This window comes from Acomys russatus, chromosome 19 (genome assembly GCF_903995435.1).
Source record: "Acomys russatus chromosome 19, mAcoRus1.1, whole genome shotgun sequence".
Lineage (NCBI taxonomy): Eukaryota > Metazoa > Chordata > Mammalia > Rodentia > Muridae > Acomys > Acomys russatus.
Genome location: NC_067155.1, coordinates 6439101 through 6565598, shown reverse-complemented (window position 1 = coordinate 6565598; position 126498 = coordinate 6439101). Strand labels below are relative to the sequence as shown.

Sequence of the window (126498 nt, the reverse complement as noted above, 5' to 3'; positions counted from 1 at the left end):
CTGTAACCTGTAAGCTGAAATAAGTCCTCCCATCCTTCAGTTGCTTTTGGTTTTAGTCACAATAATAGGAACCCCAAGATGCTAGATATACCAAGGATGGCCATATCTTCTTAGATAGAATTATGACCTTATTGTTATTTTACATGTAGGACAAGTGTGGCATGAAGAAGCATGTAATGAGCTGACAATGGTGTCAACTTGGTGGGACACTGTTTCCAGACAAATAGTAAAATATTATTCTAGTGGTTTCTGTGATGAAATTTTTGGATAGAATTAAATTAAATTAAATCTTCCACTGAAGCAAATCACAAAGTGCGCACACACACACACACACACACACACACACACACACACACACACCATAATATGAGTGAGTATACCAGCTCTTTTTATGTCAACATGACACAAGTTAGGGTCAACAGAGAGGAAGAAGCCTCAATTATGGAAATGTTTTCAATAGGCTGTTGGCAAGCCTATAGGGATGTTCTTAATTAGTGATTAGCATAGAAGGGAGCAGCCCATGGTGTGCGATGACACCCTTAGCTGGTGGTCCTGATTTCTATTTAAAAGAGCACTCTAAGCAGTCCATGTGGAATAAGCCAGTAAGCAGCACTCTTTCATGGCCTCTGCATCAGTTCCTGTCTCCAGGCTGCAGCCCAGTTTGAGTTCCTGTCCTGAGTTTTTTCAATGATGGTCTACAATGTGTAAGTGTAAGCCAAATAAATTCTCCCACCCACCCAAGTTCTTTCGGGTCATAGTGTTTCATCACAGCAATATTAACACTAAGAATGTGAGTAGACTTCACCCAATTAGGTGGAACAATAAAATGGTGCTCTCTAAGCAAGAAGAAACTCTACTAGCAGACAACCTCTGCTCTGACTATCAAGTTCATTTTTCCCTGAGTTTCCCAATTTGTTGAGTCCAAATGGCAATTTTAGAGTTTCTAGTTTCGATAATGTGTGGCCATTATGTGTCTGTGTGCATTTTGTTGGTTTTGAATTCTGGCTACTTCAATAACTGTTTCTTATTAGTGGAATGAAAATGTCTTAAATCTTGATAGGTAGAGGTATTAACTACACAAAATACCAAATGCAGTAAATGAATTGTACCGTTCCAATGAGGGGTTAATTTTGACCTATGCAAGATATAAGAGACATAAGAAATGCCTATTCACCCGAGTTAAGCAACTGACAGACTAAAGAAAAGACTCCATGCCAGTCCAGCTTGGTAAACTAATGAATTGCTTGGGATCACCTAATGAATCCTGTTTAAAACCTTGTTTACAAATACAGTATGGTTTCCAGGCAACTCTACACAAAAAATAGTTCTCTTAAAACCTTACATACCCCACTCCTAGCAACTGCGCACTTCTTATACACATAACTGGAAGAGATGGGACCCCCCATGAGCCTCATGAAATCATAGCTGCTCTGCTTCAAGACCTCAATAGTCAGCTGGGTGTGGTGGCACATGCCTGCAACCCCAGCAGTCAGGAAGTCAAAGGCTTGTGGATAACTGTGAATTCAAGACCAACCTGGTCTATAATGCGAGTCCAGGACAGCCAAGGCTATGCAGAGAAACTCTGTCTCAAAAAAAAAAAACAAAAACAAAAACAAAAAAAAACAAAAAACAAAAAAAACAAAAAACAAATAAATTTCAAAAGGTCTCAATAGTCATAGGAAATAGCTACACAACCAGCTGATAAATGCTTGATGTGTTATAAACATTCTGGTTGTACCTGTAGAGTGCACTCATGTGCACTGTGAGAAGATATATTGTCTGAACTACTCCAAGTCCACAGCTTCCCTGTTAGTCTCCTCTCACTGTCTTGTGCATGGAGCAATATTTCATGATCTATCTAGACCTCACCCAATACCTTAAGCTTCTTTGCCTCCTGCTAAATTCTGTGTCCTTCCCTGGATATGCTCAGAGTCTAGATGCACCCCCCCACAACCCCTCTACCCCCCGCCCCCCTACCCTTCCCCGCTCCTCCCCCACCCTTGTAGTTTTCTCATCAGACTGCAGCCTCAAGAGAGCGGCTTTCCTGGCTGCTGTCCACAGTACTGATTGAGATGTTGGCATTCTGCTCTGGGTTCAGCACCATGGTCAGAATCTATAGGTTCGTGCAGCTTCTTCCAAGTTCTGCCTTCTCGGTAAGAAGGTGGTGTACCCAGGATTCTCGTACATACAGTCTTCCTGAAGGGTTTTTGTAAGAAATATACAGTTGGATTGAGGATATAGCTCAGTTGTCAATGTGCTTTGCCTATGGTGAATGAATTCTGGGGTTCTAGCTTCAGGGTCACAGAAACTAAGTGTGGTCGTACATACCTGTAACCCCAACACTCAAATCAGAAAATCAGAAGTTCAAGGTCACCTTCATATACTGCATATTAAGTTCTAGGCCAGTCCACTTACATAAGACCATGAAAGGATGGGGGCTGGAGAGATGGCTCAGTGGTTAAAAGTGTCACTTGTTCTTCCAGAGGTCCTGAGTTCGATTCCCAGCAACCACATGGTGGCTCAAAACCATCCATAATGTGAACTTGTGCCCTCTTCTGCAGATAAAGCACTCATATACAAATAAATAAATAAATAATCTTTTTTTTAAAGACCATGAAAGGAGGGAAAGAGGGAAGCAGAAAATAAGGAAGAGACAGAGTCAAAGCATGAGCATAATCTTAAAACAAATAAAAAGATAACCATCTTTAACACTAATTCAAATTTCTTTCTATACTTCACAGATTCTGACTAGAAAGAATTCAGAAGTTTGGTTGTGGCATTCGCCTCAAAGCATTTTGTTTGTTTGTTTGTTAATTATCCAATACGACTGACTTGATAAGCTACGAAGATATTTATTTTGGGCTCATTTTTGTTATTTATATTGAGACAACATCTGGTGACAGCCTTCTTGTTGTAAGCGTCTTGATGTGACGTTTGGCATCAAGCAGTGACAGACAGGGAGAAAGTGACAGATCTAGCCAAACCAGCCAGGCATAGTGGTGCATGTCTGTAAGCTCAGAATTTGGGAGGTGAATTAGAAGTTCAAGACCATCTTCTGCTCATAGCAAGTTTAAGGTCGGTCTAAAATACACAAGACCTTGTCTCAAGAAGTGAGAATAAAAGAAAAAGAGACAGAGACAAATACAAGAGAAAAAAGGAGGGAAGATTGAAGGAAAGGAGAAAGGAAGGAAGGAAGGCATCCTGGTGAGATTGTGAGATGAGTAAAGACACTAGTAATCTAGCCTTACATCCAAAGTCTGATCTCTAGTGCCCTCATGACAAAAGGAAATAGCTAATTCCTTCCAAATTCCTTCCAGTTATCCTTTGACCTGCGTATGTTCACTGTAGCATGGTTATGAGCTCAAAGTGTATGTGCGTATGTGTGTGTGTATCTGTGTGTGTGTCTGTGTATGTTTGTGTGTGTGTGTACAAAAAAACAAATAAACATAATAAAAAGTTTAAATGAAAAAAGAAAAGAAGAGAAAGGCAACGAAATCAATTCTTGAGGTAATTGTGCTAAACCAGTGTGTAGACTGTACACAGAAGAGACTTGGGAGAATGGATATTGCCTTCCATTGTGTACATCGTAAGAGGGCCCTGCATGAAATTCTTCAAGGTACAAAGGGTATTTAGAATGGACAGGATAGAGTCCAATCGAAGAAGAATAGGTGCAAAACGGTGAGTCCCGACATATCTGAAATCACTCCTATCATAATTTTCATTTCATTGATTGATAAATACCACGATTGTGGACTGAAATGAAATGCTTTCTGTTAGAAAGGGTTGCCTTAGCCGTGATGTCCCTTCATAACAACAGAACAGTAGTAGGGCAATAGCCAAAAGCAAGTTAGGAAGGAAAGAGCATTTCATCTTAAGGATTGTAGTCCATCATGCACGGAGGTCAAGGTAGTGACTCAAGCAGAGCCTGAGGGCTGGAATGGATGCAGAGGCTATGGCGGAGTGTGCTGATCACTGGCTTCCTCCTTAGGCATTGCTCAGCCCACATTCTAATAATACCCCCTGGGACCATCTTCCAGGGGTGGCACCACCACAGGGGGTTGGCCCCTCCCACATCAATTACTAGTCAAGAAAATGTCTCGTGGACTTGCCTACAGGCCAACCTGATAAAGACAATTCCTCCATTAAGAGTCTCCCTCCCAGCTATCTTTAGCTTGTGTGACGTTGACACAAAACCGACCTGTACAACTGCCTTTCCTTACTACTCTTGACCCCTAACACTTCTCAACCCATCTGTGTCTGGGAAGTCACCAGCTGAATCTACACCTCTCAAAGCAAAAGCAGAACACATCAAGGCTGCTTCAGAAAAGGAGCAGATAGGCAACCTAGAACACCACAGGTCAGATGCATCCAAGGAAGACATCAGTTTGGAAGTTGGTGGTGTGGCACATTAGGCTGGAGGAGGAATCCCTTATAATAAGTGAGACGATCATACATAAGGCTTTCAAAAGCCACTGTGGCAGTGCACACCAGCTCTGCAAGGCAAGACGATGTGGTCTGAGATGCCTCCCAGTGGAGAGACACGGAGAATATCACTTTTTAGCCCACTTGAGGGCAGTATTGTTATCCTGGATACCAGTTAGTCCTACGTTGCCAACTGGGTGTGAATGTTTACAAAGCCTTCTCCAATTTTGAGTCTCTGGTCCTGTAAGGATGCTGGAGATGCCTAAAATTATTTTTAAACATTTATTTTTTTCCCACACAAAACCACAAGTAGAAGCTGCATTACACTTGCTACCAAAAAACCAAAAATTAATAAGGTTTGGTGAGGAGGTGGAGAAATCAGGACAATAAATTGGGTGTGGTGGCACATGCCTACTGTCTGAGTACAAGGTAGACACAGTTAGACACATCTGTGAGTTCAAGGACAGCCTGGTCTACACAGTGAGTTCCAGATAGCCAGAGGTACATATAGAGACACTGCCTCCCCTCCACCAAAAAAAGAGAGAGAGAGAGAGAGAGAGAGAGAGAAAGAAAGGGAGGAAGGAAAGGAAGGAGGGGAGGTTGGAGGGAGAAAGAGAAAAATACTTTGGAACTTTAGTACACTTCTGGTGGGAATTAAAAACAATGCATCCATTGTGGAAAAATATTCAAGATCTTCAAAAATTCTAAATTAAGTATTGAATTGCCAAACCAACTGTAGTGTTGCATGCCTTTAATCCAGCACTAGTGAGACAGAAGCAGGCAGATGTCTGTAATTCTGAGGCCAGTCTGGTCTACATAGTGAGTTCCAGAACAACCACAATTATATAGAGAGACTCTGTCTTAAAAAAAAGCCCAAAACAATGAATTTCCATATGAGAACTTCATAGGGAACTTAAAGCCAAACAGGGATATGTGCACACCTATGTTGATTGCAGTCTTGTTCATGAATGCTAAAAGATAGGAGTGGCCCATCAATGATGGATGGGTAAAGAAAACTGTGATGATATACATATAACGGAATACTAGTCAGCCCTCAAGAAGAAGAAGATACTGAGCTGGCCAGTGCTGGCTTAATCCCAGCAATGGAAACATGGGGACAGGTGGATCTCTGTAAGTTCAAGGCCACCCTGGTCTACAGAGTGAGATCCAGGACAAACAAGGATACACACAGAGAAACCCAGAAAAACAAAATAAAGTAAATAGAAGATCCTGCTATGAATTGCAATGGGCAAAACTCAAGGGCATTATGCAAAAAGAAAACAAGCCAGTCCCATACCCCTCCCCCTGGAAAGCAAATACCATATAAAATATTTCTTTTTTGGTTTTTCGAGACAGGGTTTCTCTGTGTAGCCTTGAGTGTCCTGGACTCACTTTGTAGACCAGGTTGGCCTCGAACTCACAGCAATCCACCTGCCTCTGCCTCCTGAGTGCTGGGATTAAAGGCTTGCGCCACTACCGCCAGGCCCATATAAAATGTTTAAATGATTAAAACCATGGAGACAGTTGGATTCTAAGCCCCAGGTGTTCGGACTGCTGAAACAAATCAAGAATATTGCCAAGAAGTCAAGGCCGTCTTGAACTAAACAGTGAGTTTGGTGCCAGCTTGGGCTGTGTAGGGAGATGCTATCTCAATAAGTCAAAACAAAACAGAAAAATAACGTCACTGAGGCCGAAAGTAGAGGCGATTGCCAAGGATGGGGGCAGAGAGGAGATTAGGGGGTTAGTAAAAGTTACTTAAATTGTCAGCACTGCCTTTAGCCACAAGTGTTTAAAAGTTGGCTTTCTGTTTTACTGAGAAACAGAGATACTTGTGTGGGGTGGAGCCAAGAGTCACAACGCAGCCACTCTACACACAGGCGGGCAGGCAGGGCTCCTGCCATAATCCTACCCGCTTTAACTTGGAGTCAGACACGGAGGCCCTGGGGAATGGAAATACCTCACAAAATCGTCTCTCGGGAATGTAGCCATCATCTCTTGCTTCTTCCCCACTTCTTCAACGTTCCCACTTAGTATCAAAGCACCCAGCGCCCTTCCCTGGCCCTCAGTGGGCTGTCAGGGGAATGTTTCCGGGTGCGAAAGGTAGAGAGGGAGGAACTTCCGGCTGTCCACGATTTGGGACAGGAGTAGTGACAGAAACCTCAACTCCAGGACGGAAGCACCTCCACTGTAATAGTGTGTTCCAGACATCATAGCTTACTCACCAAGGAGTGTTAACTCTCCAAACCCCCCCCCCCCTCTTTCCCCTGCCCCTCTCTGTCCGTCCCTTCCCCCCCCCCTTCTCTCTCCATTGACTTTTTCCTTCCTTCCTTCCTTCCCCCTCTCTCTGTCCTCCTCGAACCTAGTTCTCATAAAGTCTTTTTGTTGCTGGGCACCCCAATCCCGAGTTACTGTGGCTGAGGGCAGCCCACACCGAACAGTGAACTGTACACATTCCTGAAGCCCCAGGCGCTGGTCACTGCAGACTTCTGGCCTCTGGCCTTAATGCACTTTGGTACAGGCTCCGCCGAGATGACTCAGTTTGGCTGATAGGATAGAAAGAGATAACATACCACGGTGCAGAACACACCCGAAAAGCATATTTCCTTGTTTGTTTCCTGTTTGCTTGCTTGTTTTTTTTTTTTTGTTTTGTTTTGTTTTTTTTTTTTTGTTTTGTTTTGTTTTGTTTTGTTTGGGTCAGTCTTGCTTTATGACCCAGGCTGACCTCAAAGCTTCCATCCTCCTGCTTCCTGCTCAGAGTAGAGGATTATAGGCATGTGCCACCACATCGAGCTAGAACAGGGCCTTGCTATCAGCAAAAGCCCAGTACATGCTGTCCAGCTGCCTGCCTCAGGTAGGGAGGGCCAGCATTTGTCCAAGTTCCTGCTAAGGCAGAGTTCCTTCGTCTTTACTGAGACTGAGACCAACCTAGATAGTAGGTACCACAGAGCTGGTTCTCACCTTTCTCCTCCTCCTCCTCTTCCTCCTCTTCCTCCTCTTCCTTCTCCTCCTCCTCCTCCTCCTCCTCCTCCTCCTCCTCCTCCTCCTCCTCCTCCTTCTTTTTGGTTTTTCGAGACAGGGTTTCTATGTACAGCCCTGGCTATCCTGGACTCACTTTGCAGACCAGGCTGGCCTCAAACTCACAGAAATCTGCCTGCTTCTGCCTCCCAAGTGCTGGGATTAATTCTTCTCCCTCTTTACCCAGAGGGTGCCACCTGTCCCCGGCCAAACCTTCTGTAAGTTCTGTGGGTCCAACCCAGTCACTGTGGATGGGTCTCAAGCCAGCAGTGAACAAATTAAAATTATTACATCAATAAAATTCCATATTCTCAGTCCCACTAGCCATGGGTGACCATCATCTTAGACAGTGTTAAAAATCAATCTCATCATTCTATCAGATGAGAAAAATCTATCAGACTATTTCCTAGTTGCTCTTAGGCAACCTCTTCATACAGACCATCAGCCCGCTTAGGTAGAAATCTTACTCACACAAATTATTTATACTAAGATGTAAAACTTCATCAAAGCAAAACCAAAATCTTCTTGTGATTCAATTTCTCCTTACTGTAAAGTTGGAAACATGTGTCAGTGTGTCTTGTGTGTCATTAAAAGTTACTCTTTGAGCTGGGCATGGTGGGGCACACCTTTAATCCCAGCACTCGGGAGGCAGAGGCAGGCAGATCACTGTGAGTTCGAGGCCAGCCTGGTCTACAAAGTGAGTCCAGGACAGCCAAGGCTACGTAGAGAGAGACCCTGTCTCAAAAAAAAGTTACTCTTTGAAAGGAGGACAGGCCTGGTAAGATGGCTCAGTGGGTTCAGGTGCATATTGCTAAGCCTGAAGACCTGAGTTCAATCCTTGGGAAAGACAAAACCAACTTCCACAAGTCTTCCTCTGACCCTACGCACACAGCACATCATGCTCCTCCACATTCAGTAGATAAATAAAAATGTGAAAAATAAAATTTCAAAGAAGTACAATTTTTTCAGTGTTATAGGTATAATATTTTTTCTTTTTTTTTTTGAAATTTTCTTACAATATACAATGTATAAAACATTTAAAAAAAATAAAGAAGAAAGGAAGATTGAATAGGGGGTGGGAAAAGACATAAAGAGAAAGGAACATGACTGGTCCTAGGTATGGCGGAGAAAGTTTTATTATAGATATGTGGGAGATCATAGCCAGAGGCAGGGACATCTGGGAGAGTCCAGAGTAGGTATGACCCCGAGCCAAGTGAGGAGAAAGGGGCGGGGGGGGGAGAGGGGGGCAGAAAGGGACCACGTGCAGCAACTAGGAGACCAAAAGGTACAAAGAGGGTAAGTAAACCAGAATGGTTGGATAATATGGGGAAGAGCATCCCAGCTTCCTGGGCTGGAGAAGTTTAGTGTAGGGGGCAGGGCATGTCAGCCACGAGGACCCTGTAACAAGTAGGGACTGAGGGATGCAGGCAGAACCTGGAGGACAGTGTCCCCTTTGATGTTTTTTTAAATTGTATTTATTACATACACAGTGTTCTGCCTGCATGTGTGCCTGTCTGACAGAAGAGGGCATCAGATCTCATTATACATGGCTATATGCCGCCATGTGGTTGCTGGGAATTGAACCTTTGGAAGAGCAGCCAATGCTCTTAACCTCTGAGCCATCTCTCCAGCTCTCCACCTCCCCTCCTTTGATATGTAAAAGAAACAGAATAGTAGCCAATGTATCCACACTATGGCAGAAAAAGGAGAACATTTTCCTGATTCTGACCATCCTACCTCCCTGCCCTGCCCTTGCCCTCCTCAGCGCACCTGGTGCTCACTTCTCTCCTTTCTGCCACCCCTCCCCTCTCCCCACACCAATCTGTTTCCACCCACTCAGCCCTCAGGACCCAGATCCTATCCACAACCACAGCAGTTCTCTGGGCTGTTACTAATTGTTTGAATATTTTGTATAGTTTTGGGTTTTGGTTTGGTTTGGTTTTGGTTGTTTTGTTTTGTGTTGGTTTGGTTTGTCTTTTTGTTGTTGTTTTTGTTTGGTTGGTTGGGTTTTTTTTGTTTTTTGTTTTTTTGGTTTTTTTTTTTGTTTTTTTTTTTTTGTTTTTTTTGGTTTGGTTGTTGTTGTTGTTGTGTGGTTTTTTTTGTTTTTGTTTTTTGTTTTTTTGTTTTTTTTTTGGTTTGGTTGTTGTTGTTGTTGTGTGGTTTTTTTTTGTTTTTGTTTTTGTTTCGTTTCGTTTTGTTTTGTCCTTGGCCTAATCTTGAGACCCAAGGGTTGCCTGGTTTTGTTTTCTTCAGTGGGTTTGAGCTAAATGAATAGCAGTTTCAGGGTTGAATTTTTAAAGTCATTATACCTAACCTCAAACCCAAACACATCTTTATTAATCAGGATAGGAACCAGGACAATCCACACATTTTTGCCATGGGAAGTTTGTTGATTTCTTGGCATAGAAATCTTAGCTTTGGGACATGAAAAACTCCTGGGAATGTTTCTTCATCCTGCTGTTTATAGAAATGTTTTCCCTGCACAGTGATGGAGAACCTAAAATAAGTGGCAAAGGTTGCTGAGTGGTGAGAAGAACGTAGGACAGAAGACAGAGCCTGAGGACCTATCCTATGGCAGAAAGAGAGGCCTTGGCTCTCCCTTTTTCTCTTTATGTGAATCGTGCGGTGCCTGTGCCTGCACATAAGGACACACTAATAGGGGCTGGAGAGATAGCTCAGTGGTTAAGAGTGCCGCTTGTTCTTCCAAAGGTCCTGAGTTCAGTTCCCAGCAACCACATGGTGGCTCACAACCACCTATAATGGGATCTGGTGCCCTCTTTTGGTGTGCAGTCATACATGTAGGCAGAACACTGTATACATAATAAATAAATCTTTAGGAAAAAAAGAATGCACTAATAATAATATGTTTATAACATTATGAGTAATGTAATCATATTTATTAATTTCGTTGCCTTATAACTGCATTTATTAAGAATGAATTCAGGAGCCGGGCGTGGTGGCGCACGCCTTTAATCCCAGCACTCAGGAGGCAGAGGCAGTCGGATCTCTGTGAGTTTGAAGTCAGCTTGGTCTACAAAGCGACCAGGATAGCCAAGGCTACATAGAGAAACCCTGTCTAAAAAAAAGAAGAACGAATTCAGGGTTATCGAGATGGCTCAGCACACAAGTGCTTGCCACCAAGTCTAACAGCCTGAGTTTGATCCCCCAAGACCCCCATGGAGGAAGAAGAGCCTCCACACATGTGCTATAGCATGTGCACTTGTATGTGCACACAAATAATAGTGAAAGTGTAAAGTAAATTAAATAATGTATCCCAATATCAAATGGCAAATGGCAACAACAACAAAAATAACAACAACAACAACAACACATACACAATTACTCTCTAAGCAACAAACCAACTCTCAGCATCCTTATAACTATAAGGAAGGAATTTAACATCTTTTTGGAAGGTTTCAGCCTTGGGAAACTCTCAGATGTTATTGTGGGTTTGTTTGGTTGATTGGTTGTTTTTTATTTGTTTCTTTGTTTGTTTGTCTTTCTGAGACAGGGTTTTGTTGGGGACAATAGGCCATATGACCAATGTTCAGCCATCTTGTCCAAGTCTACACCTTTAAGTCTCTGTCTTTCCCAGAGCTTGCCTTTCGCCAGAAACTAGCTGACCCTGTTGTGGGTCGGCAGTTAGACTAAAGACAGACAGAGATGGAACAACCCTGTTATGGTTTAGCAGCTAAACTAAACAAAAAGGGAGCCAGATACCCTGTGTGGCAGGACATTATGACCCTGCCTGGAATTCCCTGTGTTTTGAGAAAAGCCTGCAGCTGGGTTGCTATAGCAACATGCTTCCCTGCCTTCTGACTTATAAAAGCTGCTGCCTGACTAATAAAGTTTGAGAGCTTGATCAATCAGACTTGCTCTCCTTCTTTGTGACTTGCATTTTCAACAAGTGAACTTCCTCCCGGGTTTTAGTTGAACCCCGCAGGTTGGGGCAGGGTTTCTCTGTGTAGACCTGGATGTCCTGGAACTCACTCTATAGACCTGGCTGGCCTCAAACTCAGAGATCTGCCTGCCTCTGTCTTCCAAGTGCTGGGGTTAAAGGCCTGTGTTGCTACCGCCTGGCCTTTTGCTTTTTATTCCCTACTTTTGTAACACTAAAGTTCACACCCTGTTTCTTTTTCAATCTGTTTTTAATGTATGAGGAATGGTGCAAAAAATGAATTAAACGTAGGAAAGAAGCATAGTGAGCGGTAGTCTCATCTCTTTCCATCCTTCCCTTCCCCCCTCCTTATTCTTGATTTATGTGCCCTCCTTCTCCCCACCCCACCCCCACCCCCCCCCCCATTCCCCCCCCCCCACCCCCACCCCCCAACCCCCACCCCATCCCCCACCCCCACCCCATCCCCCACTCCTCACCCCCCACCCCATCCCCCAATCCCCCACCCCCACCTCATCCCCCACCCCCACCCCATCCCCCACCTCATCCTCCACCCCATCCCTCACTCCCCCCCCCCCACCCCATCCCCCAACCACTCACCCCCCCATTCCCCCCCCCCCACACTTATCAGCCGAGGAGGAACCTGAACTCCTGATCCTCTTACCACCTGTGTGCTGGGATTCTAGGTTTGTGCCACCACACTGGATTTTTTCCAAAATCATCTCATAGGATTTCTTGAGTATTTAGAGAACACTGCAGGTTCCTTTGAAATAAATCTATACTCATCTCAAATATTCCATAGATATATTCCTATTCAGGGGTGTTTGGCACCAGTGTTTGTGTTGTGATCTCAATGTCTTTATCCCACACACACTGAAATGGGAGTGGGGGTGGGGAACAGTAGGTAGAAAAATACCAAATTTTTGTTTTGTTTTGTTTTTTTAAGAACAGGATTTCTCTGTGTATTCCTGGCTGTCCTGGAACTCACTGTGTAGACCAGGTTGGCTTCAAACTCACAGTGATCCGCCTGCTTCTGCCTCCTGAGTGCTGGGATTAAAGGCGTGCACCACTGCCGCCTGGCTTCAAAATGCTTGGAATGTGTGTCCTTGTAAAAGAGACCATTTCCCTTCAGGCCTTTTAAGGACCCAGGTCCAGATCTTTTCTGGCCTGAAACTTCATGATTACAAGATCAGATTCGACAATCCAGAACAGCATAAAAATTAGTGATTTGTGTGGCTGAGCAGTGGTGGCACACACTTTTAATCCCAGCACTCAGGAGGCAGAGGCAGATGGATCGCTGAGAGTTTGAGGCCAGCCTGGTCTACAAAGCGAGTCCAGGACAGCCAAGGCTACACAGAGAAACCCTGTCTCAAAACAAACAACAACAACAACAACAAAAACAGAAACAAAAAAAAAAAAGAAAAGAAAAGAAAAGAAAAAGAAAGAAAGTACTTTGAGCATCTGTGGTGGCACACATCCTTGTACCTACCACCAGGCAGGCTGAGACAGGAGGATCATGAGTTTAAGGATAGCCCTAGGCTATAAAGTGAGTTCAATTTCCAGTTTGTAACATATTTGTTATGGAAGTATAAGTAGAGTAATCCTGGAACACTTTTGGCCTTTCTTTTTGTTTTGTTTTATTTTGTTTTTCAAGACAGAGTTTCTCTGTGTAGCCTTGACTGTTCTGGACTCACTTTGTAGACCAGGCTGGCCTCGAACTCACAGCGATCCGCCTGCCTCTGCCTCCCGAGTGCTGGGATTAAAGGCGTGCACCACCATGCCCGGCTACTTTTGGCCTTTCAAATGAGAAGTATGGGAGGTATGGAGCAGAAGCTCATAGTCAGAACCTGTGGGCAACCACTGAGGTTCCACAGCACGCAGGATGACCTTCATAACAACAACAAAAAAGTATCCAGCCCCAAAGAAATTTGGATTGAGAGAACCAACTATATAAACTCATTCTCTGGCCTCCGTACACATGCCCACCACAACCTTCCCACACACAAACAAATAAACTTTAAGATATATTTTTATCTTTAATTATGTGAGTATATGCACACAAGTTAGAGTGCCTACAGACATCATAAAACCTGACACTGGATTTCCTGGAGCTGGAGTTAGAGGTGGTTGTGAGCTGCCCGGCATGGCTACTAGGAACAGAACTTGGATCCCTTGCAGGAACAGTAAGCACTGAGCACCCTCTCAAGTCACTAAGGAGAAGTTAGAGGCAGCCCTGCTCCACAGAGAGAGTTCCAGGACAGCCAGGGCTTTACAAAGAAACCCTGTCTTTAAAAAAAATTTTTTTTAATTAACAAAATTTTTAAAAGAGATAGAAGGAAGGAAGGGAAGGAAGGAAAGAAAGAAAGAAGAAAGAACTTTTAATGAGACAAAATAGTAACAAATGAGTCTAAACCAACCAGAGAAGGGAAAATCTTTCTGTGACCCTAATCCTCCCTATAGATAGCCTTATCTCACTGACCTGGCCTGGCCTGCCTTGGCCTCCACAGGGCCTGCCTCTCTCCTCACCTTTCCTGACCCCAGCCTTGCTTTCCACAACTCTGCCCTTTTAAGCCTGCTCCTACCCATACTCCCCAGCAGTCTTTGTGTTCTTATAAAGTCCAGCTACCCTGTTTATTTTGTTTTGTTTTGTTTTATTATCTTTGGCCTGCTTCTGAGACTCAAGAGAGCCTTGTTGCCTCTACTCACCCCCTCCTGCACCCCTTCTCCCCCCCCCCCCCCCCCCGACTGCCCCCACTACTGCAACAGCCTTGCGCCTGAATTTCATTCCCTTTCATCTCTCCCTCTTTGCACTGCAGGGAGAGTTTTGCCCCAAGCCTTACTGTCTTGCTTTGTCTTTCAATGGGAGATCAGCCTCATAACCTATGAGTTTTAGTGTTTAGTGCAAGAAAAAAAAAATTAGTCTTTTCTCTAAAAGGATTAATTGCAAGTGGGGGGGTAGAGGAGAGAGTGGTATATAACTCAGTGGAAGAGGGCTTAAACGCAGGAGGCCCTGGGTTGAGGCTCTACTAATCACCACCACCACCACCAGAAGAAAAAAAAAGATCATCAACAGCAAATGTGTTCATGTGTATGTACGGGGGTGTGTGGTGGTGGGGGTTGTGCAAATGAGACATAGTAGTTGTCTTTATCAGTAAGGGTTGTTTAAACACAATGACACCCACCCACCCACCCTCAAAAATGACATGCTTGTGCTTTTCTTCAAGGCTGCAAAGAACTCTGGCGGGAATATATGCCATGATCTCTTTACTCAATCATCTGTCTGCTGATGGGTGGCTAGACCAATCCAGTAACTTGGCTCCTGGGAAAGAAAGTTGCAATAGCGCAGATACGTGGCATGCCGACTTAGATTCCTCCCAGCTGACCTCTCAGGCTCTATCTACCAAGGCCATCTGTCTCTACTGGCTTCCCTGTGTGCCTGCATTCCGTATTGTCCCTCCCTGGCCTCTGCAGTCCCCAGTGGTCCTTCGGTGTCTCCCTTGTTAAATCTGTAGCTGGGTCTCCCTCTGAGACCGCCAAGTTTCTGCAGATTTTGTCCTAAGCCACACCACACTTCGGTACATCACGCCTCTACTGCCCCCCCCCCCCCCATCATGTTCTAGCGGCTTCAGAAGGATGTTTTGAACACCAGCGCGTTGTCTTCATCGCAGACACAAGACACTCAGAGTAATGACCCTTTTCTGGAAGGAGGTTGCAAATAGCAAGTGGAAAACCCTGGTGAACTCTTCAGGGCAACCTCACACCGCTTCTTTGTCTAGCTAGGACTTTAGTTCTTTCTCTGTCTCTCTCTGTTTCTCTGCCTCTCTCTCTCTCTCCCTCCCTCTCCTCCCTCCTCCTCCTCCTTCTTCTTCTCTCTCTCTCTCTCTCCCTCCCTCCTTCTCTTGCCGTAGTCTCCCTCCTCTTCTACACACACACACACGCACACACACACACACAGAGCACAGAGCACACAGACACACACACCACTCCCACTCCCCCAACAGCGGCAATCTGGAAGAAATTACTCTTCTAAACAGCCAGACTTCCCTGGTTTCAGGAAATTCCAAGCTGGGCAGGGGGAGGGGCCAGGCAAGGGGCGCGCCGGCCCATCCCACTAACTCTGTCCCACTTCCAGCCGCTTCAGTCCCGGTCTCCTCCCGCTCCCGACATCCACTCAAAGGGCCTTCAGCTTTTCCACCGCCAAGGCTTTCTAGTCCTTTAAATCCTAGAGGCAAACTTTGGGGGGAAATAAGGAATGCTGGGAGGGGCCTATGGCTTAACCCTCTCAACCCGGACTAGAAAGCGAGACCAACTTGGCAGACTGGGCGTTGACTCCGCGCTTGCTTAGGAGGCTGCCATGGCCCCCGGGAGGGGCTGAAGCTTATTCCCAGTGCAGGTAAGAGGGAACCATAACCAGGGCTTGCCAGACTCTGGGGTTTGGTCTCCTGGGTCTGAGGAAGGAGGGCAGTAAAAGGCAGAGAATGCAGAAGTCTGGACCCCTGGAATGTGAGAGAGGAAAGCTAGGAAACTCCCTGCCCGTGAAACCAGAGAGCTAGGAGGTGGGGCTCCCTGGGACACAGGAGCTCTGGACCCAGCCTGAGGCAGTAGCACTCAGACCTCAAGCCTAGGTCCTGGTGCCAACGTCCAGGTTGGGCATGACACTTGTTTTTTTGCCAGGTGATATCCCTCCCGGAGAAAGAAAGAAAAAAAAAAAAAAAAAAGGCGCCAAGAGGTAGCATCCGAGGTCAGGAGGGACCAGAGCTTGAGCCGGAGCCCAATTCAGTCAGGACGAAGAGGTGAGGAAGCTGTAGTGGGTTGTGGGGCGGACGGGGGGGGGGGGGGGGGGGGGGGGCGTTGTCTTCAACCAGAGAAAACAGAGGCAGACTAGTTACTAAACAGAGGAAGGACCTTTGAAGTCCCTGCTGCAGTCTTGGGGCTTTAGAAAACGAGTACCAGTCCTAAGATTCCAGGGGTCTCCAGGTGGGGTCCCCTGCCAGATCTGGGCTCCACCCTCCTGCCTGAGAACCTGTCGAGCCAGCTCTATAGCGGGCTTGTTATTTCCTTCCTGGCAGGGCTGGGGTTGAGAGAGGACAGAGGTGAACCAGCTGTGCCCCCCCACCCACCCCACCCCACCCCACCCCACCCCACCCCACCCCTGCAGCTGGAGCCACACAGTGCCTAGGCAGGAAAGAGAGTGGAAAAGGCCAGAGGAGAAGTGCTTATCTGAGCGTGTGTCTGTCAGGGCGGGCCGGCCGGGTCGCCAGTGTGTTCTTGCTTCCAATCTATTTTGCATTGATCCCTAACAACAGTTCCTCTGTAAGAGCTTAGGCTGATGACGAACTTTTTTCCAAGAATGACCCGCCTTGCCTTGAGTTTAACAGCCCTGCAGCAAGCCTTTTTGAGTTTCGAGCCCTATCTACAAGCTAGGCTGCAGAGACAAGTGACTAGCTTTAAGGTCATGAGCTGCAGGGACATTAGAATCTCCGTGTTCACGTGTGAGAGGCATACATGTAGTGTGTGCATGGGCATATGCTGGGGGATGTGAAAGTCTAAGCCAGAGAAGTCCAGGCTCCTGGTAGCTTATGTTCCATCTTGTTCTTGAGATAAAGAAGCATCTTTTGTTCAGCCGGGAGTTGAACAAGTCCGACTATCTCCTGCCCCTGCACTCTACAGCGGTGGGCTTTGGGGGTTTTTAAACTGTGCGCTGAGGGTTTGAACTCAGGTGTTCATGTTGGTGCAGCGAGCACCCTTGCCCTCTGAATCATTCCGGCCCTGAGAGGGGTTTTTTTTTTGTTGTTGTTTGTTTGTTTTCTTTTGTTTTTTTTGGTTTTGTTTTCTTTTTCGAGACTGAATCTCACTGTGCAGTCCCGGCTGGCCTGAAGCTCTCTATGTGCACCAGGCTGGCTTTACTTAGTCTTACAAATACCCACCTACCTCGGCCTTCGAAACACTGACAGTAAAGTCACAGGCCACCGTTTCCACCTCCAAAAGCTCACTTTGGTTGTGACCCTTAACCTTCAACTGCTGAGCCATCTCTCTAGCCTCACAAAAGCTCTTTTAAACGCTCCCTCCTCCGTATAGAATGGAAAAGAAAACCAAAGCCAAGTAAGGTACCAAGGAAAGCTCTGGCCTTTATATCAAATTAAAGCTCCCCCACCCCCTTTTCATGTAGGTCCACCTCCTGTGTCTGTCAACTGCAACAGATTCTCCTTTTTGTTAAGGTTTATTTATTTATTATTTATACAGTATTCTGCCCGCATGTGTGCCTGCAGGCCAGAAGAGGGCACCAGATCTCATTATAGATGGTTGTGAGCAATCATGTGGTTGCTGGGAATTGAACTCGGGACCTTTGGAAGAGCAGACAGTGCCCTTAACCGCTGAGCCATCGCTCCAGCCCTGCAGTAGAGTCTTTACATTCCACACTTCATCAACCTGGTCTACATCTTGTGTCCAGAACTTGTTCCTGTGTAACCCAAGGCCAGCTATTGAATCTTTCTGTTTTTAAATCGTTGAAAAATTAAAACCTTGGCCGGGCTTTAATCCCAGCACTCGGAAGGCAGAGGCTGGAGGATCCCTGTGAGTTGGAGGCCAGCCTGGTCTACAAAGTAAGTCCAGGACAGCCAAGGTGACACAGAGAAACCCTGTCTTGAAAAAAAAAAAAAGTGCTGGGGAAATACAAGAAGTCGTGTGTGTGTGTGTTTCCTGCCATCCTTTAATATACAGGGGTCTGGCTCTCGTTTTTAGGAGAATAAGTTCAGCAAAAGGTTAAGGGAGCAGGTCAGGATCCCATAAGGAAAGAGATGGCAAATTTTGAGTCCCAGTATATGCAATGTTACATCCTGGGATCTTAGCTGAAGCTATAGGTGCATGCAGGCCTATAGTCCCAGCTACTAGGGAGTAGAGGCTGAGGCTGGAGGATCATAACTTCTGTGTTATAGAGTGAATTCAAAAGCAGTTTGGGGAACTTAATAAGGTCCTACCTGAAAAAAAGTGGTTTTTTGTTTGTTTGGTTGGTGTGTGTGTGTGTGTGTGTGTGTGTGTGTGTGTGTGTGTTTGTTTTGTTTTGTTTTGTTTTTTTGAGACAGGGTTTCTCTGTGTAATCCTGGCTATCCTAGAATTTACTCTGTAGGCTAGGCTAGCCTTGAATGCATATCTGCCTTCCTCTGCCTCCCAAGTGCTGGGAATAAAGGTATGCACCACCATGCCACACTTCTCCCTGCACCCTTTAAAGGCTAATGGTATAGCTAAAAAACAGAATTCCCCAGTGAGGGGCCTGGAGCATGGCTCAGTGGTAGAACTCCTGTTTAGAATTCTTCTGTGAGGGGCTGAGGGTGTGTATCAGTGCTAGAGTGCCTGCCTGAAATTAACCAAGGAGTTACTAGGGGCATGGCTCAATGGTAGAATGCCTGATTAGTACCCAGAGTGTTAGCCAGGAGGTGGTGGCACACGCCTTTAATCCCAGCAGAGGCAGGTGGATCTCTGTGAGTTGGAGGCCAGCCTGGTCTACAAAGTGAGTCCAGGGCAGCTAAGGCGACACAGAGAAATCCTGTCACAACAAAACAAACCAGAGTGTTAGCTGTCTCTAGGTTCTATCCGCAACACTCCTACAAAAAGGGGATAGAATTCATTCTAAGTAGCATCTACTTAATTGAACACCTACTGTGTGCTTTGCTAAGATGGAGCATTCTGTTGGTATTCCATTTGACAGATGAGAAAACAATTTCAAAAGGGTCACATTGCTTACCCAAAGCCACATAGCAAGTGCCCCATCCAGTTCCAAACCTGGGCAGCTGGTTTTCTGAATTCTCCCTCTTTTCTTTCTTTCTTTCTTTTAAAGATTATTATTATTATTATTATTATTATTATTATTATTATTATTATTATTATTATTATTATTATATACAGTGCATGTATAGCTGCAGGCCAGAAGAGGGCATCATATCACATTATAGATGGTTGTGAGCCACGTGAGGTTGCTGGGAATTGAACTCAGGACCTTTGGGAGAGCAGGCGGAGCTCTTAACCTCTGAGCCATCTCTCCAGCCCCCAAATTCTCCCTCTTTTCATTTCTCACTACAGGTGAAAGGCATCACTTGCACCTAGAGAGTTTATGGTAACTATGGCTCCATCTTTACTAGTGAGTCAAATACAACATTTTAAAAATAGGGGAAACCCAAGTACCTGCTAAATGGTTGAGAGCAAGTCTCAGTCCGTCAAAACTTCTGCTTACATTATGGTGGACGAAGGGTGGTGGTGATTGTGTGTCAAGTTACAATAAAAATACGTCTATTCACTTAGGTTAAGGGTAGAGTGGAACTGGTATGGCAAGAATGGTTTCAGAGATGGACAAGATCATATAGGTTTGTAAGTCAGGAGACCGAGGCAGGAGGACTGCTATGAGCTGCTTGTGAGATGTTATTCCCAAGATAAAACAAACAACAAAAGACCCTTCTCAAAACCACCAAGGATAAGCAGCGGTGCTGATGACCAGGCCTGCAATCCCAGCTGCTCGGGTTGCTGAGGTGGAGGGATAACAAAGTTCAAGGTCTGGGCTGTGAGGCGAGTTAAGAGGACAGCCTGGGCAACGCAGGAAGATCTTGTCCCATAAGGAAAAGCAAGGAGAGGTTTGGGATTTGGGATGGGGGGGATGGCAGTGTTGGAGCCAAGACTGAGACATTAGGATCACTGACTGCTCTTTCAGAGGACCTGGGTTTTATTCCCATACCCACATCTTGGCCATCTGTAATTCCAAGAGATTTGACACCCTCATTTGTCCTCCGTGGGCACCAGGCGTGCATGTGGAACACAGACACACATCCACATAAAGGGATTTGTTTTTTTTTTTTTAAAGAGCTGAGGACGTAGCTCCTCGGCAGAGTGCTTTCCTAGCATGTGTGAGACCCTAGACTCAGTCCCTAGCAGAGAGGAACACATGTAAAGTGTGCATGTGTGCATACATGCATAGATAGTTCTTCCACTACATCCATCTATGTTATTTCAAACAGTTTTGGCTGCACTTTATGTCCACAATATCGTTGATACTTCCCAGGGTGCTGAACGCTGAAAGAACAATGTTGGCTCCCTTGCCGTCCTGGTACAGTTTTACCCAAATCTAATCTTTGTTCCGCAGTTGCTGTTTAAGGGGCCTTTTTCTTCTCCCGACACTAGCGCTGCCAGTTGGCAATACTTAATATTAAAAATAGGCTTTTCACTAAGTCGCTGTTTCCATGTGCTCTGAGAAGTATCAGTTGTTTCGTTTTTTTATCTATTCGGCAGACAGGAAAAAACGGAAAGCTTCATTTGTGGAGATTCGATTAACCGGAAAAGGGCGGGGCATTGATTGCAAGAGAAGCAAGGGATTTCATCATGCGTAGTAGCCGTGAGTGTTAGAAGTACAAAACTGTCAAAGCCCCTCCCACGGTTTCCGTGGAAAAAGACCAAGCTCCAGGATATGGGGCAAGGCTTGCTGGGTTTCTATTACCACCCAGGCAGGTGTGGCACAGTAATCTAGCACCTGCATGTCTGGTTTACAGTTCACAAGCTGGCAGCTACAAACACGTCATTCTTGCTGATATTTTGGTTTGGTTTGGTTTGGTTTTTTTGGTTTTTTGAGACAGGGTTTCTCTGTGTAGCCTTGGCTGTCCTGCACTCGCTTTGTAGACCAGGCTGGCCTCGAACTCACAGCGATCTGCCTGCCTCTGCCTCCCGAGTGCTGGGATTAAAGGCGTGTGCCACCACCGCCCAGCTTTGCTGATATTTTTATTAGATTTATTTTATTTTATCTATGAATGTTTTGCCTCCGTGTGTGTGTGTGTGTGTGTGTGTGTGTGTGTGTGTGTGTGTGTGTACACCACGTACACACTTGGTGCCCATGGAGGTTGTACAAGTGCATCAGATCCCCTGGAACTCTTGGTGACGGATTGCTGTGAATTACCATGTGGGTGCTGGGTGTGTGTGTGTGTGTGTGTGTGTGTGTGTGTGTGCAGTGCCTGTAGAAAACAAGCAAAGGGCATCAGACTCCTTGGAGCTGTAGTTATAGGAAGTTGTAAGCGGTGGGACTCGGGTACTAGGATGGGAACTTCCCTCCCCTAGAAGAGCAACAAACACCGTTAACCTCTGAGCCATCTGTCTAGCCCACCATTACTGCCAAGTTTTAATATTTGAGGCATTTGTTTTATTATTAGTGTTTTACAAAATGAGATGTTATACTGCTAGGTCACAGTCTCCCTCAAAGCAGATTATTTTAATTATAAAATTCTGTGTAAAATATTCGGCTCCCTTGGAACATACTAAACCTCCTAAATAAGAATCTTCAAGCGGTATGTTTAGTGACTTTTTTTTGGCACATGCTCTGTAGAGCCTTCTTGGTGTGTTTGGAGGGGAGGCCGCCTGAGAATGCGGTTAGCCCTGACCTGGTGGCTGTTGCTCTCAGTGCAAAGAGTCTGCCCTGTCTTTGAGAATGGGCACTGGTGAGGCAGAGGCAGGCGGATCGCTGTGAGTTCAAGACCAACCTGGTCTACAAAGTGAGTACAGGACAGTCAAGGCTACACAGAGAGACCCTGTCTCGGAAAAAGAGAGAGAGAGAGAGAGAGAGAGAGAGAGAGAGAGAGAGAGAGAGAATGGGCACTGATGCTCTTCATCTATAGCAAATGCTAACTGGAGTGTTTATTTGTTTGTTTGTTTGTTTGTTTGTTTACTAGCCTCATTGAGAAGCACCCCTAAAGTGCTTTTTTTGGCACCTACCCTGCAGGAATGCTAGAATATTAGTTATTAATGTGACCCACAAAGCATACTGGTCATATTTAGGAAGAATTCTGAAATTTTGGTTTCTTTGAAAAACAGAAATAAACAGGGCGTGGTGGCGCACTCCTTTAATCCCAGCACTCGGGAGGCAGAGGCAGGCAGATCGCTGTGAGTTCGAGGCCAGCCTGGCCTACAAAGTGAGTCCAGGACAGCCAAGGCTACACAGAGAAACCCTGTCTCGAAAACAAACAAACAAACAAAAATAAAAAATAAAAATGAAAAACAAATATTATAAGAATGTGTACGGACGTGGGGCTGCTTCGGACTGTCCACAGCAGCTGACCGTGATTCGCTTCCTACTCTAGCAGAAATGTGGTCTTGCCAGCTTCAGATCACCTCTGTGATTGTGCGACGTTTGGAATTCTGGGAGCTTTTCAGAGGGTACATAAATGTGAGGGCCTCAAGAGAGGTGGTCAGTGGTCAGTGATCATTTAACGAGGCGAGTTGTGGTTTACTAGTAGCTATGATCAAAGGAGAAACAAAAGGAAAGAAATTAGATTTGGGCATTTTCCTAATTCCTCTCTTTTTAAGCCTTGTTTCTCGCCTATCTAGTTACAGGATACGAAAACGGGGTGTAAAGGATGGGAAAAAAGAAGAACCTACAAGTACCAAAAAACCAGCTACAATCATGGACATGCTAGACTCAGGAAAACCTAAATATGTCATTTGAGATTTGAGTCCAGCAGTAGTGACCTTGGGAACCTCTCACAGCCTCGGTTTCCTCACTTCTTACCTGAGAATCATCGTTCCACCATAGACCTGCCCTATAAAAGCCTTCTTATGGTTGACTAGGGGGGGTTTGGAACCCAGAGTTGGGGCTCCAAGGTGAGGTAGTTTTGATATGTGTCCCCACAGATGCCGGTGTTGAAGCAGCTGGGCCCTGCACAGCCCAAGAAGCGACTGGATCGAGGAGCACTCTCTATTTCAGCGCCCCTTGGAGACTTCAGGCACACGTTACACGTGGGACGCGGTGGCGATGCCTTCGGGGACACCTCCTTCCTGAGTCGCCACGGAGGTGGCCCGCCCCCTGAGCCCGGGGCCCCGCCGGTTGGGGCCCCACTTTCAGTCCCTCCACCTGCAGTCCCACAGCCCCCTGCGCCTGATCCCCGAGTGCCTTCACCTGCGGACCCGCTACTGTCCTTCCACTTGGACCTGGGCCCCTCTATGCTGGACGCGGTTCTAGGTGTCATGGACGCCGAGCGCACTGAGGCAACAGCCACCAAGCCTGAAGAGGATGACCAACCTGGAATGAAGCACCCCAATGCCCGCTGCTGCTCCAATGCTGACCTCCAGCCGGATGACGTCATCGGTCTGTAGTGTCCTGATTCCCGCAACCCCTGCCTCCCAACATCCCACTTTTGTACACATAAATGGCCGAGGTTTGTGCCACAGGCTGTGTCTATTCACTTCGCACGGGAAGGAGTGCCAAAGCAGGACAGTGGTGGGGTGCCACCAACTAAGAGTTAAGTCTGTTGTCAGTGATAGCCCTTTAAGAGTTTGAAAGTGTATTCATGCCCCTCCCGAAGGGCGGAGTCTCGCACCTGTCTTCTCCAACAGCCTTATTCATCCCTCAAATATTGACCTGTCACCTGGATAAAGTCCATGGCCTGTGGCTTGCTTAGCATCAGCTACGGGAAAATTTGACTCCAAGAGTCATAGTTGCCTGACCCTCCACATCCCCCTAGACGCACTCTGACTGGGCGGCGCACCTCTTTTTTTAGGGAGCGGCCGCAAAGGGAAGTGGCAGGGGAACCTTTAGAGCAAGGAGGGGTGTGGTTCCCAGGGGATGGGCTTCTGATCCCAGTGTGTGTCACTCTGCATGTGGCTGTTGCGTCACAAATCTGGGCACAGAGTTCAGCCTGAGCCCACAGATCTCCAGATGTTTTAACACTCCAGAGATGCCGGGCTCCCCATGCCTATCTTGTGGACTGGGGGTGGAGCAAGATTCTTGAAGGTTCTCAGAGGTGGAGGGACATCTAGAATTAATTACTGGGTTTGGGGCCAGGCTATCTTAGGCTCTTGGAGGGGCAGGACCAATTTAAATTAACTGAACCGGAGGCAGAATAAGGTCTTTTAAAGTTTCCAGAGGGAGCCACACCTTTAATCCCAGCACTTGGGAGGCAGAGGCAAGCGGATAGCTGTGAGTTCGAGGCCAGCCTGGACTACAAAGCGAGTCCAGGATAGTCATGAGTACACAGAGAAACGCTGTCTCCAAAACAAACAAACAAAATAAAGTTTCCAGAGGGGTGGGTCGTATATGTCAGCCCCTAGGCTAGGGACAGGAGCAAAACCTGTGTGTCCCCGACAACCAAGCACAGGTAAAACCATGGAACCTTAGTGAGGCCCACTAAGTCCAATGAGGGGTGGGGCATATGTTAAACTGTCAGGTGGAGTGGAGCCAAGGTAAAGGGGTGGAGCTCCCAGGAAGGACAGGAGAGGACGTTTATAAGTAACTTGACACTGGCAGGACTTTACTCACAGCCCAAAGTGTGGCTTGGGGCTCCACACTTTAAGGATGGTTGGGGACGGAGCCAGCATCACTAAACCTCCCGTTCCTCCCCCAAGAAGTGGGGTCTAAGTGTGAGTCAGATGTTGCGGGGGGGGGGGGGGGGGGGGAAGGGGTAGGCAGAGCCAGACCCCCTAGAGGTCCTGAGAGAGGAGGGCCTGGGCATAAGCAAAAGTATTTGGCTCTCTAAGCCACACCCCCCACTTCAGTGGGGTATATGTAAATCAATTGGATGGAGAGAGGCCTTGTTCCAAGAATCCCTTGAGGCGCTAGGGAGAACATTGGTGCACAAGTAAAGTATTTGCATGGCGTGGAAACTGTCTCGCTAACGTCCCAAAAGAGAAGAGCGCATATAATGTAGTTGGATGGAATGGGACATGGCTCCCTGGTCCAGATTGCTGGACAATCTGGACATACATATAAATTGACTGGTTGAGCAGGGCTCTCTATGGTACCCCACCCTAGGGGAGGGACACGTGTAAAATCACTTGGGGTGGGGCAAGACTAGGCTTAGAGGCGGGACACTTGTAAATACACCGGGCGTGGCACGGAGCTCCAGAGCCACTGGGGCACTCTGATGCCCCGCCTAGTCCACGGGCCTCCCTCTAAGTGAGGCGGGCGGGGCTCCTGGCATCACAGTCGGTGCTCAGCTCTGTAGACTGCGCCGGCTCAGTGCACCTCGAGACCATGGAGGCCCCGGCCGATTCCTCTGAGGCCCCGGCGATCTGCCGCTTCTTCCTAGAGGGCCGCTGTCGTTTCGGAGCGCGCTGCCGTCATCCACATCCTGGGGCCACTGGGCCGTCGCCCGAGGTTTCGCAGCCCGAGGCCGGCTCCAAGAAGCCGGCTCTGCGCACTGCCGCCGACGTCATCCAGCGCATCCGCTGGGACCCGCGCTTGGACCCCGCTGACTTTTCGGTGGGCTACACCGACCGCTTCTTGGGCGTGCAGGAAGAGCCTTTCTGCGCCTTCTGCTGGGACGAGCCGCTGGCAGCGCTCGGACCTGGCGTGTTAGCAGTTCCGCAGCACCGCATACGCTACTTCCGCTTCCGCGGACGCCTGGTGTGGGACCGAGCCTCGCGCACTGACCTTATTTTTGGCTCGGGCTCTGCGGCTGGACGGGGACCCACCATCCTCGATGCGCTGGACGGCAGGGACGAGCACTGGCCAGAGGTCGAGCTAGGTATTTCTGACACAGAGAAGACAGGGGAGGCTTCCAAGAGTCAGGACACTCAGAATGCCCCAGTGGAAGGGGGTGGAAATCCGACCAGAACTGAGCTTGATTCTGGCCTGGAGACATTAGGAGAGGGTGGGGCAAATAAAGAGACCAGAACCAGGCTTGATTTGGGCCTGGAGACACAGGAAGGTGAGACTATCAAAGAGACCAGATCTAGGCTTGATTCGGGCCTGGAGACACACAAAGTGGATGGAGCAACCAGAGAGACCATCCTGAATGGGACAACTAAGTTAGAAACACCAGACCCAACCGTGTGCATCTCAGGAGTAAAGGAGATCACGAACTCAGTAGAGGTGCCCAGAGTCACACTGCTTCCACGGTGGCAGGCACAGGACATGGAAACTTTAGGGCTTTCTGCTGAAGAGATGGAAAGTGAGTGGGGTCCAGGTGCTTGGCCTGATGACAGAATGGCCCCTCGCCAGCTCCGTCCTACACATTTCGTGGCACTCATGGTGACAGAGCCTGGGCTCAGGGCTGAAGTGGTCAAGGCCCAAGAGCATCTGGTCCAGATAGCCCCTCCCTGTGCTGCATTCCTGGTACCAGCACAGGCCCTGCACCTGACAATGGTCCTGCTAAGGCTCATAGGCCCTGGGGAGGAGGCTGCAGCAGCTAGGGCTCTGCGGAAGGCCCTCCTGACACCAGGGCTTCAGGCACCCTCCCAGCTACAGTTTGGGGACTTGGTTCTTCTGGGCCAACATGTACTCTGTGCCATACCCTCCCCAACACTGGCAGGCATGGCCCAAACTCTGCATCAGAGGCTAGAGGCTGAAGGGCTCAGAGTGCTGAGGCCGCCAGGGGCGCTACAGCCTCACCTCACCCTGGCTAAGGTGCCACACGGATCTCAGGTTTGCATCCCTAAGCCAGGGTTTGTCCTGAACCAGGAGTTGAGGCAGCCCCTAGGGACACTCTGGCTGTGCCATATGGGCAGGGCAGGACATAGCTACCTGCCCCTGGCTGAGATTGCCCTCAAATGACCAAGGTTCCAAGCCTCAGAGAACAGGCAAAGCAGAAACAAGTTCTCTCTCTCTCTCTCTCTCTTTAATGGTTTCAAGCTTCCAAAATGTACTGTACTCAATGCTCAAGGTGAATGAAGGAAGGGAAGGGAGAGGTAGGGAAGGGAGGCAGGGAGGCATCTGGAAAAAAAGCAGCCTGACAGTCCAGCTGTTTGCAACCTCATAGCACATCCTCCAGTTACATGGCAGAAAGGGAGAAGGGTTGAAAAGAAAAGGGGAGAAAGAAAAATAACTTAAATAAACACACACACAGAGAAAAGAGAAGGAAACATGACGTGAGCTGGTGATCCATGAAGGCAGAGGGGAGGAAAGGGAGGGTAACCGTTTTACCTGTGTTGAACCAGGGAGCGGGAAGGGGAAGAGGAAGGGAGGGAAGGGAAAAAAAAATCAGAAGAAACATTGGGGCAGAGGGAGGAAGGGACACTCAGACAACTTAATACAACTTTAGTAAGACGAGGCAGCCCGGCCGGCATGGTCCCGCGAAGGCCTTGGAGTCCTCAGTGCGGTGTGGCGCTGGTCTGGCTGTGTCGGTGATGCTGGCTGGCTTTTCTGGGGTGAGGGGTTGAAGGTGGGGCATAGTCTTTAAACAGCTCCCCTCACCCCAAACACTGAGGCCCCAAAGGCTGGGCAGCAAGAGTCTATGAAGGCAGACGAGGCAATGGGTGTGGCTGGCTGGTGCCCCGCTGCTGGCGGGTATGGGCTGGACGGCCTGTCTTCTTTCTGCTGGCCCCCCAACATGGGATGGGCCAGCACGCAGGGTCAGGTGCTGGAGTACGAGCTCGAGAGAGAGAGAGAAAAAATACTGAGACAGCATTAGTGGAGTTGAGAGGTGGACACAGAAACTGTAGCCCCCACCCGACCCTCCTCCACTATTCTCCCAATTATCCCCTCTGAGACAAAAAATAAAAACGTAGAAAAATCTCTGTACAGGTCCCCGGTGGGAAACGGGGCTAGGGATGTTGGCTCTTCCTGGAGCCCACTCCCCACAAATTAATTTACAACCCATGTCCATGGCTCAAAAACAAAATAATTCGCAAAGGCGGCACTGGGCCACAGCCCTGCCCCCGCCCGTGCTTGATGGGTGCTCAGAAGGCTGGCAGCTGCGCCAGGCTGAGGCGGCAGTCCACGCTGGAGTTGTCCGGGCCCGTGTAGGACAGGCCCAAGGGCTCTAGGAAGGCCCGGCAGGCGGCCTCGCCCTCGAAGGCCAACTCGGCCTGCAGGTAGGAGACGGGCAGCGCAGGGCGGAAGCTATGGAGACAAGAGGAGAAAATGATGAGGCAAACAGACAAGGGAGGGCCCAAGGGCAGGAGCAATGCTCCCCACCTGGGCACGCATTTTCCTCAGCAAGGAACCTGCTGGCTTCTGCAGCCCTTCCCAACCTCCCCATGTCAGGGGCTTGGGGGGGCCAGGGATGGGGCTGGTAGCCCCAGTGCCCAGTTGTGCCCCCCCTCGCCCGCACTTACCTGTCCAGGAAGGAGGGGGCAGGAGGGAGAGGGCCCAGCTGGCTCCTCTGCTGGCTGAGGGGCTGGAGCCAGACAGAGTAAGTGGTACAAGGGCGCAGAGGGTAGGAACAATGGTGCCCCTCCCCCAGGATATCTGCAGAGTGTCACACTCAGCAGTGCTTTCTGGTTACTGCTAAGATGCCCTAATCATGTACATGTCCTGCTGGTTCTGTGGATGCTCTCCTGCAGACCACCAAAGCCCTTTAGCTGCCTGAAAAGCCTCACCAAGTATCTGGAGCCCCAGGTATCCTATGGCCCTGGGACAGGTCAGTCTCTTGTCAAGTAGCCTTCCAGGCACTGACAGAAACATAGGTCTGGGGTCTGAGAGACTTGTCTGCTAAGAATGGCTATGCAAAATTCACAGGAAGGAGCTGTGAGAATGAAGTCAACACAGGCCAGAGCCCCACTCACAAGAATCATTGTGCCGTCCAGCTACCAAGGCTATGAACAGATTAAGTGTCACTTGCACTCACTCCTGAGGTTTGGCTTTTGAGTTGGACTGACTAAAACAAAAGCCCTAGAACAAGTTTTCTAATTCACTGGTTACATGACCCATCATAATGGGGCCACACTTTAATGAGGAAACACTGCTGCCTAGCCTGGCATTCACGGCCCCTTGAGCCTCCTGACTTCTTGAGCAGGGTCTTTCCAACCTGGGTGAGACTGGCCACACTGCTGTGGGGCCTTTTGCTGCACAGCATCCCTGGTCTCTAGCCAGTAGGTGGCAGCAGCATCCACATCCATGTGAGAAGCAATTATCTGTGTGTGGAGTGTGTGTCTTATCCACATGGGCAAGCCTCATGCAGTCTGATGCTCAAGGGCCCTCCCTCCATGCCACATGTCCTCTGAGTATCAAAATTCTTTTGGATTGGGGATGGAACAGGTCCCAGGTCTCATATCAAGAGACTGCTAGGAACACAAGCCAGGCTACCCTTTCTAGTATGTCAAGAAGAACAAGTTGCTGCAAGCAAAGAGGCCTGGAAGAGGGGGAAGGTTCCAAGCTGATGCAAACAGGAGAGGAGTATGGGAGAAGAGAGGACATGACACCAGGAGCAGTGAGGTAAAAACAGGAGGAGAAAATCTGGACCTGAAGGTGGCAGGAGGAAAGCAAGGAGGGCCGGTGTGGACAGGAGACTGGGAGGAGACTCCAGCAGAGAAGCTGAAGGCTGACCAGGATGTGGAGGGGATGTGGCAAAGCCACAGCACAGAAGGCAGCAGAGTGCAGTGCCACATACGTTTTGATCATGGCCTTGAGGGCGGCCTTGCGCTCCCGGTCTGCAAACTTGTCCACAAGGTAGCCAGACATGCAAGGTGCATGACAATAGAGCCGGAAGAAGCGGTGGTAGTTGCCCAGGGCCCAGGCTGCCCTAAGTGCTAATGCATGGGACACACAGGGGTCTGCCTTCAGCTCCTTCGTGAGGTATGCCAGCTCCGTGGTGATGTCTGCACAGGAGATAACTGGAGGTCAGGTGGCAGGGTACCACCTTGGGCATGGCACCCTCCATCTTGGGAATGGGCCTCTCACCTCCAGAGTTCTTGGTGAAGATATAGTAGAGGATTCGGTATGCAGTAAATTCACCCACATTGCCTGCCAAGTTTTCCGCGTACAACGACTTGAGCTGTGTTTGGCACTGGTTGAATTCTTCATGGTCACCCTAAGGGTAGGGCACGGAGGGAGGGGTTGTGAGGCACAGGCAAGTACAGGTGGTTTCAGGAGACAGGTGTGAGGCTTACGGCAGCTACCTAATTCCCTACCTTCTCCAAGGCAATGCGGGCATGGGTCTCATATACCTCCACAGTGAACTCTGTCCGGACGCCTTGCACCTAGGCAGTAAAAAGAGCAGAGTCAGGTAGAACAGGGCAGGGCAAGAAGGCTGACATCAGAGCCTTCTTAGCATCTGCCTTACTGTGAGGTCCTGCCGAATGGATTTCATCTGCTCACAGGCGAAGGCATAGTCCTGCTTCTCCTTCCAGTGGGACTTGACCATGCACAGAGACTTCTTCAGAACCTACCGGGAACGGAATCAAAGCTGAGTGCAGAGACAGCTGACAGGTCATAGCCAGTGTCCCCACTCAATGAAACCTGCAACACAGCCTGAGCCAGTGACTCACTACTGCTATGAACAAACAACACTGGGCCAATACAAGCAAGGGTGAGTGCCCCACAACTTCCTGTAGCTTGCTGTGTCCTGAAGCAGAACACCAATTGCCATTCTAGGCCCTCACATAAGTCTGCTGGGCTTGACTTTGCTGGGCATGAGGCTGACCATTCTATGCCCCAGATGTGAAATGCCTGCATGCTAGGGTTTTCGCCTAGCCACAACTGCCACCTCCAACACTCGATGTGTTCCCTGTGCCCCTCTTCACGTCAGCTTCTTGGCCTAATGCTAACACCTGCTTGGGGGCAGACACACTGCTGGGACTTACGGCCACAGGTCGCACAGTTGATGGGTCTGGGGCACAGGTGAGCCGCAGATAGTGCTTTGTGATATCAGGACAGGTGCCCACAATCTGCAGCTCCTGCCAGTCAGGGTCAGCTCCACTGCTTTCCAGGTTACTCATCTGCAGCACCAAAGGTTCGAGGCGCAGACGGCGTGAGTGGCCATGCTGGAAGCGGGCTGCCCTCTTTTGCTTCTTCAGCTCACGCTCTGGATCCTCACACTCGAGCGCTGCCATCTTCTTGCGGCTGCGTTTGGTGGGAGCTAGGTCGTGTCTGGGGAGCATGGGCAAAGAAGGCCACTGTCTTCAGCCACTCTGAAGCCCATCTACCCCACCTGTGAGACCCAACACACTCCCCCTACGCCCAGGAAGAAATCCCACGCAGAGCACCTCACCTCTTTCCACGCTGTGCTCTGCCTCGACCTCGATCCATGTGGGCCCCGCGACCACCCCGACCCTTGGGGGGTGGATTCCTGCGGCCTACAGGGTGACATTCGTTCCCTGAGTAGGAGCTGTCAGAGTCTGAGTGGGAGTCACTGCATAAGAAAGTGGAAAAGTCAGGCCTGAAGCACAATGGTCAGGCCCCAGGCAGCCCCCTCCCAGCTGCCCTCTAGCCCGAGCCTGCATACCTTCTCCGGAAGTGTCGGGTGGGGGACCTGGATGAGGAGCGGGAGCGCGAATCCGTGCTGGAGGAAGAGCTGTTATCCTTCATGAAGACGTTGCGGTTGCCGAACTTGGCGAAGCTGCTACCCCGAGCTCGGCCAGCACCCCCAGCCCCAGGTGTCCCTCGCTGGGATTGGGCACCCCCGCCCCTGGTCACCGAGCCTGCCCCCCTGGAAGGGTGAAGGCTGCTAGGGGCCTCCCACCGCTTCTTCTTGGGGCTCTCAGCCACAGGCTCCCTGGTCAGCCTGAGGATATAGCAGGGCAGGGCATTACCAACCAGCCACCAACCTGCAGGTCCGCAGACCCCACCCTGTGGCCCAGGGCCACAAAACCTCAGAAAGGAGAGGCACTTACCCCGGCAACTCAGCCACTGTGGTGCAGGAAAGGGACCAAGCCCAAGATTGTCTGTGTCCAGGGGATGCTCTCAGCCATCAAGCCACCCAGCGACCCCTGCCCACTCCCCCAAGTCCCATCCTTCATCATTCCTGGGCCTTCTACCCACCCCACGGGCCCTGAGATACAGCTGTCAGCTTTCTAGTTCATTTCTCTCTGAAGCTGCTAGTTTTGATACCCAAGTCCCCAGGCCATGCCGAGCAGCCCCACCATCGCAGTATCACCCATACTGACCCAGGCAGAGGCTCTCGGCTCCAGTCAATGGTGTAGGCAGAGCCATCCTGGAGCCGGGCCTGCAGCACCTCCTTGAGCAGCTTCTCTGTCCGGTCCTTGTCCTCTTCTGACTCACAGGCAGTGAAGCAGCGCTCCACATATTCCTTCATATCCTGAGGCCAATCATCTGGCTTCCCAGACAGGTTTCCCCGGCCAGAAGGCCCACTGTGGGAAAGGGGGACAGATGAGGGCACTCTGGTGGGAGGACCCCTCGTCGCCCTGTGATCTAAGATGGCAGTCTGGCACTGTACATTTTCCAGCGTTCTTTCGCCTCATGAGGCATCCAAGAGTGGTGCCTAGAGAGGGAGCCTGGAGCACAGAGCATGGGTAGGCAGGGGCAGGGATGGGAATCACCTGTGGTTCTGAGCTTTCTCAGAGCTGGGCTGGGGGCCAAAGCTATTGTGCTGACCGTCTGCATTGGAGTTGAAGCTCTGGTTGGTGACAGCAAATGGCCGCTTCTGGATGTTGAACTTGAGACCTCCAGTCCCAGGGGCTGCTATGGGAGGACAGCAGAGAGTGCAGTTAGGCCCTTCCCAGATATTCCAACAGGCCAAGCACTGGAGCAGGTCTCCAGCAAACAATACTGTTCTAGAACAGTCTTCCCCTAAATAGGGACCATCACAACATCCTGACAAAGGACCAGCCACCGCTGTGGCTCAAGCCCCAAACTCTGACCTCTCATAGATCGGCTAACTCACGTTTCATGCGTGTCCACAACTGCTGACCCTTCTTGGGCTTGGCAGGCTCGCTGTAGCTGTGTGGCCCGTAGGCCTGGCCTGTAGGTGCCCCTGCCTGACTGAGCTGAGTGGCTGGGGCTGTTCCAGGCTGAGGGCCGTTGCTTAGACCATGTGCCCCATGTTGGGGGTTTGAGGGCTGAGGGGGCTGGGCTGCAGGTAGCTGCTGAGGGGAAGCCTGGTAGGCCATACTCTCATCCATGCCAGGGACTGGAGGCTGCTGTGGAAAGAAGCAGAAGCTGAAGGCAGCAGGCTGGTGCTGAATCACACGGTATTTGCTTCTTACAGCCATCTTTAGCACTGAGCCCTTCAATCTTTTGTGGGTTGCCATTCCGTGTGCTTGGTGACCCCCTGGGGTGTCTATTTTCCCTAGCCGCCCTTTTCACAATTGAGAAGACTCAGGCTCACTGAGACTGAACAACTTTCCACAGCCCCAGTTGTCCAGCAGCAGCTACCAGCCATGCCAACCCAACTCAAGCAATGGCACCTGACTACTACACTGAGAACCACGTCCAATCACATTCTCCCTCTAGATCACATCAACGCATATGGCAACACACCTGCCTAAACCCTATGACAAGACTGCACTCACAACTCTGAAAAGCCCGTAAGGTGTGAAGACCACATGACTTAAGGAGCCCACAGAAGAGGCAAAGCAAGGACTCAAACCCAAGTCAATGTACTTCCCAGGCTCTCGGCTCCTCTCTCTAGGCTGCACCAGAAGCAAAGGCAGCATGACAGGCAGGGATGGGTGTGGTGTGTATGCACCATTTGCTGTGCTGTGTGATGTGGGGTGGGGGTGGGGGCTTGACTTGCTCCTGAACAAAGGTGTGACTGCATATGCTGGAGGAAGAGAAGACAGACTGCCAAACTACAAGCTACTCCCACCATGTCCCCAACACTACAGCCTCTTGGCCTTGCCCAGCCTCAAGCCCATCCCGGCTTTAAAAGCTAAGCTTTTAGATAGGAGCTGCTTGGCAAGAAATAACAAGGAGGAAGGAAAGGAGCAGCTCTAAAATTGTGCAGACCATTCCTGGTGTGAATCCTCTCAAAACCCAGGCTCTTGCTCCCAGCTGACCAGGAGAAGCTAGGCACAGCATTACCTGGTTCAGAGTCCCTTGGTGCTGGGGAGCCGATGGCTGCTGGGCTGTAGCTGAGCCGTAGGAGCTGGCCATCCCATACTGGGAAGGAGAGCCATAGCTCTGGTACATGTTCTGCCAAGGCACAGGGGGAGCCAGAGTTAGTGGAGGCTGCTCGTGCCTTTGGCCTCCCTTGGAACCCTGTAGAACTCAAGAGGCTATAGACCACAGGCCCTTAGGTTTTACACCACACAAATGCACCAAATCATATATTTTCAAAAACAAAAACAAAACAGAAAAAACAAAAACTTCTTCATCCCACTTATGCTAGCACCTTCAGCTCTTGTTAACAAGGAGTGAGTGCTAGTGCTTCTAAATGCTATGATAAAGAGACAGGCTCACCCCTTTAATTGTAGGACTTGGGAGGCAGGGCAGAGGCAGAGGCAGGTGGATTTCTGTGGCGTTTGAGACAAGCCTGATCTACATAGTGGGTTCCATGCCAACCAGGCTACACAGTGAAACCTTGTCTTTAAATATAAAAAACAAAAACAAAAAGGGCAAGCTCATGGTGATGTACATTCAGGAGGCTGAGGCAGGAGGGGAGGCTGATGCCAACCTGGGCTATACAGAAAACCCTGACTCATAAAGAGATCCAAAAACCCACCTTAATGAAGTCTAAGCACAGCCAGTGGTATAACTGGGTAATGTCCTACAGTAAGTACCATGAAAGAAAACAAGGCAGAGGAGAGGGAAAGCAGGCACATGACTTGAGAGGTGTGGGAGGGTCTCTGAAAGTGCTCTTTGGGCAGCAAGGAGCCTTCAAGTGAGCACAGTAAAATGGAGAGCTGCAGCAGAGCAGAGCACAGGAGACTAGGACAGCCCAATGTCCTGGGGTCTAGAGGCAGCGAGGATGTGAACATCAACAGTGGAGATAGACCAGAATGGGTATGTCAGATCTTGTGAGGAAGCTGTTAGAGGCTGCTGGCAGGTTGCTGAACACTGCTGTGTCTGTTTCACTCCAACTAACGAGTCACCCACAGACAGAGGGCTCGCACCCCGCAGCCAGGTACTCACCATAGGGTAGTAGTAGCTGTAAGGATAGGCATAGTTGTACTGCTGGTACCACTGATAGTACTGCTGCTGCTGCAGAGCCGAGGCTTCTGCCTGAGACACGTACTGTGGGAAGAGATATGTATATGCCTGTCAACACCAGCGACAGGAGCCCATGAGCACCACAGGCCCACACAGGCCTCTGCTGCAGCGTTAAGTACAGGAAAAGAATACAGTCTGTGTCCCTACAGTAAGGCTAAGCATCCAGAAGATGCTTCCCTCTTTAAGATCACTCTAAGAAGCTGACCTTTTTTCCCTTCCCCAAATTTAGTTACTAGGCCAATCTGTTTACGGTCCTCCTAAGGCACTCCATTCTCTGGAAGCCAGCATCTTTCCCATCCCCTCTCAGCAATAGCCCCACCCCAGCACAGTATGCTGTTCTCACTTGTGCACTGGCCACAGACCCACTGCTGCTGGCTTTGGAGCTGCTGGCAGCGCCCGCTTTGCTGATGCTGGCCAGGGCCTGCCGGGCCTTCTCCCACTCAGGGTTCTCGTGCATGGGGGTCTCCATGCCATTCTCTCTGCTGGCCCCGGCCACCATGCTGTACTGAGAAGACCTGCAAAGGCGAGACAGAGTTATGTTCTCCCCCTGTACACAGGCAGGCAAGGGTGGGGAAAGCAAACCCAAGGCTTGAATTCTAGAGCTAAGGCCCTACCCACCACAGCCCAAGCTGAAGCTGGCACATAGCAAGTGCCAAGCAAATGTAAGGCTGACCAGTATGTACATGCCCTGGGACCTTAGGAGGGAGGACAAGGCATTGTACAGCCAATGAATTCTGATATGGCCAACTATGAGAAAATTAAGGAAAAAACAACAACAAAAAAGGAATTTAAAAGGAAGACAATAAGAGGGAGCTGGAGAGATGGATCAATGTTAAGGAGCATTTACTGGTCTTGCAGATATCACAAGTTCGGTTTCCAGCACCCATGTCAGGTGGCTCACAGCCATCCATAATGAGTTCCAATGGATCTTAATGCCTCTTCTGACGTCCATGAGGATGCATGCCAAACACACACACACACACACACACACACACACACACACACACACACACACACAAGCATTCACATACACATAAAAAGAAAGGGAAGCTTGCCCCTCCACCCTAGGCCCCAGAATGCACATCTTTTATTCCAGGCTGTTCCGAGGTCCCACTACGTTTTTCTCCTTCTTCCCTCCACAATGGGCTGTGTGTTCCCCTGGCCCTACTAACCAATCTGCACTGCGCTGATCACCCACGTTGGCCGCCATCTGGACCTTGGGGTGTAGGGAGTGGACCTCGGGAGCCAGACTGCTTTTTCACTGTCTATAAGAAAAGAGATAATTAGGAAGCCCCAAGGGAAAACAAGAAAGCAGGTTGGACCCATGAAAGGACAGACAGTTGGGGCTGGAGAGATGGCTCAGTGATTAAGAGCACTGTCTGCTCTTCCAAAGGACCCGGGTTCAATTCCCAGCCACCACATGGCAGCTCACAACTGTCTATAATACCAGTTCCAATGGCAACACCCTCACAGTAAAATAAAATTAAATAAATTAAAAAGGACAGGCAGGAAAGGGAGAATATCTCAGAGAAGGGAGCACTGGTAAAGAATGGAAAAGAATTCAAACCGGGCAGCTCATGACTGCAATCCGGCACTCCTTTGGGAGTTCAAAGCCTGCCCAGACTACATGTTGAAAGACAAACAGCCAAAAGAATCGGAGAGAATTCAGTGTGGAGAAAAGAGGCCTGAGCATAGAAGACATGGAAGACAGACACTGGCCTCCCTTGGAGGGCTCCAAGACTAAAACGCAGGATGAGAAAAGGCAGAGAAGCATCTGAAACTCGTGTTATGAGTGTGGGTGTGAGGAGAACCTGGCGCAAGTGGTGGGTGGGGAGACCTCAGTCCTGGGGCAGGCAATCTAAAGAGCATCCCCTGGAGTATTGGTACAGGTTCTCAGAGAAGCAGGAGGAAGACATTCCAGTGAGTAACCACCAGGGAGGTGAGTAAAGTAGTAGCTACCACAAAGCTTGGCAAGAGGGAAGCGTCTGGGGACACACTGAGGAGCAAGGGGTTGAGGCTGAGAGAGCAGAGCAAAGCTGTCAAAGAAAAAGGGAATCTAAGCCAGGTGTGGTGGCGCACACCTTTAATGCCAGCACTCAGGAGTTCGAGGCCAGCTTGGTCTGCAACGTGAGTCCAGGACAGCCAAGGCCACACTGAGAAACCCTCTCTAGAAAAACAAACAAACAAACAAACAAACAAAGGGAAATCTAGAGATGTCCCACTGAGGAGCAGCAGATGGTGATGGCGTGGGAGGTTCTCCCTATGTGAAGTCACTGGCTGTGAGCAACTATCAGACTGAATCAACTAGTCTCTCCAGAGGACTCCTAGGAGCAGGAACTGCTCCCGGAGAAACAACAGGCAATTCCTCGAGCATCGTGTTTGCAGGCAAAGCTTTGGCCACGCGTGGTAACACATGCCTTTAATCCCCAGCACTCGGGAGGCGGACTGCTATGAGTTTAGGGCCAGCCTGGTCTACGATGTGAGTCTACAACAGCCAAGGCTACACAGAGACCCTGTCTTGGAAAACCAACAAAAAAAGAAAGAAAGAAAGAAAAGCTTTGAGGATGGTATGGAGGCCCACAATATTCCTAAGAAACCATTAGGGTTGGGTGGATAGTACCAAAAGATACGTGAAGGGCAGGGTTGGAGAGAGGACAGGAGGGGCCCAAACTGTAAGATTTACAGCAAAGAAGCCTATTGGAGAACCCGGGAATCTTACAGGCAGCCTAAGGGGCACTGACAGGCCTCAAAGACTTTTTAAAACAACAACAAAAAAAGACAAACCGTTGGGTGAGTCAAGGGGTCCCAACTAGGGATGCAGGTAGAAGAATCTAGGGGTACTAAATGGCGTTAGGAGTGAGGCCTTCAGGGCAGGGGTCAGATGGACAAGGACAACATGGATTCTAAGCTCAGGAGCACCTGGCTGTCCCGCAGTTCATGGGGTCCACGACGCCAGGTGGAGGCAGACGCCGCTCTGTACGCAAGCGACCCCCACCCCCCGCTTGCCCTCCAGCGCCCAGCACTAGCCCGGCCGCGCCTGTGAACCACGCTGCTAGGGGTGTGTGTGGCCTCTCTGTGTTGCCCTAGGCAACGGGACGGAGGGCGTAACAGCGGGTCAATGGGGCCACAGGGGAGCGTCTAGGGCACTACGGGCCCGCAGCGTTCCCAAGGCCCCTGACCAGGCAGAGAGGCGGGCGCGCACGCGCAGTGCCGCCGCCGCCCCAGCGCACATGCGCATCCCCGGCGCGTCGGCCACACCCTTTGCAGACGCTGGGCGCGGCGTCGGTTGGCCCCGCCGAGCAGGCCAGGGCTCGCGGAGCACGGGGCCCGAAGGCGTCGCTGTGCTCGCCAGTCAGCCTGCACACCACTCCCGACACTCACCAGGACCGTCCGCTCCCGGGTTTCGTTACCGGCGACCCACGGCGGCCACAAGACAACCAAGACAGCGCTCAGTCACCGGCTGGCTCCGGTCTGGGGCTGGAACGTCCTGGCCGGGGCGTGATGACGTTACCCGGATGTCTGTCCCCGCCCCGTGGGTCGCACACAGCCAATAGGTATCAGCGCTCGGTTTGAACCGCCCTCTAACTCATCCCGCCTACGCAGTTGCGTGTGGGCGTTGCCGGCAAGCCGGAAGCTGGAGCCGGACGGTGGCCCCATGGGGACAAGTGTCGCAAGCTTTCCCAGCCCCTGGTGTGTGCATACAACAACCTAGTTTTGATTCCGTCTACAGTAGTCCTTAAACCTAAAATGGAAAGTATAGGGGACAGGAGTTGTGAGGCTGCGCGTTGCTCCATGACGTTAAAAAAAAAAAAAAGGTGATGTGTGGGGTGGGGTGCGGTGCGGGTAGGGTAAAGATGAGTCCTTCCCTGGGAGGCTTCCTTAGTGAATAAACCTGGCGTGGGGCGTGCGAACCCAAGGAAGCAGGAACCAAGCATCGCTTGGGGAATGGGAGTAGCCATTGAACTATAATTCGGGAAAGGTATCCTGTAGGGTGCTGAGGTAGAGATGTGTACGGAGAGGCAGCTAGGAGAATCTAGAAGTATTTGCATCAGTGTAGAGGAGGCTGTCCTGAAACTCAAAAGAGATTAGCCTCCCTCTTAGGGGATTAAAGATGTGAGCCACCAGGGCCTTCATTAAACCTCACTGTTTACACCAGGAGTGATTGAATTGTGCCTTCCAATTACGGATGCCTGTTAAAAGAAATCTATGAAACAGAACATTATACCCCAGTTTCCAGTCTCACCTTGTACTAGCAACTCGGTAATTAAACAACACTTGTATCATTTTGTTAATGTTAGCATGGTAGGTTTCTTCCAATCTCTCTCTCTCTCTCTCTTTATAATGAACTTTTATTTTAGAATAAATTTAGGTTTACAGAAATAAAAAGGTAATAGAGGAGTTGGGCCCTATTGCTAGATTTCACACCTCGAATTCGCCATAGTTTATTTGTTAAAAGTAAGAAACTGGCATTGCTTTAATACTCTGAACTAAGCCCCGGCCTGTGGGCTTCGGCACTTCTCTCACGTTTCCTGCGCGCCAGAGGGTGGCGCAGAGCATTGTAGTGCACTTACCGCGCTTACCGCCTGTCCTGCTTGAGGACTCAACTGAGGTTCAGTGAGTCAATGCAGTGGTGCCTGGACTGGGGGCCCAGGGACATCCAAGCAGCCACAGTGTGAGACCCTTCAGGATGTGTCCCTTGGCGCTTCTGTACCCTACTGCCACTCTCTTGTCCCATTCAACCTGAGGGTCCTGCTCTACCAACTTCCCCTACAGAGCCCGCTGGTCTCCCAGAGTGCTATTATTGGGCAGGTTACTTCTCCTCCTTTTGTGCACTTTGTGTATATCCAGGGTTTAACTGAAACAAGTGTCGCCTGGGCAGAAGGTTCTTCGCACGCGTCTTCAGTTACCTGTTCCCCTCTTTCTGGAAGCTTGTTCCGGAAAGGATCACCAGGTTGGTCGGTCGATCAATGCGGTTTTCATTCTCTCCCATGTAAGCAGATTTTTCTTTGTCTTTTTTTTTTCTCTATCCCCCCTCACCCCCCCCCCACACACATTACTGGTGATTCACAGCCTCTGGGGAGCATATTTTGAGAACCCCCTTCCTTGAGCTTCCAGACCAGCTCCAGCCAATACCCCATTTTAATGTCACAATAAGTAGGCACTAGAGAGTGGAAAGCAGCGCATTGTGTTCCGAATCATTAGAATTTCAACAACTTTATCATTTCTCTTGGGGTTCGTCTCCGTTGCTGATTATTAAATTGAGTTTTCTGTTAGGTAAATAGCTTTTGTGAATTATGTTTATCTATTAATACTAACAGTTTTCCTTGCCATGTGTGCTAATTAAAAAAAAAAAAAAAACCACAACTACCTAGGTATTGTTACCCAGACCATTTTGACAATCATGTTTCTTTGTTTTTCCCTTATAACTTATTGACTGTCTCCTCTTTTCCCGTCTGGATTTGTAATGTCGTCTGTTAAGTTTCCCCCTCTACGTCACCCTGGCGGCACTACCAGCAAATAGTCTACTTTCTCTCTGAATACCTCTGTCCCTTCCCTGATACAAACTCGGGGTTTTCTGACATCTTGTGCTGGGTTTGAGCTGTCAGGAAAGGAGTTGCTTCCACACCGTCCCTAAACCCAACAGGCCTTGCACATTCCACATGACTGGAAGCTTGACTCTCTTGTTCCTGTGGATGCACGCATGTGTCGATTTAGTGCTAGGTTTATTCTCTTGCTGGGATCTGCTTCTTGCCTTGTCAGGATACACATGCGACTTTCAGAAGCAGAAGAGCGGTGCCGAGCCTGGACAAGAGGAGAGTTGCCCTTCAACCACCAGGGAAGGAGTCTCTCTCTAGCCCAGCCAGGACTTCCTCTCCCAGGAGCCGGGGAAATAAGCAGGACCTAGCTACTTGCAAAATAAAGTCTTCCCTTTTATTTCAAATCAACCCTTTTCCGAGTTAGTGCCACAAGTTGAGATCGCTGGGATATGGCGGGAGCAGGGACATCCCCGCATGGCCTCCAGCTTCGGACTCCAAGGACAGGACTGGCAGCCAGAGTTGAGGGACACCTGGCTGTATAGATCAGTCCCCCTCCCCCTTCCCAGCCAGCCCTGGTCCCTGCTGTGCCACCTCAGCAATCCCTAGCGCTAAGGACAAATGGAACTGTGGCGGGGGGGGGGGGGGGGGGGGGGGAGCGGTGTTGGGGCCAGAGCAGGATGTCAGCCTATGGGAGGTGTCCATGGCCAGCAGTGTTAGTGTTCAGAGCCCAGGCAGGGTCATGTTAGTGGGGCCATCTCCAGCAGCCAGGAAAGCAGCTAAAGAGAGAGAGAGAGAGAGCGACAGAGATGAGGAGCTGACATAGGCAGGAGACACTCCATGGACATCCGCCCAGCATGAGCGCAAGCATCAGTAGGGGAGAGCCAAGGCCCAGGTGCACGGGAAGGCATCGGTGGGTCTTACCAATGAGAGGCCGCTCTGAGCTGGAAGGGAGGCTCAGATGGAAGACTGCCACTGCACAAAGCGCTTGGATTCCTGGCAGGATAAACAAGGGCAGAAAAGACATACAGTGAGAGTCTGTTGTGTACTGTGGAACCCCCCCCCCCCCAGACACAGGATCCTGAACCTCAGCCGTCCTCCCTAAGGTCCAAGACCCATTCCTCTTCCCACAGGATCCAAGGCCCCATCCCTCCCTCACATCCATAGTCCCAGGTCCCATTGCTCCTCTCCTCAGACCCAAGAGTCCAATACTCTTGGGTTCCAAGTCCCTTGGACCCAGGATCCTAGGCCCCAGTCCTCCCAAGCCACAGACCCAGGAGTCAACACCCGAGCCTTCCTCCTCAGACCAGGGTCTGTACCTGAGGGTTGAAAGGGTCGTCATCATCCGTGTCATCGTAGTCATCACTGAAGTATGATGTGGGCAGTGACAGAGAAGCAGGATGGAAACCCATCAGGAGGCTGTCCCTTCCCCACCAGTGGCCCTGGGTACTGCCTCCTGTCCCCTCCCGGGGGACCCTGCCCTCTCTCCCCTGCTGACCTGGGCGGGAAGAGGGCCCAGGCACGGGGCAGGCTGCAAAGGGTGGTGGCCAGGGCCCCCGCAGACAGGAGAGAGAAGAGCATCAGGAACAACAGGCCTTCCAGGGCATCTTCACACAGGCCTCGGAGTGCCGAGCCATAGTCCTGAGGCAGAGGGGGAGCCTCAGAGTGGGCGCACGTGCCTTCTGTGCACAGCCATCTACCTGGCTGTGTGGATCGCACGAGTCACCCACACTCTCTGTGCCCAAGTGTAGTCACCTGTCGGAGAGCTGCTCTGAACAGGGGAAGTCACCCATGTGTTCAGCTTACGCACTTGCTGAGCTGCAGCGCCACCGCCCAATCCTACTTCATCTCATTTTACACCGACATGCAAAGCGGTCTAGCATCTCCACTCAGCGCCCAGAGAACCGCTCTCCCAGAATCATGGGCGGGGCAAGCCTTTACGCTGCTGCCTCCTACCAGCACCAGCCCTGCCTATCCTTGCTCCATCCAGGTGTTACTGACAGATGAGGATGCCAACAGCATCCTAACCTATGGTGTTGACAGTCACATCCCCAACACATTGTCACATGCCTCCCCCAGGAGCCCACAGATTGCTGGCTTACATAACACTTAGGATTGGACATCCATATGATAGACCTGCAAAAGAGAACTGGCTACCATGACCACCGCCCTGGAGGCCAGCAGGACCTCTGTAGCCTCAATGCCCAGTGGCGCAGCCAACAGGCTTCTTTATTCTGCACAGATGGGGGCTGGAGACAGCTCAGTGGTTGAGAGCACTGATTGCTCTTCCAATAGGTCCTGAGTTCAATTCCCAGCAACCACACGGTGGCTCACAGCCATCTATAATGATGAGATCTGGTGCCCTCTTCTGGCGTGCAGGCAGAGCACTATACACATAATAAAAAAATATTTAAAAAAAAATATTCTGCAGGGATGGACTAATCCACCTTTGCAGCAGGCATGCCCCAGCACTGGCAACCTTCAGTACACGGGACCAAACAGATCATTTTGGAAGCTGGTGAACTGATAGTGACAGATAGATAGAAGACAGTGCCCAGCAGAGGCCATGTGAGACAGGTGCAATGAGCCAGGGAGATGGTCAGGTCTACTCAGAGGTGGTGGCTGGGCTGATGTGGAGGACAAGGGTAAAAACATCAAGGTGGTGGCCAGAGCTTTTGCGAGGGCTTGTCTACACAGGCTCTTTTAGGTCAGGGCCAGGACCCCTGGCTTTAATCCATGTGAACGGGATTCAGGAAAGGGTTTTTAGAGAAAGACTGATCCGATTGTGTTTGAAAGCATCACCAGCTGTTGTTGGACAGATGGAATGAGCGAGATGGGCATGCAAGAGGTGGGTGGGTGGGTGGGGCTGGAGAGATGGCTCAAGAGGTCAAGAGGTTAAGGTCTGCTCTTTCAGAGGTCCTGAGTTCAATTCCCACCCCCACCCCTACCCCCGGGCAACCACATAGTGGCTGACAACCATCTGCAATGAGATCTGGTGCCCTCTTCTGGAGTGCAGGTGTATATGCAGATAGAGCACTCCTATACAATAAATAAATAGGGCCTGATGTGGTGTTGGCTGTGTTAACAGCAGCTGTAGTGGGAAGTGAGGACAGGGACCTCAAAGGCCAGTCCTGACTTCTTGGTTCAAATGCTGGGGTAAAGGAAGGGGCTCCTACTACTAAGGCCTGGGGTGAGGAGCCCACCGGTTATGTTTGTATGTGGCCCACGTATGGTACTCTTACATCCTTGTGACAGGCCCATTCTAACGCTGCCTTTGGCACTGGTGGAAAGAAGATAAAGCCCAGAGTGGGTAGTCTGTTTGCACAGAGGCACACAGCCTAGCAGGGGCAGAGCTGAATCCAGAAGCAAGTCTCTTAGCCTCTAAAGACACCTCCCCCTTGGACAGGACATTCTTCACCGTTGAGTGGAGAGTGGGGAGTGAGTTTCACATGAACTCTGGTGCCCCATACTTGACCACGTCCCCTGGATGGGGAGGCCTGGTGGCACTCAGAGGAAGGATAGCAGGCTACCAAGAAGAGACTTGATACCCTATGAGCATATACAGGGGGAGGAAATCCTCCTCAGTCACAGTCATAGGGGAGGGGAGTAGGGGGAAAGCAGGAGGGAGGGAGGAATGGGAGGATGCAAGGAATGGGCTAACAATTGAGGTGTAATATGAATAAATTAATAAAATATTTTTTAAAAAGAAATTAAAAAAAAAAAGACACCTCTCCTTGCCTGCCTCTCTTTTACAGAGGCGGGACCTCTCCCTCCACCCTCCCCCCCTTCTGTGCTGGCCTGGAACTCAAATTCATAGAAATCCATCTGCTTCTTCACGTGCCTCTGGGAGGGGGCTGGGATGAAAGGGATACATCACCACACCCAGCTCATTCTGGTTTGTTGTTGTTGGTGGTGTTTTTGGTGGTGGTGATGGTTTTTGATTTGGTTTCATTTTTTTTAAGATTTATTTATTATGTATACAGTGCACATTAGATCACATTATGGGGGCTGGAGAGATGGCTCAGTGGTTAAGAGCACTGTCTGCTTTTCCAGAGGTCCTGAGTTCGATTCCCAGCAACCACATGGTGGCTCACAACCATCTATAATGTGATCTGATGCCTTCTTCTGGCACGTAGGTGTACATGCAGATAGAGCACCCATACATAAAATAAATAAATAAATAATACATCACATTATGGATCGTTGTGAGCCACCATGTGGTTGCTGGAGATTGAACTCAGGGGCCCTGGAAGAGTAGGCAGCGCTCTCTCTTATCCTCATGAGCCATCTCTCCAGCCCCGGTTTTGGTTTTTTGAGCCAGGGGTTCTCTTGTAATCCAGGCTGGTCTCGAACTGGGATTACAGGTGTGTGCCACCTCACCTGGCTGTCTCTATTTTTATTTGTGTACGTACTTTTGCATGCGCGCTTGTCGGGAAAGGGTGTTCTTGTGCCTATGCATAAGGGTCAAAGGTCAAGTACACTTTGGGCTTTTTGCTTTTGTATTTCCAAGGCAGAGTTTCTCTTTGTAGCACTGGTTGTGCTGGAATTTGCTTTGTAAACCAGGCTGGCCTTAAGCTCAGAGATCTCCTGGCGCTGCCTCCCAAGTGCTTGGATTAATGCCATGTACCACTACATGCAGCCAGCAAGGTTTTGTTTGGTTTTTGAAACAAGGCTCCGATCTGTTTCAAAACAGGGGTCTGATGATCACTGTTTGGGCTAGGCAGGTTGGCCAGCAGGCCCCAGATATCCACTGTTCTCTGCGTCCTCAGTGCTGCTTTTTGCATGGCATAAGGGGATCAAATTCAGGTCCTCATGATGTGTGGCAGGTGGGTGGTGGTGTCACACACCTTCAATCCCAGCACTCGGGAGGCAGAGGCAGCCGGATCAATGTGAGTTCGAGGCCAGCCTGGTCTACAGAGTGAGTCCAGGACAGTCAAGGATACACAGAGAAACCCTGTCTCGAAAAAACAAAAACAAAAACAAAACAAACAAACAAAAAAGCATGATTGTGTGGCAGGTACTTAATTGATGGGGAGTTGTTCTCCAGGCTGGACCTAATTTTAACATGTGAGGAAACCCAATGCCCAAGGTCATATGGTTTATCAATGTCAGGCACAGACTCTGATCCTTCATCTTTCCTTTCACAGCCATCTTAGAACCAGAATTGGACATCAGCATCTGCATGAGTCATAAAGCGGGGCTGGAGTCCCAGCATGCCATTGTATAAAAGAGCAAGGAACCCCCTTTGCCTCCCCCCACCGCTGCCTCTCCTCCCAGCCTCCCAGCCCCCTCACCCCCGCCTCCCAGCCCTTCTCAGATACCCACATGGTGCCCTTTACCTCCCTGTTTGGAACCATTATACACTGACTCCTCTGAGGGAGGCAGGATGCCCCATTAACTTCAGACTTTGGATACCCAGCAAATAAGTGGTTTGGGACCGGGCCCTCCCAGGTGTTGCTTGCGGTCTCCTTGTAGAGATGAATCTGTTTACTGAGTCTGTATCCTGACTCTAAGGCAAACTCAATGCCTAGAAGGTGGCAAAGAAGCCCATGTCTTCCAGATCTGAGCTGCAGGGAGCCCTTGGGTGGTGTATGGGTAAAAATGTTTCAGAAACAGAAGAGGACGGGCTGGCCATACCTAACAATACAGACCAGAGGCAGCTCAGTGTCCTTCCATGAGGTCTGTCCCTTCTGGGCAACCCACTTAACTGTCTCCTCCCAGCCTCTGGATTTGCAAAAACAATGTAACAATATTTACTGCGGAGTCTGGAAAAGCTTGTCAGCCCAGCTAGTGGGGAGGCTGCGGCCAGAAGATTGAGTCCAAGGCCTATCTAGGCCACTTAGTGCGACTCTGCCTCAAAATGAAAAAAAAAAAAAATGTCTTTTAAAAAGCACTTGGGGGTGGGGTGGGGGGAGCTGGAGAGATAGATGGCTCAGAGGTTAAGGGCACTGTCAGCTCTTCCAGAGGTCCTGAGTTCAATCCCCAGCAACCACATGGTGGCTCATAGCCATCTACAATGAGATCTGATGCCCTCTTCTGGTGGGCAGGTGTACATGCAAACAGAGTACTTTATACAAAATAAATAAATATAAATCAATCTTTAAAAAAATAAAAATAAAAAGCACGTGAGGATGGGGATGCAGCTTGGCTGGTAGAGTGCTTGTCTGAAATGCAAGAAGCCTTAGGTTCCATCCTCACCACTACACACACTGGGTGTAAGGGCGCGCGCGCGCGCGCGCACACACACACACACACACACACACACACACACACACACCTGTGGTCAAAGTACCCAGGAAGGAGGCGTGGGCAAAAGATCGAAACTTAGGATCATCCTCTGCTATGCAGCTAGTTTGAAGCAAGCCTGGGTCCCAGGAGACCACACACATAGACTGGAAAGAAAAAAGTCATCCTGGTCTTGTTATGGGGAGTGTGTGTGTGTGTGTGTGTGTGTGTGTGTGTGTGTGTGTGTGTGTGTGCAACCAGTGAATCACATAGAGCCAGGATCATGACAAAGCCTTTGTGCATGGGGGTGGGTGGGTGTCTCACTGTGGGAGACTGTAACCAGGGAAAGCAGTTATGCCTCTATTTAGAACAAGACTCGGTGTTATAAGGGTGACAGTCTTTTTTGTTTGTTTGTTTGGTTTTGGTTTTGTTTTTGTTTTTCGAGCCAGGGTTTCTCTGTGTAGCCTTGCCTGTCCTGGACTCACTTTGTAGACCAGGCTGGCCTCGAACTCACAGCGATCCACCTGCCTCTGCCTCCCGAGTGCTGGGATTAAAGGCGTGTGCTAAGGGGTGACAGTCTTTACAATGTTCAACACCACTCCCAGAAAGGTGTAAAGGTAGGGAAACTGAGGTTCAGAGATGCTGGCTTGCTGTAGAGGCCACAGAGTCCAGAGCTGAGCCCAAGGTGGCCTCACAGGCTGCCCTATCCCCACCCCCGGCCCCTAGCTTTTTTCCCTGTCTGCTTCACATCAAGAGATGCCTAGGCACTGGGGGTCTGCCCAGGCTCTCATTCCAGGCCTGAAGTGGCCGAGCAGCTTTCAAGGAGAAAAGGGAGAGGGTGGAAGATGAAGAACTTGGGCAGGAATGGGGCGTAGATAAGAGAGGCCTAGGGGTTCTGCTCAAACTATGGCACCAGCCAAGGACAATACGTGCAGTAAACTTTGAACCCCAAACCAGATCTTACCAACGGACAGGACAGTCTCCACAGTTGAGTGGAGAGTGGAAAGTGGGGACTGACTTTCATATGAACTCGAGTGCACCATATTTGACCATGTCCCCTGGATGGAGAGGCCTGGTGGCCCTCAGAGGAAGGACAGCAGGCTACCAAGAAGAGACTTGATACCCTATGAGCATATACAGGAGGAGGAGGTCCCGCCCCAGTCACAGTCATAGGGGAGGGGAGTAAGGGGAAAATGGGAGGGAGGGAGGAATGGGAGGATGCAAGAGATGGGAGAACAATTGAGATGTAACATGAGTGAATTAATTAAAAAATGATATTAAAAAGAGAGAGAGAGAGAGAGAGAGAGAGAGAGAGAGAGAGAGGATGAGAAAGAGAGGAAACGGGAGGAGCGGAAGCGACCCCCAAGCGTCTTGAGCGCACCTTGTGCAGACTGCGGCAGTGCAGCAGCGCCACCAACTGGTGAAAGCTTCCCTCCGTCACATTCAGTGTCTCCTCCAAGGATAACAAGGGCGTCTGTCGTGGGAGGGAACACAGTGGCTAGCCACCAAAGTAGGCCCTGCCCTCAACCCACGAGCCCCACCTCCCAAAGGGATCAGTCCCTCCCCTTTCCAAAGGTTCAGCCGCACCCCAGAAATCTCCCTCAAAGCCAGTGTTGCCTCAGCACCAAGAGACCCTTCCACTTCTGTAGCCACACCTCCTTCCTGCAGGCTCTGCCCTAGAGACCAAGCCAGCTCCATTCCCTTGCCCCTGTCCATAGGCTTTGCACAGCACATGAAAACCCGCCTACTTGGAGAAGGGCCTCCTCTGCAAGCCTATGTGACCCAGCCCATCTACCCATCTACCCCTTCATGTGACCGGGGCCAGCATCCCACAGGTTCACCAGGCTCCGCCCTCCCACCCCCCACCCGCTGGTGCAGTCCAATTGACCTAACCTGTGCAGCAGGAAACTGAGGGACAGCTTCCCGCTCCAGGCCCTGCAGCTGAGAGTGAATGCTGGCTAGTGCTCGCTGCGACAGTGTCAGCCTCTGCACGGAGAGAAGAGAAAAGAGGAGTCAGGTCAGGGTGGCCATCATGTCACCCACCCACTAGACTTACACAACTCTGGGCCTTGGTACCCTCCATCTCCCGTGGGACCCTGGAGCCCCTAGTGTAGCCCCCAGCGTATGCCCCTGAGGCTCCACAATTAGGCACCGCCTCAATACCCATTTCTTTTGCCCATAGTCCTAACCTGTTGGAAGGGGTTGGAGACCTCCTGGCTGCACAGGAAATAATAGTTGAGGATGTCTGAGGAGGAATGAGAGAACGGAGCAGGCTATACGCCCAGGCCCAGGCTCTCCCTGGGCAAATCTGGAGGGCCATAGGCCGGGGGACATTCCCCACCCTGTTTGGAACTTTCTTGGGGTCTCAAAGACCTGTTTGTTAGTCATTCTCCCATCCTTTGCTTGTCCTCCCTTCCTCCCTCCTCCCATCTTCCTCCCACTCCCTCCCCTCCTCCCTTCTCTGACTCCATTTTCCCCTTCCATCCTTTCCCTCTGTTTCTCTCCCTCCCCTTTACAGTCCTCCCTCCTTCCGTTCTCTCCCTCTCCTTCCAACTCCTTTCCTTCTCTCCTCCTCTTCTTCCTTCTTGTCCTGTTGTTCAGTTTGGTGTTGTTATTGTGTCTGGTGTCTCTGTGTAGCCCTGGCTGTCCTTGACTCGCTTTGTAGACCAGGCTGGCCTCGAACACACAGAGATCCACCTGCCTCTGCCTCCCGAGTGCTGGGATCAAAGGTGTGTGCCACCATGCCTGGCCTGTTTTCAGACAGAGTCTCACATAGGCCAGATCTGCCTTGAACTTGCTGTGTAGCTAAGGATGACCTTGACCTTCTTGTTTTTGTTTCTGGCTTTGGTTTTTCGAGACAAGGTTTCTCTGTGTAGCCTTGGCTGTCCTGGACTCGCTTTGTAGACCAGGCTGGCCTCAAACTCACAGTGATCCGTCTGCCTCTGCCTCTGCCTCCCAAGCGCTGGGATTAAAAGCATGCGCCACCACCGCCAAGCCTGACCTTGACCTTCTGATCATTCTTCCTCTACTTCCTTAGCGCTAGGATTTTAGGCACAAGCCACTATGCCAAGTTTTATGTGTTGTTTTAGAACAAGGTGTGACAAGGTCTGCTCTTGAACTTTCACCCCAGCCTCCTGCTTGCTGGGATTATAGGTGGACAACATGACACCCCATATATTTGTCCCTTCTGTTTCACCCATATCTGGAAGCAGATTCAACTGACTTAATTATGCTTCCTTGCTGTCCCACAGTCAAAACATCCTATCACTGAGGCCCAGGGCCCACTCCCTCCCCCTTTTCTTACACGCCTGCAGGCATTTCCATCCTGCCCTTTTCCTATTCTGCCAGATGATTCTGCTCTCTACTGTACAATGGACTGGGCCCTGGAGGTGGGAGGGAGCACTGAGGACAACAGGGACTTATGGGAATCACCTGAGCTGAGCCCAGTCTCCTCTTGGGTCAGGTTTAGCACGTAGGTGTCTGGGTTGGAGCAGAAGTCACTGAGGCCCTGATGAAGGGAGTAGAAAGGTATCAGGCTGGGGTCCAGGCCCCAGCCCTTCTCTCTCAGCTCCAGGGATCCAGACTCCAGCTCTTCTCAGACTGAGGAATCTAGTCTAGTCCCCAGCTTCTGCTTGCTCAGGATCTAGCAAGTAAAGGCTGAAACTGCACGATCCCCAAGCCTTAGGACTCATGGCGTCAATTAAGTCACACCCACCCCAGGGTTCAGAACCCCTTGAATCCAAGCCCCATACTCACCACGGCTATGGCAGCCTCTAGGCCCATGGAACCCCAGCTCAGGACAAGCACCAGGAGACTCATGGCGGTCATCCTAGAGGGGGGGAGGGGCGGGGGAGGAGGGACGTGGTTGGACTCAGGTGTCTTAATCAGCCTTGCCTCTTTCTACACCCCCATATCCAATCCCAGCCCTCCCTATATTCCCCACCAACCTCTGTAGCCTAGAGGATTAGAGTCAGAGGCATGGGAGTAAAGAGTGGGGTGAGGCCCACGACTGACGTCAAATTGAACATCTGTTCAGTTGGAAAAGGAGAGGGGACGGTCTTGGCAGGCAGGTCAGTAGCCACCATCCCAACTGTTCCTGGACCCTAGGAGGCAGCTGTCCACCCCTGGGCTGAATTTCCTGGGGTTTAGTTGCACAAGGTCTAATGGGTTCTGAGCCAGCTTCCAAGCCCATCCACAGCCCGTTCTCTTTAGCTATAGTCTCTCCCCACTCTCTGGGTCTCCAATCTGTAAGGCGTGGGGATTGTTCCAGAGTCATTTTCTGAAACTCAGAGCATGGCTTATTTAAGGCTTGGCTTACATCCAGGGGTCTGAGGGGGCAGAAGGATTCTGGGTCATGGGGTGGTGGGAGAGGGTGACAGCTGTTGTAAACTGAAAGACCAGTCATATTCTTGCTCAGCACACACAGTGTGTGTGTGTGTGTGTGTGTGTGTGTGTGTGTGTGTGTGTGTTAAATCAATCTTCAAGCCTTGATGGCAGCCTGGATGTAATAGCTGTTCATCTGTCTCAGGGGGATTCCAAAGACAGTGGGCACCGAGGGAGGAGGACCATGGGTTCTTCCAATGACAGCCAGACTGATTTTGGGACCTATCACATAGTACTTCCTGGCTGGGTGGCCCTGAACAAGTAACCCAGTCACTCTGGGTCCACCACTTCCTGCTGTTAAACAGTGGACAATGCCTACCTCCCTGGGAGGCTGAATCTGAGAGTTCCACAGTGTCTAGTACACAGAGAATTGTTTAGTAAGAGCATAGGCCCTATGTGTCCCCACAGTACAGCTAGTCCCTCCCCTGCCATACAGGAGAGCTGCTGACACTGGTTCCCCTCCATGGGCTAGTTGTGGTGACCACAAGAAAAAGCATGGGGTGGCATGTCAGAGATCACCCTCCCCTTTAGGGCAAACACGACCTTGGTCTTTCTCATGGCTTTAGCATGCTGCTTGCTGGAAAGCCACCCGTTTCCCCTCCCCTGGGCAATTTGCTCCACTCACACAACCACCAGCCATTTGCTCTGCTTCGCCAGGCCTAGGAGGGTGAAGAGGCAAACCAGAAGCACCAGGAGCAGCAGGAGGACATAGGCCAGCCACCTGCAGGAAGAAAGACCGAAGACTGTGAGCCTCGGGAAGTTAGCAGTGCCCCAGATTCACCTCAACCCAATCCGGTCCTGAAACCTGCTTGCTGCCTGCTGCAGCTCATTGGTGAAATGGCACGAGGGCTACAAGACTCTGGAGTGCTATACAGTGTAAGTTCTGGAACTGAAGTACCAGGGGGGGGGGGGGACGACCTATCCTGACCAAATCACGTGGAAGTTCTGTGGTTGTGTGCACATGCATTAGCCTCTCTGAATAGAGCCCCCAAGCCAGCGTGGTAGGGTGTCAGTCACCCAGGACCTAATTGCATATCAGTTACCCAATTAGCCATGTAACCCGGTCCCCTCAGTTTCCCTGTAGCAGGAGGGGCACAACAGGATCAGTTTCAAAATCTGTCGCCAAATGAATGAATGGGCTTGTGAGTGCAGCTAATGCCAGATAAATTACCACTAGGGGGCTTTCAATGGTACATAATAACATAAGAACACACTGCAGAGGAGGCTACGTGGAAGGTCCCAACTCGGTGCCTGGCAGTGTCATTCTCAGCAGTTCCCATCAGCCGCGGTCTGCACTCTCTGAGTCCTTGCCGTGACCACGCCTCCAGACTCACCTATAAGGCCCTGATGCGTTTGTGGAGGGCCTCTCCAATGTCAGACACTTTTAGAGAGAGTCACCTAGAATCATGCTCACAGTCACCGCCTCTACCTCTCCAACCAAGCTCCAGTGACACAGAACCTGTGGCCCATAAGCTCAGGCCTGCCTGGCCTTTCACTGTTTCAATGCCCCACTGTGCAGCATCAGTCAGCTGGGGTTGTTTCAGCCCCAGTGTGCTTGCACCAAGGCGGGAGACTCAGGGGTATCAGCTGAATGCAAGATGTAATAAAGTAACTATGAGTGAATAAAGGCTGGTTTTGTTGGCTGCTGAGAGGAATATCATCCTCAGAGGGCCGCACGACTTGTCCTTTTCCCTCAAGTACCACTCTTTAGTATGGCCCTTCGAAACACCCTGACATAAACTGCCTGCCTGTCCCCAGACAAGCCCCTTCCTATTTAATTTGTTCCAAAGCACCCACTATAGAAAATGTGTTTACTCTTTTAAAATATTTTTATTTTATATGTAGGAGTGTTTTCCTTACATGTGTGCGTGTCTATGAAATGCATGCCTGGTGTCTGCAGAGGTCAGAAGAAAGTGGTGGATTCCATGGAACTGGAGTTACAGATAGTTGTGAGGCACCATATGAATGCTGGGAACTGAACCTAGGTACCGTACAAGTGCAGCAAGTGCCCTCAACCACTGAGCCATTTTTACGGTTCCCCCCGCCCACCCTGCCTCCCTTTTGATGCTACTATGAACACAGAGGGAGCCTCGCACATGCTAGGAAGGGGCAACTGTACCTCTGAGTCATATTCCTAGCCCCTCAGTAATGGATTCTATATAAGTGAGCCACACTCCAGCCCCTTGCTGGGGGATTCTAGGCATATGCTCTACCACTGAGCCACACCCCAGCCCCTCACTGGGGGATTCTAGGCAGGGGCTCTACCACTGAGCCACATTCCAGCCCCTCACTGGGGGATTCTAGGCAGGGGCTCTACCACTGAGCCACGCCCCCAGCCCCTCACTGGGGGATTCTAGGCAGGGGCTCTACCACTGAGCCACACCCCAGCCCCTCACTGGGGGATTCTAGGCAGGGGCTCTACCACTGAGCCACATTCCAGCCCCTCACTGGGGGATTCTAGGCAGGGGCTCTACCACTGAGCCACACCCACATTATCCACATCCTCAGCCTCCTTTTTACTTTTTATTTTGAGACGCTGTCTCACTGAGTTGTTCAGACTAGCCTGAGTTTTCAATCCTTCTACCTCAGTCTCCAGAATAGTTGACCTCACAGAGCTCTATTACCAGCCTTGGCTTCATAGGCCTGTTTTATATAGATCTTCCAGCAGAGACCCTCCAAAGTGGGATTCCCTGTGTTAGTCTCATTGCTTGGCATATCCGTGCTTTACTGCCTAGAGGACACCAACCCACCCTTAAAACCTTCTACCAAAAATGTGTCTCGTCTACAAGACATGTAGGGATAAAGATAAAGCAGAGATTGAGGGAATGGCAAACCGATGACTGGCCCTACTTGAGACCCACCCCATGGGAGACAGCCAACCCCTGAAGCTATTAATGATACTCTGCTATGCTTACAGACAGAAGCCTAGCATAACTGTCTTCTGAGAGGCTTCATCCAGCAGCTGAGAGAAATAGATTCTGAGACCAACAGCCAAACAAATTGTGGCAAAGCTCAGGAAGTTTTGTGGAAGAGTGGGAGGAAGGATTGGGGGAGGCAGTGAGGTCAAGGACACCACACAAAAAGACCTACAGAATAAAGTAACCAGGGCCCACAGAGGCTCACAGACACTGAACCGAAGAGCATACATGGACTGGATGTAGACCGCCTACACATATGTAGCAGATGCGAAGCTTGGTCATTATGTGGGTGCTCTAAAAATGGGGAGTCGGGCCTGTCTCTGACTCTGTTGCCTGCCTCTGGATCCTTTCTCTCTAGCTGGGCTGTCTTGTCTGGCTTCAGTGGGAGAGGAGAATATGCTTAGTCCTGCTGTGACTTGAGGTGCCAAGGTGGGTTGGTACCACTTGGGGGGGGGCTTCTCTTTTCTGAGAAGTAGAGGAGGAATCGAGGAGGGAGGCATGAGGGTGGGAGTGGGAAGAGAGGAGGGAGCAGCTGGGATCATGCTATAAAGTGATCAAACACATAAACAAGCGATCAAAACCCAAAGTGGCTTCCTGAAGGTGAAGTTTCTAATCACATAGGCTGTCACTCGTCGGCCGTTAAATGAAGTACTTTGCTCAATGAACACAGTTGCTAACCAGATAAGCTGCTGGTCGTCGGTAGGATTGCTACTAGGGTTAGTCCAGGAGCAGCTATACGTAATGGTGACTGACTTGCGGAATGAATAGGTCAAGAAATGGCCGAGTGAGTGAAGTATGAAGGTGGGCTCTCGGTCACTTGGTCCATGTCCTCACAGCTGCGTTTATCAGCCTTGTCTTACATTCCCAGCTAGGTAATTCTCCTCAGGGGCTGGCAATAGGATGATGAACAGCATCCTGCCTCCACCCACTAGGCGTCAGTAGCTTCTCTTCCCACCAACGGGACAAACTAAACTGTCTCCAGATTCTGTGCCACATCCCAACCCCCCCGCCCCCCCAGCATCTAGTTTGAGACCACAGTGCTTAAAAAGTAGGAAAACCCTTCTCCCACCTGTATTCCTCCACAAAAGTCACATCTTCAGCCACCTGCACTGGGCTCAGGGACACGCCTTGCCAGAAGGCCAGTCCTTGCAGGTGCTGGGCTGCAGCCTCGGCCTGCCTCCGGGCTCCACGGGTGGCAGCCACCAGCTCCATCCGTTCTGACAGCACTTCCTCCAGGGTGGTCAGTTCGGTCCTCACAGCCTCACTTAGCCTCTCCACTGTTTCCAACACCTGGAGAGATGGCATGGTGTCCAAGTCTGGCATGGCCTTTCCCCAAAGCCTGGGGTTGGGGATGAGGGATAAGGCCGGGGTGCGGGGTGTGGAGGGGTGGGGGAGGGGTAAAGCAGGAATGAAGAGTGTCTGAGATCTGGGGTCTGGGGCATCTGAAGACTGAGGAAAAGGTGACTCAAGGTGAGGCTCCCAGGCCCCTGTCAGGAGTTCTAGCTGGTCAGGGGCTTGTATCCAAGGTAATGATTCTAACACCAGCATTGAAATTAAGTCAAAATGGAAGAAGGGGTGCTAGAGAGGTTGCTCAGAGGTTAAGGGCTCTCCCTGTGGTCCTGAGTTCAATTCCCAGGAATCACATAGGTGGCTCACAACCATCTATACTGTGATCTGGTGCCTTCTTCTTCTTCCTCTTCTTCTTCTTCTTCTTCTTCTTCTTCTTCTTCTTCTTCTTCTTCTTCTTCTTCTTCTTCTTCTTCAAGATTTATTTATTTATTATATACAGTGTTTTTGTCTGCAAGTATGTCTGTGTACCAGAAGAGGGCACTAGATCTCACTATAGATGGTTTTGAGCCACCATGTGGTTGCTGAGAATTGAACTCAGGACCTCCGGAAGAGCAGGCAGTGCTCTTAACCTCTGAGCCATCTCTCCAGCCCTGCTGCCCTCTTCTTGCCTGCAGCTGTACATGCACGCAGAGCACGGTATACATAATAAAGAAATCTTTTTAAAAAAGAAATGGAAGGGACTTTTACGTCTAAAGTCTGCATCTGCCTTTACAAGTCTGGGGTCTCAAATCTGATTCCTTGGGTGTACATAAGCAGGCCCTGAAGTTCAAGGTTGGAGGTGGGCTGCATCTTATCCTTGAGCCCCGGAATCCTGGGGCATAAGATCTCACAGTGGGAGGTCCCTGAACTTGCTTTTGGGCCAAGGACAGGGTCTGCAGCTTTGGATCTGGTCTGAGCACACACACACACACATGGGCTGTTCTCCTTGGTGTTTTGCCTCTGGCTTGGAATATAAATTCAAGTGCGGGCCTGGGGCTGGATGTGAGTCTTTCTCAGAGGTCTGAGTCTGGATCCAGCTCCAGGTTGCAGGGCTGGGGTTGAAACTGTGATGTAATGTCTGCAGGTCTGAGTTTGCAGTTCCCCATCTAGGGATTAAGGATTCGGTCTGAAATCTGCTTTGATCCTTTTGTTCCTCAGTGGGGGACCCGCATCGCATCCCCCATTTGGAGACCAACTGGGGCATGAATCTGCCATCTGGCCAGTGGCTGGCCCCCTCACCATGTCATCAATGGTGCTGAGCGTGTGGTTGGCGTGCAGCAATGCTGAGCTGAGCTGGGACACCCCATCGCTGGTCTCGCTGTTGCCATAGAAACCAATGCCAATGCCGGCACTGAGGGGAAAGGAGGAAGAAATACCAACCAGTCTCAGACGCTGGAGAATGGGCATCATGCCTCCATGTACCTACCCCGTCCTCCCCCCCCCCACACACACCCCTTTCTTCATTTGCCTATCTGATCTCTGCATTCACCCTATTGGTCCATCGTCCGTGGGAAAAAAAAGAACAGCTCAAGGTTGGCCTCCACCAGTTGCCAAGGTAACCTGAAGACCTCACTCCACCCCCCCACGCCCCACCCCCTAAGCCGAAGAGACGTCATTGTGATGCTAATGGTGGGTGGAGTAGTGGAAAAGAAGGAGCCCCCAGATTTAACTCGCACCTCCCCAGGAGTAGAACCATGGTTTTGCCCGTTCCTAATTATGATCAGCACACAACCAACTCCTACACCCTTTGCAAAACAAAAACAAAAAACAAAAAAACAAAAAGCCAGTCAGCAATTCACAGCTGTGTCTTAGGAATCACTAGGTCAACACCTGTCTCTTTCTAGCCCAGGTGTTCCTTGCCCCTCCCTCTTAAAAGTTCTTAGGAGCATAAGGTCCCTAGGCCCAATTCTTTTGTAAAAAAAGACATTGTGCCTGAAGCCCTCAGCCTTCCACTAACGAAGCCCAGGGAGCCAGGCATCTGGCCAGCTGGAAGAGACTGAGTAACAGAACGTGGGAGGGAGGGCTGGAGGCCAGGCCAGGAGCTGGGTCCCAGTCTTTGCCCAGCCAACACACAGACTTCCATTGTGGAGCTTGAATATGGGAACCCACTTTCCTCTCTCAGTCTGTGCTTTACGCTGGAGAGGGGGTGGTGGTGGTGGCGGCGAGAGCCTGATGCCCTCACAGTTCCCAGCCTTGGGCTACATAGCCCCCCCTTACCCCACCCCATTCCTTGGATAGGAGCCTACTGCCCCAGGCCCATTGTTCAGAACCCTACAAAGCTCCTCTTGTTCCCAGGCTCTGAGTGGGCTGGGGCTGTGTCACTCCCCCACTGGGCCTTTGTTAACCTCCCCTCGTCCACCCCCATCCTGGAGAGTCTGATGAGAAAACTTCTTGGATATAGGGTGCCCAACCCCCATATACTCCCAAACACACACACACACACACACACATCCTCTTCTTCCTCCAATGAGGAAGAGTGGCCCAGAGCCCAGACTGGGGTAAGTACTTCAGGCCATACCCCCCCACCCCCCCCCCACCCCCGGCTGGAGGGGGACACCATATTCCTCTAGGGCTACTGCTGAGCATGGATGAAGTCCTCAGCAGGCCCAGGCCCCTCAAATCTTGAGTCCTGTCCTATGTGACAGATGTCAGCTAACTAACCATGACCTGGTAGGGGTTGGACTGAGAACCAGCAAGTTCACTGAAACTCCTAGGGAGTTCCTGCTGAGGGCCCTCGCGGGTGTCTTTTACCGTGAGTCTGAATCTCTGCTTGCCTCTCAAACCATCTTGGCTTGAAAAGTCATATTCGCTCCCTCCCCAAGGCTTCCTCATTCAAAACCAGCTGTGACAATCTTGCACACAGCCCTCATCATGACGAGGACTGGGATCTGGCTTGGGTGTGGGCTGAGTAGGTGCTCCTGCTGGTGACTCTGTAAGGTCTCTTTCCTGGATTGGAACCATGGCTGAAATCAGAGAGCCTAGCCTGGCACGCTCAGTGTCCGGCACATGGTTGTTGAATGAATGGGTTTGATCCTGTTGACACTCACAGAGGACACTGGGAGTCACGCACTACACACCCTGTTTCCTAGTCTTAGTGCAACTAGGGTATGGGTGGCTGTGAAACACACTTTGCTATAGATGTGCAAACTTAAGTCTCACTCCCCTAAGTAGAACCACTGGCCAATGAGAGAAGCACTAAACCCCCACCCCCAAACAGGTCTTAGGCTTTTAATTCTACTTCCAGGCAGGCAGGCAGGCAGGCAGGCACTCTTAGCTCCTAGGGAATCTCTCTCCTAACTCTGGGTCCATACTCAAAGGTATCTTGTTTTTGTTTTTGTGTCTTTGTTTTTCGAGGCAGGGTTTCTCTGTGTGTAGCCTTGGCTGTCCCAGAACTCGCTCTTTAGATCAGGCTGGTCTTGAACTCAGGGAGAGCCGCCTGCCTCTGTCTCCCAAGTGCTGGAATTAAAGGTGTGCGCCACCACCGCCCAGCTCCCAAAGGTATCTTGAAGGGTTGGAACAGCAAGTGTAGGGAGCTCTATGCCCTCTCCCCACCCACCCTGGGGCCCCATTACCAGCCCACGAGAAGGGCAGCGATACAGCTCCAGATGACACAGCCTCCTCCGGGTGGGGGGCTCTTGGCCCCAGGGGGTTCTGGGGGGCGGCAGCAGCAGAATCGGATGAGGTAGACAGCGATGAAGATGAGGCTCAGGCCCAAACCCAGCCCAGCCAAGGCTGCCACCAGCAGCAGGGCCTGAAGAAAAGGTGTTGAGAAGCCTCAGAGGGCATTTTCACATCCCAGACAAGAAATCTCCCCTCAGCTGCATGGGGGCCAACCCCAGCCTGTGATGGTGCTTGCTTCGGTTGTGGAAGAAAATGAGACCACACCCCCCCTTCCCTCTCATATTAGCAGCTGAGGCCCCTTTAGATTTTGCGGATAGGTTGCTAGAGGCAACATCCAAGTATGGGGCCTAAGCCTTGGGGTTCCAGGCCTGCTTGGTTCTTCCTGGGTTGTGTGGCTTCAAAAGCACCCCCTGTCTGTCTGTGCCCCCATCTTGATGTCTTCCTCACTGCAGCCAGGCAATTGAAATGAAACATGTCCCAAGGAACAGGTTCCGTCTGAGCTGTTCAGGATTTAGGGACAGGAGGCTCCCATTTCTGTGCTTCAGGAGAAGCAGCCTTCCTTACCCCTCTCTCCCTCCTGCTGCTGAGCTCACACACCCACTGCAGCTGAGTCTGTCAACCCCAGGGCTGGGGATGAAACCTAGGGTGCTGTGACAGCTTGTGTGTGTGTGTGTGTATAAGTATGTGGTATGTATGAGTGTGTGAGGGTTGTGCATGCGTGTTGTGGGTGACACACACGTGCGAGGCTCAGAGATGGGGATAAGGAAGACAAAACAAGCAAAAGAGAGGAAAATACAGACAGACAGAGGCAGCCAAGGAAAGAGACAAAGGCAAGAAAGAGAGAGATGTAGAGATAAGACATACAAGGCTGGGCGTGGTGGCGCACACCTTTAATCCCAGCACTCGGAAGGCAGAGGCCCGTGGATGTCTGTGAGTTCAAAGCCAGCATGGTCTACAAAGCGAGTCCAGGACAGCCAAGGCTACACAGAAAAACCTGCCTCGAAAACAATAACAACAACAACAACAAAACCCACATACAAAACATCAGATAGATCAAGTCAGAGGCAGGGGAGAGAGAGGGAGACAGAGGCAGAGGGATGACAAGGCACACAGGGAGAGGTGTAGAAGGAAGTAGAGAGAAAAAGCAGGTGGATAGATAGGGCAGAGTGTGTAGTGAGACCCACGGATGGAGGAAAGGAAACGTAGGCAGAAAGGATGCTAATAGCTCGGAGCACCTTGCTGAGCTGGGTGTGGTAGTGCATGCCCGTAACCCCAGCATTCTGCAGGGTGGTGCGGGAAGACTGCCACAATTTCAGGCCAGCCCAACACAGAAAACTCCAGCCAGCCTGGACTAGAGGGGGAGGCCATGCCTGAAGTAAATTATGGAAGTAGCAGGCTCTGCATGTGGTAGGGTCTTTCAGGAGACCCATGTCACACGCCTTCTCGGAGGCCCTGAGCTGAACATCGTTTGCCTAGAGCCTCTTAGGTAGGGGCAGGGTGAGGTCTGGAATCACAACCGTGCACTCAACAGGGGCTCTTTGTAGCACACCTGCCAGTCCTCCACATCACCTGTGTGAGTGACAAGTGTGTGCAGTATTTAGGTGGCTGTGAGCTTGCCTTCAACCAGGTGAGGGCATACGGAGCGTGAGTCTGAGGTGTTCGTGTCGATCATGCTGCATATGTCTGTGGGCAAAGAGAAGATTTGTGGGCATTAATGTTTTCTGAACACAGCTGCTTCAGTCAGTGTGTGGTGTTGGGTGGGCTGAGTGTATGTGTGTGACTTGGGGGTGAGTTTGTAAGCTTTTGTGGGGTGTGGGGGGGGGGATGTGGGTGTACGTGTGTGGTATATAAGTGTGCACATGTATGTGATGACGTACACCTGAGTGTGCTGTGTATATGTAACTGGGCATATATATGGTCATGCAGGTCCTATCCCAGAGTCTTGTAGCGTTTCTTTCTGGGTCTTTTCCATGAATAATGGCCCAGGATTGCGACTCTGACTGCTGAGTATCATCTGTCTGCTGGATATCGGGTTGAGTGAACTGTTCTGAGAGCCTGTGCTCGTCCTGGGGGGCCGTGGGAGATTCCTCGTGGCTGAGGAGCGCTACAGAGCCACAAGCCCCGTGAGTCTGCCTGGGGGTGGGTGGACCGACTGGCTGGAGGCTGTGATTGTGTAAGTGGCTGTGGGCGAGGGGATGGCGGTCCCCGTTTGGAGGGGAGAGGGGGCGGGTGGAGTAGGCAGGGAGGAGCCGCTCAGCCTGTGCCAACCATGACCCAAATAGCAAGCACATCAGCACACATTCCCCCTTTGCTGCTTTTCTGGGAACACCCCCCTCCCTCGAAGCTCTCCCAAGCCGGTGGTGTCTCTTCCCTAGAAGCCACTCTGGAAAACCGCAGAGGTTCCGACTTGAGGGGAGCGCAGGGCCAACTCCCAGCGCCCTCCCCCCAGGCCCCCAGCTCAGCCAAGCTTTTCTCTTCATTAATCTCAAAGTCAAGGACTTGAATTAAACTGGGTCAGGGGACAGCACCCCCTCACACACTCACGGGCTGCAGCTGGGCCCCTTTTCCAGGCACCCCAGCGTCTGCGAGGTTCCACTACCAGCCTCACCCTCCTGGGACCCAGGCCGATCTTCGGTAGCCCTGATTCTAACCACACCTCACCATGCCGACCCTGTCTGGCGCCCTGACAACCTCGTCTGTCCTGGGACAGGCCAAAAGCACTCTGAATCCTCTCCTCACCTCATTTTCTCAGCCCTGGCCCTAAAAATCTCTATTCGCTGCTTGAGGTTATCAATACCTGTCCCAGAACTCAGCTGCCTCCCCAGCTTTGCCCCTCTCAGTCTTTTCTCCCGCACCCTCCCCCCAAAAAATCTGGGACATATTTACCAGCTGGGATCCTGTGGGGGCGGGGTCCTTCTCGCCTAGGACCTCAAGAGCGGACCTTTCCTTAGATGACCCCGGAGACTGGCTTCCCAGGCAGGTCTCAGAAACCCAACTGCTGAGGCCCCATGTCCTCCCATTCAGGATTCTCGGGGGGTCTAGGATCCCGGCTCTCCCTTATTTAAGGAGAGACGGGTTTGCACCAGGTTTGCACTCACAGCGCACGTCCTAGGAGAACCTCAAGGTATGAGCTCTCTACCTCTAGTCTTGGACATGTACCCACAAACGCAGGCCGGGTCCCCAGCCCCTAAGATGCAGGAACTCTGACCCAGCCTCCTCTTCCCGGGGATCTGGCCCCCTGTTTGCCATCCCACCTGCTGGTACTCTTGGTCGCGGGGAGCAAAGCCGCTGGGCACCGGGCGGAGCTGGAAGTCGGCGCGGGGCAGCTGGTGGAGGAGATGCACCCAGGCAGAGGGTCGGTAGCCCGGGGGTGCCCCCATGGCCCCGGGGAGGGGCAGCGGGGCGGACCGGGCCGGGAGCCTGGGTGCTGTGCGGGGCGCGGGCGGAGCGGGGTTTGTGGGGCTCCCGGGAGCAGGAGCCCAGAGGGCGGGGGGTGGAGATTGGGGAGGGGGAGGTGAGGCAGGAGCCTCGGTGCTGCCTCTGGCGGCCACCGGAGGCAATGCGGCGTGAGCAGTGGGCCCAGTTGCTCCGCCCTCTCCTGGGCTTCCACCTGCTGCCTGAGCAGGTGCAGGGTCTTCACTCCAGTCAGTGGTATCCCAGAGCTGCACTGTGCTGAGAACAAAATCCGTTAGCCTTCTTTGTCCTCGTTCGTACAAGAGCCAGGATACTGTGATTGATTTCTTTTGGAGGCCCACAAGCTTTTTATCTTATATAAAACCTTCACCTTGTTGTAAAGGTCATTAGTATTTGAGCAGCGTTTTGCAAATGGTAGCCAGGAGCACCAATGAAAATCCCTCACTTTTCTAAGAACGCCCTCTGTTATTAAAAAAAAAAAATAAAAAAATAAAAGAACGCTGCTACTTGGTAAAAGTCCCCCCCTCTTTGTCCTAACCTATATATGGACATGGTTTCTAGACAGACCTACACATGTTGTGAGCACTAACTGCTTATATTAGGACCCCGCCCATTTTGAATAGAACCTTCGTTTTCTATATAGGGACCCATCCCATCCGTATATGATGGCTTCCCAGGTGTTTGAGGCCTCCTCCAACTGCCTCATTCTACGTAATGACGCTCGTTCATTGGCGTTCACTTTACAGTTTACAAGGTATCTTCTAGCCAAAATACTTGCGTTGAGTCAAATAGGAAACTGCTAAAGTCACACAGATAGATGATGGGGGAGGGGATTTAGAGACCCTGGAAGGGAACTGGCCACCATTACACCATCACCAAGACCTTCACTGTGTGGCCTAAAAGTAACATTCCTGGGGTGCTGCTCAAGGGTCCCTCTTGGTGTGGAAGAGGCCTAGTCTTTGGCCCCAAAGTATCCAGTATTGTTTCTTCCTGTTGGGGGGAAGTTAGGTGGGAGGGAGTAAAGAGTGATCCACCAGCCAGGCAGTGGTGGCGCACGCCTTTAATCCCAACACTCGGGAGGCAGAGGCAGGCGGATCGCTGTGAGTTCGAGGCCAGCCTGGTCTATAAAGCGAGTCCAGGACAGCCAAGGCTACACAGAGAGACCCTTTCTTGAAAAACAAAAAACGAAACAAACAAACAAAAAGAGTGATCCACCCTTCCCATCCGTGCATCTTGGTCTAGGCTGGTAGGAATGGACTAGCAAGAGAAGTAATGATGATGGTGTTGGTGGTGACTATGATGGTCCTGATGATAATGATGGTAGTCATGGGGACGGTAATGGCCATGATGGTGGTGACGATGATGCTGGTGACCGTGATGATGGCGAACATGCAGGTGGCAAGGGTCTCCGTGGTGTTGATGATGGTGGCTGAAGAGACAGTGATGATATTGGTGGCGATGTTAGTGATGGTAATGGTGGTCATAGTGATGTGATGATGATGATGATGGTAATGATGCTTGTGATGGCGGTGGTGATAATGAGGATAACAAGTACAAGTAAGAAGTTGGATGGACCTCTTTCCCCACCATCCCAACTAAATGGTCTGCATGGGGCTTGGGAACAAAGAAGACCCCGTGGTGTGCATCTGGAGGCATTCTAACTTACATTAGGCAAATAAATGGCTTCTGAATCTAGAGTGTTTATTTCCATAGCTGAGAAGGCAAATATTTTATTGTCAGTTTTAAAACACGTCATGGTCAGAGACAGTAAGATCATCTTGTTCTAAGAGCTCTAGCTCTCAGAGCCAGAGTAGATAATACTACAGAGTAGTGGCATCTCAACTAACAAGATCACAAACTCCAATGAGAACCATAATCTGGCGTGCACGTGCGCACGGGCATGCACGCACACGCGCCGCACGTGCGCACGGGCATGCACGCACACGCGCCGCACGCGCGCGCGCACACACATACGGTGGGAGGGAGAGAGGGAGATTTTGAACTGATTGCCTGCCCCTCCACTTCATTTGTAGCCATCTCTCTGTCTCTTGCATATGTGGTTTGCTCCTAGAAGGAAGCCTCTGTGGGGAATTGTGTCAGCCTGTGTTGATTAAACTCAAGATGCTTGTCTTATTACACCAGAGATGTGTGGTACCATCTGACACAGGTGTACCGGCTTGACCTCCGCTTGGCATTGTACCCTGCCTGTTTCATCTGGAAGAGATATGGACGGATTATTCCCGGATGGTGCTGTCGGTTTCTAGAGTCCCCAGCTGGGGACACCATTCCCCAACGACCTCAGGTCCCACAGGCATTACTTCAGGCTGGGTGTAGAGATGCTGGCTCTGGCCACGTGGCCAATGCCATTTAGTTTCAGCCAGTGTTGCCATATGGAAAGAGAGACCCAGCCTTACCAGATGTTCCAAATTTTCAAACGAAGACTGAAATCTGGATATTTTAAAAGCAAAAATCCCTCAGTTTTTAAATGTTAAAATGAATTAAAAAAAAAAAAGTGACTGTGTGGGCCAAATAAAACCTGTCTGTGGGTTGGAGCTGGCTGGTCTTCAAGCTCTGGTCTAGCCAGACACTCTGCCTCACTGGCATGCAAGGGGCAAGCAGAGGGGGAGGGCACATGGTGATGCTGAACCAGAGAAGAGTGAGCGAATCCCAGGAGAGGTAGTAATGTGCCTCCTCCAGGGAGCCCTCCTACCCAACCCTTCTTGGCAGAAGGTGAGAGCAGGTCTTGCCTGAGAAACCCAACCTAGACTCTAGGAGCTTTGCTGGTTAATAAGGCAGGTGGAGGGTTTCTGGAGATATCACCAAGTTCTGCTTCTTATTCCCAGCACATAGTAGGTCCTCATTAAATGGAATCAGCTATTATTTATTGTCCTATATGTCTCATAGACAATATAGGTCCCAGCTATGCTCCAGGCACTGTTTTGTGTCATGAAAACAAACGACACAGCCTCCTATAGGTGGTAGACACCCATGTTCATGTATGGGTAAGGCAAAGAAGGAGGAGGAGGAGGAGGAGGAGGAGGAGGAGAAGAATTGTGTGTAACCTTAGGAAAAGGGAAATATTCATGTCAGTGTACCACAGAGATGCCCACATATCTGTGTTTCCTGCACCACTATGCATGGCTGTCAAGTTACAGGTTTGACCTTGGAATACATCAGCAGATGAATAAAGAAAATGTGGTATGCAGGCTGGAGAGAGGGCTCAGAGGTTAAGAGCACTGACTGTTCTTCCAGAGGTCCTGAGTTCAAGCAAGCATCTATAATGTGATCTGATGCCCTCTTCTGTCATGCAGGTGACTATGCAGGAAGAGCATAGTATACATAATAAATATATAAATCTTAAAAAGAGAAAAGACAGTGTGACATGTATATACAGAGGGGTTTTACGCTCATGTAAGAAAGAATGAATTATTATGTACAAAGAATTATATGGAAATGGAGATCATTGTCTTAAGTGAAATAAGCCAGATTTGCAAGGACAAATATTGTCTATTTTCAGCTGGGTGGTGGTGGCTTTTGCCTTTAATCCCAGCACTTGGGAGGCAGAGGCAAGATCTCTGTGAATTCAAGGCCAGCCTTGTCTACAGAGTAAGTTCCAGGACAGCCAGAGCTACACGGAGAAACCTTGCCTCAAAAAAAAAAAAAAAAAAAAAGTAATATTGCATATTTTCTGTCATATGTTGACCTAGATCATATATATATATATATACATATAGATGTACATATATACACCTATGTGTACATATATACATGCACATATATGTATATATATATATATACATATATATGATATCTTTATTTCTGTGTCTATCCACCCAACCATCCATTTGTACTGCTTCTCTGCAGAACCCTTACCCTCTGATCTGGCAAGTCTACTCTTAGGTATTTCTTTATTCAGGAAAAATGAAGACATTCATCTACAACAAGATGTATAAAAGAATGTCCATAACAGCTATATTCTTGCTAAGCTAGATGGTAGTACAGAAGACATACCTAGAATTATTAAAGGGGCCATGAATTTGTGTCTGCGTAGGTCATAGGCCCCAGGGGAGAGCCTGATAATCTTCTGCCAAATGGATGTAATATTAAAACATATTACCATACTTGTAAATCAGAGAGTCCCCCAGGCCCTCATCAGAGAAGCTTTGCCTTGCAATAGATAGTAACTAACACAGAAATCCTCAACTGTACAGAGAAAAAAAAAGAAAATACTGTGGGGTTCTCAGCCCTAAACTGGATGCCAAATTTACACCCTTCCCTCCAAGGATGAAGGATCTTTTCAGAAGAGGCAGAAAGATTGTAAGAGCCAGAAATGGTGGATGGCTTCAAGAAAAGTGTTTCCCAGACTTCACAGGCCAGATAAACTTATACATTTCTGGAGATGTGACATTATGAACAAAAAGCTCCAGCCGAAGTCCTAGCAGAGATGGGGAAAGGTTGACACATAATGCACCCTGAACCGAGGAGCTATTGGCATTTCATAGCTAGGAGAGGAAGAGTCCATTTTTAAAAAAAATGGCTTGACCCCTGGCAAGCTGACCATACATTGTAACAAGCCCCATTCCCAAGACTAGCTGGGCAACAAAGAATGGTCTGAACTCAGTCCCAAAGAGTGGGCTATTGGCTCCCTTCTAAAGTAAACAGTTTTGGCAAGGAGACATAAAAACAAATAACTTTAACGTTGACAACCTTGAAAACTGTTTCCTCAGCCAGTGACAAAGGTCAGTGTTCAAAGCCATGAAGATGATGGCTCCATGCCTGGGTTTATCTGAATGACGAATGCCCTCCATATTCTTGGACATAGTCTTGGTGCTGTTGAGGGAGGCTTAGCTACGTTGGAGGAAATCACTGGTAAGTTATGGGGATCATGGTGGCCCATTTCTAATCTCTCATCCTGAGAAGCAGAGACAGGGAATCCTTGGAGCTAGGTGGCTAGCAAACTCTGCACTCAGCAGAGACCCTGCCTCAGTACATAAAGTAAAGGGAGTTAGAGGAAGGCAGTTGTTGTCCACCTCTGGCCTCCACATGTATGTACACATTCATGTCCAAGGACTCTAACATAAGTGAACGTGCATACATACACTCATGCTCATCACACATGTGAGTGGACACACACACACACACACACACACACACACACACACACACACACAACTGAGGAACTTTTCACAAAATTCTGAACCAGTGTTTTCAAAGTTGTCAGCGTTACTGAAAACAAAGAAAAGTCTGTGAAACTTCCAAGGCCAAGAGGAGCCTGAGGAGATAAGGGGATAAATGTAGCAGGCTCCTGGGACAGTGTGCAGAGAATGTAATCTTGCTTTAGTCTGGGCCCAAGGTGAAAATAATCTTTGGATGCTTGACCCCACTGAGACTTTGTCTCTACAAACTAATAAAGATCTTCCTATAGACTGAGATGGAGGAAGGATCAGCCCAAGACAAAAGAGAGGGGCCAGACTTTCAGGCCCCAGTATTGTATTGCCAAAAGTGATGGGCCATCTATAGGGAGGAGGAAGGGAGGCAGGGGGCAGGAGATCGGACAATGGAGCTTCTTCTGTGTGATAGATGATCTAGTGTCTTAGACTCCTGAGAATTACGCCAGGAGGATTTGCCCCCACAGAACTGATACCCAGAAGGTTTCGTTCTTGTTCTCCTTAGTCTCCCTTTCCCTCCTATTTAGGGTAGTTGGATAGAAAGGGAAGTACATGCCTTTAATCAATCCCTAATAAAGTAGAATCGTTAAGGAATCGGAGTCAACAGGACAGAAAAATGACAGTAAGTCAAAGCGAAGGGAATCTTACTATTGTTAAAAACAATGTGACCAAACCAAACAAAACAAAACAAAACAAAAAACAATGTGACCATTAGCTGTGACAAGGTATTTTAGGAACCTGAGATGGTAACAGGAGGGGAGTCTGGGAAAGATGTTACTTTGCAACTTACTTTGCCAATTGGATAATACCAACAATCTAAAATCATTCTAAAATTAAAATATTACTTTAAAATTCAGTCTGAATTAAAGGAGAAAAAAAAAACCCACGATAGATGGAAGAGGTTTTGTTTGTTTTTAGAGATAGGGCTTCTCTGTGTAGCCTTGGCGGTCCTGGACTCACTTTGTAGACCAGGCTGGCCTTGAACCCACAGCGATCCGCCTGCCTCTGCCTCCTGAGTGCTGGGATTAAAGACATGCGCCACCACGCCCGGCTAGATAGAAGAGTTTTAAATATGAAGTCTGGAGGCCAATGCAAGGGCTCAGCTTATATGACAATTGACACCAAGTCTAACGACCTGACTTTGATCCATGGCAACCATGTGGTAGAAAGAGAGAGCTGACTTCTGCAAGCCGCTCCATGACTTCCACAACCTATAAACACAGGGTGCATCATAAACAAACAAACAAATAAATGTTATAAACATCTTAAAAAATGAAGTTTTGATCTTTCTCATCTGTATTCATGTTCTCTGGGTGTCTGAACCCTCCTTTTTGTTTTATTTATTTTAAATGTGTATGATTGTTTTGCTTGCCTGTATGTCTGTACAACAGGTGTGTGCCTCATGTCCTTGATTGCCAGCTGAGAACCCTTGGAACTGGAGTTACAGAAGTGGAGTCATACCACCGTGTGTGTGTGTGTGTGTGTGTGTGTGTGTGTGTGTGTGTGTGTGTGTGCTGGGAGTTGAACCATGGTCCTCTGGAAGAGCACTGAGTGCTTTTAGCCATGGACCCATTCCTTCTCCACGCCATCCACATGCGTATGACACAAGAGCTCATTATGTCATTCTGGCTGGCCTGGAATTTGCTATGCAGACCTGGCTGTTCTTGAACTCACAGAGATCTGCTTGCCTCTGGCTCCTAAGTGCTGTGGTTAAACACATGAGCCATTCTGCCTACCTAAGGCTCTTTTGATTGTTTGTTTGTTTGTTTATGTTTTGTTTTGTTTGCTCTTAGGCCATAGTCTTGAGAATGCCTTTGATATCTTTTGGTAATTTTGGAGCTGTCCAATTGGAGTTGGAATTTCAGAGGCCCTATCACCCACCCTAACTTATTATGAAAGCTGCCAGCTGGATCAGCTCAAAGTTGCTTTTCTCAACCCAGTGAACGCCTGAGCGAGACTTCCCTCCACAGGACAAAGGAGGGGAGCAGAGCACAGACTATCGTGTTCTGTGCCTTTATTCTCTTCCTTTCTCTCCTGCTCTAAATTTTTGAGGTCAAGTTGAGGAAAATGGGGTGCTCTGATTGGTGCTGTTTTGGCTGTTCTCTCCCACATCTTGCTGGGAAAGCAGCTGGAATATTCTTCTGGTGGAAGCTCTTGGGAAGCCCTCATCTCTTGTGATTAGTCTTTTAAGAATGGCTACTTTAGCCAGGCGTGGTGGTGCATGCCTTTAATCCCAGCACTCGGGAGGCAGAGGCAGGCAGATCGCTGTGAGTTCGAGGACAGCCTGGTCTACAAAGTGAGTCCAGGATGGCCAAGGCTACACAGAGAAACCCTGTCTCGAAAAACAAAACAAAACAAAACAAAACAAAAAAAGGCTACTTTTAGCTGCTCAGTGGTGGCGCACATCTTTAATCCCAGCACTTGGGAGGCAGAGGCAGGCGTGAGTTCGAGACCAGCCTGGTCTACAAAGTGAGGCCAGGACAGCCAAGGCTACACAGAGAAACCTCTGTCTTAAAAAACCAAAACCAACCAACTAAACAAAGAATGGCTACTTTCCAGCCTGGTGGTGGTGGCACACATCTTTAATCCCAGCACTTGGGAGACAGAGATAGGTGGATCTCTGTGAGTTCGAAGCCAGCCTGGTCTACAAAGCAAGTCTAGGACAGCCAGAGCTATGCAACCCTGTCTTGAAAAACAAAAAACAAAAAACAAACAAAAAGGCTACTTTCCTTAGTGTCATTTACTGTTGATGTCAAGGTAAAACCCTGACCCTTACCTCCAAAACATGCTCCTTGCCCCAAGGGGACTACGTGACAGTTTATTATGGAACCAAAAATGAGTAGGCATGGTCCAGGAACACAGACTCAGGCTCTCCCTAAAAGCCATGTTCTACTATGAAAATAGTTGCATAAGATTTTGTATTAGTTATAGAAACATGTCATAAATCAAGTATTTGTTGAACACATTGCTGGAGGAGGGGTGCACAGGTAAATGGGTTATGGCAAAGTGGGGGAAATGAAGGGACACTGAATAGCAGGGCTCTGGCGGGCCTTACCCTTCTCCCAAATTCTTTCTGCCTCTGCTTAAAAACCATTACATTTCTAAAGCCAGTCCCCCAGGGTCTATTTCCTTTTTTGGCCACTTCCCCCTTCTGAGGCTGACTGCCAAGGGCCAGCTATCAAATCCTGAAGTCCAGCAATCAAAACTCGCCTAAGGCTCACCTAATTAACAGGTCCAATTAATATTAAACAACCCAACCTAACTTGGGGCTTTCCCTTGGTTCCTTTATAAACTGCCATTTGCCCATGGGCCAGTCTGTCTCCTCTATTCAGAGACAGTACTTTGTCTTCTGGGACAAATGCCCCGCCCTCTCTCCTATGTCCTCGTACCTTTCTCCTCTATCTCCTGTCTTTGTCTCTGATTCCTTGCCCTAAGTCCCTCTGGGGACAATAAATCTCCTTTATGCTGAGAACTTGGTCTTGCAGGTCCTGAGCCTTTACTTTTCCTTACAGGAAACCCCTGCTACAGGTTTCTGTTGCTATCTGATGCCATTTTTAGCATTTAGGTTGGTGGTATACTAAGAACACATTTTAAGGGTATTTCTTTTCCTGGTATCTTTTAATAGGCAGCTCTCATTTCCCACATTGCTCCATGAAACCGATTAATAATTTATTTCCTCCGCCTGGATTTCTAGTTCTGATAACAGCTGGATGTCAAACAATTCAAGCCAGTTCTGACGATAACATTTTAAGGTTTTGATCATCACAGGATGTTAGGTCAGACACAGGGGCCACCAGTGGATTGCTTTCGAAGGGAATGAAAATACCCCCCAAGATAATTGGACTGTGCGGGTCTGGTTTGCAGCATTTTAGTTTACGCTCTCCAAGGTCAGACCTTGTAGAGTCTTTAACACAGTTGCAATGCCTGTCTTACCTCTTTTGTTTTTCCTACTTCTCCACCGCACCCCCCCCCCCCCCCGCAACCCTTAGCTTCAGCTCACATATTTTTGATGTCCTCCATTCAAAGACCACTAGGAATGCAGCTCCATTATGTTACTTCGCCTTGGGATCATTCTCATCATTTAGGGTAGAGGGGGCAGAGACAGGTGGGAGGAATGTCTTCATCTAAATACAGCCTGTAATCGCAGCCCCAGGGGAGACAGAGACAGGATGTTGGCTGTGAGATAAAGGCCAGCTTGGTTTGCAAAGTGAGTTAACAACAGCCAAGGTTACACAGAAAAGTCCTATCTTGAAAAATAAAGCCAAGCTAAGCCAAACCAAACCAATATCCAGAAGAAGAAGAGGAGGAAGAGGAGGAAGAGAGGAGGAGGAGAAAGAGAGGAGGAGGAGGAGGAGGAGGAGGAGGAGGAGGAGGAGGAGGAGGAGGAGGAGAAAGAAGAAGTCCAACCAGAAGCTGTGGATTTTCACACTGGATCTCTTAATGATTGAGATATACATAATTGCACTTATCCAACAATCCACCACCCTGAACTAAAAATGTAACAGAGATTGGAGTAGAAAAAAGGAAGTGGGCTAGCTCTAGTTGTATATGATTTGGTGTGTTAATGCATCTAAATTATAAGAGGGCAGACCTGCCAGGCAAAGAATTTATCTCATGAATGGAAAAGAAGCCATAGGGGATTTTGTGTGTAAAGGAATGACATTCTAAGTGTCATCTGCATCCCAGTGACCAAAATACCTGGCAGAAACACTTTGAAACTAGGGACTATTTATTCTGCTTAGTGGCAGAGGCAAGGCAGGGGAGATGTGATGGGGCTCAGCTCATGATAGCCGGGGGCCTGTGGCAGAAGCTGTCCCACAGGTAGACTAGGAAGCAGAGAAAAATAGGAGTCAGGCACCACCTTGAAGGTTCTGCTCCTGGTGACCTGCTCCTTTCAGTTAGACCCCAAGTAAAGATTTCACAGTTTTCCCAAACAGTGCCGCTAGCTGGAGATAAGCTTTTCCGAAAGAGCCTGTGGGATCTGTGGGGGAAGGGTAGGGTGGGGGGGTGGGTTGTGATTTTAGATTCAACTCACAAAAAGCATCCTGCTGGATAGTTGGAGTCCTGCTGAGCTTACCAAGATAGTGCTTGGGCTGTTTGGGGTATTGAGGGTCTTTTTTTCCTTCCTTCCTTCCTTCTTTCCTTCCTTCCTCCCTCCCTCCCTCCTTCTCACCCTCCTTCCCTCCCTCCCTCCCTCCCACCTTCCTTTTCTTTTTCTTTTGTTTTGTTTTTTTGTTTTTGTTTTTTGGTTTTTGGTTTTTTGGTTTTTCGAGACAGGGTTTCTCTGTGTAGCCTTGGCCATCCTGGACTCACTTTGTAGACCAGGCTGGCCTCGAACTCACAGCGATCCGCCTGCCTCTGCCTCCTGAGTGCTGGGATTAAAGGCCTGCGCCACCACGCCTGGCTTCTTTTTCTTTTGTTTTCAGATGGTTTTAAGTACTCCACTCTGACCTCCCTCAAACTTGCTATACAGCAAAGAGCACCTTTCCACTTCCAATCCGTCCACCTCTGCCTCCCAGTTCTGGGATGGCAGGCATACACTACCACACCCAGTTTTAATGTGGTGCTGAGGCTCAGACCCAGGACTGCTTTCAAGCCAGGTGAGAGCTCTACCAGCTGAATTACATCCTCAGCCCTTGCTTATTTTCTTTCTCATTGGAAAGTAGCATCCCAAACAGGTAACACAGCTATGTCCTCCTTCCCCCCACGCCATCAGATGAGACATTGTGGCTATTCTAGGCTTGGAAGACTGCAAAGATTTTTCTTTTTTTTTTTTTTTCTTTATTTTGGTTTTTTGAGACAGGGTTTCTCTGTGTAGCCTTGGCTATCCTGGACTCGCTTTGTAGACCAGCCTGGCCTCGAACTCACAGCGATTCGCCTGCCTCTGCCTCCCGAGTGCTGGCATTAAAGGCTTGCGCCACCACGTCCAGCATACAAAGATTTTTTTTCAACGCTAGGCTTGGTCATGAAAATTTGTCTCAGCGGCTCTATCTGTATCTGTGTCATCATCTGTAGGAGCATCACATGGGACTAAGGAGTGGCTCACCTGTGCAGAGAGCATCTGCAAGTGAGAAAGGAAACTCGGATGGTGTTGGGACTCAGGTTAGGTCCCCAAATCTATCTGCTCCATGTTGCTTCCAATTTATGTGGGCGGTGCACTAGCTCTTGCTGTCCTGCACTGACCCTCTGTGCTCTTGTTTACCATCCTTCTCCTTGGTCCAATCTCTCCCTCAGGCAGCCTTCGGGCTGTTCTCATTTCTAGGCTGCTTTCTCACAGCCAGACCTAGATCCTTCTTTGAGTCCTCTGTGATCCCTGCAAAGACGGCTTGGTTCAACACTCACAGTGGCAGCCTTCCTACCCCAAACCTCTGGGTTGCACATCCTTATCTCTCGTTTCGTGCAGGCATCAAGACGTTGTAAAACACAGACGTAATGAAGCCAAGAGATATGAAGAGAACATCGAAACCGTAGCTTTTTATAAACAAGGCAACATGCAGTGCCACATGAAACTGCACGGGGAAGCACAAAGCTCATCAGGGGGCACTGGAAATAAGGGGAACCGATGAGCAAGGGGCATGCCTGTGTTTTGTGAAGGTCAAGTTTTGCATTAGTTATGTTGAATAGTTTCAGTGGCTCTGAGGAAAAGGGTATCTTTTATGCCTGGCACCTTTTTTTTTTTTTTCAGTGTTGAGGACAGAGAATTACCCAGGGCAACGACAGACGCAAGAGAAAAGCAGGTAATGTGCATTTGGGGGTGGGTTCTAGCTTGTGTGGTCTGCATAGGGAAACCACAGTCACAGATATATTAGGTGGGTTTACTTAGAGCAATAGGTCTCAACCTTCCTAATGCTGTGACCCTTTAATACAGTTCTTCATGTTGTGGTGACCTCCAAACACGAAATTATTTTCCTCTTCACTTCATAACTAGTTTTGTTACTGTTCTGAATTGTAAGTAAATGTCTGACGTGCAGGATATCTGACGTGTCACCCCTGTGAAGGGGTCTTGACCCACAGGTTGAGAAGAGCTGATTTAGAGGAACAGAATTGACAGAATGGGTTGTTGTTATTGTTGTCTGAGACAGGCTACCAAGAAGAGACTTGATACTCTATGAGCATATACAGGGGGAGAAGGAAGTCCCCCTCAGTCACAGTCATAGGGGAGGGGAGTAAGGGGAAAATGGGAGGGAGGGAGGAATGGGAGGATACAAGGGGTGGGAATAACCATTGAGATGTAATATGAATAAATTAATAAAATATATTTTTTAAAAAGAATGGATATTATATAGGGAGTTTATTAGATTGGCTTATACAATACAGACTGGATACTTCAACAATGGCTGTCTGGACATCAGGGAGGATGAGAGCCCAGTAGCTCAGGCCACCAAGCCGGATGCCTCAGCTGTCTTAATCTAGTGTTGAAGGCATAGAAGATTGCTGGAGAGCCACTGATGTCCAGTCTGCCTTGGATGGCTGAAGAATTTGGCTTCTGAGATCAGGAAAGGATGGCTGTGGAAGAGGAAGCAGCAACAGCATAGACACACTCAGCAGCCAAAGCTGATGGAGGCAGGCCAAACCTATCCTGCTTCTTACTCAGCTCTCTTTATCTAGGCACCAAAATGGACAGCCCACTCTGGGGGCGAGCCTTCCCCTCTTAATGCTTCTAGGAAACATACTCCTGACGTTTAGTTTTAACGATCAACTTGACGTGATCTAGAACGCCCCGGGAAAGGCATCTCCATAAGAGACTGGCTATATTAGGCTCCCGATGGCATGCCTTTGAGGAGTTGTTATGATTGATGCGAAGACCTGCACACTGTGAGTGAAGTGGCACCAGTTCCTGAATAGGGGATTCCAGATAGTCTGAAAATGGAGACATTTAGTTGAGCGCAAGCGTTCATATATATCAACGCACTGTTCTCTGCTCTTGGCTGTAGTTGCGATGTGACTGGCTTTTTCTCCAAGTTCCTGCTTCCTGACCTCTCCACAGTGATGGACTGCAACCTAGAGCTGAAAACCAGATGATCCATGTCTCACTCGAATTGCTTTTGTTAGAACATTTTATCAAGGTTAGAGGAAGTGACCTGCCTCAGGTAGCTGCGTCTCTTGAGCCCAGGCCCAGTCAAATTGGCAATGATGTTAAACGCCGCAACAGGTGGGGTGTTTGACGTGTCTAGAAATTTAGTTAGCCCTTTACAGATTTTTCAAAACCCACCCCCCCCCCCCTTTTTTTTTTTTTTTTTGAGACAGGGTTTCTCTGTGTAGCCTTGACTATATTAGACTTGCTTTGTAGACCAGGCTGGCCTCGAACTCACAGTGATCCGCCTGCCTCTGCCTCCAGAGTGCTGGGATTAAAGGCATGTGCCACCACGCCTGGCCTGACCCCATGACGTTAAAGCAGAAACAAATATATGGACTAGAAGTACATGATTCACGTGTAAGACCTGATGGTCAGGAATCCACTGGTTTTGAAGGGAGATGTTTACCTCGCTGTTTTAAATGCATCTGACTTTCTTCAAGGTATTAGGAATGCAGTAATTTGTTGCATAGATTATCCCCGGGGATAGCCTCATCATTGAGTTTTTTTGGTCTTAACACTTGCCATGCTGGATACTGACACCTAGTGGTACTATCTAGAACTTTGGCCAACGTCCCTTGAACCAGTAGCCTGTTTATTTCTCTTGGAGTGTTTCTGCCTCAGATATAGCAGAGGTTTGAGAAAGGCTTCTCTCAGGAGTTCCCTGGGGATCCTTCCTTTTGAGCGTTGTAGAAGCATCTTCTAGATTGCATGGCTTCCATATGGTCCTATAAATCTACTCCTTCCCTTTTTTTGTTTTACTTTTAGTTATTTAAGTCTGGTGGGGTTTTTTTTTTTTGTTTGTTTGTTTTGTTTGTGTGTGTGTGTGTGTGTGTGTGTGTGTGACAATTTCATATATGTATATACTACAGGATTGCTTGCACTCCTGCCTAGCCTCTCTTATCTCTCTCCCACACGTGTTAAATTCCTATAAATCTTTTTCTCCCATTTGGGTTTGTTTGGTTGTGTTGTTATCTCTTTGGAAGTATCTACTGGAGCCTGGTGGATTCACCAGAAGGTTGAGAACTGAAGGCAATGGCTCTCTCTCTCTCTGCCAGAGTTTATCAGTAGTCAGTAACTAAGCAGAGAGGGTGTGAAATCTACACACAACAGTACCAACCTCCCAGGCAAGACTAGTCTCTTGTGCAATCACGGCATGACTGTTATTGGAATAACACATCTCTGCTCAGATTTGAGTTCTGCTCCATAGAAGGGAATCCATGCTTGGTACTGCAAATCTGGTCAGAAACACATGACTGGAGAACTCATGAGCTCTCAGAGGAAAATCAGTACTGTTGTTCAACAAGTTGACATGGCATCAAACTACTTTCTAAATGGATGTATACCCATAGATAATTGTTACTTAGCCTTAATCAAAGAAACTTGTCTTTGTAGCGAACAGTGGTGAATACAGAAACTTATACTGTACAAGGTGCTGAGAATAAATGACAGTTAAGTGTTGGGGGACGGTCTGATGTATTTTGATGCTAATTACAGCTTGCTGTCTCTGTGACCCAACTTTTGCTTAATAAAAAGCCATCCCACCTGGGCAGGGCAGGAGATAGGTGGGGCTAGGAGAGAGAGAGAGAGAGAGAGAGAGAGAGAGAGAGAGAGGGAAATTCTGGGAAGAAGAAAGACTGCCAGAGGAGAAAGGAGAGAGACCCTGAAGGGAAGAGAGGAAGGCCACCATGGGTTAGCTGGAGTTAGCACATGGCTGGCGTGGATGGAGAATCTGGCCCAGATGAAGAACATTAGCAAGTATTTGGGATTATGGATGGGAGGTAACTTGATAGATGTTATTGGAAGCAGATGGCATGGGATTGAGGCAGGGATCCCATGCCTACCCCACTATGGGAGGTAGTTTAGAGGATTGATATCTGCCCTGCCCCAGGTTAACTAAGGCTATTTTAAAATATAACAAGTGTCTGTGTCTTGATTGATTGCTAGCCGGGCCTACTGATAATACATGTAATTTATAATTATTTACTTCATTTTATTTGCATTGGTGTTTTGTCTAAATGTGTATCTGTGTGAGGGTGTCGGATCCGGGAGTTACAGATAGTTGTGAGCTGCCATGTGGGTACCGGGAATTGAACCCCAGTCCTCTGGAAGAGCAGTCAGTGCTCTTAACTGCTGAGCCGTCTCTCCAGCCCAATACATGTAATTTAAAAACAATAGTTAAGTATTCATCCTTCAACAAGATTTTTATATACCTTACCCTCTATGGCTTAGGGAACATTACAGATGAGGAAAGCAGGAAAAAAAAAAGTAAGAGCCAGAAGATAGGGAGAAAAGGTGTAATCATTAAAAATAGGATGGTGCATAACAGACATGCTATGGAGAGAGTTATTGTAGAAAGGGAGATACAACCACCTCTATATTAACAGAAGGGCCACGTTACATCATCTACTGGGTATCTTACAGCCAATGGAATCTTAAGCTTGCAATAGAGTCCATTACCTGCACTGGGTTTGCACAAGACTGGCCTTGTCAATAGACAGTTCTAGATTGGGAAGAGTCACAGGAACTGCATGTTTATCTATCCTGCCCTGACTCACTGTGGGCTGCTTCAAAGGGCTGCCTTGCACCTGGCTTCCCTAGGGAAGTGGGAAAAGTGGATAGGAGAATTCAAGGATATTCTGAAAGTTGTCTTTCAGGCTGCAGATGTGTATGTCATCACATAGTGAGGAGAGCAAGAAAGCTAGAGAGAGAGAGAGAGAGAGAGAGAGAGAGAGAGAGAGAGAGAGAGGGAGATCTAAATCTAGTGTATCTTCTACCACATCAGACACTAATTCCTCCGTGGAGGCTTCTCCTCATGACTTCATCTAAAACAAATCACCCAAAAGGCCCTGCTTTTAAATCCCATTTCATTAGGGTTGGGACTCATGAGAGAAATTTCTTCGTATTTTTTCCGGAGGGGAATGAAAACAGTTTCCCATTACCATAAAGTATACAGCTGAGTTTCCCAAGTTTGGGGGAAATCACAGGGGCCAGAACATCCAGAGTGGAATCGGTAAGCCTCACCCTGGGAAAACCATCTTCATGATCATGGTGTCACCTCTGTTAGGTAAGTATCAAGATACATATTTCAGATGTAGAATTCAGAAGAGACGGTTCCTGCTCTTGACTCTGCCCGTGGTGGTTGTGGGTTGGGAGCAAGGCACAACCCTTCCCATGTGACCACACGTGGAAAGAGTGATGATAGAATATAAATATGGCCGGACACCGGTGGCACACACCTTTAATCCCAGCACTCAGGAGGCAGAGGCAGGCGGATCGCTGTGAGTTCGAGGCCAGCCTGGTCTACAAAGCGAGTCCAGGACAGCCAAGGCTACACAGAGAGACCCTGTCTCAACAAAACAAAAAAAGTATGGATATGGAGGTGTGATGGAGGCACGAAGAGGGACCTGTTTTTTTTTAAAATATATTTTATTAATTTATTCATATTACATCTCAATTGTTACCCCCTCCCTTGTATCCTCCCATTCCTCCCTCCGAGGGACCTGTTTTATTTGGAATAATCAGAGGCATTTAAAACATTTTTGTTTTTTAGTTTAAAAAATTATTTCAATGTATGTGTTGTGTATGTATGTAAGTACGCATGTGCCCCATGTACGGGCCATACCCACAGCAACCAGAAGAGAGGATCAGATCGTTCTGAAACTAGATTTACAGACTGTGAGCTGTTATGTGGGTGCTGGGAACTGAGCCCAGGTTCTCTGAGAGAGTTCTCTTAACTACCCAGCCATCTCTCAGGGTATTTTGAGGCTTCCAGGGGAGAGATTTTTTTGAGGTAGTACCACAAGGTGGTACAGGGAGCACAAGCTATGGTCAGTTGCTTTCTGTCTAATGGAACAGCAACTGCGAAGGCCCTCTACAGGGCTGAAGACACCGAGCTCGTTTTGGGGAGAGCTGGTTGGAGGGAGCTGGGAGGATTGCTGAAGCAGGGGTCTGCAAGCAGGCAGGGAGAGCCCTACAATATTCTGAGAGAAATGATAGCGGAGAGTTCAGAGTTTATTTCCAGGCAACAGAAGCTGCTGGGGGGATTCCAAGCACAGCAGTAAAGCTCTGAATGAAAGTTGGCAAAGAAATGTGTGTGGGTTTTGGTTCTGGAGATGCGTTTGCTCCAGCAGGTGAGATTGAAAATTAGATCACTTTATTTATAGCGTGACAGGCATGGAGCGATTTGCCACCAACTAAGAAAAAGGCAGCAAAACCTAAGGGTTCCTGGATTCTACAATTCAGATTCTGCCTGTCTTTCTTCTCCATTATCTCTGTTGTTCTCCCTTGTAGGCTCATTGAAGAATGCAATAAAAACATTCTATAAGAAATGTTGTGTTGGGCATGGTGGCACGTGCCTTTAATCTCTGTCGTTGGGAAGCAGATGTAGGTGGATGTCTGTAAATTTAAGATCAACTTAGTCTACATATCAATTTCAAGGACAGCCAGGGCTACATAGAGAGACTTTGTTTCTAAAACAACAACAACAACAACAACACAAAACAAAAAAAGAGGAAGAAAGAAAAATTGAACCGGGCATGGTGGTGCATGCCTTTAATCCCAGCACTCAGGAGGCAGAGGCAGGAGGATCACTGTGAGCTCCAGGCCAGCCTGGTCTACAGAGTGAGGTCCAGGATAGGCAAGGTTACAGAGAGAAACCCTGTCTTGAAAAAGAAAGAAAGAAAGAAGAAAAAGAAATATTAAGCCATCATTGTAGAACATGAATTTAGTTCCAGCACTCTGGAGGCAGACACTGGTGGATCTCTATGAGTGTGAGACCAGCCTGGTCTACAAAGTAAATTCCAGGACAGCTAGGGCTACACAGAAACCCTGTCTCAAAAAAAAAAAAAATCTAAAACCAAACAAACAAAAAACCTGTGCACCACCACGCCTAGCAAGGCAGGGTCTCTTTATTTGTTGCTGTGTCCACCACGCTAGCTGACCCACAAGCTTTGAGGGACTCTCTTATTTCCATCTCTCTTCCTGCTGTAGGAGTGCTTGGATCACAGACTCTTGCTTATATGAGTTCTAGAGATTTGAACCCAGGTTCTCATACTTACGTGGTAGGACCATCTCCCCAGACCCATAGAATGTTCTGTGCCTTAAAGAAGTAATTCCTCACCCCTTCTGCCCCTGCCCTGAGTTAATCTCCTTTCTGACCCTGGATTTCCCTACTGGGTGTTTGATAATGATTGGGATCATGCTAGCCGTGCCCTGTGGGGTCTGTTTTCTAATCACAGAGCAAAATATTTTCAAGGATCCTCCAATAATTGGAGACTGTGCTGATTAGATTTTGAGAAGTTGATACAAACTATAGTCACCTGGGAAGAGGGCACTGCCCCCATCAGAGTGGTGAGCTTGTCTCTGGGGACATTTTCTTGATTGTTGCCTGATGGGTGAAAGAAGTGTCCAGCCCACTGTGGGCAGTGCTATCCCTGTGCCGCTGGTCCTCGGGTGTATACAACAGCAAACTGAGCATGCCACGGAGAGCAAGCCAGCTCCTCCATGGCCGCTGCTTTAGATCCTGTCTCCAGGTTCCCACTTCAGTTCCTTCCCTGGCTGCTTCCATCCATCAGTTTGTGAGCCAAACAACCCCTTTTCTTCCCACGTTGTTTTTGATCAGCATTTTATCACAGCCACAGAGAAGCAAAGTTGAACAAAGACATATCAATCCTCTTTGTGGGTGTGTGTGTGCGCATGTGTGTGTGCATGTGTGTGTGCACGTGTGCGTGTGTGCGCATGTGTGTGTGCACGTGTACATGTGTGCGTGTGTGTGCGTGTGTGCATGTGTGTGTATGTGTGTGTGCATGTGTGTATGTGTGTGTGCATGTGTGTGTATGTGTGTGTGTGTGCATGTGTATTTGTGTGTGTGTGCATGTGTGCATGTGTGATTGTGTGTGTGTATGTTTGTGTGTATGTGAGAGAGAGACTGGGTAATGATCTATTGTGTGTTTTATCACTTCTACTCTGTCCTGCCACGATGGCTGTCCTAGGTAGAGTTTCATTGCCATAAAGTGACACCATGACCATGACAACTCTTATAAATGAAGACATTTAATTGGAGCTGGCCATAGTTTCAAAGGCTTAGTTCATTATAGTCATGGCAGGAAACCATGTAGCGTGCAGGCCCGCATGGTGCAGGGGAAGGAGCTGAGAGTTCTACATTTGGATCTGAAGGCAGCAGAAGGAGGCTGTGTCCCGTGCTGGCCATAGCTGACCTCACAGCTGGCCTCCACAGTGACACTCTTCTACCAACAAGGCCACGACAACAAATAGTGCCATTCCCTATGGCCAAACACTTACACACGAGGGTCTTTTGGGGGCCATTACTACCAACCCGCCACAACGGCCACATTTCTTCAGCTGCTGTTATGGCTTTGGGGATGTTCCCGAGGGGTAGGGGTTTTCCAAAAGAAGAAAAAGAGAAAGAGGGAGGAAGGAAGGAGACAGAGAAGGAGAAGGAAGTAGGAGAAATAAAGAGAAAGAGGAGGAGTAGGAGCGGAAGGAGGAGGGGGAAGAGGACGAGGAGGAGGAGACCTTGACACCCATCCTGTAGTCAGATGCAGTCATTACTGCCATCCTGTATTTGAGAAAACCGATGTTCAGAGAAGGTGAGCAATCTGCCCACCACCACACAAGTAATGGGAAGGTAGAGGTGGCATTTGAGGGCCAGATATGTGGGCCCACAGCTAAATCCTGTAACTCTTGGGTTCCACAAAGAAGCTGGAAGATTCTTAGAACCAACCCATCAATGGTATGACCATGCAATGGAATATTATTCAGTCCAGTCTTGTGGTACGGACCTGTCCGTTCAACTGTTCAGAAGACTGAGACAGGAGGGGATACAAGTTTAAAGCTGGCTTGAGCTCCAGAGTCTTGATCTAAAGACCTGCCTAGGAAACTTAGTGAAGCCCTGTCTCAAGTAGCATTCCTCTATGTTTTAGTTTCTGCTTCGGCTTCCCTTATTGATGGACTGTTAACTAAAAGTATAAGATTAAAATAAACTCTTCTTCCCCAGTTTGATTTTGGTCATGATATTTTATCAGAGCAGTAGAAACTTTAAGTGAGAGGTGGACTTAGTATCTATCAAACAGCTTTCTAAATTTCCATCTCTATACCCAATGATTAGTGTGCCTCTCAGATCTCGGCAAAGAAGTTTCTTTGTATAATGGATGGCAGTTAAGGCAGAAAAATCACAGCTGATTGAAGTGCATGGAATAAGTGAGTGTGGAATGCTCAGCCTTAAATAGGACATTGACATCACACTCACTATCCAAGGCTCATCATCATGGAAGAGGAGACAGAGATTCCAAGAGCCAGAGGCCAGGGAGGATGTGAACAAAATAGTGTCTTCTGGATACAACAGGACTGCTATGTCTATGAACTCAACAGGGACTGCCGGCTCAGAATCATGCCAGTTGACAATCCAGTACGAAGGTGGGAGGGGATCCACCAGGCACCCTCCCTAGATCCCCTTCCCAGCTAAGATGCTATTGACAACTGATGTCTTCTGGGAGAGAAAGAGTCGGTCGTCTTTACGGGTGTGGCCCCTAGTAAGTCCACCAAGCTCTGCTGTGTGACTCTATACTGATGAGCGTATGAGCAGCACAAATCAGGCTCTGCAGAGCATCAAAAACAAAGCAAGAGGACTCAAAGTTAGAAGGGGTGAAGGATGGATCTGAGAGGAGTTAGAAGAGGAGTGGGGGTGAGTATGCTCAAAACACTCTGTAGGAAAGTGTGAAACTCTCAAAGAATCAATAATTTTAAAACACACAGGGTAAGATTGCTATTGGAAGAACTCAAGCGTGATATGATTAGTTCGTCATTGTCAATTTTTTTTCAGCCTTTATGTCTGAAAATTTTTCATATGGAATTGTTGAAGAGCTCAACCCTCTCACCCACAGGTCTGTCAGTCTCTTAGTTAAAAAGAAAACCTTCCTTGGGCACCTGGCAGAAAGTGTGTGGGCAGGCAGGAAGTACAGGAGGTTTATTTAAGGTATCACCTTGGCTGGTGTGCACAGGGACTGAGCATGGGTGCTGCCTTCAGCTCTGTGCATGGACGTCATTTTCCTATTTGGAAAGAAGTTTCCATCTATCTGGGACTTAGTGGGAAGTCTTGCCTTGCCTCCTCTTATGGAAGCTGAAGTACATTGTTACCACCTATTGAGTTTTGTTTAGAGTCAGTTCTGGACTTCACCTATCTTATGGTCCTACGCGGGACATCTCTGGTTAAGCCAGAGATACAAGGAATGATGGTGTACCTAGTTGCCCATTCCCTTTCTTTCCTTCCTTCCTTTCTTCCTTCCTTCCTTCCTTCCTTCCTTCCTTCCGTTCCCCCTTCCCTCCCTCCCTCCCTCCCTCCCTCCCTTGTGGCAGTGTCTCACAGTCTTATGGAGTTCAGGGTGACCTTGAACTCTTGGCCATCTGTAGTGCTCACCTCTGTAGTGCTGGGATTGCCTGTATGTGCCACTACACCTGGTTTACGTGGTGCTGGGGATGAAGCCCAGGGCTTTGGGCACGCTAGACGAGAACTCTAACATTTGAGTTATACCCCAGTCCCAAACTGGAACATCTTTCACACTATGATGTCCCACTGGCCTAAATTTGTCTCAATAGCCTCTGTCTTGCTCCCTTTGAGTCATCTTGAATAGGGATGGGGTGGGATGAGCAGCATGGTCTCACTCTGTAGCTCAGGCTGCTGTTCATATCCTGGTAATCCATCTACCCAACCCTCCTTAGTGTTGGAACTATAGGCATAAAGCACCAAGCTTGGCCTCAAAGCCTGATTCCCCAGGCTTTTTCTTTGATTGCCTAACATCTTTGCAATCAGTTTCTGCCCCAAGGCAGGATCTCAGGTAGCTCTCGCTGGCCTCAAATTAATTATGTAACTAAAGGTGGCTAGAAGTCTTGCTTCTCCTGCCTCTACCTCCCAAATGCTGAGATTACATACAAATATGTGCCACCACACCAGCCTCAGCCCTTTATAAAATTCTTGTTTCTTCCAATATGTATTTGTATTACCTTTATTTTGTGTGCGTGCCTGAGGAGAAGGCATCATGCCCCACAGCACATATGTGAAAGTCAAAGGGCAAATTCTCTTCTTCCACCATATAGGTACCAGGGATTGAAGTCAGGTGCTTGGAGGCAAGCACCCTACTCACTGAGCCATCTTGCCATCCTAAAGTGGATTTGTTTTATTGGCCTTGCTATGCTGCCTAGGTTGCCTAATTTGTTCACTTGACTATTTTATGTGTATATGTGTGTGTTCCTGAATGTGTGTATGTGTGTGCAGGAGTGTGTAGAGAGGCCAGAAAATGGTGTTAAATCTCCTGGAACTGGGGTTACAGATGGTTGTGAGCCACCATGTGGGTGCTGGGAAAGAAGCCCGGGTCCTCATCAAGAGTACTAAGTGATCTTGACTGCTGAGCCATCTTTCTGGCTTCCTGTTATCTAATTTAAAGAACACAAGCTAACTGCTGTTACTGCCTGATAGAATTGGCCTGCTATCACCCCAGTCAACCTCTGGATAGTATAATAACCCAAGAAAGGAAACTTACAATGGTTAGCACTCATTCTTAATTTCTCTCTTCCCTTAACCTCCTTCATCCTTCTTGGCTCCATACAATCTCTGATCTACTTTCTGTCTCTAGGTTAATGTAATCTGAACCCCTCATATAGCAATAATCATGCATTTTTTGACCAGCATTTCACCACATCCCCCTCCTCTCATCTCCTGACGCTTTCTATTCTGTTCCTGAGCTCACCTTTGTAGATTTCAGTTATGATGTAGCCTGACATATTTCACACATCCTCTGGGTTTATTCATGTTGGCACAAGTGACAAAATTCCCTTCTTTTAAATTTTTATGTGAAAGTTTTATGTTATTTATTTATGCCTGTACATACTAGGACTTGGGAGGCAGAGGCTGGCATATCTCTGAGTTTGAGGACAGTCTGGTCTATTTTGTGAGTTTCAGGTCAACCAGAACTATATAGTGAAAATTTGAATATCAGACAAACAGACAGACAACCAAACAAACAAACAAATAAAATGGATGCTTTCTGCACCAGGAGATGAGTTAGGAAGATTTATCTTCCAGCCATCACTTCTGAACATGTGGGCCTGCAGACTGAGGGGAAAGGGAAAAAGAAATGCCAGGAATCAAGACTAATCTGGAGAGCTCGGCCCTCCCTATGGTACCAGTTGGGGGTTAAGCGTTTCTTAGATAAAGTTCACTGAACATGACTAATTACTTCCATATAAGATCTTTTCAGCCAGCCTACCATAATGTCCCCCCACCCCCGGGTACCATGGAAAATTTAGCTGCTTGATTGACACCTATCTAGAAATTTCCCTTGTGCCTAGACATATCAGCATTTCCTGGGATCAGGATAGGTCCAAGGAGGACAGTGACAAAGGCTGGTTCAGAATCATGATAGTTATCTTCTTGGTTACTAAGTTCAGCATCCAGGAGGTCTGTGAAAGACACTGTTGCTATGTCTGAAGGCTCACTGGAGGTAGACAGCGCTTCCCTGGGGAGCCATGGGAGCTATCAATCAAGCATCTGCTTCCTTAGCCATCACTGTGACTGTTGTGACTGCTTTAAATCCCCCGTGGCTGCTAAAAGAGTCACTAACCCAGCCACTGACACTTGGGAGAGACTTCAGATCAGACAGTCTCCCATGGTACTTTGCTCCTTCTATAGTAACCGTAGTTATCATTGTGGGTACCATTCCAACAACATCTCTGCTTTGGGGAACTTTGGTTAAGCCATGACAGCTTAAGAAAGCCCTTAGATGATCTTGCCAGTAGATGCTCCAGATGACTCTATCAGTCACCACTTCTGTCCTCTCACAGCTCTGTCACTCTGGTCAGGGAGGAACACCCCTGCCAGCTAGTGTGCATTGTTGACTGAATATAAAAGCAGTGTTTATCTCACTGTTCTCGGAGACCTCTGATTGGTGCTTCAGTCTCAGCAATCCCCTCTGGGTCCTGGCTTTTGGTATTTTTGTGGGGCTCTGTCACCTCCAGGTCTTTTCCTTCTTCATCCCACTTTCCCCCAGGACTCTCTCTTTATTGCCCAAGTTTTTGCTGCGAGTCTCAGGATCTGTTTCGAAGGGCTTCTGGGTGTAGCCTTTCGGAGGACAACTCAGCTAGGCTACAGAAGGACCTTTAATAATGAAAGTTCACCAGGAAGACAAAGTTCGATGATCCTGCAATCACCTAACTGTGAATTCTTCTCTATAAAAAAACATTTATATTAGTCCCTCGAGAATCTCATACATAATGTCCTGACCACATCCACTCACCATCTCTTCCCACATGTACCCTCTTCCATTCCCACCCAACTTGGTGCCCTTACTCATCTTTCAGAAAGCCACCAGCCCCTCATGTGTGCTAATCCCATACTCTTGGCTGCATGGCTATCTAGTGATGTGAAGTCAACCTACCAAGAGCCACACCCTTAAAGAGAGTTGTTGACTCTCCTTCTCCCAGAAGCTATCATTTGCCAACAGATCCTTATCTGGAGGAGGTGGGATTTTTGTGCTCATCTCCCTGATCCGCGCTGGGCTTTCATCTGGCTTGGGTTCGTGTGGGTCTTGCATGACGGAACAGTCACTGAGTTCACACGCGCATCTGTCCTGTTGTTCTGGAAAACACTGTTTCCTTTGCTGCCATCTGGATCTTTAACTCTTTCTGCCTGCTCTTGTGTAATGTCCTCTGAGCCTTGTGATGAGAGTATAATATCCTGCTTAGGGCAGAGCACTCCATTGTCTCTTATTCTCTGAACTTTGACAAATTGTGAGTCTCGTTGTTAATCCCCATCTACTGGAGAACGAACCTTCTCTGAGGGTTGAGAGTCGCACTAATCTATGGGCATAATGAGAAGTCATAATATAATATACAATATGGTACGATATAATATAATATATAATATGGTATCAAATAATATAATATATAAAATGGTATAATATAAAAGGAGTTCTTTCTTTTTTTTTTTTTTTAAGATTTTTTTTTTTATCATGTATACAATGTAGAGCCTGCATGTGTGCCTGCCCACCAGAAGAGGGCGCCAGATCTCACTATAGATGGTTGTGAGCCACTTTGTGGTTGCTGGAAATTGAACTCAGGACCTCTGCATGAGTAGACAATGCTCTTATCCTCTGAGCCATCTCTCCAGCCTGGCTTATCAACTTTCTAGCTGTAGGTTCTTGATTAGAATTTCCTGAAACAGCCATGGTGGTTTTTCATGGATGAACTGGGCCACATGCGTACAGTAGAACACTATTCAGCAATACAATGGAAGGCGCTCCACTTGTTAGATAAATTGTCATGGCACCAAGATATGATCTGGCGCCAAAACTTCTGTTCTAAGGCTTCATCAGAGAAGCTTTTCTTCGCAAGGAATGGCAGTGAATGCAGAGACTCATGGCTGTTTAGGGTGCTGAGAATAAGTGACTGTTGGAATGCTCAGCCCTAAAAATGGATAGTCACATCATCTCCTTGCATGCTCAGGGAACATTGAAGAAGAGTGCGTACAAGGAATGTAAGTAGCAGAAGATAGGGAGAAGAGCTGTGATGTGCCAGCCTCCTAGCAGGACACAGCCCTTGTAATCATGATGTCTCAGCAGCTGTGGTCACCTGCACTGGGCCCTGCACAAGGCTGGGCCTGTCATCACTCAGTTATGAATGGAGGAGGGGCTTGTGATGCCCTACCTCTCTCTGCTGAACTATTGGTTACTGACAGATTGGGGGTAGTTAGGGAGTGTCATTGCCTTTAGTTGTATACCCACTCGTGAGTCCATTGGGCTCCAGTGGATAGTTATAAACCCATAGCCACACAGATGGCTCTGGTGAAACTCAGTGAGTCACACACACACACACACACACACACACACACACACACACACACACACAAACCCAAAGGAAATGTGTGTGAGGAAGATATTTGTGATGGTGGGTGAAAGGTGTGGCTCAGTGGTAGAACACCTGCCTAGAGTCCTTCAGTGAGGGGCTTGAAGGGGGTGCCTCAGTGGTAGAGCACCTGCCTAGAGTCCTTCAGTGAAGGATTTGGAGGTGTGGCTCAGTGGTAGAGAGCATTTGCTTAGATTCCCCCAGTAAAGGGGTGGGGGGGGCGTGTAGTAGTCCAGTGGTAGAACACTGGCCTAGAATCCATGTGTGAGAAGTTAGGGGCATGGCTCAGTGGTAGAGTCCTTCATATCATGTGCAAGGAGCTAGGTTCAATTCCAAGAGCCAAATAACAAAAAAGGGGAGGGGACTTTTGGGGACTTCAGAGACTAGGTGACTGGCGGGGCTCTCCTGGGCATCTTGAACCTTGATGTTTCAGGAATATCTCCCTGAGTTGTGACCATTACCATGTCTCCAGTTCTTACCCCGTGCCTGTGTTTGGAAGCCTGCTGTTATTGCTTTGGACTCCATAACTGCGTGGCAATCACACGGTAGATCTAATGCCTCTGCTATAATTATTCTGCTGGCTGTGGGAGCTCCTGGTACCATGAGCCAGCTGGGCTGCAGTTCCTCATCTGATCTCAGTGACTGTACATAGTTACACTCTAGTGTCTAAAGCCCTGTCACCATAATTATCTGCCTTGCATAGCAGTTTATTTATTAAGGAATGACATCAACGCTCCCGTGTTTCTGTTTCTCTTCTGGGTGCTTCTAGTGTTCTTACATGTGAGGGGAGAGAAGTTGAGGCATCTATTCCCTAGTGAAATAATAGTACAGGTAGAAACCTCTGTAGGTAGACAGAGGGAGTATTATAAATTCACCACGCACAGATACGTGGAGTATGCACTATACATCTTAGGGGTCACCACGCCACATATTGTGAGGAGCACTGTGAGACCCCCACTGCAAGACAGGCATTCAGGAGTCATGCAGAGCCCCGAGAAGGAAGGGATGGGCAGCTGCTGAGGAAGATGGGTGACACTGTTTGAAGGTTACTGCCACAGCAGATCGCTTGTATGAGCAGGTCAGCTTTATTGTGGAAGTTTAGGAAAAAGACTCATTGCTGGAGGTGTCTTTAACTTGGGGCAGCCTGTGATATTTCCTAGTTTATTTAAGGTAACTGCAGAGACTGACAGGCCCCCCCCCCATGATCTGGAGTCAACCCACTGGTATCTTTTCATTTTCTACCCCTTCACTCAGGACCCAACATTTTGTACTTTCCAAAAGTCTGTGGCCCTCTAGATATCCAGTGCAAGCTGCTCAGCTGTCTCATCCTTTCTGATCCCTTTAAGCAGACTGTGAGCCAGCTCAGCAGCCTGCCATCTGTGGGGAATTCATTTCAAGACACCCAGCAGATGCCTGAAACCACACAGCGTATTGAATTCTATATGATATATATATATCCTATGTGCCTGCTTCCCCACCAGAAAGCTCAGTTATAGACCAGGCATAAGGCCTAGCAGTCATCACTAAAAACAGGGCAAGCATGAAACACATTATTAGCATTGTTTTGGAAAGAGTATTGAGACTTTGTCAAACTACTCAGAGAGGCACATACTTGTGTTTACTTCTGGAATTTTCCATTCGGTGTTTTCTGGCTATGGTTGACAGTGGGTGATGGTCTGCACTGAAGGCAGCTGTGGATGGGGTGGGGAGGGGGGAAAGGCTCCTATAGCATCTCATCTTCTGTCTCCTTTTGGTCTTCAAGGTAGCTGGGGGATGGTTGTCTGTTTGCTGTCTATTCTGATAGATACAAGGAGCCTGGAAAAGTATTTGGCAGCTTACCACATTTTACAGAATTTACTGAAAGCTCCACATATGCAGATAGACACAGACACAGGCACAGGCACACAAACACACAGACACACAGACATACACACACATGCATGCACACACACACACACACACACACACACACACACACACACACACACGATTTTAGTTTTCAGGACCCCGTCCTCCATCACTCTTTTCTAACCCCCCCCTTTTTTCCTTCAAAGCTTTCTTCTTCCTGGAAAATTTCCCTCCCATAATTCTGTCTTTTTGTGTGTGCTTAACTTCCTGCAGGGTTGCTTGCATGAGTGTGTTGTTTGAATGTAAAAGTTGGGGAGGGGAAAAAAAATCTACTTTAAAACCTACTTAAAAGGGAATTTTCCCCACCATGGCCACAAGGAGGAGCCCAATACAAAGATTAAGCATTTGCAATGAGAAAGTGGGTGGTCTGGGTGCCTTAGCCTAGTGACTTTTTACTGGACCTTCTGTCTCCCATAATAATCTTCTGTTTCTCCATTAGTAGCACAGAGACCACAGATATGAAGAAGCTGTTCATAGCAGCCTTATTCATAATACCCAGAACCTGGAAACACCCTAGATGTCCCTCAGTCAAAGAATGGCTAAAGAAACTGTGGTACATTTACACTACTAGGCTATTAAAAACAAGAAAATCCTGAAATTTGCAGGCAAATGGATGGAACTAGAAATGATCATCCTGAGTGAGTTAACCCAGACCCAGAAAGATACACATGGTACATACTCACTTATAACTGGACACTATCCCAACAGAGATGTCCCCTGAAAGTCTTCACTTAGCCAGAGATGGGGATAGATACTGGGACTTCCTTTTGGGACTCTAGGTGAGAGAGGTAAGGGAGAATAGGGGAATAGTAGAAACCAGAGGGTCCTAGAAATCTATAAGAAGACCATTAAGGCTGGCAGATCTAGACCCAGGTGAGTCAGCTCAAACTACTGTACCAACCAAGGACAATGCATGCAGTAAACCTAGAACCCCTATCCAGATCTAGCCAATGGACAATGCGTTCTCCACAATTGTTTGGAGAGCAGAGACTGACTCAGACATGAACTCTGGTGCCCCCTATTTGACCACTTCCCCTTGGTAGGGAGACCTGGTGACTCAGAGGAAGAGTAAGCAGGCTACCAGGAAGAGACCTTATAGACTGTGATCTTATAGTGGGGGACAAGGTCCCCTTCTGTCACAGACCTAGGGGAGGGGAATAAGGTGAAAGAGGGAGGGAAGGAGGAACAGGAAGATACAAGTGAGAGGATAACAATTGAGATGTAATCTGAATAAATTAAATTAAAAAAAAAAAAAAGAGAGAGAGGGGGAAATTTCCCACTATGGCCACAAGAGGGAGCCCAATACGAAGATTAAGCATTTGCAATGAGAAAGTGGATGGTCTGGGTGCCTTAGCCTAGTGACTTTTAACTGGACCTTCTGTCTCCCACAGTAATCTTCTGTTTCTCCGTCGGTAGCATGGAGACCACAGATATGAAGAAGCTGGGAAGTTCTTTTGTCTGCACTGGCCATTGAACCTGAGACTTCCCCCAGATATACTTGCCTGCGGAGAAAAATCTAATCCATTGCATGAGGACTGGAGTCAATAGCAGTGCTTTTCATCATGAACTTTGATACGTAAGTGCATTGTTGCTATTTTCCTTGGGGGGAATGGATTACTTTGAGAGAATGTGGGTGTGGCAGTTTCTTCCATTATAGTAATTACTTTATTGTATATGTTTATTAATATATCATATTGGATGTATCTTAAATACATATAAAATTTATCTTAAAAGCTCTTCCTGTTGTACAGTTTAACTGCACAACTGTAATTTGTAACAGGCTCCCAGACCGTAGGATAACCGATTCCATGATGAAGTACCATCCAGGCCGTAAAACTCAGCATATAGCACTACCTGCCAAAAAGTAAACAAAGACCTAACCCATCAAAATTGTTAACTCTGGGACAGTGTCTAAGTGTACTAACCTTGCCTTTTTACTTCTGTAAGTTCTGTCCCTAGCTCTGTGTTTTTGTTAAGCGAAGTATGTCAATCCAAGATGTGTTTTTTTTTTTTTTTTTGTGTGTGTGTGTGTGTGTGTGTGTGTGTGTGTGTGTGTGTGTGTTTAAAAGCTATAATCCCAAGAACTGCTCAGTTAATGCTGCACTGGGACACTGGGATCCAGAACAGCCAGTGCAGTTGCAAGCTGGCTAGTTAAAAACTTTCTATTGGTTTAAACCCATGTCCGAGGAGTCTTTTCTGGTGAAAACCCCTACAGAATGATTCATCCCAATCACAACATTGTTCTTTCTGCACCAATCACAATATTCTCTTGGCTGGACCACCAGGGCAGGCGCTCCTCAACTGGCCTGGGTAGAAATAGCTGGAGAGACACTTCACTGTAGACTTTTCCCAACAGTTACTGCTGGGGCTGCAACTTCAGGAGCCAGTGTTACATGTTGACAGCAGGTCGCTGCAATTGTTGCATAGCTTCCTTAAGGTATCTGTAGACTATTCAAAGTTGTCTGTGCTGGCAAAAGGAGAGCTAGGTTGTCTGCCCTAACAACTGTTCTTTAGTCAGGTTGTCCACATTTCCCAACATGTCTGTTTGTTTATTTTCAGTTGTATAAGGGTAGGAGGATGCTTGCTATAATAACATAATTTAGCGCCAGCATTTACTGACGTGTCCCATCGCATCCAGCTTCCCACAGTTTAGATTTTCTTTTCTGGAGACATGGTCTGTTTAGGTTGCCTTGCCTGTCAGAAAATTCACTATGTAGACTAGGCCCAGTCTTGAACTCACAGAGATCCTCCTGCCCCTGCCTTCTTAAGTGCTTAAGTGCCTGTGCCTCCATACCTATCCCTATACACATATTTAATACAAATTATTTACTATTGGAAATTTTCATACATGTATACAACATATCTTGATCATTTCCTTTTTCCACTCCCTCCATCCAAATCTGCTCGTAATTTTTCCCAACAGGACTCCGTTCAAACTTATGTGTTCTTTTCTTTTTAAATTTTGTTTTGTTTTTAGTTATTTGTTTGTTAATTTGTTTCAAACCACTAAGTCCGGATAGTTGTTCGCCAGATATGCATGTGATTGAAGTCATCCACTGGGACATAGGTAGGCAACTACCAGTTATCTTTCCTCCACAGAAGAATTGTAGGAGCAACACTTATTCACCTGATACAATTGTCTTGGAGGCTTACTGCTGAATAAGCTGACCCTTTCTGGTTCTTTCTCAACTTTGGCTGACTGGTTCAACTCAGCTGTTCTGGCTCAAACTCCTCTCCGAGCTGACTGATTCACCCTGTCTTCTCTCAGTTTCTGACTGAATTGCTCTGCTTGGCCTCAGACTGGCTCTGGCAATTTGGTCCAATCTTCTGGCTCCTTCTGATTCTCTGGCTTCAACTGACTCTGCAGGAACTCAAGGACAAACTCAACTCCACTCCCTGCCCTCACTCAACTGCCCTGAATTCAATGGACTGAACAGAACTGACTGACTCTCTACCCGCACTGCTCCTAAATAGCTTTCTCTTGAGAGATGGCCATATCCTTTCTCTGACTCATTCTGTCAGATCTTTCTCTGATTTGTCACTTTGTCTGGCCCTCGATTAGACGTCATTGTTTGGGATTAAAGGCATGCACTAGAGAATTCCAGCCAGAGGGATTAAATCTGTGTACTAAGCATGTGTCTAATTTCCAGATGGGCCACACAGACTTAGAAGGTCATGAGTTGGTCCTCTCCTTCCAGCTCATTGAGACAGGGTCTCTCTTGCTGTCTCCTTTCTTCCAAGTGATTTTCCTGCCTCTCAGGCTCATTTCAATGTAGACTTGCTGGGGTTAAAGACATGAGTGACCATATCTGCCTTTTTTTGGTGGACTTTGGGAATTGAACTCAGGTTTTTATGCTTGTTCATAAACCTTTACACACAGACCTATCTCCTCAGCACCCTTTCCCTGCTCCTGACAAAGTTTTGCTCTCAAGGGAATGGTTTCCAAGAATGATAGACATGAAACTGGCACATTACCCTCTCTCATCTGGAAGAGTACAAACTCTGAGAAGAACTAGGCTGGTACAGTGTGTGGGTGCCATTCCTGGCACCTCACAGCTACTGTGTCATCTGTCATCCTGTCTATCAGAATGCCCCCAATTTGCAGGAGAATCGACAGGCTTTTAACAGATTAATTATGCTACAATATCCAGGACAGAGTAAAGGGAACATCTTTTTAAAAAATTAATTTATTCAGATTACAACTCAATTGCTAACCCATCACTTGTATCCTCCCATTCCTCCCTCCCTCCCACTTTCACCCTATTCCCCTCCCCTAGGTCTATGACCGAGGGCGACCTCCTCCCCCACTATGTGGTCATAGGCTATCAAGTCTCATCTTGATAGCCCGCTTATTCTTTCTTTGAGTGCCACCAGGCCTCCCCACCAAGGGGGTGGTGGTCAAATATGGAGCACCAGAGTTCATGTCAAAGTCAGTATCTGCTCTCCACATAACTGTGGAGAACGTTTTGTCCATTGGGTAGATCAGAGTATGGGTTCGATGTTTACTATGGTATCGTCCTTGGTTAGTGCAATAGTTTGAGCAGATCCCAGTAAAGGGAACATCTTAGGAGGAACCAGGGTGAGTCCTTACAACACTGTAGATGTTAGGATGTTCGGATGATAGATGAGGTGGAGGTTATGAGATGTGCACTGGCTTTGGTGAACTGGGAAGGGAGACCCATATAATTTGCTGAGGTGTGAAGGAAAGGAAGTGTGGAGAGTAATGATATATTTTATTTAAGGCTGCAAAGGTAGAAGATTGGTATTCTCATTATCTGACATAGGAAGCATCATTGGGAGAGCAGCTTAGGAACATGGCGGTCTCATTTCCATATTCTCCTGTTTTTCTGTCTGTCTGTCTATCTGTCCCCCCTCTCTTTCTCTCTCTCCCTCTGTCTGTCTGTCTTCCTTCTTCCACTCCTCCCTCTGTTTATATATGCATGTAAGACACCACCATGTCTGCATGTCTGATACAATCTTTACAAATTAAAACCAATTTTTATGTGTATGTGTGTATGATGCTCAGGCGTCCATGGAGTTCAGAAGAAGGAATTGAATCTCCTGGAATTGTAGTTACAGGGGGTTCTGAGGCACCTGATATGGGTGCTGGGAACCACACTCCAGGTGCCTTGTATGTGACCATAACTGCTGAGCCATCTCTCCAGCTCCATTAAGAAATTATGTGCTAAGTCTGGGTAGGGGTTCAAAGTTTACTGCCTATATTTTCCTTGGCTGGTGCCATAGTTTGAGGAGGACCCCAGGACCCAGATCCGCCTGTCATAAAGTTCTTCTTGTAGGTTTCCAGGACCCTCTGGATTCTTCTAGTTCCCCATTCTCCCATGCTTCTCTCACCTAAAGTCTCAATAGGATGTCCTCCCCTCTGACCCACTTTCCTGATAAGTAAACGAACCCCTACCCAGACCTAGCCAATGGACAGGACATTCTCCACAGTTGAGTGGAGAGTGGGGACTAACTTTCACATGAACTCTGGTGCCCCATTTTTGACCACTTCCCCTGGTTGGGGAGGCCTGGTGGCACTCCGAGGAAGGATAGCAGGTTACCAAGAAGAGACTCAATACCCTATGAGCATATATAGGGGGAGGAGGTCCCCCTCAGTCACAGACATAGGGGAGGGGAGTAGGGGGGAAGCGGGAGGGAGGGAAGAATGGGAGGATACAAGGGATGGGCTAACAATTTAGATGTAATATGAATAAATTAATAAAATAAAATAAAAAAAAGAAATTATGTGCTTGATAGCCTATGATCGTATAGTGGGGGAGGAGGTCCCCCTCGGTCACAGACATAGGGGAGGGGAAAAGGGTGAAAGCGGGAAGGAGGGAGGGAGGAACAGGAGGATACAAGGTATGGGATAACAAGTGAGATGTAAGCTGAATAAATTAATTAAATAAAAAAAGCAAAAAAAAAAAAAAAAAGAAATTATGTGCATGTGTGTTTTGCCTGCATGTAAGTCTCTATACTACATGAATGTCTAATGCCTACAGATGCCAGAAGAAGACACTGGATCAACTCTAACAGGAGCATTTACTATACGGATTCTGGGAATTGAACATGGGTCTTTTGGAAGGGTAGCAAAATGCTCTTAACCATCTCCCTAGATCCCATTTTCCCCCTGATTGTATTAAGTTAAATTAATTAATTGTTTTTGGACAAGGTTTTTACCTTGTAATCCAGGCTTCCCAACTCTTAATCCTCCTGCCTCTGTCTTATAAACTATGGAATCACAAGTGAGCCCAGCCAGGTTTTCCACTTGACTTCTGTGCTTCAGTTTGAGTGCTGTCTTTTGCCCTCACCCTCCTTTGAAACCAAAGTGAATGGTAGGTCCTTCTTACTTCTGCCTCAGTTAGTCCTTCCTGCCCATCTGAGTCTAACTTGCTGCGGACATCATCTGCTGAAGCGTCGTAATTCAGTATCCACACTGATCGGTTCTGACATTTTCACCTTGCTAGTTCTGTGCCTTCTATTCCTTTGCTGAGACTCCAGTTCCCTTGCTCACCCAAAGCATGAAACTCCCTCTCCGAACTTCCTTCCTTGTTCCGTCTCTATTTATGTTATTTTCAAGAGTTTCTCTGTATAGCCCTAGCTTTCCTGGAGCTCATTCTGTAGACCGTGATGTCCTCAGACTTACAGAAATGAACTTGACTTTGCTTCCTGAGTGCTGGGATTTAAAGGTACACATCACCACTGCCTGCCTCCTTGATTGTTCCAAAATTGCAAACTCTACCTACTCTCTCTGCTTTGGAGAGGCTCCAGTGTATGAACAGATATTCTGTTTTGTTTGTTTTTTTCAACCTGTTTTTTTTTTAAGGATGTTGATAATCAAGCCCAGCTTGCTTTACCGCCAAGCTACACCTCCAACCATTAAAATATTAACTGTTTTTTATGTGTATGAGTACTTCACCTGGATTTATGTCTGTTTACCACATACACGGCTGATGCCATTGAAAGCCGAAAGAGGTCCCATAGAACTAAAGTTATAGATGGTTGTGAGCCACTATGTGGGTGCTGGGTGGGAATCAAGTCTGGATTCTCTTGAAGAACAGACAGCGCTCTTACCTGACAAGCTAGTTATCCAATGTCATTCCCCCATTCATTTTTCAACAGTAAAATTATTTGTCTAAAGTAATTTAGGCTGCGGTCTAGGGCAGTCAAGAAGAAACTGCAGGATGGTTTGCCAGTGACATCTTTATGGAAAAGGGAGGAAGTAGTGGTACACAAACCCAGAAGGTCATGTGTTTGAAGCCAGCCTGAACTACATAGCCAAACCCTGTCTCCCTCTTCCCTCCCCCAACACAGAATGGAGACTCAGGACTAGGATGCAGCTCAGTTGGAAGAGTGCTTGCAGTTAACATGTATGAAGCAAGCCTTCATTTGTGGCTCCACTGCTGCCTAACATGGAAGTGACGGTGAACACTTGGAGTAACTCAAGAAGTGGAGGAGGCAGGAGGATCAGAAGTTCCTTGGGTACCTATGGAGTTCTAGACCAGCCTGAGCCACATAGGCTTTGAAAAGCTATCCCAGCTCCATTTTGTAATCAGGAACCATTCTAGCTCAATCAGGTTTCTGTCTACTGTAAGACCTATGCTTCTTGGTGTTGGGAGGCACCCCACCCCTGTAATTACAAAATATTCTGTAACAAACATTTCAGGAAGATTTTCTTAAAGGCCTGGTCTTGATTCTGTAACTAGGCTTGGTTGTAAAATCCCCCCCCATCCGGTGGCATTGCCCTGTAAAAGGGGCTTGAGAAATTGGTTAGGTTGATCTTTTGAACCCTGCCTTAGGGAGGAGAAAGCCTCTGGACCAGCTCTGGTGTGCACAGAAGAAAACTTGCTTTGATTTGGGTATAATATGGTGTTAATGGTCTTTCTCCTCACATCTGTGCAATGAACAGTTACATAGTGAGACCCTGTCTCTAGAAAAGAAGAAAAGAAAAGAAGAAAAGAAAAGAAGAAAAGAAGGGAGACTGTATTTTTTCCAGCACTCTCATTATTGCAAGTTCTACCCTTCTGTGGTTTAGTGCCTGGATCTATCTGCAAATAACCACCATCGCTGTCACCAACTGAAAGGGAAAATTTTTAATTAGCATTAAAGCAACCAGAACAGCAGAGCTCTTAGCTCTCTAACTCATAAGTGCAGGTCGGCAGGTATGCTAGCTCAAGGTCCCAGATGATAAGTCACAAAGAATGCAGAGCTAGGAGACAAAGGCCTATTGAGTGTTCCAGGGACCGGTTGGCCGTAAAAGATAGGGAGGGTACACAAGGACAAATTCCTGAGAGAAACAGGTACCGGGCATGGTCGAGTGAGTAATGAGCCAAGACCCCTCATCTGATCTTATAGTGTTTGCTTAATCCCCCCTTGAGGCCCACACACAATGTTCCAGGTTTGAGTTTAACCAGATGTGTCATTAGCTCAGATAAACATCTACCCTCGGGTTCCAAGAAAAAGCAGGAACCAAGGACTGTTCCTGTGTGATTAAGTCTGACCTTACCCCAGATCTGCCTACGCAATTTGCTGATGTTCAAATGTTTGAAACAACCAATCGTGTGTGGCCGCGCCAAAACTTCCTGCTCCCCCTGACCTTTGACCATATAAACCCCAAACCCCTGGGCTTCTGGGTCGACCCCTCTTTCTCTTGCGTGAGATACGTGTCGACCCGGAGCTCCGCCAATAACCTGCCTCATGTGTTTACAGCAAGACGGTCGTTTGTGTGTCTTTGGGTGCGCGCCATCCTGAGGCTTGAGTGAGGGTCTCCCGTCGGGGGTCTTTCACAACTCCACCATCCCAGTCCTAAATGCCCCACTGCTCTCTGCTGACTGGAGCTGCACTGCATTCAGGAACTTTACTCTTCAGAGCTGTGGATATGCAAAATTTCATTGGCAGTATACACCCTGATTTTGCTATTACACCACTATCCTTGTATAAAAATAGCACACAGCACTCAGTCCCATGTCTTCATAGAAGACGGCCAAAATATGTAAGAGTGTATTGATTTTTTTTTTTATATAAAACAGTGTTTGTTTCTCTTAGCTTACTTCTTTTCTCAAAAAAAGATTTATCTATTACATATACAATATTCTGCCTACATGTATGCTTGCATACCAGAAGTGGGCACCGGATCTCATTACAGATGGCTATGAGAGACCATCTGGTTGCTGGGAGTTGAACTCAGGACCTCTGGAAGAGCAGGCAGTGCTTCCAACCACTGAGCCATCTCCCCAGGCCTTAACTTATTATTTTTTTTTAATTTATTTATAGCTTTTGCTGGCTCCAGCTCCTTCCTCCTGATGTTTCCCAGACTCATGGCCAGACCCATGGCCAAATCCCCTGCTTCTTTTCCTAACTCCTCCTCCCCTGGCTAGCAGGAAGTCCAGCCCTATTATCTCCCCTGCTTAGTGATTGGCTGTAAGCTGCTTTGATGGCACACCAGGAAACAATTTGGGAGCAGCATTTATACAACAATGAGACAGATACCAGAATTTAAACTACACAATAACCTTATGCCTACAGATGTACACCAGAGTGATGTCATCTGGGTCTAGTCTTTGCCTTTGTGAACTCACTGCACTGTGGTTATCTTCGCAAGACCTGCACGTGATTCGGCCCATCAGTACTTCATCACAGGTGGGAGATGGGCTTCATAGTCTTTGAGGTACTATTGGTAATTAACATCTATTGGAAGAGGGAGTGTCAATATCTTCAGCAGCATTACCACTGATAAGTTTCCCTTGCTCCAGTAAGTACTTAAACCTTCACAGTGCTGGAGCTAGCAACCCTAATTATCAGGGGCCCATGCACAGACATAGGAGTAGAAAGTGGATTAGTTAAAAAAAAAAGGGGGGGTTTCAATGGGAGAAGGAGGGGTTGAGAAGGAGTAAAAATGACCAAAATTATTTATATAAATGTCTGAAATTATTCAAAACAGTGAAAAGAAATCTCAAATATTCTCTTAGGCTTTTAGGCTATACCACTCAGTTGTTGCTTTCCATTTGGAATTGACTCAAATCTCAGATCAAATAAGAGATATTTTCCTAACTTCTGGCCATGGCTGATCTGCCTCAGTGTCCTTGACCTTCCATATTGGTTTCTCATGGGCCAGCTCCCCATTTTTCAAACTACACAGTTCTGCAACAGCAGCAAGATCTTCTTGACATCTGCTTCAAGACCAAGTCTTTTTTGTTTGGTGTGTTGTTGTTTATTTTATTTTGGCATTGGATCATAGGATTAATTTTTTTCTAGTAGTATGTGTTTTTAAAAAAATATTTTATTAATTTATTCATATTACATCTCAATTGTTAGCCCATCCTTTGTATCCTACCATTCCTCCCTCCCTCCTGCTTTCCCCCTACTCCCCTCCCCTATGTCTGTGACTGAGGGGGACCTCCTCCCCTGTATATGCTCATAGGGTATCAAGTCTCTTCTTGGTAGCCTGCTATCCTTCCTCTGAGTGCCACCAGGCCTCCTCATCAAGGGTACATGGTCAAAAATGGGGCACCTGAGTTTGTGGGAAAGTCACCATAGGATTAATTTTTTATTACTGTACTGGCCTACTGGCCACACCCTCTACTGTGTCTCTGTATTCATGGAGGTCAGCCTTTAGTCCCTAACACTGTAATGTCATCCTCCAGGCAGCTGCCACAAGGGAAACTCTACTCCCTTCTAAGGCCAGGCTGTGGACTCTTAATTGATTTTAACCACTGGAATGTGAGCAGAAGTGATGTGCACCATTTTAGTGTTCTAAAAGAGGGATGCTGGCATGGATGCAGGGGAAAAGGATTCTTTATACACTGTAGTGAGGATATAGATTAGTGAAGTCACTATGGAAATCAGTTTGGAAGTCCCTCCAAAAAAAACCCCTAAAAGTAAAATTAGACTTGATCCAACTGTATACCACTTCTGGCAACATGTATAAAGGAGTCAAAGTCCTCATACTGTGGACATTCCTGCACATCTATGCTTACTATAGCACTGTTTACAACAGCCAAGTTATAGGTGTACAAATAAACAAGGGTTTGTACACTCTTGTTTAAGATTTTGTCTCTGTCTGTCATTGTGTCTGTATCTGTCTCTTTGTCTCTGTCTCTCTGTCTCTGTCTCTGTCTTTGTCTGTCTCTGTCTGTCTATCTGTCTGTCTGTCTCTCTCTCTGTACGTATGTATTTGTACATAGGTGTACAAATGCCTGTGGAAGCCAGAAAATGGCATCAGCTCGCTTGGAGCTGGAGTTAAAGTCAGCTGTAGCCTCTTGATGTGGGTTTGCAGAATCAAACTTAGGTCCATGGAAAGAACAGTGTACGTTCTTTACCCTTTAGCAATCTATTTCCATGACCAGGTTGGTTCATTAAAAAAAAAAAAAAAAAAAAAAATATATATATATATATATATATATATATATTTATTTATTTATTTATTATGTATACAGTGCTCTGCCTGCATGTACACCTGCAGGCCAGAAGAGGGCATCAGATCACATTACATATGGTTGTGAACCACCATGTGGTTGCTGGGAATTAAACTCAGGACCTTTGGAAGAGCAGGTGGCACTCTTAACCCCTGAGCCATCTCTCCAGCCCCCAGCCTGGATCATTTTTTAAAGCATCTCATGTGACTTCAAAGTTTTATAATTTTTGAGGAGGTTTGTTCTGTATCCTTCTCAGACTGTGAGTATCATTCATTGGCTTGTGTATTTCAAGTGTCATTTAAACAAAGAAACAATCCATTCCACAGCCACTACTGTAAAAATGGCCCAGTTGATAAGAAAATAAATAGAACTACACAAGATTACAGGGAAAAGGTGACTTATTTAAGATTTTTTTCCATTTTATTTTAGGTAGGCCTAGCACACTGATGCCATGTTCCAATTTAACTGTGCTTCAGATACAGCAACTGAAATATCTCTTGGCAGGTCAAGGTCAACGTAGCTAATATAAACTTGATACTTAGATCAGAGATGCTATTCATGGGAGACATGGGCAAGCAGAAGAATATTTCAAGAGAACAGTTCTCTCTTATGCCCCAGTCAGGAGAAAGAGGAACCAAGGCATGCACAAGAAAACCACAGGTAATTATGATACAGCCCTGTACATCTGTTAGCCAGGCTGAGACCAAGGGAAACAGCACAATGCCTACTGTGTTTTCTTCCTGAGCTTCCCTCGGGGAATTGTAGAATCACCTGGGAAGAGAGGGGTTATCACTGAGGGATTTTCTACATCAGGTTGATCTGTGGGCAAGTATTTGGGGGGGAGGGGAGGATGTCTAAGATTACTGATGTGTGAAGAGTCACTCCACTTGTGTGACACTGGTCCCTAGTCAGTAAGAGTAAGAATGGAGAATTCAAATAGCACAGGCAAGCAAGCAAGCAAGCAAGCAAACAAACACATATTTACTTCTCTCTGCCCTTGAATATGAATATGATGTGACTAGGTGCTCCAGACTCATGGAACTGTCACTTTTGGGCTGTAGTGGACGGTAGCTATATAAGTTAAACATTTCCCACCCCCTGGAGTTTCTTTTTGTCAGGGTAGTTTATCAAAGCAACCAGAAATGAAACTGCAACAAATAAGAAAATACATTGTCCCATGTACAAAAGGTCCCGTGTCCCAGTGCAGAGCCAGGGCACTGAGAGAGAAAGCAACACCCTGCAAATGTATCAGCCTCTATGGTAGAAGTGTGAGGCAGCTACCTTTAGCTTTGTGGAGATTTATGTTGGTTTCTGGGATGAGCTTGGGCCTGACTCCTTTTAGTGTTACTTAGAGCTTCAGGTTGTTAAGTTTCCACGGAGTAAAGAGTCAAGGTTAAGGTTGTTTGTTTACAGCATATTTGCTGTGGTGTGAACATGAAATGGCCCACATGAGTTCAAGTTCTGAGCACCTGGTGTCCGGTGGGAAGTTTGTGGACCATTCAGGACATGTGTCTAGTTGGTGGACTTAGGCCACTAGAGGTGGGCCTTTGAGGGTTACAGGCTGATCTTCTTTCAGTCCCAGTCTCCTGATCCACTAAGATATGAATAAGATACACTGAAAGCTACTGATACCACAGAACTTTAGGTTGGTCCTTAACATCAAGGCACTGAGCTTTGGGAAACTGGTAAATATTGGGTGGTTGGTTTCTAAGAAAGGAAATTTCATATCTAAGCAAGTCTACAAGGGGAAGTGACCACAGCCAGGTCACTGAGGCCATGGGTGACTGAACCAGAGGAGGAACAGACCCTAACATCTGATGTGGCAGCCAGTGTTCGGAAGACCTTCAAATAATATCAAACTAAGTTTTCACTGAACCCTTGTTAGAATGTCAGAGCACTGGCAACTGTGGACAGTGGTAAAGCTGAGGATTTGTGGGAACGTGGTTATCAGATGTGGGGATTGGTGTGGCTCAGCAGCTGCAGTTACAGTGAGTCTAGTTCTGCTTTTCAAAAGCATATCTTTATAAGGCCCACCACTCTTCCTCTTCATCCTTGCTATCTGCTCAAAGGAATTGAAAAGCCTTGTGTACACAAAAGTCTTGTTCAGGGACTTAGAAAAGATGTGCATCCTGTCCAAAAAGAACACGGGTGGTCTGACTTCAACTGCAAGATGTTCTGAGATAGACAAAACTCACGGAGGCAGCAAGTCACTGGAGTTGTAGCACAGAAGCAGAGTGCTTGTCTAGCATGTGTGGAACCTTAGGTTCTGTGACAGTTACATTTCATTGTCAACTTGGTGAGATTTAGTAACACCATGGAATTACACCCCTGTGTGTGTCTATAAAACAATGATTTTCAACCTGTGGATCTAGACCCCACTGGGATTCGAATCACCCATTCACAAGATTGCATATCATAAATCCTGCATAGGAGATATTTACATTGCAACTCATAACAGTAGAAACATCATAGTTATGAAGTAGCGAGAAAGATAATTGTATCGTTGGTGGTCAGCACAACACAAGGAGCTGTATTAAATGGTAGCAGCATTAGAAAGGTTGAAACCTCTGCAATAAGAGCATTTCCAGGAAGGTGTAGCAGAGCAGAGATGATCTTCCCTGAACCTTGGTGGCACCATCCAGTGGCTGTGGTCCCCTAGTCTGAATTAAAAGGAGAAAGCAAACTTGGCATCAACATTCATTGCTCCCTACCTCTTGACTGTCAGATATGTGACCAGCTGACTCATGTTCCTGATGCTATGACTTTTTCTTCCATGACAGACTGGATCCTGGAACTGTGACCTAAAATAAACTCTTCTTTCCTTAAGTTGCTTTGGTCAGCTTTTTTTATCACAGCAATGAGAATAATAACTAACAGAATTCTATCCTTAGACCTTTTGTATGCTTAGAAACATACACACACACACACACACACACACACACACGAGAGAGAGACAGAGAGAGACAGAGACAGAGAGACAGAGACAGAGAGACAGAGAGACAGAAAGAGACAGAGAGAGACAGAGAGACAGAGAGAGAAACAGAGACAGAGACAGAGACAGAGAGACAGAGAGCTGAATGAGTCACAGATATTTTAAGAGGCAGCAAAATTACTTGTTATGGTTCTATAGTGATGGATACATGTCACCAGATATTTATCCAACCCACAGTGTACACAATACTATATGAACTAAATCCTGGAAGACAGCAATATATCTGTGCACATTAGTCAGTTGGAAAATGGGTACCACTCCCGTGGGTCAGAGCAGGGCAGGAGTACAGTGGAAACCTTTTCACCTTCTGGCCAGTTTTTCTGTGAAACTTGAGTTTCTATTGAAATCTATTTTTAAACATTGAGTCAAGCCAGCTATCAGTGTTTGTTATCTTCTGGTGGACATTAGTTGGGGAGGTGGATTTTGTTTATGTGCAGCCATTGGTTACCGGATGAAACCCTTAATGTGGTGAGGTCTCAGGCAATAGCAGTCAAACTCAAGGGAAATGGGTACTTGACAAAAAAAAAAAAAAAAAAAATCACGGATACTACCTGCCCAAGGCTGCCCACAGCATCATTTTTCTATACCTCTGACTGTTATTTCAGACCGTCATCTCATCCTCAGTATGGTCACAATTCAGGTTGGCTGCAGGTGAAACTTCAACTCCAATACTCTAAGGAGTTTAAACTGTCAAGATAGAAGAGCCGGTCATTCTCCAGGCTATAACATGCTACAGTGGTGAAAAAAGAAGAGCGCTGAGCTGTTTATATGTTCCCATGAATATAAATGCATAATACAGTAAAAATGACTGCAGGGGGCTGGAGAGATGGCTCAGTGGTTAAGAGCACCGCCTGCTCTTTCAGAGGTCCTGAGTTCAATTCCCAGCAACCACATGGTGGCTCACAACCATCTATAATGTAATCTAATACCCTCTTCTGCAGATAAAGCACTCATATGCAATAAATAAAATAAACAAATCTTTTAAAAAAATGACTGCAGGGCAAAGACATATATGTAGCCACCTCCAAGGTGTTGTGTGTCACATAAAAGTTTGGGTGTTTAGTGTTATCTCCTGGAGAGAATCTAGCATCACCTAGGAGAGTGTCCTCTGGTCATGTCTTTGAGGAATTACTTTTTTGATCATTAAGGTGTGAATACCCACCCACTGTGGGTAGCTCCTTTCCATGGGTGGTATCCTAGACTCTGCAGACAGGGAAAGTGAGCTGAGAGCGACAAGCATTCATTACATCCCGCTTTTTCATTGTAGATGTAACGCAATCAGGTACTTCAGCATTCTGCTATTGTGACTTGCTCACCCTAATGGATTTTAGTTTGAATTGTGTGCTAAAGTGAATCCTGTTTCCACTAAGTTCTATTTGCTGAGGAATGTTATCACAGCAACAAGAGAAGGAAATGACAAAGTGCTTATAGCTTCTCTCTTGTGTCTGGGTTTTCTTAATAAAATGTGAATAGAGTCATGCATGTCATTCTTTAGCTGGTGGCTTCATTCCCCCCGCCCCCACCGAATCTTGAGTGAATTGTCATGAGTGCAACGGCTTAGAATAAGGCAATTTTATTGATTTAACAATTTAGGGGTCAGAGTCTTAGCTGATGTTACTTGTGGGACAATCTGGTATAGTGTCTCCTTTAATATCTGTGTTCTAGTGTCTTCAATGGGATTTAAAAATATTTGTTTTGGGGCCTGGAGAGACGGCTCAGAGGTTAAGAGCCCTGACTGCTCTTCTGAAGGTCCTGAGTTTAATTCCCAGCAATCACATGGTGGCTCACAACCATCTGTAACGTAGCCTGATGCCCTCTTCTCTCCTGCAGATGTACATGTAGACCGCTGTATAAATAATAAACTTTAAAAAAAAATATTTGTTTTACAGACGTTGAGACTCACAGCCAAACATTGTGTGAAGCATATGGAGTCTTACGGAAAAGTAGAGGGAAGGAGAAAGGGACTTGGAGATGATAGGAGTTCTACAAGAAGACCAACAAAACCAACTAACCAGGGTCTAGAGGGGCTTGCTGAGACTGAAGCGCCAAACAAGGACCATGCATAGACTGGACCTAGGTTCTCTACAGAGACGTAGCCAATGGGCAGTTCAGGCTTCATGTGGGTCCCCTAGTAAGGGAGAGGGTGTCATCTCCGATATGGACTCTGTTGCCAGCTTTTTGATCTCTTGCCCCTGGCAGGATTGACTTGCCACAGAGGAAGAGGAAAAATTCATCCTTGATGTGACTTGATGGGTGCATGGGAAGGAGACCTCCCCCTTTCTGAAGAATAAGTGAGGGGAGATTGGAGGAGAGGAGGGATGGGGGCTAGGACCATGATGTAAAGTGAATAAATTAACTAATAAATAAAATATTTAGTTTTAAATAGCTTGTGTGTGTGTGTGTGTGTGTGTGTGTGTGTGTGTGAGAGAGAGAGAGAGAGAGAGAGAGAGAGAGAGAGAGAGAGAGAGAGAGAGAGAGAGGTATTATACCGTGTGTGTGTGTGTGTGTGTGTGTGTGTGTGTGTGTGTGTGAGAGAGAGAGAGAGAGAGAGAGAGAGAGAGAGAGAGAGAGAGAGAGAGAGAGAGAGAGAGGAATTATACCGTGTGTGTGTGTGTGTGTGTGTGTGTGTGTGTGTGTGTAGATGCCAGTGGAGGTCAACAGAGGATGTTGAATTCCCCAGAGAGGGAATGCAAGCAGTTATGGGTTTCCCAACATAGGTCCCTGAAAAAGGAACAAGCATGTCTAACCACTGAACATCTTTCCAGCCCATAAGGGATTGAGTTTTAACATGTAGGCTATGATGGGGGAAGGCACCCAAGCGTTCAATTTATAGCAACATGAAAGAGAGTGTCATATGAGACCTCCAGGAACTTCTTAAGTTTTGGTATCTTATACTTAGCTCTAGACTTGTGACACCGGAATTCAAAAGTGCAGGACATAATCACCTCTGTCATTTCTTTCTGTCCCATAAGAGATTTCAGGTGATGCTGGACACCCACTATTCAACAGATGCATGAATAAAGGAAATGTATTTACACAGTTGAATTATATTCAGCCATGAAGATGAGGTAGATTGCATTGTCCTCAGGGAAATGGATGGGTCTGGGGTTTATTATGGTGTTTATAAAATAAAGCAGACCCAGAAAAACAGATATCCTATGTTTTCTGCCACGGATGTAACCTACATTATATACAACACACACTCACACACACACACGCACACACACACACACACACACTTTAAAATAAAATACACAGTAAGACAAACTGGACCATAATAGGACTCAAGAATTCTGTTCTGTAAATTGTGCCAGTAAGAGTGAAAACTGTAAATGAATGGACATTCATAGTGTATGGATTGGCCTGTGGGCAAATCTATGAGACATTTTCTTGATTAGTGATGGATGTGGGTCGGCTGATCCCACTGTGCATGGTTCATATCCTGGTATGGTTGTCCTGGTTTCCGTAAAAAAAGACTGAGCAAGCTACTAGGATCAAGTCAGTAAACTTCATTCTCCCACGGCCCCTGCTTCTGTTTCCACTTGCAGGCTCTTTCCTTGAGTTCCTGCTCTGACTTCCCTCAGTGATAGTGTTACCTGGAAGTCTAATATGAAATGAACTTTGTTCTCCCCAAGTTGTTTTTTCTCATAGTGTTTTATCACAGCAATAAAAACCCTAGCTAGGATTTCAGAAAATCTGTTGTCCTAACAGTTTAACTGTGCGTTTCACTAACATGGACTATTTAGGTGTTATGCTGTCTTAGAGTTATGCATATTAATTCACTAAATTATTTTCTATTGATAAATAAATTTCCATTTTTTCCCTTCTGGTATACAACATTTCAAACTCTGCTTTTATGAATTTTACCTCTTCATTTATTTATTTTATAGTTTTTGAGACAAAATCTTGCTATGTAGTTCAGACTGGATCAGAGCTCATAATGAGTACAGACTGGCCTTGTTCTCATGGCAATCCTCCTGCCTCATCCTTCCAAGTACAAGGATTGTAGGCGTGCACCATCATGTCCGCCTTCAATATGACTGTTTTACATATCTCAAATCAGGGGAAGAGTGCAACCGGTCCTTCTGGTTCTTTTTTTTTTTTTTTTTTTTTTTTTTTTTGGCTTTTCAAGACAGGATTTCTCCGTGTAGCCCTGGCTGTCCTGGACTCACTTTGTAGACCAGGCTGGCCTCGAACTCACAGAGATCTGCCTGCCTCTGCCTCCCAAGTGCTGGGATTAAAGGCGTGCGCCACCACGCCTGGCCACCCTTCTGGTTCTCAATCATTTCACTTAGAGCCATTTGTTGAAGGTACAGCCATGGCTTTTCACAGAGCATCATTATTATCATTTTCATTCCCTGTGTATGTACACCACATTTTCTTCAACTGTTTCAGACTTATTTCTCCATCATAGATCTTGTGGTGTGAGCTGCAATGGTTACGTGAGCTGCAACGGTTACATTAGTGCTGACATCTCACTTCCACACCATCTTACTGTGGTTCTGTTTGTAATTTCCCTTTTCTCTTCTTGTGAAACCGTCATGGCTATTTTTAGAGAGGAAAATATTTTTTCCCTCTGGCTTCCACTTTTTTTTTTAACTAGTCACACAGGGAGAGGGGCCCAGCATCTTCAAAATGATTCATTCATTCATTTATTTATTTATTTGTTTTTTTATTTTCCATTTAGAGACACGCTTTCTCTGTGTAGTGCTAGCTGTCCTGGAACACTCTCTGTAGAGCAGGCTGGCCTTGAAGTCACAGAGATCCACCTGTGTCTGCCTCAAATGTGCTGGGATTAAAAGCATGCACCACCAGACTCAGGTTCCATAATGATTCTGACTCATTCACCTAAAGGCAGGATTCCTCAGAACAGCTGAGGCCCTACATTCCACATTCCCATTAACAGTAAGAAAAGGATCTGATTTCTGCACACTCCTGAAAATAATTTTTTTTTATATCTTTAAAAATCATCATCTGGGCCAGTGGTTACAGACACTTGCTACTGGTTCTGACAACCTGAATTTGATGCTTGGGGTATACATAGTAAAAGGAGGGAACTGAGTTCAGCAAGTTGTCCTCTGACTACTACACACACTGTGATACCACACACTGTCTCACACACACACACATGCACACATCAAGAGCTCTCTCTCTCTCTCTCTCTCTCTCTCTCTCTCTCTCTCTCTCTCTCTCTCTCTCTCTCTCTCTCTCTTACTGTTCATTGAGACAGGGTTTCTCTGTGTAGCCTTGGCTGTCCTGGACTTGCTGTTCAGACCTCCCCTGCCACACCCACTCCCCTAGAGTCTGTGTGACATGCAACCTTATCGGCTCGGAGGATGCTCCGACGTCGATCAGGTGATGGGCAACCAGATTCACAAGGGTCCCTGGCAGAAGCCCAGGTATTTGTTGAGACGAGCATCCTGAGTCCTGGGTGTACAGAGGCTGGCTATTGGCCTACTTCTGCTTTTCCTCCTTCCTTGCTCTATAATCACTCACGCATTCTTATTAAGTCCACCTCCAGGGCAAGGACATTCTTACCCTCTGAACATCTCAGTAACTGAGAAACCTGATGTGAGTCCATCAGGAAATGAACCAATGGTGGCCGTGGATGAAGCAGTTCCGCAGAAAGCTGAACGTCTCATATTAAACAGTACCAGAAGCATGACTGTAAATGAAACTACACCTTGGGGGTGAAGCTGTTTGTGAAGTTGATACAGAAAGAAAATGCAACTGTGCAGGAGGCACTTGACAAATGGCAACAGCTGGAATATAGGCTAAAGAATTCTAGGAAGAGAAGGCCTATCCAGGAATGTGAGGATAGCGAGGAGAATGAAGCAGTCCCGGGAGTTCCCAGTAAAACAGAAAACGGGACAACGTAGGACTGGATTGAAGGAAAATGGTGACAGAGACCCAAATACAGAGGAGCACAGCTCTAAGAACCACTCCCTACCCTCCATTACCATATATAGGAGTGTAGGATGAGGATTTAACACGATGGGTTACTAAGGATGGTAAAAAGATAAGATATTAGGACCTGAGTCCCTGGGAAAGAATCTTGAGGGCCAGACCTCCATGGTGCACTTTAACTGCAGCAGAGAAAAAAGACGTAATTGCACAACTCACCAAGGTGGTAGTAAAGTATGGCACCCCGTGGGATTGTTTGGTTTACAATGTATGAAACTATCAGAAATATTAAGATGTGTAAAGGAATATAACACCTTTATCTCAGTATGGGCTGCAGATGTGCAGACTTGTACTTCTCTCATGGGTAAAAGCTGTTGATAATAACATGCTTGAAAAAGGAGCCAGCTTCGCCTGGCTGACTGCAAATTCTAAGAAAAGCTCATGCCACTTTCTGAGGTGATTAACCACAGTCTGTCTCTGGCCCTTGTGCATAGCCAGAGGACCTTGTTGTACTTTTAGTTTCTGATTATTGCTGTACTTTACACTTTGTAACCTGATCTGTATCTCTTAAACTGTGGTTTGTAGCTAGCAGAAGTTCCTGTCATGACTGTATAAACCACTGTGCTCAAGTAAAGATTTTGGCAGCAGCATTGAACCTCCCTTGTGTTCGTGTCTGTCTGTCACGCCGAATCCGTCCCCACCTGATATCCTAGGACCGTTGCTCTCCACGGCTAGAAGCCCCCTTGGTGGTCCGTGGCACTCCCCAAGTGCCAAATCAATATTATTTAATAGCCAAAGCCATTATCCAATAGCAGGACACCAAACATAACACCAAACATTTAGTGGGGACTTTATGATTCTAGCAAAGGCAATGTGAGCTTTGGGCATTGAAATGTCTTGCTGAATGGTTGATGGCCATTACTTTCTACAATGGGGACTGACATGTACAATCTTATTCTTCTATATTTACAGAGAGGCAAAGAAGTCAAGGAGTAAGCTCTGTTACAGCTGAGCTTAGGGGCCCGACACGTTCTTTAGACGCTGATATCATCTTGTGAAGCCAATTACTATGGAAAAGAATGGAAAGTTCATGAGAAACCTCTTCCTCTTTATGTTGGGAAACTCAGAAATCTTGTGATGAGCACCAGTTCCTGCATCCTGTCTGTTGTGTCTGCTGCAGGACTTCAGTTCAGGTCAGCCTGCCGGAGCCTGGGTCATGTCTCTTCATCTTGCCACTGTGCTGGCCCTGGGTGAGTTCTGGCAGAAATGGAGGGATAGGAAATGTGGTTTAAGGAAGGTAGTCTGTTCATGCTCAGGCCTGAAACCAGTCAAGGAGATTCTGGAGACCCCCGGGAGGACAACTCTGCAGATTTATTGCCAAGAACAGGCATAAAGCATGTGGCCAAGTTCAGCTTTAAGAGAAGTTAGGAAGAGTTGTTTGGAAGTGAAGGTGACTTTGGGACATTTGTTTTTTTTCCCAAATGTTGGTGGGTGAACTTGGGGCCTCATGCATGCTAGGTAAGCACACTACCATCTAATTGTATCCCCTACATCCCAACTCTCTTAATTTTTTAAGATCATAAGGTTTTGTATTGTTTAGTACCCTTGTTAAGATTTTTTAAAAATACATTTTATTAGTTTTTAGAGTTCCTTAAATTACTCTCCTTCAACTCTTCCAAGAGCTACCTCTTTTCCCTACACAGTCAACTTTACTCAATTTTTGTACTCCTTTTTAGACAAAGTTGTGTTGACCAAATATTCCTGGATGTGTGGTCTAGCACTGGAGCATGGTTGCCTTACAAGGGCTATGAATTTTATTTTATTTTATTTTTGGGGGGTAGGCTCTTACTATGTAGCCCTGGTTATTTTGGAACTTGTTTTCCCAGGCAGGTCTCAAAGTCACTGCTTGTGACTGCCTCCCAAGCACTGTGACTAAAGTTGTGCACCATTAAGAGCATCTCTAGGGGCTACAATCTTAAAGAAAACTGACTCTTCCTCCCTCAGCAGCCAGTAATTTCTGTTGGCTCCAAAGCTGAACGCAACGAATGTAGGGCTAACTTCCCTTCCAATTCTGGTACTTTATATAGCTTGGCCGTGCACAGGTCTTGTGTATGCTGTCACAACAGTAGTAAGTTTATATGTGCAGTTGCCCTCTGTGTTCAGAATACACTCTAGTCTCTGAAGTCATCTGCTGCTTCTGGCTCTATCATTATTTGCATCCCTTCTTCCCAAATGTTCCCTGAGTCTTGGGAGGAGGATGTGTGTAGTACGTTTGCTTCCTTTAAGGCTGAGCATTCTGCGGTCTGTTTTTCACTGCGTCTTGGCCACTTCTGGGGCCCTATGTTAATCTACATTTACTGCTAATAGAAACTTCTCAGATGAAGGTTGGGAGACGCATTAATCTATGGGCATAATGATAAATAAATTGCTGTTATTAGATATATTTAAAATACATTTTTGAGAATTTCATAGCTGCGTGCAGTGTATTTTGATCATATTCGCCCCATTTTTGCATTTACCTCCCATATACTACTTCCCTATTCCAACTTTGTTTCATCTTTTTAAAAATTTTATTTATTTATTCACCTTAGATCTTGGTTATAGCCCCATATTTCTTTTTTAAATATTTTATTAATTTATTCATATTACATCTAAAGTGTTAGCCCATCTCTTGTATCCTCCCATTCCTCACTCCCTCCCCCTTTCCCCCTACTCCCCTCCCCTATGACTGTGACTGAGGGGGACCTCCTCCCCCTGTATATGCTCATAGGGTATCAAGTCTCTTCTTGGTAGCCTGCTATCCTTCCTCTGAGTGCCACCAGGCCTCCCCATCAAGGGGACGTGGTAAAAAATGTAGCCCTATACTTCTTAACCTCTCATTCACACCCCCCTCACTTTCCCCCATTCCCAACCCCTATTCCTCAGAAAAGGGAGCCCCCATTCCCATCCATGCCAGCTCATCAAGTCCCATCAGGAATGACCTTGTCCTCTTCCCCTATAGCTTGGTATGGCAGTCCTGGAAAGCTGGCAAGAAAGTCCGTGTCAGAGAGAGCCCCTGTTCCGCTTTCTAGGGGACCCATATGAAGCCTGAGGTGCCCATCACCTACATCTTTGTAGGGTGTCTAGGTACAGTCCGTGTAAGGTCCTATGTTGGTACTTTAGTCTCAGCAGGCCCCTCTGAGCCCTGGTTAGTTGGCTCTGTTGCTCTTCTAGTGAAGGTTCTGTCATCTCCAGGTCTTTTTTTTTTTTTTTTCATCCCTTCACTTTCCCACAAGGCTTCCTACACATCGGCCAATGTTTGGTTGTGAGTCTCAGCACCAGTTTTGAGGTGCGGCTGTGTGAGGCCTCTCAGAGGAAACTTCTGCTTGAATACTGTTTGCAGATATCGTTAGTAGTGTCATGGGTTTGTTCTCGTCTATGGGGTGGGTCTTGGGTTGGGTCAGGCATTGGTTGCAACTTCTCTAAGTCTCTGCTCTATCTGTGCTATCTTTATCCCTGCACATCTTTAAGGCAGGGTGATTATTGAGTCAAAGTTTGTGGCTGATTGGTGTTCCTCTTGCCTAGTTAGACAATGTCCGCTTCAGTCTCTATAATCCCTGCTATTAGAAGTTTCTGCTAGAACCCCTACCCAGATCTAGCCAACGGTCAGAACAGTCTCCACAGTGGAGTGGAGAGTATGATATGACTTTCTCACGTACTCTGGTGCCTCACATTTGACCATGTCCCCTGGAGGGGGAGACCTGGTGGCACTCAGAGGAAGGACAGCAGGTTACCAAGAAGAGACTTGATACCCTGTGAGCATATACAGGGGGAGGGAATCCCCCTCAGGAACAGTCATAGGGGAGGGGAATAAGGGGAAAATGGGAGGGAGGGAAGAATGGGAGGATACAGGGGATGGGATAACCATTGAGATGTAACAAGAATAAATTAATAAAAAAAATTAAAAAAAAGAAGTTTCTGCTAGAGACCTAATGAATGGACAGGACATTCTCCACTGTTGAGTGGTGAGTGAGGTCTGACTCTGGGGCACCGTTTCTGACCACGTCCCCTTGATGTGGTGGCCTGGAGGCACTCAGAGGAAGGATAACAGGTTGCCAAGAAGAGACTTGATACCCTATGAGCATATACAGGGGGAGGAGGTCCCCCTCAGTCACAGACATAGGGGAAGGGAGTAGAGGGGAAGTGGGAGGGAGGGAGGAATGGGAGGATACAAGGGATGGGCTAACAATTGAGATGTAATATGAATAAATTAATTAAAAAAAACAAGTTTCTGCTAGGGTCCCTCTCATATCCCCCAGGGTGCCTATCCTGACTTAGAGCTTCCTCTTGTCACAATGATCCCCTGGCCCAGATTTTCTTTTCTCTACAGGCCCTTTTATCTTCCTCCCCCACTCTCCCTAGGTCTGACCTCCAGTGTCATATCTTCCTGTGTCACCTCTCCTTCTTTGTTCCCTCTCTTCGACTACATTTATCTATTCAATTTGTGGTTCTGAGTGAAATCTAAGCATCCTCCCTTGGATCCTCCTTGTTACTTATCTTCTTTTGATCAATGCAATGTATTATGTTTATCCTGTACTGTATGACTGAAATTCACTTATAAGTAAGTGTATATCATGTGTATCTTTCTGGGTCTGAGTTAACTCACTCAGGATGATTGCTTCTAGTTCCATCCGTTTGCCTGCATATTTCATGTTTTCTTTGTTTTTAATAGCTGGGTAGTATTCCATTGTGGTAAATGTAGCACAATTTTTTTGTATCCATTCTTTGGTTGAAGGACATCTAGGTTATTTGCAGATTCTGGCAATTATGAATAAGGGTGTTATGAACATAGTTGAGCAAGACTCCTTGTATGGTGGAGGTTCTTTTAGGTGTATGACCAATGGTATAGCTGTGACTTAAGGCAGAGCTATTCTCAATTTTCTGAGAAAACACCAGATTGATTTCCAAAGTGATTGTACACCACTTTGCACACTTCTACCAGTAATGGAGGAATGTTTCCCTTTCTCTACACTCTTGCCAGGATGTGTTGACACTTGAGTTTTTGATCTTAGCTGTTCTGATGGGTGTAAGACGGACTCTTAGAGTCATTTGATTTGCATTTCCCTGATGATTAAAGACATTGAGCATTCCTTTAAGTGCTTCATGGTCATTTGAGATTCCTCTGTTTAGAATTCTGTTTATCTCTGGGCCTCATTTTTAAAAATTGGGTTATTATGTTTGTTGGTGTTTAATGTTTTGATTTCTTTATATATTTTGGACATTAGCCCTTTGTCAGATATAGGATTAATGAAGATCTTTTCCCAATCTGTAGACCATCATTCCATTTTATTGACAGCATTCCTGGCCTTACAGAACCTTTTCAGTTTCTGTCAGAGTCTCTGCTCTGTCAAGGTCCAGAATAGGATCTGGTACTGGATTTAGACTTCCTCTTCACTTTATCTGTTGGAGCACTGAGCTGATGGCTTTGGCAACTGATCATGATTGAAAGAAGAAAGAGGGGAAGGAGCCCAGGGTTCCTTCTTTACAGAGTGACTGTACTCCAATTAAGGAAGAAAACTTAAAGTGATCACATTTTTCCTGTAGCCAGAGCTCTAAAAGTAGGCTCTGGCCAAAACTGCGAAGGGTTGTAAGAAGAGGTTCTTTTATTTGAAGATAGGCCTCTTTGTGGAGATCTCTGGTAAGCTAAAGCATGCCTGCTTGTCTGAGAGAGTTGATTGGAGTTCTGAGTCTGTTATTTGTGGATCTACTGGGGGAATAGAAAGCAAGACAGAAAGAGAAAATAAACCACTCTCACACACATGCATTGAAGAGGAAATGGTGGATGAAGTTAAAGATTTTAACTTCAACACTGTTTATTGTCTTCTTACAGTATTTATACCTCCAAGAAAAGGGAATTACTTCATAATCAGTAAAGAAATTAATCACAAAAACAGATGAAGTCTAAATTATGGTAGGTTACATATTTTGAACTAATCGACTCTTAGCTATGTATCCATTTCATAAGTTCACAGTGAGTTGAGAATGACAAAAGGTGACAAGGACTAAAGTTTAATAGGGTCTAAAAGTTATACGAATATGTCTTTTCAGTTAGGGCATACCTGCCTACACAATTGCCAGCTATCCCTTAGTTTATAATGAGTTCAAGGACAATGATTTTTTTTTATTAATTTATTCTTGTTACATCTCAATGTTTATCCCATCCCTTGTATCCTCCCATTCCTCCCCCCCCCCATTTTCCCATTATTCCCCTCCCCTATGACTGTTCCTGAGGGGGATTATGTCCCCCTATATATTCTCATAGGGTATCAAGTCTCTTCTTTGCTACTTGCGGACAATGATTTTTTATCTGTCTTTCACTCCAGGAAACAAAGAAATTTAAAAATGACAGGATATAATGCCATAAGATGACATGGTGTATAGAATTATAACAGAACAGTTTGTATATTTGGATGTTAAGATTTGTAATTAATTTAAACATTTCTAGATAATCCCATTGTATTTTGCGTTCATGGGAGTTTAAGCTAACATTACCATACTTATGGTGTATACTAGGATTCATCGTGCCATCTGAAGTGAAGGCTTGTCTGAGGCCAAAAATCTGCCTTAAGGCTGGTTCTGAGGATATGTTAGAGTTATTAAAAAGCAAGAAGTAGGATTATGCCCTGAGATTAATGTGGAGGAGGAATGGCTGGGTTATGATGGGAGGCCTGATGTCCTCACCTACATTTAGTCTTTACTAGAGAGTCATCCCTAAGCAAACCATGTGGTAAATGCCCTTCTCACTAGGTATTCTCTTTCAGTGCTGTGCCTGGGAAGGAAAATTAACGCAAAGGATGGTGAGTCATGTCTTAAGTTTCTTCTACACTCATGGGCAACCTTGAAGAGGATCATGTCCACCTGGGAAGTCTGGAGGATAAACCTTGTATATTCCCTGTTATGATAGACACTTCCAAACATGCAAACTTCATCTCTCTTCCCCTATCCCACTTTTATATCTTTGTTTTCTTGTTTAAAATATTTTTAATTGACAAAATAGGTATATATTTATGGAATGCAACATGCTGTTTTGATGTGTATTTATATTATGCTAAGATTAAATGAGGCTAAGTTACATGTAAATCATCTCTGACACTCATCAGTTTTTATGTTGAGAATGTTATGTGTCTATCATTATTGGAATTTTGAAACAAACAACCTGTAATTGTCATGCATGAGAGGTCTTGAGAAATGTATTTCTTAGAAACCTACAAGTAGAACATTATGAAAGGCAGATCTGGGCCAGGGGTCCCACTCAAATAAGGCACCAGCCAAGGACAATACAGGCGGTAAACTTTAAACCCCTACCCAGATCTAGCCAATGGACAGAACATTCTCCACAGTTGAGTGGAGAGTGGGGTATGACTTTTACACGAACTCTGTTGCCTCATATTTGACCATGTCCCCTGGAGGGGGAGACCTGGTGGCACTCAGAGGAAGGATAGCAGGTTACCAAGAAGAGACTTGATACCCTATGAGCATATACAGGGGGAGGAAATCCCCCTCAGGAACAGTCATAGGGGAGGGGAATAAGGGGAAAATGGGAGGGAGGGAAGAATGGGAGGATAAAAGGGATGGGATAACCATTGAGATGTAACAAGAATAAATTAATAAAAAAAAATCCATAATCCATAGTAAAAGTCTATATTTAAGCAATATAAACAATTTTTTGTAAAAAGTGCAGTTTGTGTTAGGGAGAGACATGCTCAGCAATTAAGAGCAACTGAGGATCTTGAAGACTATGGGTCAGTTCCCAGCATCCACATAACCACCCCAAAACATTTGTAACTTCACTTTCAGGAGATCTGATGCCTTCTTCTGACCTTCATGAGCCCAAAGCATGCATATGGTACACATATAAATGCAGGCAAAACAGTCATATGTATAAAATAAAAATAATCAAATCTTAAAATAAATAAATAAATAAAAATAGTGATAAAAAAGAATATTTTCCCTAAAAAAAAGCAAATATTCAAAGTTTCCATAGGAACACAGGTAAGTGTGACCCCATCTCCTAGCCTTCCATACTGCATTGGTGCTGACTCTACTGTTACAAGACATTCCAAAACTAGCATAGTTAATTTAAATGGTGCCCCCAAATCCCTTAATTCAAGCTAAACTTTCAGGTAAGAGCCACAAGAATGGCATCTACACATTAATACTAGCAAAAACACAGGCTGCTGGGTGACGGTCCATCCCACTCTCCTGGGCACAAGTCATGGGCAGAGTGCCAACATCCTGCTCCTCCACTTCCGGCGGGAAGCCACAGCTCTGGATCTGCTTCATGAGTTGCCACATTGGCCGTGACATTACGAAGTAGATGGTCGGCCTCTGGAACCCATTGAAAGTAGAAGCAGCAGCAACAGTGTATGCACCCATGTTCTCAAAGAGCATCCAGTCACCCACATGCACCTCAGGCAGGTTACAGTGTTCCACGATCCGGTCAAGGCCATCACATGTCGGTCCCCAGATGCTGAGTGAGGAATACTGCTCATCTGGCTTGGGTCTCTTCTGCTTTTTTTCAATTCTGTAGGCTGCCATTTTGTTCTACTGACAGTGTCCTTTGCCTTATAGAAGCATTTCAGTTTTATGAGGTCTCATTTATTAATTGTTGATCTTAGTTCCTGAGCTGTTGGTACTTGGTTCAGAAAGTTGTCTCTTGTACCAATGTGTTTAAGGCAATGCCCCACTTTCTCCTCTATTAGATTTAGTATCAGGTTTTATGTTGATGCTTTTGATCCACTTGGACTTGACCTTTTTTGCTGTGATGTATATGTATCTATTTGCATGTGGACATCCAGTCAGATCAGCAATATGTGTGAATATGCATTCTTTTTTTCATTTTATGGTTTTGGCTTATTTGTCAAAAATTAAATATCCATAGGTATGTGGGTTTGTTTCTGTGTCTTTTGATTCCCTTGAGCAATCTGCTTGTTTTTATGCCAATACTATGAAGGTTTTTAAAAAATTTTTTTGCTCCGTAGTGTAGCTTGAGATCAGTGATGATGAAACCTCTGGAAGTTCTGTTATTGCATACGACTGTTTTTAGCTTTTTTTCTTTTCCAGTATGAGTTCAATGTTGTTTCCAGTTAGAACTTTAAGTACTATAATGAATATATGGAGAGAGGGGGCCCAACATTGATTGTTTCTGGCTTTAATGGATATTTTCTCCATTCAAATTGATGTTGGCTATAGGTTTTCTGCAGATTGTCTTTATTATGTCTAAGTATGTGCCTTGTATCCCTGATCTATCCAAGACTTTTTTAAAATTTTTTTTATTAATTTATTCTTGTTACATCTCAATGTTTATCCCATCCCTTGTATCCTCCCATTCCCCCCCCCCCATTTTCCCATTATTCCCCTCCCCTATGACTGTTCCTGAGGGGGATTATGTCCCCCTATATATTCTCATAGGGTATCAAGTCTCTTCTTGGCTACCTGCTGTCCTTCCTCTGAGTGCCACCAGGTCTCCCCCTCTAGGGGACATGGTCAAATGTGAGGCACCATAGTACGTGAGAAAGTCATATCACACTCTCCACTCAACTGTGGAGAATATTCTGACCATTGGCTAGATCTGGGTAGGGGTTTAAAGTTTACCTCCTGTATTGTCCTTGGCTGGTGCCTTAGTTTGAGCGGGACCCCTGGGCCCAAATCTGCCTATCATATTGTTCTACTTGTAGGTTTCTAGGACCCTCTGTATCCTTTTATTTTGCTATTCTCCCATGCATCTCTCATTTAGAGTCCCAATAGGATGTCCTCCCCTCTGTCCCAGTTTCCTGGTAAGTGAAGGCTTTCCTGGGACATGTCCCTTGGGCTAGTATGCAGATATAAGTGAGTATATACCATTTGATTCTTTCTGCTTCTGGGTTAACTCACTCATTATGATCATTTCTAGCTCAATCCATTTATCCACAAATTTCGGGAATTCCTTGTTTTTAATAGCTGAGTAGTCTTCCATAGTGTATATGTACCACAGTTTCTTTATCCACTCTTCTACTGATGGACACTTAGGCTGTTTCCATGTTCTGGCTATTATGAATAAGGCTGCTATGAACATGGTTGAGCAAATTTTCTTGTTGTGTGCTGGAGCCTCTTCTGGGTATATTCCAAGGAGTGGAATAGCTGGGTCTTGAGGAAGCCCTATTCCCATTTTTCTGAGATAGCACCAGATAGATTTCCAAAGTGGCTGTACTAGTTTGCATTCCCACCAGCAATGAAGGAGTGTTCCTCTCTCCCCACATCCTTGCCAGCATGTGGTGTCGCTTGAGTTTTTCTATCCAAGACTTTTATCAGGAAGTCGTGTTAGATTTTTTTCAAAGGCTTTTCCAGCAGCTAATGAGATGATCACGTGATTTTTTTCCTTCAGTTTGTTTATATAGTGGATTACATTGACAGATTTTTATATCCCAAACCATCCCTGCATTTCTGGGATAAAGTTTAGTCGATCACCACTGATGATTTTTTGATATGTTCTTCAATTTGGTTTATGAGTATTTTGTTGAGTATTTTATCATCAATGTTCATGAGGGAAATTAGCATATTATTTTCTTATTTTAAATCTTTGTTTAGTTTGTAAATCAGAGTGACTGTGTCCTCATAAAATGAATTTAGCAGTGTTCTTTCTGTTTCAATTTTGTGGAATAATTTGAGGAGTATTGCTATTAGCTCTTCTTTGAGAGTATTGTAAAATTTTGTGCTAAAAACACCTGGTCCTGACTTTTTTTTGGGTGAGAGACTTTTAATGACTGCATCTATTGCATTAAGGGTTACAGGTCTACATAAATTGTTTACCTGTTCTTGATTTAAGTTTGGTAAGTGGTATCTATCTAGAAAATGGTTTCTTTCTTTTAGATTTTCCAATTTTGTGGGGTACAGGTTTTAAAATATGACATAATGATTATTTAGATTTCCTTGGTGTCTGTTGTTGTGTCCCCATTTTCATTTCCAATTTTGTTAATTTGGGTATTCTCTAACTGTATCTATTTATTCCTTGTGTTGTTTTTATTTCTATTATATTGATTAAATTCCCAGGTTTGATCGTTTCCTGCCATCCATCTATTCCTCTTTGTCTGTGTTGTGGTTTGAAAAATCATGGTCCCTATAGACTTGTGTTTGAATGCTTGACCCATTGAGAATGACACAAGGATGAGGTGTGGCTTTGTTGGAGTATATGTGGCCTTATTGAAGGAAATGTGTAACCATGGGTATAGGGTTTGAGGTCTTCTATGCTCAGGCTCTGCCCATTGTGGAATCCAGTCTTCTCCTTGCTGCATGCAGATCAAGATGTAGAACTCTCAGCTCCTTCTCCAGCATCATACCTTCCTGGATGCTGCCATGCTTCCCACCATGATGATAATGCAATAAGTCTCCAAAACTGTAAGCTAGCCCCAATTAAATGTTTTTCTTTATAATAATTGCCTTGATTATGGTATCTCTTTCCAGCAATGGAAACCCTAAGACAGAAGTTGGTACTAGGAATTGGAATATTCTAGTTATAGTATTCACCATGCTTTTGTTTAAAGGAATGTGGATATTGGGGCTTTGGGTTAGGAAAGCAATAGACACTTTTTGAGTGGTGCTGAAGATTTTATTTGAACTGTGGTGTCCTAGTTCAAGGGGTTTCAGAGGAGAAGAATTTTAGTATGTTGCCTAGAGATTATTCTTGTGATGATCTGTTGAAGAATGTGACTGCTTCTTGCCTTTGTCTGAAGAGTCTGTCTGAAGGTAGAATTGAGAAAGGAAATTTTCAAAGAAGGTGCTGAGAAGTAGGTACATTCTTTAGTGTTTTGGTGAAATGTTTTGTGGGTGTGTTAGTTCCACGTGAGTCATAATGCTATGTTATGGAGCAAATAAAAATTAACTCCAGTATTTTTTTCTGTTTAGATTTTATCTGGATGATCTGTCCATTGGTGAGAGTGAGATATCGAAGTCTTCAAGTATTAGTGTGTGAGATATGATATGTGATTTAAACTTTAATAATGTTTCTTTTAGAAATGTGGGTGGCCTCGCATTGCAGGCATGTTAAACACTGAAACATCACTGTGGTGGATTTTTCCTTTGATGAATATGAAATGTCTTTCCCCATCTCTTCTGATTGATTTTGATTTGAAGTCTATTTTGGTAGATACAATTAAGCTTAGTTGTTTAGGACTTAAGATGTTATTAGGTCTAGATCGATGTTTTAAGTTGATAGAGATGAGATATGATAGATATTGATTTACATTTAGAATTTTAGACTCACCAAGATAGGAAATATATTTTCTTCAAGGTTGTCAAATACAAATAACCAAAACATTATGAATGTAACATTAGTATAATTCCTGATTGTTTTGTGGTACCTCTTGCTGTATATAGTTTATTTTATATATGTGTCATAATATAAATGTATGTGTAAAAAATAAAAATGAGAGAGAAAAAGAATAGCTATACCAGGTTTCTACATGGGTCCATTTGCTTAGAAATCTTTTCCCGCCAGCATGTGGTGTCGCTTGAGTTTGAGACTTGATACCCTATGAGAATATACAGGGGGAGGTAATCCCCCTCAGGAACAGTCATAGGGGAGGGGAATAATGGGAAAATGGGGGGGGGAGGAATGGGAGGATACAAGGGATGGGTTAAACATTGAGATGTAACAAGAATAAATTAATTAAAAAAAAGAGAGAAAAAAAAAATAATTTCTGAGGCCATTGGGTTATGACTGCCTACAGTGGCCATGGCAGAAATGGCTGGTGATTATAAATGCTCATCGCCACCCCCAGAGCATATTGTGGTTCTGAAAAAAAAAAAAAAAACCACGGCATTGCATTATCTTCCTGTGAGTTGTTATTTCAACAGGCCAGCTTTGATCGTTTCCCTAACAGCTATCACAGATGTTCAGACTGAGGCCTCGACCGGGAACTATAGGTTGGGGGTAATTAAACTAGGTTTCCTCCATGTGGATCATGCTCCTGGCCAGTGCTAATGATCACCATCACTGCAGGGACTGTGCAGATGCCACTCTTATCACTGACAGTGTGAGAAGGAAGAAGAATGAACAGCAGAGACATATGTGTCTGTGTGTTTATGTGTGTGTGTTGGTAGTGTCTTATCTTACACCATAGTTGATGGCAAAATAAAACTGATCCTCAGCAATGAAAAAAAAAATCTTTTCCCAACACTTTACAGTGACATAATATCTATCTTTGATGTTAAGGTGTGTTTTTTGTATGCAGCAGAGGATTCATTCTATGTTAGTATGTATTCTGTTAGCCTGTTCTTTTCTCTGGGAATTAAGTCCATTGATATTTAGAGTTACTAATGACCAATGGTTAATTCCCATTATTTTGTTGCTGTTGCTGTTGTTGTTAGAGAGAGAGAGAGAGAGAGAGAGAGAGAGAGAGAGAGAGAGAGAGAGAGAGAGAGAGTGTGAGAGAGAGAGACAGAGAGACAGAGAGACAGAGAGACAGAGAGACAGAGAGACAGAGACAGAGAGAGACAGAGAGAGACAGAGAGAGACAGAGAGAGACAGAGAGAGAGAGGAGAACTTCCCTTCTTATGTTTTTGCTGATGTGGAAGTCTTTACTGTGTTTTCATGAGTATACTTAACATCCTTGCTTTGAAGTTTTCCTTCTAGTACTTTCTATAGGGCTGGATTTGTGAAAGATATTGATTTAGTGTCACTTTGTAATGGAATACCTTGATTTTTCTATCTATGATGATTGAAAGTTTTGCTAGGTACAGTAATCTAGGGTGACATTCATAGTCTTTTAGAATCTTCAAGACATCTGTCAAGGCCATTCTGTCTCTTAGAGTCTCTGTTGAGAAGCTGGGTTTAATTCTGATAGGTCTCTCTTTGTGTGTTACTTGGTCTTTTCACTTGCAGCTTTTAATATTTTTCTTTGTTTTATATGTATAGGGTTTTGATTGTTATTATTTTCTCTGGAAGCTTTTATTTCTGTTTTATCCTAGAGTCTTCACATGTGTCTCTTAACAGAGTTTTTTTCCTGGCCTCAGAAACTGGGCATCATCCACTATCTCTCTTCTATATTTTTCAAAATTTTGTTTTAATTAAAATATAATTACATAAATTTCCCATATCTATACTCTCTCTAACCTTTCTATGTCCTTCCATTCAGTGATCCTTCTCAAATTTATGGCCTCTTTTTCTTTATTTTTTCTCCATATCCATGGACACATATATTCAAAGAAATACACAAATGCAACCTGCTTTTTAGTTTTTTTTTTGGTGTGTGTGTGTGTGTGTGTGTGTGTGTGTGTGTGTGTGTGTGTGTGTGGTTTCAGAGATGACTCTTTGATGCTGGATAAGCAATTAAGGGGCTCATTTCTGACAAATACTAATTATCTCTCTCTCAGTAGTGATTAAATGCATATACCTCTTTGACTAGGCATGGAGACCCATGAGATTTTCCTCAGGCATGCTGGGATGTCAACTGATGTTGTCTTTGTTCAGGGAATGTTTAAATAGCCATATTGTTGATGTATCATGGGTGTAGTTTTTCCGACACATCAATGTTGGATTCCCCATGTCCTTGTCTTCTAGGTATAAGAAATTTACTCCCATTTCTTGGGTCTCAGTGCAAGTTTCTCTTCCCTGTCATCTGATCTCACCATCCTCTTGAGATTTCTATGCTCACCCCTCACATTCATCACAGTCTTATTCTAGTCACTCTATTGTATAATTTTTCTCTCAACATCAGTCTTTCCTCCCATACTTTCCCTTCAAATGGAAGCAACCCTATTTATTGTATAAATAAAACCATGGGATCATTGAAGACACCTCTAGAAGGTATTAAAAATGTTTGAAGGAATGAGTGAGGGAAGGCAAGAGATTTAGAGGATGTTGGTCTTTGTGTATAAAGTTTCATTTACCTATGTATAAGGCTAGTATGTCAACTATGCATAATTGGTAGCACCTGTGTTTTAGTAAGCTTGGAAATTGATAAATGATGGTGGTAAATGATTAATATTATCTTTAAAAACATGTAAGTTCACCTGCTAATCCATATTGATTATGTTGACCCAGCAGTTTCACAATATACATCACTTTCACAAAGCAGACACTGTGAACAGAGTAAATGTGAGCATGTTAAATTGTTCTCGACATAAGTATACATGCCTATGATTTTATGAAGTCCTCCTAAATCCAGACAAGTAGAAGAAAATGGGCTTTTAAATCCCAATAACAGACTGCAAATAGGTGGAGAAAATGGTAGAGAATGCAAAGGCCCCTGAAATGAGCAGGGAGGCAGGGCACTCTGCCCCAGATGTGCTCAGACTAGGTCGCTCTGAGATTTCCTTGGATGGATCTTCTCCACAAACAACATGTGCTTAGGTTTAGGATATTTATTAGTGAGGAGTATTCAAACGCACACCAAAGTGGGGATGTTATAATGATGGCATTTGATTATGTCTAGAGAACTCTAAATTTGGTAATATTATTGAATGGTGCACCTGATTAGGTTTTGTGTTGTGGCAACGTCCTTACTATGTACACTGAGACTCCTGCTCTGCTCTCTCCTAGGAGCTCAGTCTGTTCCCACCATC

At 47.0% G+C, this 126498-nt stretch overlaps 5 protein-coding genes and 1 non-coding gene across 15 annotated transcripts in view; 3 read left to right on the top strand and 3 right to left on the bottom strand.

Annotated features, from left to right (window-relative positions):
• The first annotated feature begins 16031 nt into the window (after positions 1–16031).
• On the top strand, positions 16032–23551 carry Cdc42ep5 (CDC42 effector protein 5). Its single transcript, XM_051162263.1, has 2 exons — positions 16032–16125; positions 22988–23551. The coding sequence occupies exon 2, from the start codon at positions 22988–22990 to the stop codon at positions 23447–23449; it is 462 nt and encodes a 153-aa protein (XP_051018220.1). The 5' UTR covers positions 16032–16125; the 3' UTR covers positions 23450–23551.
• Positions 23552–25325: 1774 nt separating this feature from the next.
• Leng9 (leukocyte receptor cluster member 9) lies at positions 25326–26846 on the top strand. The gene is made up of 2 exons (XM_051162251.1): positions 25326–25985; positions 26043–26846. The coding sequence occupies exons 1-2, from the start codon at positions 25326–25328 to the stop codon at positions 26844–26846; spliced, it is 1464 nt and encodes a 487-aa protein (XP_051018208.1).
• Positions 26847–26892: 46 nt separating this feature from the next.
• On the bottom strand, positions 26893–38657 carry Leng8 (leukocyte receptor cluster member 8). 10 transcript variants are annotated; one of them, XM_051162239.1, is made up of 17 exons: positions 38502–38657; positions 36293–36385; positions 35464–35635; positions 35043–35144; positions 33993–34103; positions 32854–33109; positions 32510–32651; positions 32117–32320; positions 31844–31894; positions 31456–31734; positions 31222–31362; positions 30815–31100; positions 30295–30396; positions 30143–30211; positions 29913–30042; positions 29623–29830; positions 26893–28133 (listed from the first exon to the last, which is right to left on the bottom strand). In XM_051162239.1, the coding sequence occupies exons 2-17, from the start codon at positions 36328–36330 to the stop codon at positions 27971–27973; spliced, it is 2454 nt and encodes an 817-aa protein (XP_051018196.1). In that variant the 5' UTR covers positions 36331–36385; positions 38502–38657; the 3' UTR covers positions 26893–27970. The 10 variants fall into 10 exon arrangements, with proteins under 10 accessions (XP_051018196.1, XP_051018197.1, XP_051018187.1 ...); XM_051162240.1 differs by lacking the exon at positions 31844–31894 and having other exon boundaries at positions 32854–33106; XM_051162230.1 differs by lacking the exon at positions 26893–28133 and having other exon boundaries at positions 29216–29830.
• Positions 38658–41584: 2927 nt separating this feature from the next.
• On the bottom strand, positions 41585–62623 carry Ttyh1 (tweety family member 1). Its single transcript, XM_051162268.1, has 13 exons — positions 62385–62623; positions 59082–59260; positions 56749–56860; positions 55250–55470; positions 51888–51983; positions 50636–50708; positions 50312–50387; positions 49069–49124; positions 48773–48865; positions 48261–48353; positions 42153–42295; positions 41974–42019; positions 41585–41650 (listed from the first exon to the last, which is right to left on the bottom strand). Exons 1-13 carry the CDS (start codon positions 62508–62510, stop codon positions 41612–41614), a joined length of 1353 nt encoding a protein of 450 aa, XP_051018225.1. The 5' UTR covers positions 62511–62623; the 3' UTR covers positions 41585–41611.
• A 16079-nt stretch (positions 62624–78702) lies between these two features.
• Positions 78703–78861, bottom strand: LOC127204063 (U1 spliceosomal RNA). The gene has a single exon (XR_007832419.1). It is a non-coding gene; the product is annotated as a U1 spliceosomal RNA (small nuclear RNA).
• Positions 78862–126265: 47404 nt separating this feature from the next.
• LOC127203008 (leukocyte-associated immunoglobulin-like receptor 1) overlaps positions 126266–126498 on the top strand; it is a 3752-nt gene continuing 3519 nt past the window's right edge. The window contains exon 1 of the mRNA XM_051161824.1: positions 126266–126498. This exon is cut by the window's right edge and continues 261 nt beyond it. Within this exon, the coding sequence (XP_051017781.1) occupies positions 126397–126498 (102 nt within the window). The 5' untranslated portion in view covers positions 126266–126396.

Coding starts and splice junctions, on each gene's coding strand:
- Cdc42ep5 (XM_051162263.1), top strand. CDS start 22,988: ATGCCGGTGTTGAAGCAGCTGGGCCCTGCACAGCCCAAGAAGCGACTG.
- Leng9 (XM_051162251.1), top strand. CDS start 25,326: ATGGAGGCCCCGGCCGATTCCTCTGAGGCCCCGGCGATCTGCCGCTTC. Junction 25,986..26,042: donor GAACCAGGCTTGATTTGGGC/CTGGAGACACAG, acceptor CTTGATTCGGGC/CTGGAGACACACAAAGTGGA.
- Leng8 (XM_051162230.1), bottom strand. CDS start 36,330: ATGGCGGCCAACGTGGGTGATCAGCGCAGTGCAGATTG. Junction 30,397..30,814: donor CAACTGTGCGACCTGTGGCC/GTAAGTCCCAGC, acceptor CGTTCCCGGTAG/GTTCTGAAGAAGTCTCTGTG. Junction 30,212..30,294: donor CCATTCGGCAGGACCTCACA/GTAAGGCAGATG, acceptor TTTACTGCCTAG/GTGCAAGGCGTCCGGACAGA.
- Ttyh1 (XM_051162268.1), bottom strand. CDS start 62,510: ATGGGGGCACCCCCGGGCTACCGACCCTCTGCCTGGGTGCATCTCCTC. Junction 55,471..56,748: donor TCAGCACCATTGATGACATG/GTGAGGGGGCCA, acceptor CCATCTCTCCAG/GTGTTGGAAACAGTGGAGAG. Junction 49,125..50,311: donor GGAGACTGGGCTCAGCTCAG/GTGATTCCCATA, acceptor ATTCCTCCTCAG/ACATCCTCAACTATTATTTC.